At 39.1% G+C, this 140588-nt stretch overlaps 12 protein-coding genes across 25 annotated transcripts; 8 read left to right on the top strand and 4 right to left on the bottom strand.

Annotated features, from left to right (window-relative positions):
* The first annotated feature begins 31058 nt into the window (after positions 1 to 31058).
* Positions 31059 to 36559, top strand: LOC115742958 (probable carboxylesterase SOBER1-like). 4 transcript variants are annotated; one of them, XM_048285528.1, is made up of 7 exons: positions 31059 to 31361; positions 31903 to 31955; positions 32335 to 32458; positions 32698 to 32819; positions 33557 to 33664; positions 33779 to 33876; positions 36511 to 36559. In XM_048285528.1, exons 1-6 carry the CDS (start codon positions 31085 to 31087, stop codon positions 33866 to 33868), a joined length of 774 nt encoding a protein of 257 aa, XP_048141485.1. In that variant the 5' UTR covers positions 31059 to 31084; the 3' UTR covers positions 33869 to 33876; positions 36511 to 36559. The 4 variants fall into 4 exon arrangements, with proteins under 4 accessions (XP_048141485.1, XP_048141486.1, XP_048141487.1 ...); XM_048285529.1 differs by having other exon boundaries at positions 35121 to 36559; XM_048285530.1 differs by having other exon boundaries at positions 35102 to 36559.
* Positions 35159 to 36559, top strand: LOC115742959. The gene has a single exon (XM_030677524.2). It carries the CDS (start codon positions 35159 to 35161, stop codon positions 35768 to 35770), a length of 612 nt encoding a protein of 203 aa, XP_030533384.1. The 3' UTR covers positions 35771 to 36559.
* Positions 36560 to 38482: 1923 nt separating this feature from the next.
* LOC115743004 (serine/threonine/tyrosine-protein kinase HT1) lies at positions 38483 to 41398 on the bottom strand. Its single transcript, XM_030677579.2, has 3 exons — positions 40277 to 41398; positions 39256 to 39711; positions 38483 to 38874 (listed from the first exon to the last, which is right to left on the bottom strand). The coding sequence occupies exons 1-3, from the start codon at positions 40691 to 40693 to the stop codon at positions 38623 to 38625; spliced, it is 1125 nt and encodes a 374-aa protein (XP_030533439.1). The 5' UTR covers positions 40694 to 41398; the 3' UTR covers positions 38483 to 38622.
* Positions 41399 to 53096: 11698 nt separating this feature from the next.
* Positions 53097 to 56538, top strand: LOC115742920 (uncharacterized membrane protein At1g16860). Its single transcript, XM_030677456.2, has 4 exons — positions 53097 to 53865; positions 55109 to 55264; positions 55612 to 55823; positions 55963 to 56538. The coding sequence occupies exons 1-4, from the start codon at positions 53128 to 53130 to the stop codon at positions 56153 to 56155; spliced, it is 1299 nt and encodes a 432-aa protein (XP_030533316.1). The 5' UTR covers positions 53097 to 53127; the 3' UTR covers positions 56156 to 56538.
* An 8532-nt stretch (positions 56539 to 65070) lies between these two features.
* On the bottom strand, positions 65071 to 70476 carry LOC115742919 (EH domain-containing protein 1-like). 2 transcript variants are annotated; one of them, XM_030677454.2, is made up of 16 exons: positions 70215 to 70476; positions 69981 to 70060; positions 69299 to 69367; positions 69152 to 69209; positions 68386 to 68441; positions 68246 to 68288; positions 68104 to 68165; positions 67819 to 67938; positions 67547 to 67649; positions 67403 to 67452; positions 67169 to 67297; positions 66316 to 66567; positions 66141 to 66220; positions 65840 to 65966; positions 65563 to 65706; positions 65071 to 65491 (listed from the first exon to the last, which is right to left on the bottom strand). In XM_030677454.2, exons 1-16 carry the CDS (start codon positions 70297 to 70299, stop codon positions 65306 to 65308), a joined length of 1644 nt encoding a protein of 547 aa, XP_030533314.1. In that variant the 5' UTR covers positions 70300 to 70476; the 3' UTR covers positions 65071 to 65305. The 2 variants fall into 2 exon arrangements, with proteins under 2 accessions (XP_030533314.1, XP_030533315.1); XM_030677455.2 differs by having other exon boundaries at positions 67819 to 67932; positions 70215 to 70472.
* A 1790-nt stretch (positions 70477 to 72266) lies between these two features.
* Positions 72267 to 75130, bottom strand: LOC115742921 (RPM1-interacting protein 4-like). 4 transcript variants are annotated; one of them, XM_048285610.1, is made up of 4 exons: positions 75003 to 75130; positions 73314 to 73781; positions 72547 to 72750; positions 72267 to 72445 (listed from the first exon to the last, which is right to left on the bottom strand). In XM_048285610.1, exons 1-4 carry the CDS (start codon positions 75006 to 75008, stop codon positions 72410 to 72412), a joined length of 714 nt encoding a protein of 237 aa, XP_048141567.1. In that variant the 5' UTR covers positions 75009 to 75130; the 3' UTR covers positions 72267 to 72409. The 4 variants fall into 4 exon arrangements, with proteins under 4 accessions (XP_048141567.1, XP_048141566.1, XP_030533317.1 ...); XM_048285609.1 differs by having other exon boundaries at positions 73314 to 74008; positions 75003 to 75056; XM_030677457.2 differs by lacking the exon at positions 75003 to 75130 and having other exon boundaries at positions 73314 to 74299.
* A 5662-nt stretch (positions 75131 to 80792) lies between these two features.
* LOC125316595 (non-specific lipid-transfer protein AP10-like) lies at positions 80793 to 88851 on the top strand. Of its 2 annotated transcripts, XM_048285343.1 has the most exons (3): positions 80793 to 81090; positions 88562 to 88725; positions 88800 to 88851. In XM_048285343.1, exons 1-3 carry the CDS (start codon positions 80881 to 80883, stop codon positions 88834 to 88836), a joined length of 411 nt encoding a protein of 136 aa, XP_048141300.1. In that variant the 5' UTR covers positions 80793 to 80880; the 3' UTR covers positions 88837 to 88851. The 2 variants fall into 2 exon arrangements, with proteins under 2 accessions (XP_048141300.1, XP_048141299.1); XM_048285342.1 differs by lacking the exons at positions 88562 to 88725; positions 88800 to 88851 and adding an exon at positions 81364 to 81509 and having other exon boundaries at positions 80793 to 81254.
* A 2009-nt stretch (positions 88852 to 90860) lies between these two features.
* Positions 90861 to 95011, top strand: LOC115742848 (E3 ubiquitin-protein ligase COP1-like). 2 transcript variants are annotated; one of them, XM_030677353.1, is made up of 11 exons: positions 90861 to 91003; positions 91644 to 92006; positions 92146 to 92237; positions 92335 to 92400; positions 92547 to 92625; positions 93123 to 93278; positions 93397 to 93495; positions 93741 to 93845; positions 94089 to 94268; positions 94438 to 94548; positions 94636 to 95011. In XM_030677353.1, the coding sequence occupies exons 1-11, from the start codon at positions 90893 to 90895 to the stop codon at positions 94852 to 94854; spliced, it is 1581 nt and encodes a 526-aa protein (XP_030533213.1). In that variant the 5' UTR covers positions 90861 to 90892; the 3' UTR covers positions 94855 to 95011. The 2 variants fall into 2 exon arrangements, with proteins under 2 accessions (XP_030533213.1, XP_048140707.1); XM_048284750.1 differs by lacking the exon at positions 90861 to 91003 and adding an exon at positions 91121 to 91295.
* LOC115742847 (protein CLMP1) lies at positions 91020 to 103612 on the top strand. Of its 4 annotated transcripts, none has more exons than XM_030677351.2 (2): positions 91020 to 91037; positions 99725 to 102571. In XM_030677351.2, exon 2 carries the CDS (start codon positions 99831 to 99833, stop codon positions 102162 to 102164), a length of 2334 nt encoding a protein of 777 aa, XP_030533211.1. In that variant the 5' UTR covers positions 91020 to 91037; positions 99725 to 99830; the 3' UTR covers positions 102165 to 102571. The 4 variants fall into 4 exon arrangements, 2 of the variants coding, with proteins under 2 accessions (XP_030533211.1, XP_048140706.1); XM_048284749.1 differs by having other exon boundaries at positions 91021 to 91048; positions 99722 to 102571; XR_007199648.1 differs by lacking the exon at positions 91020 to 91037 and adding an exon at positions 103372 to 103612 and having other exon boundaries at positions 99530 to 102235.
* Positions 103613 to 104195: 583 nt separating this feature from the next.
* On the bottom strand, positions 104196 to 129229 carry LOC115742850 (1-aminocyclopropane-1-carboxylate oxidase-like). Its single transcript, XM_030677355.2, has 5 exons — positions 129118 to 129229; positions 105857 to 105999; positions 105493 to 105719; positions 104708 to 105041; positions 104196 to 104601 (listed from the first exon to the last, which is right to left on the bottom strand). The coding sequence occupies exons 2-5, from the start codon at positions 105959 to 105961 to the stop codon at positions 104308 to 104310; spliced, it is 960 nt and encodes a 319-aa protein (XP_030533215.1). The 5' UTR covers positions 105962 to 105999; positions 129118 to 129229; the 3' UTR covers positions 104196 to 104307.
* On the top strand, positions 129005 to 130427 carry LOC115742849. The gene has a single exon (XM_030677354.2). The coding sequence runs from the start codon at positions 129143 to 129145 to the stop codon at positions 130262 to 130264; it is 1122 nt and encodes a 373-aa protein (XP_030533214.1). The 5' UTR covers positions 129005 to 129142; the 3' UTR covers positions 130265 to 130427.
* Positions 130428 to 133302: 2875 nt separating this feature from the next.
* LOC115742852 (DEAD-box ATP-dependent RNA helicase 10) lies at positions 133303 to 139951 on the top strand. Of its 2 annotated transcripts, XM_030677358.2 has the most exons (14): positions 133303 to 133359; positions 133394 to 133597; positions 134135 to 134258; positions 134393 to 134462; positions 135116 to 135178; positions 135693 to 135767; positions 136460 to 136579; positions 137112 to 137153; positions 137264 to 137338; positions 137845 to 137991; positions 138109 to 138246; positions 138712 to 138823; positions 138906 to 138994; positions 139574 to 139951. In XM_030677358.2, the coding sequence occupies exons 2-14, from the start codon at positions 133462 to 133464 to the stop codon at positions 139691 to 139693; spliced, it is 1311 nt and encodes a 436-aa protein (XP_030533218.1). In that variant the 5' UTR covers positions 133303 to 133359; positions 133394 to 133461; the 3' UTR covers positions 139694 to 139951. The 2 variants fall into 2 exon arrangements, with proteins under 2 accessions (XP_030533218.1, XP_048141490.1); XM_048285533.1 differs by having other exon boundaries at positions 133305 to 133597.
* Positions 139952 to 140588: the final 637 nt, after the last annotated feature.

The raw sequence follows: 140588 nt of genomic DNA, 5'->3' as shown, positions 1-140588 counted from the left end.
TTAGGCGTGATTGGAACCACGAATAAATCATCCCGAGTTTCGTTGTGAATGAGCAAATTACTACGGCAATTATGCAAAGAGCCAACACCTTATTTGGCATCGCCATTGTTGATTTTGTGAGGATTCTACCTTTCTTAGAAGCTCATTTTATACTCACTAGTGTTGTTTTGGGGCTGTTGCTTTGAGTTGGCATTGTTGGTTGGTTTGATTTCAATTTCCCTGTACTGGCCACCCTTTGAAAAAGGAAAAATTGACATTAGCTAATGGAGAACCCGAAAGAAAAAGATCTAGAAAGCTCATTAATGGGATTACAAGTAGCCAGGACAATGGTGGGTATTATACATTTAAGGACTTGTCTTTCGATCTAAACATTGTAAAACCGTGCATATGAAAATAGTATACATATGGACCACCAAATATGACGCGGGAAATTTTTGCAAATTCTTTGTGGAAGTTATATTTTTATGTGGCATTGGAGCCAAGAATCTCAAGATAAATTTCTTGCGCCCTCCTTTCGCCCATCATGCCTTGGGTTTGATGATGCATTGCCTCACGCACATTTTGGATCCGCGATTAAAGCCTTCGTCATCAAACTGCTCGAGTCGGCCCTCGCCGCAAGGGAAAGGGCAGAGATATAAAGTCTATTCCTTGTTGCAGTCTAATTTCTTAGATATAATTTGGTTTAGGGTTTATATTTAAGTTGCCATTTTAGGGAAATAGACCCACGTAAGTATCTTGTTTTCTATTACTAGAGCAACCATGCCAGTAATATAATCACACTTGCAGAAAGTTAAACATTGTACTTTATAATTGATATGCAGTTTGATTTTGAGAATTCTCGTTATGGCTACATGTTTTTTTTTTTCTGTCGAAAAGGATGTTTTGTTCATTAAGCGGCATAGTGAAACAAATATATTTGATATTATGATATAAAAGATCCAAAAGAGGTGGGGAGGGTCGAATAACCCAATTAGAGGGGAGGGCTTTCCTACGAAGCTTTGGTAATCCAGTCGAGATTCGACCGCGTGATTTACTTCTAGCAGATGATGGGCCAATGGAACACTCTTAAACTAGGTCAAACTCCTCTTGCAGTCCTCTATGACAGCCCGAATACGCGATAGGCTACTGAAAAAACATGTGTTTTGGTTAATGATTATTGCATCTCCTTATGTTTTTCTTAAGTAGTGTGTAATCATGTATTTAATTGATAAAAGTAGAACTAATCATTTGTACAATCTAATCAATTAAATTGGAGGTAATTATCATCGAACAATTAAATTGAACTAATCTAACTAATTAACCTGGAAATGGAAGTGAGTTATCATCATCTACCTTTTATGAAAATGGAAAAGAATTGCATACTTATTGCGTGTTGATATTGTCTAATAAGTGGCTAATTGATATTGCTTAATAAGTAGCAAATAAAAAATTAGCCACGTGACCGGCCCCAGAGTCATTCCTAAAGAAGGACGAACATAGATATACCCAAAAAGATTAACAATATGTCGCATTAAGCGGATCAAGCAACTCTACGATAGAAGAACCCTATTTTACTTTGTTCGATAAATTGACTCGCTTGTTCTCGTGACGTCGGTTGGCCTTCTCGCAACCATGATTGTAACCATTGAATGGAGAGGGCAAGCAATTGGAGCCCTTGCAGTATGCCCTGCCGCCATGTAGTACGGAACCATTGATAGTCCGTGCCTCGATGGCTACATTGTCCACTGCGAACGAGCACACCCGCTTTGATGTACAAAGTCAACGCCTTCTTGGAGATCGCCATTGTTGATTTCTGTGTCGATCCCTGACACGAATTAGTGATCCCTAAGGGGGTGATCATATACTAGCTTAGTGGTTTTGGGTTGTTAACTATGAGTCGGCGTTGACGGTCTAGGGACAATTTTTTAATTTTTCTTAACAAGTGGTTTTTTGTTGAATTATTTGTAAAACTTAAAAGTAGAGATACCAAGCAAGAGCACATGCTTTGAAATAGGTTTACTCTTGAAATTCTGGTAAAACACAAAAGTAGTAGTTTCCCAATTAAAATCACTATTGTCAATTGATTCTATATATCTAAATGTTCCAGCAAAATTTTTACGTATTAGTCTACTTAAATTTTGTTGTTTTCCTCTGGTTTAAACTTGTTTCTTCTAGTCCATGGAAAACGCGTCTTTGTAAATCACTTTATTTTCTGTTGCCCAAACAGCAGAAAATTGGATAGTAGATTTTCAAAAATAGTTTTTGTCCCAAACAAAGGTACTATAAGTCACGTTCTAAAGCGCCATGGATTTTGGTAGAATAGCTCGATACTTGATCACAATTACAATTTCAATCACAAATTGATCTGTAGAACTTAAGAAGCTAGCGCACTTTGGACTTTAGAGTGAAGACTATGCATGAGCAAAACGTAGGCATGCGCAATGCAACTTCAGTGAGATGTGTCAGAAGCACACGATCGCATGTATTGGCCACCCTCTGAAAAAGGAGAGACTGATTTTAACTAATGGGTAATCCAAAGGCAAAAGATCTAGAAAGCTCATTACCACACTAATCATAGGATTACTAATAGCCATGATAATGGTGGGTATAATTCATTTAACGACTTGTCTTTCGATGTAAACATTGAAAAACCATGCATATGTAAATGGTATACATACGGACCATCAACTATAACGGGAGAAATTTGTGCAAATTTTTTGTTGAAGTTATGTTTTATTTGATACCGGAGCCAAGATCTCAAGTTTGGTTCCTTTGCGACCTCCTTTTGCCCATCATGCCTTGGTATCAATGATGCATCACCTCATGCACATTTTGGATCCACGATTAAAGCCTTCGTCATCAAACTGCTCGAGTCGGTCCTCGATGCGATTGGAAGGGTAGAGATATAAGGTACATCTAGCGTTGCACTCTAATTTCTTAAATTTAACTTGGTTTAAGGTTTATATGCTAGTTGCCATTATAAGGAAATAGACCCACGTGAGAATGGATCTTCACTCTCTCGAGCCATGCATCAGAAAACATTCAGCTATTATTCAACTAGCGACATTGTAATTGATGCACAAAGAAGCTTAATTTTTCATGTGGGTGTTATGAAGTTCTTTCAATCATGATATGTGAAAGTATTATGAAATAGAACAAATGTGGACCTAGAGTTTTTTTATTACAAGAGCAACCATGCTGCTGATATAACACACTGAGGATCATCATACAAATATCACTTGCCAAAAATAAATTCCTTGTGTAAGTATTGCCCACCATAATTGATGTGCAGTTTGAATTTTCGCCTTATAACTACATTAAACAACTGAAACTTATCTATACATTTATTTGATATGCATAAGATCAATAGCATTTGATAGCTTGCCAATTTTAAAATTATACGGGATGGATTTCAACGCATTAATCTAATTTCTATGTAGGGCAGACAAATATTTTGGATTTTACTTTAGTTTTGGGAACTTACTCTTGCCTTCCTCTATTTTGAAAAACTACCGTCAAACATATTGCGAAAATAGTAAAAGCAATTTCCATGGAAAAAAATGAGCATGGAAATCTAATAGCCATTATAAAATGGAAAAATTGCACAATCAATCATGAATTTATAGTACATATGTTAATTCAGACATGGACTTTTTTTTATTTTGCCGATTTAGTCTAGAACCTTTGAGCGAAATTCAAATTCAGTCCTTTCGATCAATTTTTGTCGAAAAGCACCGACTTGGCGGTCTTATCATCGCCAACCTTCCTTGGTACATTGCTTCATCATTGATTTAAAAAAAAAATTAGCCGGAACTATTATATTGGCATTTTGCGCAAAAGTTTAGGACTAAATTGAAAAAATTAGCAAGTTTAGGATTGAATTAACATTCGTATAATAGGTTTAGGACTAATTGGACAATTTTCCCCTATAAAAAAAAAAGCACGAACTGTGCTGATACAAAAAAAAAAAAAAACCATTAAAAGGCATGTTTGTGTGCGCTTTTACTTTTTTATTTTTTTATTTAATCTAAATCTTGCAGCAAGCACTTCGAATTCATTTAACTCGAAATTCCTGAACCTTTAACATCCAATAATTACTAATGCATTGAGTCATATATATAATTTGTAAGATTTTAAAATATAAATAATATATTATTAGATTTCGATGGGCGTATAAAACAAGTACTTTTTCTTTTTGTTGAAGTGTAACAAAGCACACTCTATTCGCAACGGTGAAGGGCCACAAAGATTAGTCGGGGATCGGTTAGCTATGGAGAACGGTAGCAATTGGTTGATTGAAGCAATTAGAAATTTAGAATTGATGCGTAACTTATTATATTGACACTACTTGATAGGCACATCATTCTTTTTCATCAATTGTTCAATAGTTTACTCTCAAGAAATCGGGTAGGGTAGTCAAGAATTTGATTTGAGCGTGGCAAGTCTAGTCATCAGAGTTACACATGTTTAATGCACATCATGTAAAGAGTTGTGTGCATGCATTCTTCATAATCAGTCGAGATGAAAAGTTTGGATTTCTCATGTTATTCGAAAAAATTAAACATAAGGAAATTTTACAAAACAAATGGAGCATCATAACAATTTGGTAACCTATTTGGACTAGATATATCCTGATTAAACAGGCAAAATCTTAGATGACCTATTAAAATAGGATTACCACAATCACGGTGGTCCTCTTCCTCTTCCCCCCCCAACCCAATCTCTTCATGGTCTGTGGCTATCATTGGAAAGGCAACTATGTTGGTACGCCCTCCTGAAATAGGCGTAGTTGTTTCCTTTTCATAGTTATTTATCTAACCATTTTTCCTAATTTTAAAATTCTAACTGAGGTACAGCGAATACTTATTTAGATGGAATATGTTCATATCCACAGTTATATTGTATATTTGTCCAAACAGAAGATAGCATGTAAGGGCCTGCATGGTAACCATTCTCATTCTCCGATTCTGATTTTGGGAACAAAAAAGGATGAGAATCGCGTTTGGTAACGTAAATAAATTTGATTCGATTACTGTTCCTAGAATCGGTTTTAGAAAAATCGAATCGGTTTTAAAACAAAATTCAGAACAAAAAAAAAGTTGGTTCTAGAAAAAGAATCACTTTTGAGAATCACAAACAAAATGAAGTCTCACATCTCTCACTTTTCCCTTTCAATTCTCTCGTCACTTTTTTCTCAACCTAATAAAAATAAAATAAAAAATTTAAAAAAATGGAAATTTTTTAAAAAATCACCAAAAATTTAGAAAATCCCTAAAAATAGAATAAGCTTATATTAGGCTAGTTTGACCTCATTTTCATAAATTTGGGCCTAAATTTCCTAGATTTCACTCTTCTGCAAAAATGTCACAGAAGATGATGGCATCCAACATGTGGATGATAACATATATACTCGTAGTCGTGCGTCACAAAATGTAAACATTTGCACGTAGAGCTAAAGCTAAACACCCACTTGGATTTAGGATAGAAGATGTCAAATGATAGTGAAGAACTTGTACTTCATATCAAGGAGGATAAATTTTTTTTTTGTCGGTGAATAATTTGATTATTCGGCTGCTATGTTTGTATGTATTTTGAATAACGCAACATTTAAAGAAAAAATGAGTTCTTAATATGGGAACTTTCCCATGCTTCAATCGAACTTTAAACGTAATGTATTAAAATTTGTGTTTCATTTATGACATGATAAAAAAATAATGTATTTTAAATTATTTTAGTGTGCATTGAAAATTAGTCTTCAATTTAGAATGAAATTTTACAAAGTAATTACATAGTTATTTGACTTAAATGAAAAAAATTAGGAAGAGAAACAGTTTTTTGAAACATAAATTTTGTACAGTTATCAAATGCGTTTATATTCTAGGAACAGCAATTTTGGGCGGTTATCAAACGCATTCCGATTCTCTAAAACTCATTCAGAAACGTAATCAGAAAAAGTCATTTTAATCAGAATCGGTTTTCCGGAACGTAATGGTTACCATACGTAGCCTAAGAAACTAATATCATTGAATTTTATCCTATGCGATTTGTCTTATATTGAGGCAACCAAATGCAGTCTAATTGTATGGCATGCTTCCTACTAAAGGGTGCGTTTTTTAACAGAAAACTTCATTCTAAAGGAAATTTTTTTCCATGAAAATCATTTTTAAGGAAAATGGTTAGTTTTATTTCTTTATGGTTTAGAGAAAGTGGTTTTCTTCTTAATGGAAGGGAAAGTTGTTTGCCTCCGGTCTATGCCAGTTTCATCACGTTTTTTGTAAATCACTTAATTTCCCAATGCCCAAACATTGGAAATCGAAAAATAAATTGCCACAAAAGGTTTTTTTTTTTTCCCAAACAGACGGACCATAAGTTATGTTCTAAACTGCCTTTGATTTCACCGGAACGGTTCGAGACTTGATCACATTTTCAAGTTCAATTGAAAATTGATCTATAGAGCTTAAGAAGCTAGTGCATTTTGGACTTTAGAATGAACAGTTGTCGGGGGCAAAAAGTAGGCATGCACGGCGCAACTTCAACGAGATGTGTTAGAAGTACGAGGTCGCAGGTTTATATAAATCCCAACAAATATCGGACCTCTAATAAGATAGAGAAAAAGACTACATGAAACATAGATAAGGCTGCAATAAAGAAATCAATCAAGCTTGTATTCCACAAAACATAAACCAATATGTCAAAAGAATAAAATATCTTGAAAACACCCTTCTCAAGGTTTTTCCAAGAAACTAATTCATGGCCCACCACGACACCTATTGGACTTCTCGCAACCATAATCATAAGGATTGGAAGGAGCAGGCAAACAGTGTGCGCCCTTGTAATACGCGTGTCCCCCTTTCTCAATGCCGCCATACTCAATCATCCTCGCGTCGACGACCACATCGTTCATTGCGATTGAGCATATTATTATAGCAATAATGCAAAGAGCCAACGCCTTACTTGACACTGCCATTCTTGATTTCGTGAGGATTCAAGCTTTTCGAGAAGCTAGTTTTATACTCATTAGCGTCGTTTCAGGGCTGTTATTTTTAGTTGGTATTGTTGGTGGAGGGTCCCATTTTCAGTTCCCCCTTACTGGTCATCCATTGAAAAAGGAGAAACTAATTTTAACTAATGGGTAACCCAAAAGCAAATGATCTAGAAACTTCCTTATCGCACTAATCATATTATTACGGCAAACCATGACAATGGTGGGTATAATTCATTTAACAAACTTGTCTTTCGATATAAGCATTGAAAAACCATGGGTATGTAAATGGTATACATACGGACAATCAACTATAATGGGAGAATTTTGTGCAAATTCTTCCTTGAAGTCATGTCTTATTTTATATTGGAGCTAAAAATCTCAAGTTCAATTCATTGTGCCCTCCTTTTGCCCATCATGCGTTGAAGTCAATAATGCATCGCCTCATGAACATTTTGGATCCACGATTAAAGCCTTGGTCGTCAAGACGCTCGAGTCAGCTCTCGCTGTGAGGGGAAGGGTAAAGATACAAGGTACATTTCGAGTTGCACTCTAATTTCTTAAATTTAACTTGGTTCAAGGTTTATATTTTAGTTGCCATTATAAGGAAATTGACCCACGTCAGAATGGATCGTCACTCTCTCGAGCCATGCATGAGAAAATCTTCAGCTATTATTCAACTAGCTACATTGTAATTGATGCACAAAGAAGCTCAATTTGTCATGTGGGTATTATGAAGTTCTTTCAACCATGATATGTGAAAGTATAATGTGGACCTTGAGTTTTTTATTACAAGAGCAACCATGCCACTAATATAACACACTGAGTGTCATCATGCAAATATCATTTGCTGAAAAAAAATTCTTTGCGTAGATATTGTACACCAAATATTATATGCAGTTTGAATTTTCTCCTTATAACTGCATTAAACAACTGAAACTTATCTAGACATTTATTGGACATGGATAAGATGGATAGAATTTGATGGCTTTCCAATTTTATATGGATACGCAATCGATGTCAACACATTAATCTAATTTCCATGTAGGGAAAACAAATATTTGCCATTTTACTTTAATTTTTGGGAACTCACTCTTGCCTTCCTCAATTTTGAAAAAGTACCTTCGAACATATTGCGAAAAATAGAAACAACAATTGCCATGGAAAAATAAAAGAGCAAGGAAATGTAACAACCGTTGCAAAATGGAAAAATTGCTTGATTAGTCATCAACTTAAAGAATGAATGTTAATTCAGCCTTGGACATTTTGATTTTTCCGATCTAGTATAAGATATTTGCGTGGAATTTAAATTTAGTCATTTTGTTCAATTTTCATTGAAAATCATTGACTTGGCGGTCTTGTCATCGCTAGCCTTCCTTGGTACATTGCTACGTCTGCGATTTCCAATGAAATTAGCCGGAACTATTATATTGGCATTTCGCATAAAGGCTTAGGACTAAATTGAAAAAATCAACAAGTTTAGGGATCATTTGCAAAATAGATTTAGATCTAATTGGACAATTTTCCCTGGAAAAAGAAAAAACACGAACTATGCTGAGAAAAAAAATCATTGAAAGGCATGTTTGTATGCACTTTTACTGTTTTTTTTTTTTTAATTTTTTTCTTGCAGCAAGGGCTTCGACTTCATTTAACTTGATACCCGAAAATTTAACATCCAATAATCATTAACTCGTTGAGTACATATACCTTTTATAAGATTTTAAAATATAAATAATATATTTTAGATTTTGATGGGAATATAAAACAAGTACTTTTTCTTTTTGTTGAAGTGTAAAAAGTCATACTCTATTAGCAACGGCGAAGGGCGACAAAGTATTAGTCGGGGCTCGGTCAGCTAGGGTGAACGGTAGTAATTGGTTCATTGAAGCGATTAGAAATTTAGAATTGATGCGTAACTTATTACATCGACACTACTTATGGCACGTGATTCTTTTTCATCAATTCTTCAATAGTTAACTGCAAAGAAATTGGGTAAGTGTAGTTAAGAATTTGATTTGAACGTGGCAGGTCCAGTCATTAGGGTTACGCAAGCTTAATGCACGTGATGTATAGAGTAATGTGCATGCATCCTTCAGAATTAGTCGAGATGAAAAGTTTGGATTTCTCATATTATTTGAAAAAATTAAACATAAAGAAATTTTACAAAACAAATGGAGTATCATAGCAAATTGGTACCCTATTTGGTCTAGATATATTCTGATTAAACCCGACAAAAACCAAGATGACCTATTAAAATAGGATTACCACAACCACGGTGGTCCTCTCCCCCCTCTCTTCATGGTCTGGCAACTACGTTGGTACGCCCTCCTCAAAATAGGTTTAGGTGTTTCCTTTTCTTAGTTATTTTCTAACCTTTCTTTCCTAATTTTAAAACCCTAATTGAGATATACAAATACTTATTTAGATGGAATAAGTTCATATCCGTTGTTATAATAGATTTTTGTCCAAACAGAAGATAGCATTGTAAGAAACTAAGATCACCAAACCTTACCATATGTGATTCGTCTTATATTCAAGCAACCAAATGCAGCCTAATTGTATGGCTTTTTTCCTACTAAAGGATGCATTTGTTTAACCGAAAACTTCATTCTAAAGGACACTATTTTCCATGAAAATCATATTTAAGGAAAATGGTTAGTTTTATTTGTTTATGGTTTAAAGAAACTGGTTTCCTTCTTATTAGAAGGGGAAGTTGTTTTCCACCAGTTTAAACTTGTTTCTTCCAGTCCATGGAAAACATTTTTTGCAAATCACTTAATTTTCCATTGCCCAAACATCGGAAAATCGAAAAATAAATTCTCACAAGTTGTTTTTTTTCCCCCAAACAGATAGGCCATAAGTTTAAGTTCTAGACCACCTTTGATTTCACCTGAGCAGTTCGAGACTTGATCACATTTTCAAGTTCAATCAAAAATTGAATTGTAGCGCTTAAGAAGCTAGTGCACTTTGGACTTTAGAGTGAACATTTTGCAGGAGCAAAAGGTATGCATGCCCGGTGCAACTCCAACGAGATGTGTTAGAAGTATGAGGTCTCAGGTTTATAAATCCCAACAAATATAGAACCCCGAATAAGATAGAGAAAGATATGCTACGAGAAACATAGATAAGGCTGCAATAAAGAAATCAATCAAGCTTTTATTCCACAAAACATAAACCAATATGTCAACAGAATGAAATATCTTGAGACCATCCTTCTCAAGGTTTTTTCAACAAACTAATTCATGACTCGCCGCGGCACCTGTTGGACTTCTCACAACCGTGATCGTAAGGATTGGAAGGAGCACGCAAACAACGTGCGCCCTTACAATACGCGTGGCCCCCTTTCTCAATGCCGCCGTATTCGATCATCCTCGCATCCACGACCACATCGCTCGTCGCGAATGAGCATACTATTATAGTAATAATGCAAAGAGCCAACGCCTTACTTGACATCGTCATTCTTGATTTCGTGAGGATTCAAGCTTTCCGAGAAGCTAGTTTTATACTCATTAGTGTCATGTTGGGGTTGTTATTTTCAGTTGGCATTGTTAGCGTAGGGTTTCAATTTTAGTTCCCCTGAACTAGCCATCCTTTGGAAAAGGAGAAACTTATTTTAACTAACGGGTAACCCAAAATTAGTAGATCTAGAAAGCTCATTATCCCACTAATCATAGGATTACGACTAACCATGACAATAGCGGGTACAATTCATTTAACAAACTCGTCTTTCGATATAATCATTGAAAAACCATGGATATGTAAATGGTATACATGCAGACGACAAACTTTAATGGGAGAAATTTGTGCAAATTCTTCCTTGAAGTTATGTTTTATTTAATATCGGAGCCAAGAATCTCAAGTTCAGTTCATTGTGCCCTCCTTTCGGCCATCATGCATTGGAGTCAATGATGCAATGCCTCATGAACATTTTGGATCCACGATTAAAGCCTTAGTGAGGGGAAGGGTAGAGATATAAGGTACATTTCGGGTTGCACTCTAATTTCTTAAATTTAACTTGGTTCAAGGTTTACATTTTAGTTGCCATTATCAGGAAATTGACCCACGTCAGAACGGATCTTCACTCTCTCGAGCCATGCATGAGAAAATCTTCAGCTATTATTCAACTAGCTACATTGTAATTGATGCACAAAAATGCTTAGTTTGTCATGTGGGTATTATGAAGTTCTTTCAGCCATGATATGTGAAAGTCTACTGAAATAGAACTAATGTGGACCTTGAGTTTTTTATTACAAGAGCAAACACGCCACTAATATAGCACTCTGAGTGTCATCATGCAAATATCATTTGCTCAAAAATATTCTTTGCGTAAATAATGTACACCAAATATGATATGCAGTTTGAATTTTCTCCCTTTAACTACATTAAACAACCGAAACTGATCTAGCCATTTATTTGACATGCATAAGATGGATAGAATTTGATGGCTTTCCAATTATAAATGTATACGCCATCGATGTCAACACATTAATCTAATTTCTGTGTAGGGCCAACAAATATTTTTCATTGTACTTCAATTTTTGGGAACTTACTCTTGCCTTCCACTATTTTGAAGAACTACCCTCAAACATATTGCAAAAAAAGTAAAAACAATTGCCGTGGATAAAAAGAGCAAGGACATGTAACAACCGTTATAAAATGGAAAAATTGCCCAATCAGTCATAAACTTATAGTACAGATGTTAATTCAACCCTAGGCTTCTTGATTTAGCTGGTTTAGTCTAAAACATTTGCATGGAATTCAAATTTAGTCCTTTTGGTCAATTTTCGCTGAAAATCTCCGACTCGGCGGTCTTGTCATCACCACCCTTCTTTGGTACATTGCTACGTTAGTGATTTTCAACAAAATTAGCCGGAACAATTATATTGGCATTTCGCGCAAAGGATTAGGACTAAAATGAAAAAAATCAACAAGTTTAGGACTGAATTAGCACTTGTACAATAGGTTTAGGACTAATTGGACAATTTTCATCTACAAAAAGAAAAAGCATGAACTATGCTGTTAAACAAATATTTAAAGGCATGTTTTTATGTACCTTTGCTTTTAGTTCTTTTATTTAATGAAATATTGCAACAAGCCCTTCGACATTATTTAACTCGAAATACCTGAAACTTTAACGTCCAATAATTATTAACTCGTTGAGTCACATATATCTTTTGTAAGATTCTAAAATATAAATAAAATATGCTAGATTCTGATGGGAGCACAAAACAAGTACTTTTTCTTTTTCTTTAACTGTAAAAAAGCTTACTCTATTAGCAACGGCAAAGGGCGGCAAAGTATTAGTCGGGGCTCGGTCAGCTAAGGCGAACGGTAGCAATTGGTTGATTGAAGCAATTAGAAATTTAGAATTGATGCGTAACTTAATATATCGACATCATGTAATTGGCACGTCATTCTTTTTATCAATTATTCAATAGTTAACTATCAAGAATTTGGGTTGTAGATAAGAAATTGATTTGACTAGCTTAATGCACTTGACGTACAGAGTTATGCGCATGCATCCTTTGGATTAGTTGAGATGAAAAGTTTGGATCTCTCTTGTTATTAGGAAAAATCAAATACAAAGAAATTTTACAAAACAAATGGAGTATCATAGCAATTTGGTACCCTATTTGGACTAGATATATCCTGATTAAGCTGGGTAGAAACCCAGATGACCTATTAAAATAGGATTACCAACATCACGATGCTCTTCTCCCTCTCTTCGTGGTATGCGGCTATCATTGGAGAGGCAACTGCGTTGGTACACCCTCTTCAAATTAGGTTTTGGTGTTTCCTCTTCTTAGTTATTTATCTAACCTTCTTTTCCTAATTTTAAAACCCTAATTGAGGTATAGCAAATACTTATTTGGATGTAATATGTTCATATCTGTTGTTATATTGGATTTTTGTCTAAACAGAAGATAGCATGTAAGAAACTAAGATCACCAATCTTACCATATATCATTCGTATTATATTTAGGCAACCAAATTCAGCCTAACTGTATGGCTTGTTTCCTACTAAAGGTTGCATTTGATTAACTGAAAACTACATTCTAAAGAAACTATTTTCCATGAAAATAATTTTTAAGGAGAATGTTCAGTTTTATTTGTTTATGGTTTAGAGAAAGTGATTTCCTTCTTACTGAAATGGGAAGTTTTTTTTCCTTCGATCTGAACTTGTTTCTTCCGGTTCATGGAAAACGTCTATTGTAAATCACTTAATTTCCGTTGCCCAAAAATCAGAAAATCGAAAAATAAATTGTCACAAATGATTTTTTTTCCCCAAACAGACGGACCATAAGTACGTTCTAAACTGCCTTTAATTCATCCAGAGTAGTTCGAGGCTTGATCACATTGGCAAGTTCAATCAGAAACTGATTTGTAGCACATAAGCCAGTGCACTTTCGATTTTAGAGTGAACAATTTGCATGAGCCAAAGGTAGTCATGCACGACGCACCTTCAACGAGATGTGTTAGAAGTACGTGGTTGCAGGTTTATATATAAATCGCTACAAATATAGAACCATGAATAAGATAGAGAAAGATCTACTACGAGAAACATAGATAAGGCTGCTATAAAGAAATCAATCAAGCTTTTATTCCACAAAACATAAACCAATATGTGAAAAGAATAAAATATCTTGAGAACACCGTCGTCAAGGTTTTTTCAAGAAACTAATTCATGACCCGCCGCGGCATCTGTTGGACTTCTCGCAACCGTGATTGTAAGGATTGGAAGGAGCAGGCAAACGGTGTGCGCCCTTGCAATACGTGTGTCCCCCTTTCTCAATGCCGCCATACTCAATCATCCTCGCGTCGACGACCACATCGTTCATCGCGATTGAGCATATTATTATAGCAATAATGCAAAGGGCCAACGCCTTACTTGACATTGCCATTCTTGATTTCGTGAGGATTCAAGCTTTTCGAGAAGCTAGTTTTATACTCATTAGCGTCGTTTCAGGGCTGTTATTTTCAGTTGGTATTGTTGGCGTAGGGTCCCATTTTCAGTTCCCCCTTACTGGCCATCCATTGAAAAAGGAGAAACTGATTTTAACTAATGGGTAACCCAAAAGCAAATGATCTAGAAAATTCCTTATCGCACTAATCATATTATTACGGCAAACCATGACAATGGTGGGTATAATTCATTTAACAAACTTGTCTTTTGATATACTCATTGAAAAACCATGGATATGTCAATGGTATACATGCAGCCAACCACCTATAACGGGAGAAAATTGTGCAAATTCTTCCTTGAAGTTATGTTTTATTTAATATTGGAGCCAAGAATCTCAAGTTCAGTTCATTGAGCCCTCCTTTCAGCCATCATACGTTGGAGTTATTGATGCATTGCCTCATGAACATTTTGGATCCACGATTAAAGCCTCAGTCGTCAAGACACTCGAATCGGCCCTCGTTGTGAAGGGAAGGGTAGAGATATAAGTTAAATTTCGAGTTGCACTCTAATTTCTTGAATTTAACTTGGTTCAAGGTTTATATTTTAGTTGCCATTATAAGGAAATTGACCCGCATGAAAATGGATCGTCACTCTCTTGAGCCATGCATGAGAAAATCTTCAGCTATTATTCAACTAGCTACATTGTGATTGATGCACAAAGAAGCTTAATTTGTCATGTTGGTATTATCAAGTCCTTTTGAAGATGATATATGAAAGTCTACTGGAATAGAACTAATGAAGACCTTGGGTTTTTTATTACAAGAGCAACCATGCCACTAATATAACACACTGAGTGTCATTATGCAAATATCGTTTGCTGAATAAAAATTCTTTGCGTAAATATTGTACAACAAATATAATATGCGGTTTGAATTGTCGCCCTATAACTAAATTAAACAACTGAAACTTATCTATTCATTTATTTGACATGCATAAGATGGATAGAATTTGATGGCTTTCCAATTTTAAATGTATACACAATCGATGTCGACACATTAATCTAATTTCTATGTAGGACAAATGAATATTTTTAATTTTACTTCAATTTTTGGGAACTTACTCTTGTCTTCCACTATTTTGAAAAACTACCCCGAATATATTGCGAAAAAAAAGTAAAAACAATTGCCGTGGATAAAAAAGAACAAGGAAATGTTACGACCATTATAAAATGGAAAAATTGCCCAATCAGTCATAAACTTATAGTATGGATGTTAATTCAGTCCTGGACTTCTTGATTTAGCTAGTGTAATTTAAAACCTTTGTGTGGAATTCAAATTTAGTCCTTTTGGTCAATTTTCACAGAAAATCATAAACTTGGCGGTCTTGTCATCGCCAGCCTTCCTTGGTATATTGCTACGTCGGTGATTTCCAACAAAATTAGTCGAAACTATTATATTGGCATTTCGCGCAAAGGTTTAGGACTAAATTGAAAAAGTCAACAAGTTTATGATTGAATTAGCACTCGTACACTAGGTTTAGGACTAATTGGATAATTTTCATTTATAAAAAGAAAAAGCACGAATTGTGCTGATAAAAAAAATTATTAAAAGGCATGTTTTTGTGCACCTTTGCTTTTAATTTTTTTATTCATCTAAATCTCGAAGCAAGCACTTCTACTTTATTTAACTAGACATACCCGAAACTTTAACATCCAATAATTATTAACTCGTTGAGTACATGTATCTTTTGTAAGATTTGAAAATATAAATAATATATTTTAGATTTTCATGGGAGTATAAAACAAGTGCTCTTTCTTTTTGTTGAAGTGTAAGAAAGCATACTCTATTAGCATTGGCAAAGGGCGGCAAAGTATTAGCGGGGCTAGGTCAGCTAGGGCGAACAGCAGCAAGTGGTTGATGGAAGCGATTAGAAATTTAGAATTGATGCGTAACTTAATATTTCAACACTACTTAATTGGCGCGTCATTCTTTTTCATCAATTCTTCAATAGTTAACTCTCAAGACATTGGGTAAGTTTAGATAAGAATTCGATTTCAATGTGGTAAGTCTAGTCATCGGGGTTACACCGGCTTAATGCATGTGACATATAGAGTTATATACATGCATCCTTTTGGATCAATCGAGATGAAAAGTTTGGATCTCTCATGTTATTAAAAAAAATTAAATACAAAGAAATTTTACAAAACAAATGGAGTATCATAGAAATTTGGTACCCTATTTGGACTAGATATATCCTGATTAAGCTGCACAAAAACATAGATGACTAGTAAAATAGGATTACCAACATCACGGTGGTCCCACCAAGCCACACCCCACCCCCCCCCACCTTCCAAAAAAAAAAAAAAAAAAACAACCACCCCCCTCTGCGGCTATCATTTCAAAATAGGTTTAGGTGTTTCTTCTTCTTAGCTATTTATCTAACCTTTTTTCCTAATTTTAAAACCCTAATTGAGTTATAGCAAATACTTACTTGGATGGAATATGTTCATATATGTTGTTATATTGCATTTTTTTTTTTCCAAACAGAAGATAGCATGTAAAAACTAAGATCACTAAATCTTACCATATTCGATTCATCTTATATTTAGGCAACCAAATGCAACCGAATTTTATGTCTTTTTTCCTAATAAAGGGTGCATTTGATTAACCGAAAACTACATTCTAAAGAAACTATTTTCCATGAAAATCATTTTTAAGGAGAATGGTTAGTTTGATCAACCAAGAGCAACCATACCACTCATATAACACACTGAGTGTCATCATGGAAATATCATTTGTTGAAAAAAATTCTTTGCGAAAATATCGTACTCCAAATATGATATGCAGTTTGAATTTTCGCCTTATAACTACATTAAACAACTGAAACTTATCTTGACATTTATTTTACAAGAATAAGATGGATAGAATTTGATGGCTTTACAATTTTATATGTACACACAAGCGATGTGTGACATTAATCTAATTTCTATGTAGGGCAAACAAATATTTTGCATTTTACTTTAATTTTTTGGTACTTGCTCTTGCTTTCCTTTATTTTGAAAAACTACCCTCTAACATAGCGCTGAAAATAGTAAAAATGATTGCCATGGGAAAAAAAAAGGAAGGAAATGGAACAACCGTTATAAAATGTTTGCCCAATTAGTCATAAACTTATATTACGGATGTTAGATCAGCCCTATACATTTAGATTTTGCTAATTTAGTCTAAGACCTTTGCGCGGAATTCAAATTTTGTCCTTTCAATCAATTTTTGCCAAAAATCACCGACTTGGCAGTCTTGTCATCGCCAGCCTTCCTTGGTACATAGTTACCTTGGTGATTTCCAACGAAATTAGCCGTAACTATTATATTGGCATTTCTCGTAATGGTTTAGGACTAAATCGAAAAAATCAACAAGTTTAGGACTAAATTAGCATTTCTACAATAGGTTTAGGACTAATTGAACAATTTTCAACTACAAAAAGAAAAAGCACAAACTGTGCTGAGTAAAAAAATCATTAAAAGGAATGTTTGTATGCAATTTTACTTTTTATTTTCTTATTTAACCTAAATATTGCAGCAAGCAGTTCGAGTTCATTCAACTCGATACCCGAAACTTTAACATCCAATAATTTTTAACTTGTTGAGTCACATATAGAGGGATATGAATCTATCCAATTAGCCCAGAAAATTATAGCCATCAAAACGCCTAAGCCCTCTAGATTGGAGTTCAGGAGAGGACCTTATTTAGATGGATTGGTAGCGCAGGTGGCCCTCTAGACTGGAGTTCGGACAAGCCACAAAGCTCGATCTTTTCTTCCTTTCGTCCTAGAGACCGTGCCATTCTGTAAGTATGTGTCATGGTTTTCGTCTTCACTGGGAAAGCGAGTCAGCCGGTACTGGTAATAGGGATGAATCGGCACAGGCACATGATATTCATCACCTTTCTTCGCCTTGTTTCCTTTATTGGCAACTTGGACAACTTATAACGATGTTTGTCCTGCATTTCACTAGGAAGATCACGATCTTTACACAAGCCTTTACTTGTATGCATAAAAAACTCCAAGTTCTGCAGGGTAAATGCATTAAAAAAGGACAAATTTTAGCGGATGGTGCTGCTTTCATCTTTAACCATCCTGGTCATCTGGACCCAACAATACTAAGAATCCCTTACGAGAAGCTTTAGGTGTTGATTGGTCCCAGAGAGACCAAAAGTTGACTATACTCTCAGCCTTCCTGCAATCCTTTCCATCCTATATTAAGAAATTGTTAGTTATTGCTCTTAGTCCTACGTCCTGCTGCTTCCCCCCACGTAGAAGTTCTGTTCTTATTGAGGAAATCTGGTCCTTTCTCTCTCCTCTTTCACTAGTGAGTGGTGACTTTCCTTCTTCTTCTTTTTTTTGCGAAGGACAAAATAGCACTACTTTGGAAAGAGCTAATTGCTAGCGATGACTTGGCTTAAGTTATATGTCAGTGAAGAAATTAGGTGCCCCTCCCATGGTACATACGGAAGAGCTTCCCCGAAGCTCTTGTTCCCTTCGACTTTCTTCCTCCTCCGAGGATGGTTCAGGGGGTGCGGGTTTCGGCCCATAAGTATACGTGGTGTTCTTAATGAAAGGGGCCAACAAGCTCTATTTTTTCAATAAAGAAGCCCCGCTCCCTAAGGGGCCCCTCTCTGATAAGGAACGAAAGGAAGTCCTCTTGCACAGAATTCAACCACACTGGAATGGATGGTACAAAGTCCTCCAGCTTTTCATACCACTCCCATTTCCTCCGAAGGAAAGAGGAACTCCGTCATGGTTGAAAGGATAAATCCATCAAGTCCACAAATGGTCTTTTGTGATATTTTAAAATATAAATAATATATTTTTGATTTTGATGGGAGTATAGAAGATGTACTTTTTCTTTTTGTTGAAGTGTAAAAAACCTACTCTAATAGCAAAGGCGAAGGGCGGCAAAGTATTAGTCGGTGCTCGGCCTGCTAGGGCAAACGGTAGCAATTGGTTGATTGAATCAATTAGAAATTTAGAATTAGCAATTGCTTGATTGAAGCAATTAGAAATTTAGAATTGATGCATAACTTATTATATCGACACTACTTAATTGGCACGTCATTCTTTTTCATGAATTGTTCAATAGTTAACTCTCAAGAAATTAGGTAAGTGTAGTTAAGAATTTGATTTGAACGTGGCAAGTCCAGTCATCAAGCTATGCACATGCATCCTTCAGAATAGATGAAAATTTTGGATTTCTCATGTTATTAGGAAAAAACTAAACATAAAGAAATTTTACAAGATAAATGGAGTATCATAGAAATTTGGTACCCTATTTGGACTAGATATATCCTGAATAAGGATAAAAACCCAGATGCCTTATTAAAATAGGATTACCTTCACCACGGTGGTCCTCTGCTGCCCCCCCTCTCTTTTCTCTCTCTTCACGGTCTGCCACAATCATCGAAGCGGCAGCTACATTGCGACGCCCTCTTCAAAATAGGCTTGGGTGTTTCCTTTTGTTAGTTTTTTTATCTAACCCTTTTGCCTAAATTTAAAACCCTAACTGAGGTATAGCAAATACTTGTTTGGATGGAATATGTCACATCCGTTGTTATATTGGAATTTTGTCCAAACAAAAGATAGCATGTAAGAAACCAAGATCACCGAATCTTACCATATGCGATTCGTCTTATATTTAGGTAACCAAATGCAGCTTAATTGTATGGATTTTTTTCCGACTAAAGGGTACATTTGTTTACCCAAAAATTATTCTCTAAAGGAAACTATTTTCCATAAAAATCATATTTACGGAAAATGGTTTGTTTTATTTGTTTATGGTTTAGAGAAAGTGGTTTCATTCTTACTGGAAGGGAAGTTGCTTTCCTCTGCTCTAAACTTATTTCTTCCGGTCCATGGAAAACTTTTTGTAAATCACTTGCTGCCAAAACATTGGAAAATCGAAACATAAATCGTCACAAGTGGATTTTTTTCCCCCAAACAGACGGACCCTAAGTTACGTTCTAAGCCGCCTTTGATTTCACCAAAGCAGATCGAGACTTGATCACATTTTCAAGTTCAATTGAAAATCGATCGGAAGCGCTTAAGAAGCTACTGCATTTTGGAATTTAGAGTGAACAATTGTCAGGGGCAAAAGGTAGGCATGCACGGTGCAACTTCAACGAGATGTGTTAGAAGTACGTGGTCGCAGATTTATATAAATCCCGAAAAATACCGAACCTCAAATAAGATAGAGAAAGATGTACAATGAGAAACATAGATAAGGCTGCAATAAAGAAATCAATCAAGCTTGTATTCCACGAAACATAAACCAGTATTTCAAAAGAATAAATATCTTGAGAACACACTTCTCAAGGATTTTTCAAGAAACTAATTCATGGCCCGCCGCGGCACCTGTTGGACTTCTCGCAACCATGACTGTAAGGATTGGAAGGAGCAGGCAAACAGCGTGCACCCTTGCAAAACGCATGGCCCCCTTTCTCACTGCCACCGTACTCGATCATCCTCCCATTGACGACCACATCTTTCATCGCGAATGAGCATATTATTATAGTAATAATGCAAAGAGCCAATGTCTTATTTGACATCCCCATTCTTGATTTTGTAAGGATTCAAGCTTACCGAGAAGCTGTTTTTATACTCATTAGAGTCGTTTTGGGGCGGTTATTTCAGTTGGCATTGTTGGTATAGGGTTTCAATTTCAGTTCCCCCGTATTGGCCACCCTTTGAAAAAGGAAAAACTGATTTTAACTATTGTGTAACCCAAAAGCAAAAGATCTAGAAAGCTCATCATTGCACTAATCAGAGGATTACGACTAACCATGACCAAAGTGGGTATAATACATTTTACAAACTTGTCTTTCGATATAAGCATTGAAAAACCATGGGTATGTAAATGGTATTCATACAGACAATCAACTATAACAGGAGAAATTTGTGCAAATTCTTCCTTGAAGATTTGTTTTATTTGATATGGGAGCCAAGAATCATAAGTTTAGTTCATTGAGCCCCCTTGCGCCCATCATGCGTTGGGGTCAATGATGCGTCGCCTCATGAAGATTCTGGATCCACGATTAAAGCCTTCATCGTCAAGACACTCAATTCGGCCCCCGCTGTGAGGAGAAGGGTAGAGATATAAGGTACATTTCGAGTTGCGCTCTAATTTGTTAAATTTAACTTGATTCAATGTTTATATTTTGGGTGCCATTATAAGGAAATTGACCCACGCGAGAATGGATCTTCACTCTCTCGAGCCATGCATGCGTAAATCTTCAGCTATCATTCAACTAGCTACATTGTAATTGATGCACAAGGAAGCTTAATTTGTCTTGTGAGTCTAACGAAGTAGAACAAAGGTGGATCCAGGATTTTTCATTGCAAGAGCAACCATGCCACTAATATAACACACTGAGTGTCATCGTACAAATATCATTTGCGGAAAAAATTTCTTTGCGTAAATATTGTACACCAAATATGATATGCAATTTGAATTTTCGCCTTATAACTGCAATAAAAAAACTGAAACTTATCAAGACATTTATTTTACATGCATAAGATGGATAGAATTTGATGGCTTTCCAATTTTATAAGTATACGCAATCAATATCAACACATTAATCTAATTTCTATGTAGGGGAAATCAATATTTTGGGTTGTACTTTAATTTTTGGGAACTTACTCTTGCCTTCCTCTATTTTGAAAAACTACCCTCGAACACATTGCGAAAAATAGAAAATACAATTGCCTTGGGAAAAAAAAAAGCAAGGAAATGTAACAACCGTTATAAAATGGAAAAATTGATCAATCAATCATAAATTTATTTTACGGATGTTAATACTGCCCTAGACTTTTTTATTTTTCCAATTTAGTCTAAAACGGTTGCGCCGAATTCAAATTTTGTCCTTTCGTTCAACTTCTCTTGTCATTGCCGGCCTCCCTTGGTGCATTGCTACTTCGGCGATTTCCAACGAAATTAGCCTGAACTATTATAGTGGCATTTTGCGCAAAGTTTTAGGACTAAATTGAAAAAACGAACAAGTTTAGGTCTGAAATGGCATTTCGTATAATAGGTTTAGGACTAATTGGACAATTTTCCCCTGCAAAAAGAAAAAGCACAAGCTGTGCTGGGAAACAAAATCATTAAAAGGAATTTTTGTACGCAACTTTACTTCTTATTTTCTATCTAATCTAAATCTTGCAACAACCACTTCAACTTCATTTAACTCGAAATACCTGAAGCCTTAACATACAACAATCTTTTGTAAGATTGTAAAATTTAAATAACATATGTTAGATTTTGATGGGAGTATAAAGCAAGTACTTTTTCTTTTAGTTGAAGTGTAAAAAAGCATACTCTATTTGCAATAGTAAAGGGCGCCGAAGTATTCGTCGGGGCTAGGTCAGCTATGGCAAACGGTAGAAATTGGTTGATTGATGTGATTAGAAATTTAGAATTGATGCGTAACTTATACATCATTCATTTTCATCAGCTCTTTGATAGTTAACTCTTAAGAAATTGGTTAAGTATAGTGAAATTTTTTATTTGAACATGGTAAGTCCAGTTATCGGGGTTACCCCAACTTAATACACGTGACGAATAGAGTTATACACATGCATCCTTCAGAATCAGTCGACATGAAAAGTTTGGATTTCTCATGTTATTAGAGAAAAAAATTAAAAATAAAGAAATTTTACAAAACAAAAGGAGTATCATAGCAATTTGGTAACCTATTTCGACTAGATATATCTAGATTAAGCGGGACAAAAACCCAAATAAGCTATTCAAATAGTATTACCACCATTACGGTGGTCCTCTCCCCCTCTCCATGGTCTGCGGCGATCATTGGACAGGCAACTGCATTGGTACGCCCTCTTCAAAATTGGTTCAGGTGTTTCCTTTTCTTAGTTATTTATCTAACCTTTTTTGATAATTTTATAACCCTAATTGAGGGATAGCAAATACTTATTTGGCTGGAATATGTTCATATCCATTGTTATTTTGGATTTTTGTCCAAACAGAAGATAGCATGTAAGAAATTACGATCACTGAATCTTATCATATGTGATTCGTCTTGATTACCAATCTCGGCTTTAGGGGTGAGAAAATTATATGATATTGAAATTGGATAGCCATCATCATGGCACCCACCAGAGAGACTACTATGTTGGTACGCCCTCTCCAAAATAGGTCTAGGTGTTTCCTTTTCTTAATTAATTTTTTCATTTTAGTTTTAAACCCTAATTGAGATATACCAAATACTTATTTGGATGAAATATATTCATGTCTGCTGTTATATCGGGATTTAGGCTACCAAATGCGACCTAATTGTATGGCTTTTTCCTACTAAGTTTCGTTCTAAAGTGTCTTTAATTTCGCCAAACGGTTCGAGACTTGATCAATTACAACTTCCATTGGAAATTGCTTTGTAGCACTTAAGAAGCTATTGCACTTTGGGCATTAAAAGTGAAGAATATTCATGAACAAAAGGTAGGCATGGATGACGCAACTTCAGTGACATGTGTTAGAAGTAAGTGGTTGCAATCTCGCAGATTTTTACATGACCGAACGTATATGGAACCCCAAATAAGATAGGGGAAAAGTACCCAAAAAAAAAATCCTAAACTTATTGCATTGGTGTCATTTCAGTTCTAAACCTTTCAATTGGATCAATTTAGTTATAAACCATTTTCTATTTGACCAATTTAGTTCATTCAGCCAATTTAAGCCGAAAATACTTGATGTGAATGCCGGCCGTTCTACGTGGGACCGCTGGCGATGACATGCATATATTTTTTGTGATATTTTTTTTTTTTGGGTAAGGAAAATCAACTCAACTTTTTTTGTGATACTTTAGTTTTTGAATTTTTTTATTTTTTCCATTAGTTTTTTTCTTTTCCATTTCTTTTTGCCTAGGGCCGAGCAGCCATTAGCCATAGGCCACATAGGACAACCAACGTCCCCTTTAGCGATTTCTGACCTAAATTGAACGGATTGACTGAATTGGTACCATTGCAAACAGGTTTAGAACTAAATTGGACCAACTGGAAGGTTTAGGACTGAATTGGTACAAATGCAATAAGTTTATGACTTTTTTGGTACTTTTCTCAATAAGATAGAGAAAAGTTCTGCAAGGAGAAACATAGATAAGGTTGCGATAAACAAAGCAATCAACTGTAGGTCATCAATTGCGATGACATAACTTGCCAAAAGAAAATAAGATAAATCATCTCACATAGCTTTTACGGTTGGCAAAGAGTCTTTGGATTACATATTCTTGAAACAGCCTTCTAGGTTTCCTCAAGAAATTAATTCACGGCCCACCGCGGCATTCTTCAGACCTCTTGCAACCGTGTTCATAAGAATTGGACAAAGCACGCAAATAGTGCGCGCCCTTGCAGTACGCCCGGCCCCCTTTCCTAATGTCGTTGTAGTCGATCACCCTCGCCTCGGCGACTACATTGTTCGTCGCGAATGAGCATATTACTACGGCAATAATGCAAAGAGTCAGCGCCTTATTTGACATCGCCATTGTTTGATTTCACGAGGATTCTAGCTCTCCGAGAATTTAATTTTATACTCATCGGTGTAGTTTTGGGCCTGTAATTTTGAGTTGGTATTGTTAGTGTTGATGGGAGTGCGCAACAGATGTTTAATACCTTCGCCCGAGGAGATTACCAAGAGGGAACCCAAATCCGTGCTCGTTAACATATCTAGTCAAACCCACATTTTCTCAAAAGCTTAAGGTAATGAGCTATGGGTCAATATGAATATATTAGTTGCTCTACACCATTTTGATTCTCCGATGGGAGATTTATTTAACACAACTTACTCACACATGTATCTTAACAAGTGTAAGGTTTCAATGTCAATCCCTTGTATTGGCCATCATTTGACAAAGGAGAATCTGATATTAATTAACAAAAGATCTAGAAAACTCAAAACTGCGATAACCTAAGGATTATGGATAGCCATGACGACTGCGGGTGTTATTCATGCAAGGACTTGTCCTAAATGTAAACTTTGAAAAACCATACAAATGGAATTGGTCTACATATGGACAATTATCTAAAATACGAGGAATTTGTGCAAATTATTTCTTGAAGTTGTATCTTTTATTTAGTATCAGAATCGAAAATCTCTAGTTCGTGTCCTTGCACGCTCCTTTCATCCATTATGTCTTGGACTCAACAATTAATTGCCCCACGCACGTTATGGATCCGTGATTAAAAGCCTTTGTCATTAAACCGCTAAAGTCGGCCTTCACGTAAGGAGAAGCCTTGAAACATAATGTATATTTCTCATTGCACTCTAATTTCTTAAGGGTTAATATTACGAAAAATCTCAAATTAGTATACTTGTGATAAATTTACTTCAAACTTATTTTGTTAACCACCAAAAACCCTATCTTGGTATACCTAAGACGAATTCATCATTCGTTAGTTTCCGTTATGTGTCATCTAACTCAATAGTTCGACTATAAAATTTTACGAAAACTAACGAATAGTAAGTTTGTTAGTTTCCTTTACGTGTCGTCTAACTCACAAGTATACCAGTTTGGGGATTTTTGTGAATAAAAAGTTATCTTGGGATAAATTTGTCGCAGATGTACCAGTTGGAGGTTTTTCGTGATATTAACTCGTTTCTTAAACTTAATTTTGTTTGAGGTTTATATTTGAGTTGCCATTTTAAGGAGATAGACCCACGTGAGAGTGGATCTTCACTCTATCGCGCCATGCATGAAGAAATCTACAGCCATTATTCAACCCGTAAGTTGCAATAGAACTTATGTGGACCTAAAGCTTTTTATCAAAAAGGCAATCATGCTTCTAATATAGTCATACTGAGTATATCTTACCCTTGCAGACAATAACCCTTTTTCCAAATAGTGTACTCTATAATTGACATACAGTTTGACTTTTAAATGGCGTTATAGCTAGATTAAACGGCTTAAATTCATCTACACTTTTTGGGAAAAACCACCAAAAAAGTCCTAGACTTATTGTATTTGCATTAATTTAGTCACCTTTCAATTATGTCAGTTTAGTCCTAAACATTTTCACATTTTGCTAATGTAGTCCATCTAGCCAATTTTGACCGAAAATCATTGACGTAGATGCAAATCGTCCTACGTGATACGATCGGGCTGATGTGGGCAAAATTTTTTTAATTTTTTAATATTTATTTGAATTTGTTTAGCTTTTCTGAATTTTTATTTTTTTCTTTTGTAGTTCTTTCTTCTTCTTTTTTCCTTCCTCTTCCGCTAGCACCGGCGAGGGTTGCTCAAAGGCGGCGAGGCCGACCCTCACCGGATCTGACAAGGGCGAGCCTCGCCAAATCCCGATGAGGGTAACCTCGCTTGTGGTCGACAAGGGCGACCCTCATCAGCCGTATCCTATGGCCAACCATCACCAAGGCTCGGTGACTAGTGGAGGAAAAAGGAAAATTAACAAAAAAAATCATAAAATATTTATAAAAAAACCTCAAAAATATTTAAAAAATTGATAAATTAATTAATTATGTCCACATTAACAATTTGCTCAAAATTTTATTGTGTGGGGTACTACGACTTTTTTCAATACGATTCACCTATAACTTTAACAACAAATAAATAATGACTCGTTGATTCACATATCATTATTTTTATACCATTGTAGTACAGATTTTGGCGGGAAAACTAAAAAGTATTTTGCTCCTTTTGGTGAAGTGTAAAACAACATACTGAATTAGCAAGGACGAAGGGCAAGAAAGGGTTGGTTAGCTAGGGCTAGGTTAGCAAGGGGGGAAGGGTAGCCAATGGTTGATTGAGACGATTAGAACGGATGCGAACTTATTTCATCAGCGACATGAAGGCGAACAAGTGATGAAAGTTCAGGTAGAACTTCGCCCGTGAGGTTGAAGATCTCCAGCTCTCGAACTAGGCCATTTGAGATGGGACTAGGTGAACGGGGTCGTTGTCGGCCAAAGCCATCTCCATGAGCTTGGAGATCCGCCCAATTGACAGAGAAAAGAACCCCTTGAGCCATCGCGATTTGAGGACGAACTGCATGATCTTGAGGAGATAGGAGCTACCCTCGCTCGAGATCCTCTCCTTGTAAACGACGCCGCAGAAATTGCGAGGACTAGTGGATTGCTGAATTGTGCACGTAGAACTTGCAGTGACCAGCGGTTGCTAAAGACTGGTATGAATGGTCGAGATTCAATCAGGTGTGGGTGGAGAGGAGGAGGAGATGGAGGTCGGCGAGGAGGATGAAGTGGCATTTGCCGCTTGTGAGAGCCATTGCGTCAAGGAGGTGTCCGATGCCTAGCAAGGTGTTCGCCTGTTGTTGCATGCAACCTTACGTTGGTTGCAGCTCGTGGCCAGAGCAGCAAGCACTGTACTCACACTGCAAACGCTCATCTTGGATAGCAAATATCGATATCCATATTATATCAGGACATTTACCGAACACTTTATACAGCATTAGAAATATCATTTTTACCCAATTTATTCTTATCATCCAGATGACCAAATGCAGTCATATCGAATAAATATATCCCTATTAAGTTTGATAAAATCCCAAATAACACTTCTTGGCTCTAGGAGTGAGAAATTACTATCCTATCCAAATCGGATAACAATCTTTTGTTGGTCCTCTTCCTCCGCCCTCTCTCTATCTGTGCTGTCTCAGGCCATCCTTTTCCTAGTTATTCTTCTAATTCTCTTGAACTTTAAATCCTCATTGAGGTACATCACATGCGTTATTGGATGGAATATGTTCATATCTGTGGTTATATCAAATTTTTTTTTCCCCAACAAAAGATAGCGTGCAAGAAATAAGATTTCTTAGTATTATACTGTCCGATATGATGTTTTATTTAGGCAACCAAATGCAGCCAAATTGTTTCGCGAAAAAATGAAATGGTCGCTTGTATCTCATAAAATAATTAATTAATAAAAAATATTCTCATTATCGCAATAATCTATGTCTAAACATTTTTTTAAGTGCTGAAAAATGTTTTTTGTTGACTCATTTTTGTAAGCGATACAAGAGATCGTTTTTAAGAAAATATTTTTCTAATCATTCGTTTTTTGCAATACTAACAAAGCCTCAATTTCAGTCTAAAGCAACTAATTTTCCAGTGCAAAACCTAACCAACCTCTACCAGGTTAGTTCGAGACTTGATCAAATATTGCAATTTCTATTGGAAACTGATCATAGCGCTTAAGTTAGTGCAATTTTAACCCTATAAAGTGAGGAGTGTGCATGAGCGAAAGGTAGGCATGCATGATGCAACTTTCACTTGTGTGTTAATAAGATGTGCTAGAAGTACGTGGTTGCAAGCCCTTATAGATGACAAAAAAAAAAAGTAAAAACCCCGAATATAAGCTTTATAGACTGACAATCTAAGGTAATAAGATATTACATCATCAATTTCGATCAATCAAGGAAGATATGGAAAATCTCTTGATATATTTGAATCATCTTAAAAACAAAGAATGACAAAAATCTACCACGAGAAGCATATATAGGGCTGCAGTACACAAATCAATTAACTATAGGCCATGAATTGTGATGACATATATCAATTTGGCAAAAAGACTCAATCATCAATGAGCCAACAATATCAACCTGTATTGGCTATTATGGTTGTTATAGGGTCTTTGGAATTACATGTTCTTGAAGCACCCCTTCCAGTTTCTCCAAGAAATCAATTCTATGGCCCTCCGCGGCACCTGTTGATCTTCTCGCAACCACGGTTGTAATGGTTGGATGGAAGAGGAAGAGGCTTACAATGACGGCGCTTGCACCACACCCTGTCCCCGTAGTTTAGGCTGCTGTAGTTGATCATCCTCGCATCCACGACCACAGTGTTCGTCACGAACGAGCACAACACCAGGGCGACGATGCAAAGAGTCAATCCCTTATTTGACATCGCCATGGTTGTTGATTCCTTGAGAACTATTTCTCAAGAGGGGCTAGTTTATAGCAATTACTACTCTGGGGTTCTTAATTTTGAGTTTGGGATTGGTGGTTAGGGGTTATAAATCCAGTCACACTGCCCTGGCCAGCTTTTTAAAAAAAGGAAAAGACCAATTGGCAAGGGCGACAGCCATTGAAAGATTAAAACCAATCGGAGGTCGAAAAGCAAAGGACCTTGCGAGGTCATCAATGCACTAATCACGGGATGAGGGATGTGGCCGTGACGTTTGTGTGTGTTACTAATTTAAGGACTTGTCTTTTGTTTACACCTTGTTGAGCAAGATGAGAAACTACAGGTATGGACCCCTAAGTACAAGGCGAGAAATTTCGGCAAAGTCTTTATTGAAGTTACGTTCTAATTTGGTATCGGAGCTAAAGTCTCGAATTCGATTATCCATAACCCTCTGTCACCCATGTGATTGTTGATAAATATCTTTGCAATTGTCGATGTAAAACCAAAGCATTGTTACCTAAACTAAATCGTTTGGCGCAGATCTTTACAGATTAATTTGGGTTGATCTGGTCCGTGTGGGTCCTGTTTAAACTGAAGAAGAAATGGGAGGCTAACGCTTGTCCTGAGGAGCTGGATATTTCTTCTTTAAGCATTTGGGTACAGATGCATGGTCCTGTGTCCGTCCAAATGTCTAAAGAAATGCAAGATCTATAGCCGGAGGAATTGGTAAAATTAGAAGAATGCTAAAGATGGTTGGCATTCACGTTAGCGATTTTAGGTCAAATGTGTAGCTGAATAGACTACATTGGCACAAATGCAAAAGATTTAATATTAATTTGGTCCAATTAAAATATTTAGAACTGAATTGGTACAAATACAATTGGTTTGAGACTTTTTTTTTCATTTTTTAACTTTTCTCCGAGAACAATGATTTGTCGGGCGAAGTTCTATCTGAACTTTCAACTTTTGCTAACCTGGCCCTAGCTAAACTTTTTTGCCCTTAGCCCTTGCTAATTGAGTACGTTGTTGTACGCTTCACCAAAAGGAGAAAAATACTTTTCTTGGGTTTAGCCTTTGTTCATTTTTTTTTTTTTAACAATAGTGCAAAAATGACGTCGATTTTCTTGGTCTTTGTTGATTGAATTTCTCATAACGGTTCGTAATAAAAATAGTGCCTCGTATTTTCCGACCAATCAAACCGCCAACAACACTGAAGTTATCGATTTTTTTAATCAAACCGACATTGGAGTGATCGCCCATTACCATACGAAAGTTATGACATTTATGATTTTTTTTTCCCACAACTTTAGGAGCAGCAGAAGTTCTTATCCAAGATCCATCATTGCTTCCCCTGAGGAGTTCACATCTTCCTCCCACATCTCATCACAGTACTTATCTATACCATTAATCAGACTACAATTGAAACAGAAATCAGGAACTGTTTCGTATTTGGTATCCACTAACCACTTCTCCTGGTCTTCTCAGAGAAATCCACATCTATGAAAGTAGAGGAACTCCCAACATTTCAAAGGACACCTTAACTCGAAGAGAGCCCCCTTCCACGACGTTGGCTAAAACGCACAAATTCTTTTTTCATCTGTCCTATCTCTAACTTTTGTTTTGTCTCTTTACGGAGCGAGGGAGTCGAACCCCGTACACTAACTCCTTATTAAAAAGCTCATACATCTTGTTACATCAATTCTTTTAAGAGGGGCAAGGGGTTTAATACTTCAACTAGAAGGGAAATTCCTTTCAAATATTTTGTTAGCTTCGTAATAAAATGAAATATGTTTTCTCACCCAAAATAAATAAATAAATAAATCGAAGACAATAAGGTGATTGAGTTATGAGTTATCATAAACAATTTTATTTCTCAAACTATTGCTTTTGTGATACGCTGTGGTCTAGATACGTCCGTTAACACCTTAAATTGATGACATTTTAATCCATATAGTATAGACTCGACAGTACAAATTCAATACTTCATCGTCTCGGATGGGGTGATCAAATTACGAAAATATTAGGTCGGCCTGCTGTATTGAATACATCTCTTGTAAACGGTGCAATATACATTTAGGGCTATTGATTGATTCTTCATAAGATATGTAAATTTCTCTTCTTCATTGGATTGGAATGTTTCCACGTTCTTCATCTCCTTTGCATTTCGTCTTTTTCCTTTTTCCCGAAATGCACTTTAAATTTCAATTTTACTCTTGCAGTAATGCATAAGTTGGAATGAAGCAGATGGCTATTATCGTCCTTTCATACTCAACCACCTCCATTCGCAGAGAAAATGATCGTGGCGATGGCCAAGCCGGTATCAGTAACGAAGCCAATCGTCCTCGTCACGCTCACCTCCATCACCACCATCCTCTTCCTCTTCCTCTCGCCGCCAAACCCGCCTGCTCCGGAACCAACCTCCATGGCTCGAAGCTTCGTCCTCTGGCTCCACGGGTTGGGCGATTCGGGCCCTGCCAACGAGCCCATCAAGACCCTCTTCACTTCTCCGGAGTTCAGGCTCACCAAGTGGTCCTTCCCTTCCGCTCCTCCCAATCTAGTCACTTGCAATTGTAGGTTCTGTAATGCCCTTTTGATGTGTGCGCTCATGGTGTTCTTAATTTTAGTCGTGCGTGAGATTTTTCTGCGATTGGTAGGTAGTATGATCGAATGATGTTGAGCTATTCGGTGTTTGCAATTAGAGCGATCAAATGGGTTGTGGAATCTTCGGAAATGCCGTTGTAAAGTTGAGTTTTTTTTGTTTATTTCGGTGTTGTTGGGTGAATTGTATACTACAGTGTGCTGTTGGTGAGATTGAAGCCATACGTGCGGATAATGCTAATTCAATCTTGAACTCCTGTTGGGCCATGGGGGAACCTGGAGTGGTTAGATGGAAATGGGAGGTTTTTTTTTTTTTTAATATGACAATTAGAATAGTATCATACAATAGCATGCCTTGGCTTTTTCATTAGTTTCGGATACCCTGAGAAAATAACACCATTTGACTTGTCCTGCAGCGTTTGTAATTGCGGATAATCATTCTTACCTTTTTCTGGAAATACAAACCCTTCCCTGCATCCTTTCCTACATTGACTCACATATTCTTCCTTGCAGATGGTGCTGTCATGCCTTCATGGTTCGATATTCATGAGATCCCTATAACAGCTGTAAGTATGATATCCTCCTATCACATCTTTTTTTCAATACGCCGTTAACCTCCCTATCCGCGGTAATTAATAAGCCCTGTTGGATTTTACTTGAAATTACAAGTCATCGTATCTGAAAGGGAGAAAATATGAAGTCGCCTTGTAAGCAGGACACCCATCAAAAGCAATTTCTCTGCTGCTACAACTTGTCTTCTTCCTATAAGCAGTGGGACATCTAATATTTTTCCAAGACCATAAATATATTTTTGGATTCTAAAACTCCTGTAAGATGTAATCAACAATCTCCTACGAAGTGGATTGCCTGGCTCTAAACCACTATTACAATGTGCTTTTTCTTCTTGACTTCCTCATGTGACATGGAATGGGTTACATGTGCCAGGATTCTCCAAAAGATGAGAATGGAGTGCTTCAAGCAGTAAAGAATGTGCACGCAATGATTGACAAGGAGATAGCTGCTGGCATAAGTCCCAATAATGTGTTTGTCTGCGGCTTCAGTCAAGGAGGTCTCTCTCTCTCTCTCTCTCTCTCTCTCTCTCTCATATGTAGGGAGTGTGCATGCTAGCATACGCATTTGTCCACTTCTCATGCATATACTTTTATCTTCGTTGCAATAGTCTTACATCTCTCTCTCTCTCTCATGTAGGGAGTGAGCATGCTAGCATATGCATTTGTCCACATCTCACGCATATACTTTTATCTTCGTTGCAATAGTCTTACAGCTAGTTGGTTTAATGTTTTGCAGGTGCTTTGACCTTGGCAAGTGTTCTCCTATACCCTAAAACTCTCGGAGGTGGTGCAGTATTCAGCGGATGGGTTCCTTTCAATTCATCTTTTCTCGATCAACTTTCACCAGATGCCAAAAGAGTACTTCTTTACCTCGACCTTGGAAACTTCAACTTTATTTACTTTTCCTTTTCAGTGCTTCATTCTGCTACCTATTTGACATTTGTATTAGATAGAGAGATTAGCTTTATAGTTTGATTAGTTGTTTTCTTGGTGTTACTCCTGGCAATAGATGGATATGGACAAGCATTTGTTAATTATGTGCTCCTGTAAATGGAGCTCTGGTGTTTTCCATCCCTCATTGGTTCCTTCTCCTTTCTCCTTGCTTTTCTCTTTCTCCATTTTCTTATCCCAATTGATAACTACATATAGTTAGACCAAAATGCTGCCTAACCTTTTTCTTAAGTCTTTTATATCCTACATCTTTGGCAATGGGTATGATTTGGTCTAGTTTGTCTCAGTAGCAGCATATGGAAAATGAAGAGAACATTGTAAAATGTGCTTTGGGGCCTAGAATAGATTGTTTTATGCCAAGTTCTTCAATCAATTCGATGGCCACTTCTGCTGGAAAAGAATGTCCACTGTTGTGTCAGGACTAAGGCCGAGAGTCTGATTTGAAATGCGAATTGGCAATTTGAAGTACGTCGGCATGATTTATTGTTCTCTGTGCAGACACCTATCTCATGGGTGCATGGGATTGATGACAGAACAGTATTATTATGAGAAATGCGAATTGGCAATTCCTTTAGTTATTAGATCTTGTGAAGATCTATTTTGTTTCTTTGGTACAGTGGCATGATTTATTGTTCTCTGTGCAGACACCTATCTCGTGGGCTCATGGAATTGATGACAGAACAGTATTATTTGAAGCTGGGCAAGCAGGTCCACCATTCCTTGCAAAAGCTGGTGTCAGTTGCGAGTTTAAGGTAAATCTATTCAACGTTTTAAACTTTACTTGATGATCCTGATGGATCGTAAGGAAATTTTTCTCTATGTACAATTGATATGTAGATGTCTAAAAAAATTCCACGAATATGTAGGCTTATCCTGGTCTTGGCCATTCTATAAACAATGAGGAGCTCCAGAATTTGGAGTCATGGATTAGAGCTCGCCTTCAGAGTTCTTCATAGGATTATTGGTATGTGATGATTGAAGTGGCATCCTTCCTGTAGATTTGTGCTATGGCGCGTGTGCAAACTGATATGTGAAAGATGTTCAGGATTTGCACATCATATGCTAAGCATTCTTTCAATATGTTCTTGAGATTGCTCTGAGGGAAAAATTATGGGATGGTATTATCTCTTTTCTATTTATTATAAAAACAAAGAACTGGACCAACAGGTCCCAAATATGTTGCTTCAGCTTTTTCATATATTTTGACTTGATATAAATTGTGGACATGGGGAAATTGTGGTGTGAATCAAGTAATTTTAAACTAAGAGAAACAAAAAAGGAATATTTCATTTTGAAATACAGACAAGAGGGCATATGCATGAAATCTTCTTTAGAAGAATCCGCAATATTTTCAGCATATGAGAAATAGCAAATGTTTGTGGTCTTAGGACATAGTTAAATAGGACACAACCATTTGATGATGTCTCTATCATTCTTTATGGTTGTTCTCACTCCAGTAGCATATAAAGAAAGTAGATGTCATGGTGTTTGTGCCAGACGCCAGCCATTGAATCAGTCATTTTTTTTTAGATGTTTAGACTGCAGTACTTCCATGCGTTGGAAATGAATGTCAGTGCATTAAGGCTGTGGAGTTGACTTCATTTCCAATGCAGATTTGCCATAGAACCGGTCGGTTTGTGATCTGATTCGCAATTGATTACGTCTTCACTTACCTAACTGATTAACCTGCTGCCATCATCAGATTTTCTTGTTCCAAATATAATAATGATGAGGATAATGCCGATGATGGTTGTATTTACTTTTAAGAGCATGGGGGTGACTTAGTGGTTAAGGAACGTAGTAGTGTGCGAGGATTGGACACCCGTCACCTGGCACAAGACCGCAGCCTATTGCAAATAATTCCATCTCAGGCTATTCACCCGGCTTTTGGTCCAGGAGGTTAGTGGCATATTTTATGAGCCCAAGGCTTACCTACCTAAGATGGCTTCTTCGTCGGTTAAAAAAAGAGAGAGAAAGAAAGAGAGACAGAGAATCTTACTATAATCTATCTATCCATAAATCTGTAAGTCTCTAAATCTACATTGAAACCGAATCTTTGCTTATTTATGTTTAGACCTTTTAAAGCTGTATAATAAATTAATGCCTAGGGGGGCATTGTGAAGTGTAATCTCTCTTTCTTTCTCTCTGTTATATAAGACCTCCTGAACCCTTTTTTTCCTACTTTGAAGTCTGTTTTTCGCGACCCAGACAAAAGGTCCGAAAACTTCATCGAGAAAACAAGAGCTATGAAGAATCTCCGAAAAGGCTCGGTGCATCCATCACCGTCGCTGCCGATCGTCTTGTCCTGTTATCTCTCCCTCCTTCCAGCCACCATCCTTACCCTCACAGCGGCTCTGTCAATGCAGGACAGAGAAGTCTTGGCCTATCTCATCTTTTGCTCCACCCCAACCTCCACCCTCAAGAACAACCTCAAAACCTCCCGCAGAAGCTCTTCTTCTGCCAAAAGTGGCACAGCTAATGATGATCATCCCTCTACCTTCAATTGTGACTGCTTCAGATGCTATATGAGTTACTGGGCGAGGTGGGACTCATCTCCAAATCATCAGTTGATCCATGAAATAATCGACGCTTATGAAGATGTGCTGACATCAGGGAAAAAACCAAGAAATTCAGGAACAAAGAAGGAGAAAAGGAATAAGAGAAGACTCAACACCAGGTCTGGTGAGTCAAAGCAGTCAAACTCGGGGAATGCTGAGCTGGGTCAGTCAGAGTCTATGAGAGAAATGAAAACCACCAGTAATGGCCGCGGCAGTGCAGAGGAAGTGGCAGAGAAAGGACCGCTGAGGAGGTTTTTAAGTTTCATTGCAGAGAAGATATGGGGGGTCGGAAATTGGTGAGTGCTGTTTTTCCCATTGAGTTTGAAGGGTAAAGCAGGGGGAGAGAGAAACAGTTCTGTAGATAGTTGCCTTACAATAATCAAGAATGTGAAAGTGGCAGCTTCTCAGAATCATAATAAAAGTTATTCAGCTGAACTTGCTCTTCTCTCTTAGCTTTCTCTGAAAACATGCCAAGATAAGTAGAAGTCATATAGAATCTGTGGCTTTCTGTTTTTGCTGGATTAGCTATTACTCTTAGGTTGGTCGCTTTGCTCTAGGGATGAAGCTGCTGAGATTTCCTTCGAGTAAAATTGACATTCAATTTTCGGTTGAGGCACTTAAGTGACAATACTAAAGGGTCAATGATCAGCTCCTCCCCATGAAGTGGGAGCTTGCTATTATTAGCATTGGCTTATCCCCGGCGAAATGGGTGTAAGCATGCTGATAGATCAATTGTAGAGGGAGACTCGGTTGAGAAATTTTTCTTTTGAATGGTAATTGGGGAAGTTCTGATTCATGCAATTGGCTATCTGAAACTTGGTTTTGACTTTACATCGAAAGCAATGAAGACAATATAAGTTGAGTCTGAATATTGTCAATTCGCTGTCTCTCTTTTGTTCCTTCCTCTCTGCATTATTCTTTCATATGGACTTGTGACTCTGTTGCAGCGAATGCAATTTGGTGTTGGATAGGTGATAACTGGATGCAAATTTGTATGGAATTAGTTAGTACATTACAATCGTTGTTGGGATTTTTTACAGTTGTGAAGGTTGGCAAAAGGAAGGCTTCGATCCATGCAACAAAAGAGAACGAAAAATAAAGTAGGGGCTTCGATTAAAGCAAAGCCCCACTAATGGTATTGGGACTCCAGTCCAAAACTCCTTTTGGTGGTTCCCAAGTGCATGTTTTCTTCCTCTCCCTTAGTTTTCCTCACCCCCACTATTTGTCTGGACAGTATCATCCTTCACTGTCTCTTTTAATGCAAAAGCTATGTAGTTTGGTCTGGTTTATTTTGGCTTAGAAAGAGAATGAACTCCTGATTTACTTCCGAACCATTTGAGTCACAGTAAGGGTCATCAGCATGAGATTCAAAGAGAGAACTACTCGACAACTGCCCGAAAAGCACTTACCTGCTCTTGACCGACTTGATTGCTTATCCTGGTATTGTTTAACGTTTGCCTCTTGATTATTTTGACTTGAGGAGCAAAGTTGTATGCATCTGGAAATGTTAAAAAAATGAAAAAACACACGAAGAGGATACAGTTGGTCAAGTCTGGGTAACAAGAGAACAAATTCTCTATAACCCCACCTCTTTGAGTTGGCGTTATCGTCAGCAAACACGTTTGATGAACTGACAATTCATTATTTTTCGGAGGTCTGCTTCGTAGTTTATTTGATAGGAAAACTAATACAATATTTAGATGAAGAACCAAGCATTCAAAGCCAAATCTTGTGTTAATCCACCTGAACACAAGAGGCTCTTGACCTTGGCCATTTGATGCCCTCTAGTTTTCAATGTGATTTTAGCCTTTTGGGTCATTTTGAATAATTCTGAAAACAGCTGAACTGGGCAGCTCTTGGTAAGGAAAATGTCAGGGAGTCACCATTGGGGTCTTGATCCTACATCAGTTTGACTCTCTGTACATGACAAGAAGGAAGTGTATTAAGTTTGACCATGGAATAGGCTAATGAGATAGTGACAATCTTTGACGTTAAGTTTGATGGGCTTGAAATTGACTCATTCTGGTCCAACAACTGCTGCTGCACAAGATTCCAACAATACCTGAACACAAGAGGCTCTTGACCTTGGCCATTTGATGCCATCTAGTTTTCAATGTGATTTTAGCCTTTTGGGTCATTTTGAATAATTCTGAAAACAGCTGAACTGGGCAGCTCTTGGTAAGGAAAATGTCAGGGAGTCGCCATTGGGGTCTTGATCCTACATCAGTTTGACTCTCTGTACATGACAAGAAGTGTATTAAGTTTGACCATGGAATAGGCTAATGAGATAGTGACAATCTTTGACGTTAAGTTCGATGGGCTTGAAATTGACTCATTCTGGTCCAGCAACTGCTGCTGCACAAGATTCCATTATCTAAATTAAGAGATCAATATGGCCAGTGTAGGGTGACCAGATGAAACAGTGACCTCTTGGCTGCAACTGCCGGTGGCGGAAGCATGTTCCATTGTTCTTACTATTGCCGAGACAATGAGTTTGCTGAGTTTGCCTGGTTGATCGGAACAGTCCTTCCTCAGGTACTGACTCGGGTCGTCCAGAAGAAGAAATAAGAGTTCCTCTGTAGTCACTCCAGCATCAAATTTCCACCCTATCTTGAACTGCAGATCGAATGTGTCCGAGTTTGTGTCACAATCTTTATTACCATCTCTACACCAGAATTGGCAGTGCTGCAGTGGTCATATCGGACAAACTCATGCTAAATTAGCTTCCTAATCTGGCAGATACCATACCAGAGTTAATCGGCCTTGATGCCATCGACTGTTACGAGGAATTCGATTCACCGATGATAGGCCAGTACTTACCTTCTTTCCTTTCGCGCAAACCCTCCCTTTTTCCCCCACCAAGTCACCATATCTAGCTGTGTCGTTCATTTCAAATTGTCGAGGCATGTTGTTGCCCTTCTCTAAGTACTTCGAACAGACGAATCGATCCCACAATTAAATAATAAAAAAAAGGAAGAAAAAAGGGTAAATTTACAGTGCACCCTATCTTCCTAACTCTTTGAGCGCGACGTTTGTGATGGCAAATAAACAAATATACAATCACTTCATACTATAGTGCACGTCAAATGTACACGGCCAACAGACGACTAATCATGAAGAAAACAATAGGTATACACCTTTAGAATCAAGCGTCAGGCATGTACAGGTACAGACGAGCTCATGGACGACACGCAACCCTTCAAGCGCTCGACGATGTGCGTCCGGCTAACCAGCGACGAGTGGGAAGTGAGAGGAAGCCCTTCCTTGACACACTCATCGTACTTCTCTAGCACACCCACGATGTCGCTGAAGTCCGGACGCTTGGAAGGGTTTGCTGCCCAGCAACGCTTTATCAGGTGGGCAAGCGCAGGCTGACAGCTCTCCGGCAGCGGAGGCCTTTCATTCTGTCAGATAAAAAGATCAGAAACGAGTCATGGAACGGTGTCTCTCCAGACTGCATTTGGAAGAAAACAACCATCTTATGTAGCACATGGTGTCGGTGCAAACGCCAGATCGAAAATTTATTGAGATATCCAACAGGAGCAGCAATCAAATTTATCTATCAAGAATAAGAAGGCCAAACTCAATCAAATCATTGGTTTTTCAACTAAGAAAAGACTCAATCAAGACCTTTGATGTAAGTTGCAGGCTAAAACAATCTCCTAATGAAGTGCCAAACAAATGGCGACACGAGAAGCTCTATGGGAGAAGTTGCAAGAAGATACCAAAACAGAAACAAGATCTGAAAGAAAGCAACATATTTGTATGCAGATCGGCCATCTAACCTTCTCTGCCACGGCGAATGCTGCCTGCACCGGCGTCATTCCTTGGAAAGGAAGCAGGGCCGTGGTGAGTTCCCACAGAACAATGCCAAAACTATACACGTCGACCTTACGAGTGTAGGACTTCTCCTTGATCATCTCTGGCGCCATCCAACGGTAAGTCCCCTTGTTCCCTTTGCTTTCTTGGCACTGTGTTTCTAGACACGAAGTGCCGAAATCCGCCACCTTTACTCGCATTTCATCATTAAGAAGTAAGTTATTCGACTTTAGGTCCCTGTGGATCACCCCTTGAGAATGAAGGTACTCCATCCCTCGGGATATATCAAGAGCTAACCTTAGGATGGTCTCGATCGACAGAGAGTAAGGCTCCTTCTTGTTGAGATACATTCGCAGATTTCCTTGCGACATGTATTCGGTGATGATGCAGTATACTGGGGGCTTCTTACAAGCTGCGATGAACTGCCCAAAATGATGGGTCACCAAGTTTGCAATAGTGAGCTCTCTAGGTTCAAATTGCCGAGCTAATTAACACATGCCGAGTATGCAAGCCTCATCTTTCTGCCTTAATTTTCAATATAAAGAGTTCAACGTGCAAACAGATTGAGCCAGAAACCTTCCTTGGAGTCAGATTGATTATATCTATGGAAGGTCTCGGCACATTTATGCAGCATTTGAATTGGAGACTAGTTTATCACATCTCCACGGCTTCGCTATGGTGCATCATCACGCTAATAAACCAGTACATGAATTCCTTTTGCAGTACCGAAGCATTAGACACATCTTCTTTCAATTCGACCTACTGGTTAACCACACTCAGGAAGGCCTCTTGGTTTATATCAACAGATCAGCGAAATGTCTTAAGTCTGCCGGTATTTAAGCGAAATTGACTAAACGTCCGCTTTTCTACAATACTAAACTGATGTCACTCCGCAACATGTAACGGTAATAACAGAAAGAAACGCTATCACCTATACATATGACAAGAATGCTTCATGTCTGAGAATTTGAGAAAAGAAAATGTCACCTGGACTATGTTAGGATGAAACAGACGCGAGAGCAATGCGACTTCAGATTTAAACTGCTGCTCTAGCAGAGCTCTAGTCTCTTCCTTCTGATTCGGAATCCTCACCATCTTCACTGCCACCGCTCTCTGCTTATAGATTCCGCGATAAATCCGACTGTGGGCACCCGAAGCGAACTTGTTGCCTATGAACAGCTGAGAGAGATCGGCCGTCCACTCTTCTTGATCTTCCCTTGATGCTTCCCAGGCTTCCACATTCTCAGACTCCAATATCATCGACCACGACTCCAAGCTATCGAACCTCTTCCTCTCCATGTTCTCCATGTCAGAACTCAAGTTGGTTCTTGAAGACGAGGGTGCCGAGAATCGCTTGCTCTTGGATTTCCTCAAGCGAAACATGCGGAAACATGAGGTGGCCATTGGAGCTTCAAAGAGAGACAGAGAGGGAGGGAGAAAGGGATGGCTACTTAGCAAAGAGAGTCTCTCGATGAGAACCGATCAAAAGGAGTGGCTTTTCCTCCTGAATGTGTGGATTGATTTCAGGAAGTGCATGAACTGATTCAGAAACATGGGTTCTGGTGGAGCGTGTGAAAGAGAGAAAGATGTTCATGAATCAAGAACATAAACTTCTCAAAAAAAGGAAAAAAGAAAAAAAGACGAAGAAAGAAAGAAACAGAGAAATGATAAGGCAATATATCAGAGGTTACAGGGGATTGAAAAACAGAGAGAGAGGGCTGAAATTCGGTGTTTTCTGCTTTCCATCTCCGAATAGACACGGCTTTTCAATAGAGGAAGAAAGAATTCTCAAGGAAAGCCTCAGGAAAGCAGAGGATGCTGATCTTGGTGAATGAAAGGCATGAAAGGGCAAGATGAGCTCATGGGGTTCCCTGTTTTTTCTTCTCTTGTCCAGAATTGAAGTGAAAAGAAGAGTTTTTTTCTCATGAAAAATGCAGGTTTTGAAGAGGAGGGAGGGGGAGAGAGTCTAGAGTTTCACGGTTTCGGGAGAAGAGGATGAGGAGATTAGGTTTGTTTAGCAGTAGAAAGACAAGCTCGAAAGCCAGAGAAATTTTCAGGGGCGTCTCGTGATTGCTTGGCTCAAAAGCAAAAAGACTTCTTCCGTTTTGAGATTTGAGAGAGAGAGAGAAGGACGCCGCTTTCTTTTTTAGAAAATTGCTTTGCTATATCGTTTATAGACCGAATCTAACTCTCCTGTTTCCTTTTGTTTTTTTTTTTTTTTTTGTTTCCGTTGCTTTTTTGCATCATCAAAAGCCAAGTGGCCATGCTGCAGGGCGAAGAGAGATTCATGCGTTTGGTTCAACTTTTCCGGATTAAGTCTTTAGAAAAATTGCATAGATCTAAAAGAATGGCAAAAAATTATATAGCAATCATGGCGGAACCCATCACCGATCTTATGCCCGACATTCTACCGTCATGCCGTCATACCGTCATGCCAACAAGATCCTCTTTTTTTTTTTTCGAAATACAAATAGTTTTTGATAAAGTATTATGGAAAGGTGCATTGTGAATCAGCTTTGGTCTAAAGATTGTTTGGAAAAAAAAAAAACTAGACATATAAAGGACTTTTCGTTATCAGTTTTGAGTTAATAAATAAGCAAAAATTTACTTGCAACTGCTGGCAATGGTTGGATGTTGGTGAGCCAAATCTGACACCGGAGGACTGTCGCCTAAGGCGGTGCGTGCGGCTGCAGGAAAGTTCGTGGGACCCTAGGTGAGGCTCGCCGGCGCTGGATCTAGCTACTGATGGTCAAATCTAGGTTTTTTCCGGCAACGTCAACGCGAAGTGAAAATGGTCAGGGTAAAGCATAGCGAGAGCAATCAAAAAAATGCCAAAGCCCCAAGATGGGTACTATATCACGTAACGATTGAGGAAGGTTGCTCGACTCGAGGGCTGTACGAAAATTATTTCCTTCCTAACGCAAAAGGAACAGAACATAGTTTATTCGCTGGGTTATGCTAGCCTGGGCATCTTCCATATAATGTGCTACGGCCTTTCAAAAGCAAACCGAATTATAAAGCTACAAGAACAAAGACCAATGGAATTTGGGTGACTTAAATAGTACGTTTTTAGAGATGTTCCAATTAGAAAACAACTGTTTCTTCTTGCAAAGAGTTTTGAGGTCCAATCCCACACAGCTTTTTTGGTCGATAGCATTTCCTATTTTCATAACAATAGGAGTAGGTGAATTTTGAAATTACTTTTTTTCTTTTTTTTTGCCAGAGAAATATGTCAAAATAACTTTGAAAAGGGATTTTTCAAGAAATAGTCCATGAGAGTTTTTAACTATTAATCATGTATTAGAACTGTAGAAAAAGTTATCAAAAAAAGTCATAAACTTATTACAGTTATGTTAGTTTAGTCTTAAATCTTTTTTTTTTTTTTTGCCAATTGAATCTTAAACCTTTTGCATTTGTGCTAATTCAGTCCATCTAGCCAACTTTGCCTACCGGATGCTAACGTGACAATTTTAAATAATACTATGAATTGTTTATTTATTTATTTATGTATTTTTCCTTCTCTCTCTTCCTCCAACCGATCGCCAGCCGGCGACCGACCGCAGGCGAGGGCGAAGCTCGCCCTCAACCTCGCCATGGCTAGCCAAGGCCGAGCTTGAGCAGCGACGGCGAGGTCAAGATCCCCCAAATCGGGTGAGGCTCGACCGACCTCACCCTTACCTCTGGCAATTCGTGACCACCTGGAGGAAGAAGGACAAGAAAAAAGAAAGAAAGTAAAAAAAAAAAGGAAAATAAAAAATTTGAAAAAACATTAAAATAAAAATTGCTAAGTCAGCACCTCTTGGCCAAAGTTAGTCGAATGGACTCAATCGACATAAATGCAAAAGGTTTAAGACTCAATTAGCAAAATAAAATGTTTAGAATTGAATTGACACAATTGTAATATGCTTATGATTTTTCTGGTAATTTTTTCTTAATCATGTATTAGAATTGTATTGCCCGAATCACTACTATGCGTCCAAAACATATGTTGTAGCCAAAACGTGCATAATTTTTAATCATTTGATTGAGCAATTTCTCGAGCCTTCTTTTAATTCGTTCAAAATGATACTTAGTCGCACGAACGAATCGCACTTTTCCGAATGATGCCACAACTGGGGTAGGGTAAGGAACAGTCTCGCCAAAGGCAGGTGCAGAAGCAAACATCCAATCTCTCCAGGAAAGCTGGAACCAAGCGAGGCTGCCTGGTCTATTTGGCAACCGATTGACATTTTGTTTGACCCAAAGTCCCAAACATGTTACTGTCATATGACTTAGTAGCAGAGGTGATCGGTTCCCGATCGGGCTCGGTTCCCCTCGGGAATCAAGAACCGAATCGGTGGTCTCGGTTCTCATTTTTCCAGAATCGGAAACCGAACCACCGGTCCGGTCCAAGACTCGGGCGGTTTCATTGGACCGGACACATGCCAAAAAAAATATGTATCATTCCTAATATGGAGCACATGAACTTGGTTACTTTCAAAAAATAAAACAGAGTGTAATTAAAAAGACTTCTACATAGGAGAATAAAAAATAGAGAGTGCCAATAGATTCTCAATTTGGTAAAATCTTTTGGACACCCTTAACAAGTAAAGAGAGGGTAACTTTAAAAAAAAAAAATTCAATGCATCTGATCCGAACGGTCCAATCCTAAGAATCGGGAACCGGACCTCCGGTCCGAGCAGTTCCGGTCCGGATGGTCCGATTTGCTCACCCCTACCTAGGAGTGAAGTTTGGAGGGTTGGTCCAAAAGAAGTTGAATTTTTTTTTTTTTTAAACGACGAGGACGCTGGCTTTAGATAGACATGGCCATGACCTTTCCAATCTCTTCAATAACGGCAATTCTTTTCTTGTCCTTACGTTCGGAATCTATCGTCCCACCATCCGAAGGGACTGATCATGAACAAGTTGCTTACGCTTTTGATGTAACATTTAGAGCTAAGAATAGGTTAAAAACAATCTATTACGGATGGTTTAAATTGTGTACGACCTTGGTCATCGAGAGAGGCTGGCCTTTTCGGAACCTTTTCCCTTTCTTTTCTTTGTCTTTTCTAGTTCTTCCATTCTTCTTCCTTTAACCGGTCAACGGACCTTGATGACTACCCAGAGGCAAAAGCCAGCGAGGCTCGACCCTCGCCAAATCCAGCAAGTTCGAGCCTTGCCCAACAAAAAAAAAAATCGAAAAAGATGTTGTTAAGAATTGTCTACGTCGGTGCTGGCAGCGTCACGTCGGTAATTTTAGGCTAAAATTGACCTAATGGATTGAATTAGAACAAATGCAAAAGGTTTATGACTCAATTGGTAAAAAAAAAAGGTTTAAGACTGAATTAGCACTATTACAATAGATTTAGTACTTTTTTGGTAATTCTCCCCTTTTTATTAATATTTTGAGAAGAACAGGCTCTTCACCTTTTTAAGAGAGCATCTAATTTCTGTCCTGATATGCCTCTAGGCTTTGTGACCGACGGGCTCAAGAGGCCCAAGAATTATCCATTCCCGCACACTCATCCAAGTACTTGGCCAATTGGACCTTTTGATCAAGGTTTTTCTTTCGGGCAGACCATGAAACAAGGTTGAGATTCGATCGTTTCGACTTATTTTTCGTTCTTCACTTTTGAAATCTGGTGCAGACGTAGGCATTCAGACCATAAATCGCAAATGTGTTTGGTATGACAAAAGGGAAAGAGGTGTAAAGTGACACGAAGAATGGAACCCCAATATATAGTTGGGCACATTATGATGCTTTGAAGAACTAGATCTCTTATAAAGTTTAGGTCCCCCATTTTGGGAAAGCAAAGGTTCTTTCTTCGAAATTCCTTCGCCTTAATTTGGCTTAATCATCTGACGAGCTCTATCCTTTGGGAATTTCCATCGATCCGTTTCGATTTTCCTACTATTTCATGCAAACCTACCCGATTGTCAATAAATATTCAGAACACATGTGACGGAATGGCACAACATCGCGAGTGGCTTAGTTGTGTCGGGGCATTGATGAAAATATATAGGCAAATTCGGGAACGACATTGATAATTAGACATTTTTGGATCTAATTGAAAGAGCCCTTAAAGTTCAAGGTCCGTTTTTAAAAAAAAAAATCTTGGTGTTTGCTATTATCTTTTTTTGGCTCTTTACTTAGCAAAGGAAATAGGAACGGAGCCACATGAGTACCACCAATCAAATTTAACTAAGTTTAGCTTGTCTTATAAAAATTGAAGATCAATGTACTGAGGCTAGATCTTACAAACATTGGGCATGTTGCATAAAGTAGGCATAGTTTGCGAGTAAATATAGAGAAAAAGTTATTACACCAACTTCTAATAGCTTGAGCTTGTTTATGCATTGTATATGATTTAACGATTTTCAGGGAAAAAGGAACTAAATTGCAATTTGTGTCCTTTGAGCAAAGCATAAGAATTAGAAGGAAAAAAAAAGCGCGGGGGGGGTTAGGGGGAAGATAAGCAGGGAATCGTTTCCACAGAAACAAATGAATTGTGATTCAAGTCGTGAGCGAGTTAGCACCGAAAAAGGAAGGATAAACGAGAAATTTATGAAAATTCGAATTTGTGATCTATATGTTTAATTACAAATGACAATATTAATGTGTATGTTGCGGGTAACATATCCGGAAACTTCATAATTGTTGATGCAGTTGCATTTCGTCATTGGGATATAAGTCAGAATATGATATATTTTATTATATCATGTATTTGGCAACTGTCTAAGATAGGATAAAAGGGATATAGTCAAGATTTAAAAAAAAAAATCCGAAGGGAGAGAGTAGGATAGACCAAGATAAAATTTCTCTAGAGAGCAAATATGAGAAGAACCGGATTTCTCCCATAATAGCCACCTTTCCTCCGTGTTGGGCCGCTTCTCCGCCACGTCGGGCCACCTTTCTAGCGAGGGACAGCTGTCCAGCGGCGATGACCGCCGTCAAGTGTAACAATCTCTCCAGCGATACCAAGCTAGGGTTTTTGATCGTAAAGCTGGGTATCTCCACAACCTTATTAATTAATCAATTGTTTGGCATGATATGAGATAATGTCCCTCGTTCTTTAACCGCTTTAACCTTTTCAACATATGAAAGGGGTCTCGATATGTTATGAAGAACTTAACTTTCAAAAGGGGTCTCGACATTCAAAAGGGCTTTCTTGGACATTCGAAATGGCTTCCAATGGACGATCTACATGAGTGCATCTTTAACATGCAAAAAGAGACAGGATAATTATATTGTTCAACATTTGTTTATTCACTCGACAAGACAATGAGCAAAGCTAGAGGGTCATTCTCTAGGAATTTGACTCCAAATCAATACCCCCGATTCTACAGGTCGGCTCCATCGATGTTATGCCCGAATTCAAATATCACAAATCTCTGCTCAATAATTAATAACTCACTCATCAAAACTCATCATTGAATAACTTCTAAAGCATCCTGATGTTTTAACAAAATAAAGTCGATCTAAGCTATATTTTGCCTCTGTTTATTTGACTTTGAATTTGTTGTTCACCAAACAATAGATAGGATATGACAAAATTCCTGGATTTCTTATCATATCATTCCAGTCCTATTCTGGCTAGAAATCCAAATGACTAAACGTACGATTTTCCATCCGATGGGCCATTTTTTTCTTGGGAAAAGTACAAAAAAAAAAAATCCTAAACCTATTTAGTCTTAAACTTTCAATTGTGCCACTTAATCCGAAATATTTTCAATCTTTGACAATTGAGTCTATCTATCCAATTTATGCAGTAAATTATTGACATGGATGTCGGCGGTCCTACATGGCACGACCACGACCCATAGATCTAGCAAGGGCCAACTCTCGCCAGCCCTCAATAAAAAAAAAAAAAAAAAAGCAAAGAAAAAAGAAAAGAAAAAACCCAAAAAATTAAAAAAAATTTAAAAAAAAGTCCACATTAGCGCCGCTCATCCCACGTAGGACAACCGGTGATTGCTAACCTAAATTGGTCGGATGGGCTTAATTAACAAAATGTGAAAATGTTTAAATTAGTATAATTGAAAAGTTTAGAAGTGAATTAATACAACGACTTTCTTTTTGTACTTTCCCCCTTTTTCTTGCATGTTTCATGTCTAAATTCTAGCCGGCTTTTACAACCTAGGTTAAAAAATATTATCAAATCATTAAAGACAAATTGAAAATAACGGTGTCGGTGACAAATATGACGCGTACTATTGAACTTTTGTGAACATCAAGGATCCTAAGCTCTTAATGCGATAACTTTATCTTGACATGATCATTCTTATAAGCTCCACATTATCAATTTAGCACGACCATGTGCGCATGGTCTGTGACATGATTGGACCACCGTATTCCTTTTCCTTTTTCAATATGCATTACTTGAAGATTAAAACAGATCAAATTGAAGAACAAATAAATCGAATAAAGGAAGCTTGACATTTACTTAAGTATAGTGATTAGGGTTTTGTTTGGTTTCAACTCCTAATACACATTTTTCACTCGCTTTTGCTTTCCTATTCTGATCGCACCCAATTAAAACCAAAACAAAATTGTGATTACTTAGCAATTTGGGGTTGTGTACAATTACGAGATATTGGTTCCATTGTAGGTTGCGAGATCGTTGCCTGAAACCTACTCTATATGCTTTGGTTCCCAAAAATCGGAACTAGCCTGCAATCGAACCAGGAAACTTAATCGGTTAGAGGCCGATTCCAAGGTTCAGAACCGAGCAACGGACGGCTTCTTCCAGTAAATGACTTGGAACCGATAGGGTAAGGCCAGTTTGGTTCAATTTGGCAGGTTCAAATCGGAAATCGTCCCAGTTGCTCACCCCCCCTATTCAATGACCGGTAAGCAATGTAAAAACAAAAAAAAAAAAAATGTCCAACAATCCAACTACTTCCCACGTGTGGTGTGCAAACCTGGGTGAAGAGCAAATATGGAACAGTAGCAAATCTTGTTTCAATCTCAAAACTACATCATTAATATAGCAAAAATACAGAGTGTACGAATGACCATCATTAAATAATTCAAAGATGGGGACGTTTTTGTTTGAATGACTGATGTTGCTACAAGGGTACGTGTCGCTGAACTCTTCCTCGCATTAAGAAAGCTAATTATGAAGCAATTCGATTAGCTTTACCTATTAACCAGCTTAAGAAATCTGTTCTTATTAAACTAAAGGCAAAAGAGACCGTCGTGCATGCTTTCATGCATAGCCTCAAAACATTTGATATTAGGAAATTGCAGTAGATTTAAGGTTAAAGAAACGATCACCAAAACCCTTAATTCCTTGTGAATTAAGATTCAACGCAAAATCACAACATACATAAAGAGTAGCAAGACAGAGAAATTGAAACGCAAAAGTTTATCCCGATTCATCCTTAAACTAGGCTATATCTAATAAATTATTCCATTATAATTAACATATCGCACATCTCTGTTGCATCACTCGATTACAATCGAAAAAGAACGTGTGTACTCACACACAAGCAATAGATATTTATGGGCCTAAACTTAAATTACCAATAAAACATGAGCTCAAACTATAATGGCTATCTAGTGGCTTGAGGGCGCTCGCCCCATGACCTCTGTCGGAGCAACTTCCCCCCGACCCTTGCCCGCCCATCGAGATGCTTTCCTATCGATATGAAATATGAATCACACCTCAACATTATGCCATTCAAAAAAGACACGGAAGCGTATTGAGATTCTTTAGCCTCCTCAGAAACATGATTTGATTAGAGAGGCAATGAGAAATGGGGTCTCTCTTGTTGACCCCAAGTAATCACGAGTCATAATTTTCGAATAGAGAAACAGATTCATCTCTTCCACTAATCATTTCATATGACAAGTTGCTGCTTTCCTAGGGCAAGAACATGCATGGTCCCAACGCAGTGTGGCCCATTTAATCATTCTAAATCCTTTTCTCATCCTTAAAACATGTGTTTTAGATTCCCCCAATGCATTGACTAATCCATTGACCGTCCCCTACAAAACCGGACCCAACGAAGGCCTTATGAAAAAAAAATTTGGATCCCCTAACATTGAGATTTTCGTGACATGCGTGACATTACTCAAATCAGGCCATTCAAATGAAAATAAACGGCTTGATTTGAGCCACGTTGTGCGTTAAAAGGGAGGGAAAAAGTGTGGGTGAGAATTTTTTTGGGGGTTTGAAAAATTTTAAATCTCAAGCGTGGCTCAAATCAGGCCTTCCATTTTCATTTTGGACGGCTTGATTTGAGTAATGTCACATAAATCTCAATATTAGGCGATTCGGATCTATTAAAAAAACCCAGCAAGTTCATTCAATCTTTTGATTCGCGGAGCATGAGTATTTTGACTAACTTAGTGGAAAGCAATTGGAAATTAGGGCAAGATGCCAGTTTCAAGGCTCACGAAACTCTCGAAAGAAGGCGTGCAAGCACAAGTGCATCATCGTGCATGGAATCCATCCTTTTCAAAGCTTTAAAAGCTTCAAAGTGACCCCAAAGGGCCAAAAGTCCTTTGGGCCAAAAAAGGAAAAAAAAGGAAAAAATTTAGAAAAAGGGAGGGTGACCCAAAAGTGCTTTATGTGAATTCTTTCATCAAGATTGACCCCCCCCCCAAAATGTTTTCAATTTTATTTGTATCTTCTTTATCTCGTTACGTAAAACTCGTTACACAGGATTGAACACGAAATCCGCAACGCACCCATTAATTAGGACTATAATCTCGCAAGTAATCTGAACACGAAATCCGTGACGCAAATAAGCAAACAAAAAAAGCTGAAAATATATATAAAAAAAGTTAGATTTACATAAATCTATGCAGAATAGGACTCATAGTCGGTGTCCAAAATGCCAATTTCCTCTAAAATTGACAAAGAAAAGGATGTCAAGTGGCTATCACATTGCTACATGGCAAAAAAAAAAAATGCTACTTTTTCCCGTACAGGGACATTTTCGTCCACATGCGCCAGCTTTCGGGAGAACTGGAGCTGCATCTCACGACCGATCGACTCGCCCACGAGGCGTGAATTCTCAGTTTTACCCTCCGTCGGCTCAAAAATAGCTAAAAACATCCTCATCAATGTTCCTGTTGTTTCGACCAAAACAAAAAAATGAAAAAATGTTCCTGTCGTTAAATAGCGATTTCTGTCTGATTTTGCCGATCAGGACGCTAGATTTTGCTGTTTGCCGCGATTTGCATCATCCAATTCGCAATCGCGAGAAAAGTCAAACAAAAAACTAATCTTTCGCGAGCCTGTTCGCGGACGATAATTCCGTCACGGACCGAGCTCATCTCGAGTCTTATTGATTATCGATGTAAACAGTGACAAGACATTATTCAATTCAGTGCACAATCAACTTTGATATGATTGAGATGTTCGTTTTGATGGAACATGAGTCAAATTGAATGAGATAAATATTTGTATTTACTTTTGGCCTCCTCGCGATTACATTATGCGAACGAAGAAATGTATACATTCATTTAAGAAATTTCCATCATTCTGACATAAATTACTTATTTGCTCGAGGGCTCACTTAATTTCCCCGATCGGTTCGAGATCAAATATAAATTGTTCTAAGCACTCAAAAGTGAAGTTGAAAAGGGGACAATGAAGTCATAAACCTTGTTATAAAGGCACGATTGACTTTTAAAAATTTTAAAAAGTGTAATCAGGTCTTAAAATTTTTCACGAAAGTACAATCAAATTTTAAAATTTTCAAAAGGCGCCATCAACAAAAGGATTTGATTTCGTCATTTTAAGTGCTCTTTTTTTAAAGTTTTACGTTTTAATTGTACTTTCACCATAAGCTTTGGAATTTTCAATGTGGTTGTCTCGTTTGGAAAATGACACGTGGAAAGCACCCTTCATCACAATCCCAACGCTCATTTCATCTCGCCCCTCTGATTGGACAGTCCCGATGGGGAGGAGGAAAGGGGGCAAGGAGGGGGCCCATCATCAAGCCAGGTGGACCCCAGCAGCTGTCCCAAACAGCGGTCTAATTTACTGCCCATTCAATACGAAATTTCACTCTCGACTTACGATATTTTACTGAGAGAGAGAGAGAGAGAGAGTTTTAGCTCAGGAATTGATGGTGACAGCAAATCCAACCACTGTCCCAGACAGACAGGCAATACGCAACACAAATTCCACACACCATGTAATTAATTTTTTTTTATTATATACTTTTAAAATCGTCTCATAAAAATAGCAATTGGGTGGGGCCCCTCCCTCACTCAAGATGCGTTTGGCAGCGATTCCTCAGATAAACGGAATTGATTTTTCTTGATTCTAATTTCTGGGCTAATTTTGTCGAATTAGAACACGTTTGGTAACCGTAAAAAAAATTTCTGTGGTATTGTTTCTCAAAAGAGATTCCAAAACAAAAAAAAATCAACATTTTCCTTTATTTTTATTTCTACTCCGAATCCATTTGAGGGAACGATATCGTAAAATTTAATAATTAGAACAATTTACGTCACAAAATAGGTTTATCATTTTTATTTTTTTTTTGTGTTTTGAAAAGTAGAATCAAAATCGTTACCAAGAAGGCCATTACTTTCCGAAATTCAATTCAATTCAATTAATTTATTAATTTATATATTATTATTATATAATTTCTGTCTACATTTATTTATTTTTCAATTCAATGGAGGAGGCCCGGTTATGATGGGGGTGGGGGGTCGACCTGAGCCGTTGGATGGGGCTCTCATCGTTGAGACCGGATTGTAATCATGCAAATTGCTGCAAAGATCCTCTCTTCTTTCAGCAACATCTGTGCAGCAGGGCCCCACACCCCAAGCTTCCTTTTTTTTATTATTTTCTGGAATTTCAAGAGATTACCCATATGAAGAAAACCCACGTTAGTGAACAAACCTATATTAGTTTAACGATAATCATGGATTAAAAAGATTAATTTTTTTTTTAATTTTTTTTTTACTCTGACTGTGACAAGTGATGTGATAGAGATAGAAAGAAGGCATATATCTAAAGAACTGCTTTGACGGTGGCGGTAAAAGCATCTTCCGGGATTATATTTGGTGCTGCTCATGTTTCGATCATTTGATGCTGCTCATCATGTTTGCTCAATGTGGGATTCGGTTCTATTTACCATATTGCCCTTCTGAGAAACGCTTCGACCAGATCTTGGATTTATGCCACGTTATTTCCTTCCTTTTTCCTTATTTGTTTTTTTTTTTTGCTAAATTTACTTGCATTAAGCTGGAAAGAGGCATTGATCATGCAATTTGACATAAATTTGATTATTACTCTGTTTCCATATTAAACGAATTTTCTGATTTTTTTTTACCATAGTTGATAATACGAGATAAAATAACACAAATGGCCCTTGAACTTTGACTCAATGTATAATGTAATTCATAAACTTTTGATTTGACCAGTATGCTTCTGAACTTTAATCCAATATATAATGTGGTGTTGAACATATTCCAAAAATTCAGGGATTATGTTTATCAAAATTGAAAGTTTAAGGACGACATTGCACATTGAATTAAATTTCAAACTATTTGCGTTGTTATCTCGTAATATAATTGACGAAGAAGGGCAAAGAAGTAACTTGGGCCCATTGAGAAAAAAAGTTTCCGGTTACTTCCGAGAGGACTAAACGACAAAAATCCCAAAAATAAAAAATATTTAATATGTTTTATATATTTAATTTTTTTTTTCTTGCCTCCATTGGGGAGGAAAGCGCGCAGAGAGAGAGAGTGGAAGGACACAGACGTCATTATAACAATCCTACGACCCCTCTTTCGTCATTTCACGCACCACCCACCGTACACTCCTTCTTCTTCTTCTTCAAGCTCCACCACTTCACTCTCTCTCTCTCTCTCTAGGAAGGTCTCAGAGATGGGGAGTCGAATCCCTTCGCACCAGCTCAGCAACGGCCTCTACGTCTCGGGCCGGCCCGAGCAGCTCAAGGAGCGGCTGCCCACAATGGCGTCGAGGGCCGTGCCGTACACAGGCGGCGACGTCAAGAAGTCCGGCGAGCTCGGCAAGATGTTCGACATTCCCGTCTCCGGCGAGGGCCCACCCTCCCTCAAGCACTCCCGCCCCTCCTCCTCCTCCCAGCACAACAGCGGATCCGTCCGATCTGGCCCGAACTCCGGCCCCGTGCCCAAGCCTGGGTCCAATTCCGGCCCCGTCAAGAAGACCGCCTCGGGCCCCATGATTCCCTTAGCCCCGACGGGGCTGATCACCTCCGGGCCAATCGGGTCGGGCCCGCTCGGCTCGGGGCGGGCCAGGTCGGGCCAGCTGGAGCAGCCGGCGGGGACGGCGAAGGCGGTGTACGGGTCGGCGGTGACGAGCCTGAGCGAGGAGGCGAGGGTGGGGTTCAGGGTCTCGAAGGCGGTGGTGTGGGTGTTCTTGATAGTGGTGGCGATGGGGGTGCTGGTGGGGGCGTTCTTGATGGCGGCGGTGAAGAAGGCGGTGATACTGGTGGCAGTGGCGGCGGTGGTGGCGCCGGCGGTAGCGGTGGTGGCCTGGAACTGGGCGTGGAGGAGGAGGGGGCTGCTAGGGTTTGTGAGGAGGTACCCCGACGCGGAGCTCAGAGGTGCTGTCGATGGACAGTATGTGAAGGTCACTGGGGTAATAATCTCCAATTTCTTTAGTTTCGAGGTGGATTTTGTGGTTAGCTTAATTAATTAGTTTTTTATCCTTTGGATATTGTATCGAATTCTTTGGGTGTACTTTTCCTAAAAAAAACCTGTAATTTCCTAGTTTGAATGTAGAATAGGTCATCTGCTTGTGTAGAGGATTTGATACGATGTGACAGTTTACCTTAAAATGGTAGAATTTCATTCTTTGCTTATCATTTGATTGTCACGCTGAAATTGTAGTATGGCAAGCATAATTATGATAGTATAGGGAGATTTTGTTGATAGAAACGTTTTGGGCATATAGCTTGTTAAGTAAAGCAATGATTTTTATAGCAACAACTTTTATCCGTTTTCGAGAGTTTTCAAGAATCGAGAGTGCTCAATTTGGCGAATTATAAGACATGGGGGAACGAGTTCTTTTGCTATGAGACTGGCTTTTTTAGATACACCTAGAAATTGAATGGCTACATTTTTCTTAATGGTCCGCATGAAGTCGTTTTCAGATAATGCTTATGCTACTTCCTTTCAGGACCAGTTGAGTTTGAGTCTCTCTCTTTTGGGACTAGAAATTGACAGTTTGGAATCTGATATCTTGGCAAACTTGCAATTTGCGATTGCCTCGTAGTCTAATGGAGGAGAAATATGAGGCTAATGAGTGATTGCTGTTTAGTCAACATATTTTTGTGGTTATTATTCGTTGCATTGCAAAATGTGTTGGAAATGCCTGCTTGTTTGTGCTGGGCATGGTGTGCTAGCACTGTCTTTGTTGAAACAAGCTCTTCTCCTTCTGTGCCTTCCGCTTTGTTTCTTCTGTGTGGCCAAATTATTTGGCTGGTAAGGCCAGCGTTATTTTGAAGCGCCCAATGGCTAGGAAGAGGTTCACTTATTATCCACTGCTATTACATATTTCTGAACATCTGGTACTGATTTTGAAATTGCTATGAATATCTTCATCCATTGAGATCTTCGAAATAGTTTCTTCTTCCCTCTGCTTGTAACAAGCTGCTGATAGGTCTGTCACTCATTCTTTAGTGGAAAATAAACACTGTATGATTAGTATTTTCTTTGTATGCATTATGGGCGGTTGGCAATTGATTGTGTGCCGTCCTTCTATTTGATGCCAAACTTGCTCTGCCCAAAAAGTTCTGGCAATGGCTTGATACGTTTCTTTCCCATGTGACTGCATATGTCTTATTTTTTAGGAGAGTGCTTGATAACATTCTCTCTGGTAGGTTGTCACCTGCGGCAGCATTCCTTTGGAATCATCCTATCAGAAGGTGCAAAGATGTGTGTACATTTCGACAGAATTGTATGAATATAAAGGATGGGGAGGAAAATCTGCAAATCCGAAACACCGTTGCTTCTCATGGGGATGTAGACATTCAGAGGTAATAAATAGTCTTTCCAGTCGTTATGCTCACGATCTTGTTGAGTGTAGACTCATTGACTTTGTTGGCGAGTTTTGACATAACCTGATGACTCTTAAATTTGATGAACCTAACGATTGCTGGAAACTGCACTGTTTTCAATACCGCAATTTCTTAGTAACTTCTGTGTGGATTTGGCCTTTAAAGTCATTTTATATAGTTCCTCAAGAATTGGCACCAGTTATATGTTGATGTTTTGCTACTTTGTTCCTGTTCTCTAGTCTAGCAGTTCATGAACTTGGGGACCCAACTTGGCCTTCTTTTTCATAAAATGATCTAAGGATAACAATGTCGCATTTGCTGAACAGAGGTACATGGCTGACTTCTACATATCAGACTTCCAGTCGGGATTGAGAGCATTAGTTAAGGCAGGCTATGGAGCGAAGGTTGCTCCATTTGTCAAACCAACCACAGCTGTAGATGTGACCAAGGAAAAGAGAGATTTGTCTCCAAGCTTCTTGCGCTGGCTTGCAGAGCGTAGCCTTTCGTATGATGATCGTGTTATGCGCCTCAAGGAAGGGTATGCAATAGACAATAATATATCTATATCGTCCTTCCGCTTATTCTTTTAAAAGGAAGTCTAATGAGTAATAATCCGCTCCTGAAGATCCCCCTTCTATCTCTCTCTATGAATTTCTCTCTCCTGTTTTTGGCGTCAGATATATAAAAGAAGGAAGCACTGTAAGTGTCATGGGGGTCGTGCGACGCCATGATAACGTACTCATGATTGTTCCACCGCCGGAGCCCATATCAACGGGCTGCCAATGGGCCCAATGCCTCCTTCCAACCTACGTGGAAGGCCTTATCATGACGTGTGCAGACAACCAAGATGCTGACGTAGTGAACGTGTAAATACCACGGGGCTTCATCTTGTTATATTATTCACGACGTGCTCTCTCACGAATATGTCTAAACGATGGAAATACGACGGTTTCCTGTGAAAGACTTTCTGCTGTTTTGTGAGTGTTCTTGAAAGGGGCGAGGAAATGTTGCATCCCGACAGCTGATGATCGACGAGGGTTGAAGGGAATAGTTGAGACTCTAGAACTATCAATGATGCGCAGGTTGTGATGAAAGATCCCTCAAGGGGACAGAGTATATATTCCTTTCCACGAGGCTTAGGGGAAAAAGTGTATATTATTATGCTGCAGATTTCTGAATGTGGTTGATTTTATTATGTACATAAGTTGCAAGGCTTCTTCTGAGGAATGCAGAAAGTGGTTTGCTTCTCTTCAGATATACTAAATCCTAGGATGAAGATGAGTTGCTTAACTATTTATTCAGTTCTTTCTTTCTTTTCTCTTTTCGCTGTTATTTGACTGTGTAAGCATCGGTCCCTATTTATATTTCAAGTGTTAATTGCTTCTGAGCATCAGAAAAGAGTTCCGTGTATGGTGGTGGGTGCAATGTAGTGAACAAAATGGAAGGTCCAATGCAAGATCTGGGTCAAGTTGCCCAAAGCAAGTCTATTATCTCATCATTCAAGTTGCAATTTCAACAGTCATATCCATGATTAGTTTCATTGTCTATGTGAGAGCTCTGCAGCATCAGCGGCGGAGAACGTTTGCCTAAGACCTGCGATGGATGCTCGGACCAGACTCCTCGTCGGTTCTTTGCAGTAAAAAAAAAAAATACTCGGGAAGATTATACCCTTACAATTAACACGTGAGATTCACGGGCGTGCTGGGTCATTTGAGATAAACCCAAGTTCTCTTTTTGGCTGCTACAATTTGGGTGACAATTTTTTGATGAAGCTGCAAATTTTTTCACAAAATCTCTTTCTACACTAGTTGGAATATTCCCTTGCAAAACTTGATATTTATGCATCCAAGGAAAACTTTTGATGCATGCTCTAGTCGACCATTCAAAACAAGTAATGGTGACGTCTATCACACTAAGATTCGTGAGATGGGAGCCAAGAAGGGAGAACTTATTTTGCCAATTGCCACCTTTACAAACTCCTGCTTTATCTGTCTTTGGTGTAGACAAGTGACATGTGCTGAGATTTTCTGGCACAACCAATCGATCCCATGGCTGAGAAGAACCCAAGACTTAATGTGTCTTGGGCTAGTTTGCCCAGGGTTTTCTACCATTTTCTAACATATTCCCAAAGACGGGCCAGATGGTAACCATCCCCTGCCCTGAAACATTCCTATTTATTGTCGGTAGTTAGGTAGATGAGAAGATGCTATCTGAGTCATTAGATCGATATATAGATCAACGGTTATAATACAAGGTCATCTACTATATATAGGGTGTCTTCCTCTTCATTTGATCATCCACAAAAAGAAATGCAAAGAGCATTCCTCCTAGAGTCTCATGAATCGTCAAAAAAGTCTTAGCTTAGGCGCTCCAACCGTTCTACGGAAATTTAAACTGAAACTAAATGATATCCATAATAAATCCGATATCCCCATCCGAGGATGTGATGGAGCATAGGAGGCCAAAAATGTTATAACCAAGGTTGGTTTTTGAGATAACATACTATATATAGCAAGAGAAACATTGCCTCAACCAAGAAGGCACAAGCCCCGGGAGATTCATTCATAAGGATTTCTGAAATTCTTCAGGAGCTTAGGGATCTCATAGCCGAGCATGTCGTCAACGGCTTGTATCATCTTGGGCTATGGCTTTTTGAATTTGTTGATGCTATAGCCACTCAAGGACTCCTTGAAATGCTCGACGCTAGGAAAATCACCTTTCTGTAGATGGTATTCCCTTTGAACCTATTCCAAAGCACATATATCCATCAAGTAATCCGATGTCGGCCTAGGGAAGAGAGAGAAAGAGAGAGAAGGGACCTTGGCAAATTCATCTTCAAGACGAGGGCTAGTATAACTAGGGAACTTTTAAAACCATACATATTGCTTACAATCAGACAAAGGAAGAATGTACAAGTGGACAGCAGTTGAAACTCTCCGTCGTAGAAGCAATGCAAACCTCTCGGCCTTGCCCTTTCATTGCATTTAAGAGTACAGTCATTTATCGCATCGCCTGTTTAATGAAGGGATTTATCGAAACCGAATCAAACGATCACACAGAGAATCAAGAAAAATTGGAATGACGCACAAGATTACCCAAGTTCACCCCAAGATTAGGGCTACGTCCCGTAAAGAGATTTCACTATATTTTTCGGTTTACAGCCAATTCTTACTTACATAATGATAAAATCGAGCAAAATATATATGCCCCAAAAACGGGCTAAAAAACCTAAAACCTCTTAATTCCAACCATACGAGCCAGCTTAAATAAAAGCCCCGTCGGGAGGCGCCGCCCCCAAACCCTCGCATCCCGCGCGCAGGGGTAACATGTCGTTGGATAACACTTCAATTTCTCTAAGCTCACATGGGCATACACGGTGTGAGAAACAAGGGTCCCCGAAGTATTCGCCAACTCCAACATTCTCCCACTTGGTGGATACTTCGCGCAAATGAGAGCCCTTCCAATATCATTCTTCTTCAATCCATTCGCAGCAGAGCACCATTCAAACTTCGCACTTGTGACGACTTTAGTAAGGAAGTCCGAACTATTTTTTACCGTGTCGACCTTTGCAAGTCGAACCTCATTCTTCTCCACTTTTTCTACGATGAAATGATATTGAATATCAATGTGCTTTGTGCGTGAGTGAAACACCGGATTCTTGGCTAAATAAATAGCCCCTTGATTATCACATCTCACATCTGCAGCACCTTGTTCAAAACCGAGCTCCGAGCACAACCGTCGTAACCATACGGCCTCTTTTTCAGCATGAGTAAGAGCCATATACTCAGCCTCCGTAGAAGAAAGCGCTACCATGCTTTGCCTCCTACTCATCCAACTCAACGCAACACCAAACAATGTGAAAACATATCCGCTAGTGGACCGTCTCCTATTAATATCTCCACCCCAATCAACATCTACATGGCCTACGATATCAAGCATATTTCCATTCCCCGTACCTTCATAACACAAAGAAAAATTCGAAGTTCCACGAAGATACCCGAAAACTCTTTTGATCGTATTCCAGTGTTCTCTACCTAGGTTAGACATGTATCGGCTCAAGACTCCCACTGCTTGGGCTATATCCGGACGCGTGCACACCATAGCATATATCAAGCTACCCACCGCACTCGCGTATGGAACTCGGGCCATCTCTTCAGCTTCTTCATCCGTTTGAGGACATTGCTCCACGTATAACTTGGTCCCTAAAGGTATAGGAGTACCAATAGGCTTGCAATCTATTATATTGAATTTCTTCAAAATTTCTTTGATGTATTTCTCCTGCTCTAGCCACGGCTTCCGTTTCTCACGGTCCCTCTTAATTTGCATGCCCAAAATAAAATTTGCAGGCCCCAAGTCTTTCATTTCGAACTTTTTAGCCAACAAACTCTTCACGGACTTCACAATCTTCACGCTATTCCCGATCAACAACATGTCATCCACATATAGCGTGAGAATGACAAACCGATTGCCCGTCCTCTTCACATAAACACAATAGTCAGAATTTGAACGCACAAAATCAAGCTGGAGCATATATGTATCAAACTTCTGGTACTACATTCTCGGCGATCGCTTCAACCCATATAAGGACTTTTTCAATTTGCATACCAGATTCTCTTTTCCTTTTACTTCAAAGCCTTCTGGTTGCCTCATATATATCTCCTCCTCCAAGTCCCCATGAAGGAAAGCCGTCTTTACATCCATCTGTTCTACCTCAAGATCATATGCAGTTTCTACGGACAGAACAAACCGTATCGAGGTCAACTTCGTCACGGGAGAGAAAATCTCATCATAGTCAACACCCTCGATCCGAGAATACTCCTTGGCTACAAGCCTAGCCTTGTACTTCTCTACGGTCCCATCCGGTTTCAGCTTTCGCTTGAACACCCATTTACACCCAATTGCCTTTCTATCCTTAGGCAATTTACACAAGCTCCATGTTTCATTTTTATCAAGCGACCGCACCTCATCTATCATTGCGAGCTCCCACTAATTCGCATCATCCATGGATTTCGCCTCTTTTACGTAACTAGGATCATCTCCGGTAATGCTCAAAGCAAGAAACGTACTCAAAGCACTAAGGGAGTATCGAAATGGTACATTTCTTTCCCGCGTCGATCTCCTAAGAGCCGGCATGCTATCTGTATCTGAGTCTTCATCCGAATCTACATCCTCGACTTTGTTAATCGAGTCCCCTTGCTCCGATTCAAAATCAGATTCTACCGGCGTGTTTTGTGGAACCATCTTCATAGTTTCAGCTTTAGGACTTTCTTCAAGCACTACCACTTTCTTGGGCTCATCCCCTTTTTGTGTGCCAACCTGGGATTGTGATTCACGAAAGATGACATCCCCGCTGTAGACAATGGTCTTTGATTCTAGATTCCACAGCTTATAGCCCTTGACCCCTTCCTTGTATCCGACAAATATGTTCTTCTCGGACTTATTGTCAAGCTTACCCCGTTTCTCCTTGGGTACATGAACATATGCATAACACCCGAACACCCGAACATGTGACAAATTAGGCTTCTTCCCAAACGCTGCCTCATATGGTGTATGATCCTTCACCGATGAGGTCGGTGACCGATTCTTCAAATAACAGGCCATGGCTACAACTTCCGCCCAAAATTCTAGCTCCAAACCTACCCAACTCACCATGCATCTCGCCTTTTCTATGAGTGACCGATTTAACCTTTCACCCACCCCATTACGTTGGGGCGTATATGGAGTCGTCTTACGCCTTGCAATACCATTATCCACACAAAATTGCTCAAACTTATCCAAACAGAATTCACCTCCGTTATCCGTACGAAGGACCTTGATCTTCCCGCCCAATTGATTTTCAACCAAGGCTTTAAATTCACGAAATTTCTCTAATACATCCGATTTACTCTTAATAAAATAAATCCAACTATATCTCGAAAAATCATCTATGAATGATACATAGTACCTGGATCCTCCAATAGATGGAGTCGGAGTAGGTCCAAAAACTTCGCCGTGAATCGGCTCGAGAACCTCATTTGCTCTCGTACCGGTGTGTTGGAAGCTAACTCGGTTCTGTTTTCCATGGAGACAGTGTTCACGTAACCCGAAACCCATAGAGCATTTTGGAACTCCTTCTACCATCCGACTCGGAGCTAAGGTAGACAGCCCCTTTTCACCGATGTGCCCTAACCTCTGATGCCACAACATGGACATATCATGTCCATCTTCCTTGGCCTTTTTCGAAATAAACCCGCTACCAACAATCACTGTTTCCTCGAGCAACTTGTATAATGTCCCGTAACGGACTCCTCGTGCAATCACAATAGAACCTCGAGTCATCTTGCACGAATCCTTATCACGGCTAAAAGTAACCCTCGAATCAGCCATCGTACCGATCGATAACAGATTTCTACTCATCAAGGGTATGTGCATCACGTGCGGAATAGTCCTCACGGTGCCATTACTCATCCTCGGCTTCACCTTGTCACGCCCAACAATCCGAACTATAATATCATCTCCGAGCATGACATCCCCATCATTATATTGCTCATATTTACAAAACCGGTGTCTATGAGGCGTCATGTGGTATGAAGCACCGGTATCGATCAACCAGATATCCTTATCCGATTGCGCCATACATGCAGCAGCCAAATACATATCTCCCGCATCGACCTCCTTTTTACCCGAGGATGATTCAGCTTCTTTCTTAGAAACCGGCTTGTTTTTACGGTCTTGCTTCACATGGCCCCATTCTTCACATCTCCAGCACCTTTGTACCCTCCTCTCCCTACTCTTTGATCGCCCACGAGATTTGGACCTGGACCCTTTCCGATTCGTAGTCTTCTCTGCTGGCCTTCCCCTAGCCGCCAATGCCTCTTTACCGGAATTTCCCAATCCCTTTCTTCGTGTCTCCTCCGATAACAAAGTAGAACACACACTTTCATATGATAATTTCTTATCCCCACCACCGATCACCACAATCAAGTTATCCCATGAATCCGGCAGTGAATAAAGTAATGTTATTGCCTTATCATCATCCTCAAACTTAACACCGATCGATACGAATTAACTAATCACCGTGTTAAAGCTATACGGATGTGCAGAAAACGAGTCACCCTCATGCATCCGAAGATTATACAGCTTTTTTCTCAAAAATAGCTTATTAACCAACGACTTACTTTGATACAAAGACTCCGGTTTACGCCACAAATCCTTAGCTGTAGGTTCACTCATCACGTTCATCAGAATCAAGTCCGTGAGACAAAGTTGAATCAAACCCTTTGCTTTCTGATCAATCCGATCCCAATCTTCAATCTCCTTTGGAACCGCCATTTTGGAAGACGTCTCGTCATCCTTCCCCGCTTCCTTGCCTAATTCCTTTATCACGACACCAGGCTTCGCAGCAACAGGCATTTCCGTTTCAATTGTTGACCAAAGATCTCGATCGCAAAGTAGATCCTCATCTTCATCTTCCACAAATCAAACTGTGTCCCATCGAAGTGACCCTCCCGACATCTCCGATAAACCCTAATCTCTTGAACACAAGCCTCTGATACCAATTGAAGGGATTTATTGAAACCGAATCGACGATCACACGAGAGAATCAAGAAAAATTGGAATGACGCACGAGATTACCCAGGTTCACTCCAAGATTAGGGCTACCTCCCGCAAAGAGATTTCACTATATTTTTCGGTTTACAGCCAATTCTTACTTACATAATGATAAAATCGAGCAAAATATATATGCCCCAAAAACGGGCTAAAAAACCTAAAACCTCTTAATTCCAACCATATAGGCCAGCTTAAATAAAAGCCCCGTCGAGAGGCGTTGCTCCCGAACCCCCGCTCGCCGACCGGGCGGCGGGATACCCATGTCGGGGGCGCTACCCCCGAACCCCCGCATCCCACGCGCAGGGGTAACATGTCGTTGGGTAACACTTCGGTTTCCCTAAGCTCACGTGGGTATACCTGGTGTGAGAAACAAGGGTCCCCGAAGTATTCGCCAACTCCAACATTTAATGCATACTTGGGATTTCTGTGGTGAGGAAGTCTAACTTCCTAACTTTTAAACTTGTTTGACATTATAGACATGGAGCATCAATATAAAAGCCAACTGCAAGCATTTGCTCGTAAGAGGAGTCTCGCTCTGCCTACATATGGTTTTGAGCATGAGGTGGAAGAACCTATGAAACCGTGGAGTTTACATTGAAAGAAGCTGAAAATGCAGCTGCCAGGATTGCTCTGGTGTCATTGTCGATTGATACGTTTCAGGAGGAATTCAAAAATACAGTTGTTGCTGATAATTTTTGTTTCCATACCACTGCAAAATCTTTTCAATTATTACTTTTATATGTTTGTCACGTTGTTCCTTCTTTGTTTTCTAGGTTGATTGTGGTTCATACAAGAATCTTTTGCAAGAACTTACTCAGCAACAAAGTTATTACCCGTCGATTTATATGACAGCCAAACGTCGTGAACCTCATATACCAATTTTTGCTTCAACTTTGAAGATAGAAGGTGAGAGTTTTCAGGACCAAGAAGCAACTCCCCAAAAAAAAACGAAGATTGTAGTGCTGCAAAAGTTGCTTACACCACTCTCAAAGAGCGTACATCCAATAAGATACTCGTTTCTTTTTTGCATTACTTATCAATAAGCCGTCAGTATGGCATTGTACTGGATACTACTGGAAAAGGACAACTTGATTGACATTAATTGGGTCCATTCTTGTGATGTGGTATCTTTGAGAGATATCTATTTAGTAATCACTTTTTGCTTTCTTTCCAAACTATTATGTAAAGTATTTTTCTTCAGAAATGAGTTATTTGCCTTCACTTGCTCTTATAGCAAAAAGAATTTGGTGGAAACAATGTTAATGGCAGTCCTTTTCCAAGTTTTAGAGAGACAGTTGTCTTGTAAGTATTATTTCACGGTTTTTTTTTTCCTGTGTTGTCTGAGTTAAGTAATTGAAGAATAGTTGACATTCTGAAGTCTATCATTGATGCTAAATGGCGTAAGTGGCTAATTTGATTAGTTTTTGTATGACAACAAAAACTGGAAAAGATTATGCCATTCTTGTGTTTTTTTTTTTTTTTTCAGAACGTTGATATCATTCTGATGTTCTACGTTGTGGCTGACTTTAAATGCACACATGCTTTGAGGCAGTGCGTGCTATGAGATTTAAGCTTGAATGTGTAAGTACCGGTCCCTATTTATATTTCTTGTGTGAATTGCTTCTGAGCATCAGAAAAGAGTTCCATATATAGTGGTGCTTGCAATATAGTGAACAAAATGGAAGGTCCATTGCATGATCTGGGTCAAGTTGCTCCACCCAAGTCTATTATCCCATCATTGAAGTTGCAACTTCAACAGCCAAATCCATGGTTAGTTTGATTGTCTATGTGAGAGCTCTGCAGCGTCGGCGGCAGAAAACATTTGCCTAAGACCTAGGACCGATGTTCGGACCCGACCCCTAGTCAGTTCTTTGCAGTTTAAAAAAACTTGGGAAGATAATACCTTTACAATTAACACGTGAGATGCACGGAGGTGCCGGGTCATTTCAGATAAACCCAAGTTCTACTTTTGGCCGCTACAATTTGAGTGGCAATTTTTCGATGAAGCTGCAAATTTTTTTCACGAAATCTCTTTCTACACTAGTTGGAACATTCCCTTGCAAAACTTGATATTTATGCATCCAAGGAAAACTTTTGATGCATGCTCTAGTCGACCATTCAAACCAAGTAAAGGCGACGTCTATCAAATTAAGATTCGTGTGATGGGATCAAAGATGGGAGAACTTTTTGACTCATTTTGCTAATTGCCACCTTTACGAATTCCTGCTTTATCCGTCTTTGGTGTAGACAAACCCATACGTTCTACGGAAATATAAACCGAAACAAAACGATATCTATAATAAACCTGATAGCCCCATCTGAGGATGTGATGGAGCATCGGAGGCCAAAAATTGCATTGGTTTTTCAGATAACATACCATGTAGCAAGAGAAACATTGCCTCAACCGAGAAAGCACGAACCCTAAGAGATTCATTCATAAGGATTTCTGAAATTCTTCAGGAGCTCAGGGATCTCGTAGCCGAGCATGTCGTCAACGGCTTGTATCATCTTGGGCTTCAGCTTTTCGAATTTGTCAATGCTATAGCCACTCAAGACCTCTTTGAAATGCTCGACGCTGGGAAAATCACCTGCCGGTAGATGGTATTCCCTTTGAACCTATTACAAAGCACATATATAGATCAAGTAATCTGACGTCAGCTTAGGGGAGAGAGAAAGAGAGAAGGGACCTTGGCAAATTCATCTTCAAGATTATCAATTAACCGTTGCTGAGCCTTTGCCTTGCCCATCATGGCAGGCATCTCCTTCTTAAGATGACTAATGATGTAAGCATGAATCTTAGCAGCCCTAGCACGCTTCACAAATTCATTGATCTGCGACGAACGGATGCCAGCAAGATGACTCCCAATCAGTATGCAGTAATAATTCTTAAAGTGCATTGACACTTAAAACACCAGATAAATCTGTAGAAACTAGTTTGTTAAGCTTGAAATTTTCATGACGTACCCGACGGTCACAAGCTTTCTTAGGAATGTCAATCAAATCTGCAAGAAGGTCATCCTGTTCTTTTTCGAAGAGATCACGCCCTATAGGACCCACAATGCCTTCATTAATAGGCTTGTCATTAAAGGACCTGTGATTTTGAAAATATTGGTCGGGTATCCCAACAGGTAATAAGTTAAAAGTAGACAGGATCATAAGGTAGAGGGAGAGAGCAAGTGCTAAGAAAAATCAAAGACTAAAATGCATCAGCTCGTTTTTCAAACAATCTTGCCGAGAAATAAATTTCCTCGTTCTAAAAATATACCCAACATAAACGCGTGCAACTTCAGGAGTGTTCAGCACTTTTCCAAGCGACCACATCAGTGCTCCATACACCCTCATCAGCTGTAAATAGCACAAGCAGGTTAGCTGATCCTCCCATAGAGAATATGCCTGAAAAGGCAGGTGATGAGCGGAGATATATGACCTAGACATCTTACTTGTTGCGTATCGACTTGGTCTGCTTTATTAAGAACAACACGTATCTTGTCATCATTACCACGTAGAGATGCGATAACACGCTTGAACTCATCACTGATATCAAGTTTGTGAGGATCAAACAGAAGAAGAATCAGATCACATTTGGCTGCAAACCATGATATGACCCCAGTAAAATCATAGCTCCGTTGGGTTCTTTGCTTTTCTCCAGATAGAACACCAGGAGTATCCACAAAAGTAATTTGATCAAGCAGCTGCAACCACAGCATGGAAATTTTGATGTCTATTGCAGTTATACAGAAGGCAAACTCTAAAAACCAGCGGACAAATTCTACTTCAAGTTCCTGCACTTTCATGTTTTTTTTAATTAAGCCATTATTCGTTTGGTTTGTCTAATCAAGTATTTCTATTTGCACAAATTATCTATCAAGTGCCTTCAAAACCAAATCTGGCAAAATCAGGCTGACATGACCGTCGGATGACGCCCTAGTGTGACGTCGACAATATTTTCAAAGATCAAGACCCAAGAGCACGGTTAAAAAAGAGATTATGAGTGGAAGAAGAGGATATTTTGTCTCCTTTTTTTTTCATGGTAAAATCCCAGATCAGAACAATGTTGTCCACATTACTCTCGGATATTGCAGATGACACTTTAGTGGATTTGACCGTATAAGATGCCAGAGGGACTTAATCGACAATTCGTGCAAATAGAATGACCTGACTAGGAAAAATAAAAGGACAGGGACTTGATTAGAAAACATGTGAAAGTATAAGAACGAAAAGTATAATTTTTTCAAAACCAGTTTTAAGACGGCAAGTAATATTTGAATAACCAGAAGCAAGTCAACAACTCACAGGGTGTGGCATCTGGGAACACTCAAATTTTGACAAAAATGCTCCTCCAAATTTCGTCAGTCCGTTGAAGGGCATGTCTGCATGGACAGCAATTGTGTTCCCCGGGATGCTTCTCTCATCCGGTCCAGACTGAGTATAAAGTAAATTAAGCTCATAAGAGCAGATAAAAATCATGAATAATCCACGTAAAAGTAGTTAATGCAAGTCAATTGCAGGAAAAAACACTTAACATACCATGACAACAACAAATCTATCTGTTGTAGGCTCAGGTCCAATATGAGCTCCTGTCCAGCAAAAATAGACCAAGGCAAGGCTCTTTCAATAATTTCTTATATTTGCATATAAAGACAACAAGACTACATCATAAAATTGACTAACCTGGGTATTCACCCTTCAGCAAATGCTTTATGAAAGTAGTTTTCCCTGTAGAATACTGACCAAGGAGCATCACCATGGGTTTAGCATCAAAATCACTGTTTGCCTGCAAACACATATAACTGATTACTCTTCTTATGATTCTACATCGAAAGTAGAAATAGACAGCACAAATAGAACAGAACAAACTATCCAAATTGCAGCTGCCACTCCAGAAATCGAAGAAAATAAACAATTATGCAGTATATCAATCGAGACTCCTCAATTTCACTCACCAACAAAGGGGACACAAAATCATTGAAGCGATATGCAACTTCAAGAGGCTTCAGCTTTTCTATATACAATCTCTTCAAACCATCGACAATTGATGTAACCGAATATTGAGGTGCCTGTGCCCAAAGGAGAAAGAAAAAGGCATCTATGAGAGGACGTGCAGGTAGTATAACAAATGACATGTCACGTTAAGAAATAGAAAATACCATGAAACTAAAAAGGATCACAACCAGCAAACGATCAAGAAAGTAATTCCTTGTACAACATGACAAATACTCAAAGCTCACCTTCCTCCCTGATTTCGAAGCAAACCATTGAGATGATGGCGGTGGCAGGGTCTGAGCACTTCCTGCATTGTGAGAAGTACCAGTTAACAGAAAAAGCTCACAAATAATTACTTCCAAAGTGATAACAAGAATAGTTTCTCACCATTTGTTTCAGGATCGACAACAACTGTTGAGTTCTTGATTTTCTAATTGAAGGAAAGAGGCAAAAATAAGAAACCAAGCTATGGAAATATCTAATCTTCAAGACTAGGCCATAGTGATTTACAAAAGAAATTCACTTACAGCAATCAGGGAATCCAATCCTTCCATCAGAGGAGGGTCGATCTTCTCCACATCAGCTGTCAACAGCACATACATCCATAAATCAATTAACAGACGTATCAGCAGAGCTTAAATAGCAATAATAGCATGATGTGGCATGTCAGCCATGTTTTAGGAAAACTTCTATTAGAATAGAGAGAGAAACTATTCCTCAAACTAAAAACCTCTAATATCACAAAAACATGCAGCAGCACTACCCTTTAAAAAGTACACGATGAGGGAACTTTTCTATTTTGCTATGAATGACACCCAAGCAGCAGAAGATTAGACACTCGTAAGCAAAATTAAATTGTGAACAAACTGAAACTGTAATTATTGTATAAAACAACCTGAAATTGTAATTCACCAGGAGAAATAGATTGTTTCACTATTTGTAAAGAAACTTTCCCTATTGCTGAGGTAACTGATGCAAACATGGGTGCACACACTTATAGCACTGTGCCAAGAGGGACAACAATCGTGGTATGAGGCAATTTCTATCCCATTCCATATTGTCATTCTGGTCAAAATGTAGGAAGAAATTGGATTAGTGGTGATCCACATAAGATCCAAGTGGTCTTCACTTTTTATATTTCTCTTTTGGCTATTGAAATTCTTCCAATGTCAAGATAACGTTTTTTTTCTATTTATTAGCCAGTCTCCATTTCTCGAAGATAATCAGAGTAGAAATACGAAATTTAGAAAGTAAAAGCAATGTGCCTGGAAATAAAACATATGAGTAACTTGCCTTCATACTTAAGGCTGATGGAGGTTAATTGAACTCCTTCTTGTGCCAGAGAAATCAGCTGTTCACTTCGACATGTTAAAATAGAAATTGCATCCTACAAGTTATCAAAAACAATACACACCAGAAACAAACGCGACAAAGCATAACCTGCATAGCGATGATAAACTCGTGAAAGCCAAGAAACCCTTGACGTTTGGAATCTGCGATGGCCCAAACCTGCAGAGAGGTCAAACAACTCACAAGGTTAGGTTTAGGCAACAACTGGCTCCCAATTGAGTACCAGTGATTCCACCCAAAACAAAAACAATCCACATCTCAAAATTGATGAGAATGACTGTAAAAAACCATAGCCTAGGAAGAGTGGAGACAGTCATTAATCACAATTAGATAAAATTAAGTCATGCCTAGACTTTACCTAATTGCGCAAGTTACCATATGCTCCAATTCAAGCAGAACTCCACTATGTGTGATCATGATAGAGTGTTTCAAAAGTGAGCTCAAAGATATAATTTGCAGAACACAGTCAGCCTGAAACTTGAACTATCCGTTATCAAGCAACGACTTGCTCTTTCAATCCTATTTTTGGCCAAATGCGCAGCACTTCCCACATTCAACTTCACATGTTCAATCCCCTATAATAACCTATGCAAATCCCCTAAATGGAATCATAAGCGAATAAAGCACTGCCCAAAAGGTCCACTGTCATTTTGTTTATTATCGGAAAATAGGGCAACTCATTTCCACAGCGAACTAATCAAACCGCAAGCATGAAATCGAGATGATCAACTTTTTTTTTTCCGAACTCTTAACAATGGACAAACACGAAAACCTGCTTGAGCTCCTCTCGCGAAAGCTTCGACATGGCGAAGAACTTCGTGGCGGCATTTCCAGTGATGCGCCCATCTCCATCTACATCCAGTCGCCAAACGAAGAACAGTAAGGAAGCGCTCGAGAAGATCACGATCCAGCAACGTTTCCCAGGTCCGATCGGGCCCGCGAATCGCCGAACAAGCCAAACGCGACTCTGATCAGAAAGCCGTTCCAAGAGCAGAGAAACGCAAACCTGAATCGGCGAAGTTGAACCACTCCTGATAGATGCGCTGGTGGTCCTTCGAGCAGGAACCCAACGTGCCGGACTTAACCTCCATGGTCGGCGAGAGAGGTTGAAGAAATTGGAAAGCGTCGGAGTGAAGTGGAAGTGAGAAGGGGAGAGAGATTTTCTATCAGTTTTTGGCGCTTTGGGACACTTTTCGCTTGATTTCTTAGGTTTAAACGGCGCCGTTTGGGATTTCAAACAATGAACAAAACGCTCTGGATTTTTTTCGATTTTTGAACGAGTTCCGCCGTGAGGAGATTGTGCTTGTGTACTCCCGCGCGTTCATTAGTCCCGTGGACCCTACGGGAGAGTGACAGCTGGCAGGCTTTGAGTGGGCAGTGGGGCTCTCGATTAGACGGAAAATTAACGTGGACGCGATTAATCTGTGCTGGACGCTTGATTGAATTCCAAGGCTCTTTGCCCGAGCTCAATTTGAAGTTTGAAAGCCTATCAATCAGGCTGTCTATGTGGGCCCTGCATTGGGCCCATGGAATCAATTGCGTAATGAGATGGATTTTAAATTTTCCTATCATGAGAAAGGCCAAAGATAGTCCGATCTGGAGGGAGTGATCGAAACACGAGATTGTTCTTATTTTATGATATTTGGAACATTAGGTCCTATTCGTATCGGGCATACACATGTCCGTTTCTTAGTAGTCGAGTATTTTCCATGAGTTGAAACAAGATGGATTTTATCGTGTTATATGTATATTTGATTAAATTTTAGGGGTAATCATTTTTGTGATAGATAGGTTCCAAATTAAAAAAGGTGAAATCTACCATTTCAGAGTTGGTTTCTGATTGTTTGAATCGGGGATCAAGCCAAGCTACTTCCTTTTTTATCGCCCCCGGAATCTCGCCGATTGATTCTTGGGTCGACTTGAATACTAGAGCTATTCTTTTTTTCATACTTTAAACAAACTTTAAGTAGTATTTCTATCCTTTTAGAAAAATATACTACGGGAACAACCTATGATATAGTGGTTAAGACATCGATGGATTTCATTGGCATTCCAAGATCGAAATCCCAAATTTTTAAGGATTAATACCACGAAAAATCCCAAGCTAGTACACCTATGACAAATTTACCCTAAATTATTCTTTTAACTATGAAAAATCCAAAACCGGTACACATGTGACAACTTTACCCCAAACTATTCTTTTGACCACCAAAAATCCTAAATTGGTATATCCGTAATAAATTTACCCCGAATTAATTTTTTTAGCTATGAAAAATCACAAATTGGTACATCTGTAACAAATTTATCCTCCGTTAAATATGATTAATACCACGAAAAATCTCCAGTTGATACACTTGTGGCAAACATAGGGTAAAAACCTCAAATTGGTATATCCGTGAACCGCCACGTGCCACCTAACTCAACAATTTGACGATTAGATTTAACGAAATCTAACGAAGAGTAAATTTGTCATAAGTGTACTAATTTGAGGTAAATTTATCACAAATGTACCAATTTTGGATTTTTTGCGGTCAAAAAATAATTTTTTGGTAAATTTATTATAAATATATTAATTTAAAATTTTTCGTGATATTAACCATTTTTTTTAATCCAAGAACCTACTTAGTTAGGTAAAGGCCAGTCGAACTGGCCCCATTACTCATGGTAGTAAGTTTGGCTTTCTCTCTATTAGTTCTTAAGTCGTGATTATACAAATGAATAGTCATGTTTGAATCAAATAACTCATTTGTACGAATATGAACCCAGAGACCGAAACGAAAGGCTTAACACTACAGGCTTAAATCATGATTCAATCAAGTGAGGAGATCAACGGTAACGAACCACTTTTGCAATGATCTGCTCAAGCATTGTTGATTCCAACCTTAGCTTGAATTGTTTCTCATGTCTGGAGCAACTCAAGCTAATGTCAGTGTCACAATTGCAATCCTTCTAAGGGAGAATCAAATCAAAACTTGCCATTTCTTATGCAAGGCATGAACACTTAACTCTTTTAATTCCCTGGACAAGGAGGGAAAGAAAGAGTTTAAGCAAAGGAATGTGGAAAAAATATATAAATCTCAATCAAACAAACTGTTTTAAGTCTTAAGCATCAACCCATTTCGCAGTAATCATCGAAATCGAAACTATAATATGTCGTGTCTTAGGCGGAAAGCCGAGATGCAAACGTGAAGCTTCCTAGAATCACTCCCTCCCTCCAAAACATAGACCGCAACATATCTGCAAGAACGTTCCAAATCCAAGATCATTAATCTGTGAGGAATGCTGATGAAAAAGGGGACATATGCTAATGAGCAGAACCGCTGGTTATATTGGGATACCTTTGATCTGGAGGAAGAAGAGCTTTCTTGCTTCTTCTGATTGCTTGAGTAGGTGTTCGGCTCGGGGGGCACGACTGGGAACTTGGAGGACGTGTTTTGCTTTTCCTCTTTCACTTTGTTGAAGATGACGGTGAAGCTCTCTCCCGATGTCGGATCGGTTTCATCCCAGGCCCCGAATTTAGGTATTGAAGGTGCTCTCCGATGCTGTGTACCCCCGGAAAAACAGAAAAAAAGGCACAATGTCATACCAAATTATCACCGTCGTTGCAGGGATTGATCATGGAGCACAATGACTATATTATTGCCAGTTGAGAACAAAGAAAATGAATCTGAAAGCAACGCGCAGCAGCGTCATGTATGCTCATAGAAACACAAGATTCCTATTAGCAATGACTTTATCCATAAAGGGTAGGAGATTCTCCAGAAGAAACATGAGATTTGCTTCTGGTGGCAACGTGCCATGGATGACGCCATGACAGTTCCTCATTTGGGCAATTATTCTTTTTCTGGCTTGAGATCTGAATGATGCAGAATTGGTGAGAAGAATGAGCAATCTTACCATTTGTGGTGAATCTACTTGAAGCTCATCTATGACAGAATGCCAATGACCATTTTACAGAAGCACTTTGCTCATGCTATTACCTTGTAATAACTTCCATTAGCATATGAAAGGGCTAATCACCTGCTAGAGAAGGCTACTAAGGTGAAAAAATTCACAGCAATTAGGTGTGCTAGATTGAATCTGAGATTGCAAAGTCCAAACTTACGGAATCATCGGACGGTTGACTTCCACTCCTTTGTCTTGCATGCTTTGGGACACTAGCCACGGAGGGCGACAAGCTGTTGCTGCTCTCCGTTAGCCCTTTATTGCGGTCTAGCCTAGCACGATGTCGACTCGAGTTCCGGCGCGAATCGGAACTGCTCTTTTCACTCCCAGATTCTGACCGAACGCTGGTGCGGCTCGCTGTACTCTTGTATTGATCTGATGGGGTCCTCCGGTGCGCACTGACCATTCTGTGCCCTTCACTTATGTTCTGCTCAAAAGCATCCGATGCTCGGCGATCGTCATCGATCTCGATGCCTCCTCTCCCGAACATGAACATCTCCGGGTTCTCCTTGGGATCGTTCGGATTCATCTTCACACCTGCTTTCTCCTTGCGCGCGTTCTCAAAGCAGGTCGTGTACGGTATGTTGTCGCTGTCCCAGTTTCCGAACTTTGGAACGTGCGAATGTTGCTGCGGCAAAGCCATCCGCAACAAGCGAACGGTGATTCACTGATTCTTAAGAACAACAGACAACTAAAACATCGACCGCCTCTTTGCTTTTCAAACAATTATGGGGTTAAAGATTTCTGGTGGGTATCAAAGTCTTTTGGGTGGGAGTTGCATACTGAACTAATCTCTGTCAGTCCAGCTCCAACCCTCTGAACGTGCCAACTTTATCTAGAGTTTCATGAACAACCCTTCATGTTGTTGGCCAGTTGTAAACTGAGTTTGTTTCAAATGAATTTTACTTATGCAATTGTAGGAAAACCAGAGAAAAACAGAATCCTGGGATAAGGATTGTATCAGCTGGTCAGCTGAATTTCATTCAAGTGAAAAAAGAAGTTCCAGTTTGTCAAGAAAAAGAAAGAGTTACGATTCATGTGAGCATATTATCAGCCCACTTCACCTAAATTTCACCAGAAAACATAACAAGTTGTCAGCATTTAATTCCCAACTGTAGGGTGGTTACACCATCTTGCTAAGACAACTGAGGAATTACTAAAGCACACTGAGAAATTTACTATGCCCAGGACACTCATCTGTAATTTCATTTATCCCGCTTCCTTCCACCATTTCGTTCATCAAGTTGTCATGCTAAAGATATTTATACTATGCCATGGACACTTCATCTGTAATTTCAATGTCGGAGCGCCCCTAGAGTTTTGCATGTTCATCTCGTACTCGCTGTACCGTCCTTGTAAAATTCGACATAGTATTTCAACAGGAGGTCATATTCGAACCGCTCTCCATTTAAAATCTAACTCATGCTTTAGTCTTACGTCCAATCTCAGCCTTTACAGTACACAAGGTGATATAGTATTTCAAATTTAAAGGGTGGTTTAACAAATCATCAAGCTTTTAGAGGAACTGAGAATCATCCTCTAATCACCGCCGATAATACGAATAAGGAGAACTCGGTTACAGCCATTTCTGTACATTCAATATACTCTATGGAGGCAAATACTTGTTCGATTGAGTATTCACTCGTAACTTCTGCGACAACAAACTCGAAGCAAGAAATTCAAGAGCTCAAAAAAACAGAGTCCTGTCTGCAAAATCCATTCAAACCCTCTACCAGACACTAAACCACGAGCAAAAGGAATTAGAAGCTAATTGCATCTAAAACACACAAATTTTCTCAAACACCCTGAAGAAGTCAGTCAACAATAACGATGGTCGAAGAGCACTTACCGCCATTGTTGAGGTGGCTCAGGTTTTGAACAGAAGCAGCTTCTTAAGCCCTTTTTTATCTGATTGGATGAATAGAGATCAGTGAGGTTTGAAGGAGGATGAAAGCTGTTCAGTCAAGGCAGCAGAATTTCCCGGGTGGGCTTCGACTTAAAAATTGTAAATCCCAAAGATGAGCGGACGATACACGAACTTCTGATCAATGTCGAGTATCAATAAGAATGCCATTTGGGACGCGCGACCGGCCAGGATGTCTTTTGTTGCAGTCTCTTTGTTTGCGGTGAAATCTCCGCCAAATGTTCAGATGACCGTGACTTGAATTTTGTCATCTCTTTTGCATCATGCACGAACCATCTTAGCATATAGAAAACAACGTTTCAAAAGGAAAGAAACAAGAAATTGGGGTGACCACGAGAGTGCACATCAAGCATTTTGTCCATGATATCGTCTCCATACGGTGAGAGGATGACGTTCCGACAAATATTTAGAACTTTTATTCATTTTACAATCTAGCATTTGGGTTTTCTTTTTTCATTCAACCAAGTACGTCGACTTTGGGCCGATGCGAGATCTCTCTTGGATTATATCATTACATCGTGCGATCGTACTAATGCGACTCACTTACTTAGCAAAAATTATGCCCAAACTTGTAACGTGGCTTTCTTACTAAGTAATAATTTTGTCATCTCTATTCAGGTACTTCGTAATGAGCAGAGAGATGGAGACTGTGTGTTGACTTGAACAATCTCAGCCGTCTATTGTAATTATGTCGAAGAGGTTACATTGGTTGCTCGTATGAATAATTAACAGCTATTCACATGTGTTATTGTCTAATTTGACATTTTTCATTTGCGAGCTTAACAGAGATCTTATACCGACCCACATTTAAAATAATTAGGTACTTACTTGAATTATAAAACGGACAAAAGTTGAACTTCAATTCCTCATCGAATTTTATAATGCATTTGACGATGTCACTATGATTGGTGGTAACCAAGTGCAAATGTGATTATTTTATATGTTTCACCATATTTTAAAAAAGATTTAAGCAAGTGCAAAACGTAATAAAATATACTTTTTATGGTCGCATGGCACTAGCAGTTCATAATATGTAAAAGGTACCAAGTTTTTTTAACTGTATGAAGCCAAGATGGTTTGTTATAATTACATTAAAAATGTCATAAAATAAAAATAAAAAAGGATTGTACAGTAAATGTCAGATTTTATATTTGAGTTAATACCACGAAAAACCTCAAACCGATACACTTGTGGTAAAGTTATCCCAAATTATATTTTTAACCATAAAACATCCCAAACTAGCGCACCTATAACAAATTTACCCCAAATTATTTTTTTGATCACCAAAAATCTCAAAATGGTACATATGTGATAAATTTACACAAACTAATTTTTTTGACCATCAAAATTTTCGAATTGGTACATCTATGACAATTTTACCCTTTGTGAGTTTCCGTTAAATTTCACCATCAAATTATTGAGTTGGATGATACGTGACGGTTGCCTAGTGTAGCAGTTTGATATTTTTACCCTCTATTTGTCACAAGTGTATCATTTTAGGATTTTTCATGGTATTAACCTAATTTAACTGAAACTAATAAACGATAAATTTGTTATAAATGTATCAGTTTTTGGATTTTTTTTATGCTAAAAAAAATTAGTCTTTGGTAAAATTATCACAAGTGTACTAATTTGGAGTTATTGGTGGTAAAAAATATAATGTAGGATAATTTATCACAAGCGTACCAATTTGGGTTTTATTATGGTCAAAAAATAATTTGAGATAAATTTGTTATAGATGTACCGGTTTGAATTTTTACATGGTCAAAAAAATAATTTTGGTAAATTTATTATATATGTACCAATTTGAGGCTTTTGGTGGTACTAACCTTTTATATTTCTAAAACTCTACCACTTGCCTACTTTTGGAAAAAGTTTCTCGTGGGCACGGTCGTGCCGTTAGTAACTAGAAATAACCATCTTTGAAATGCCCAAAACTCCTGTGGTCCTATCCCGACTCACGTGCTTGAAAATTGCCGGATCAAGTGAGTCTCGGCGTGTACAGATCGATTGGATTGCATTCGTAAGTACGTGACGATAAATTTTGCTTTGTTTATTTCGTGAACATTTAATTATTTAGAAAATATATATTTTAAAATGATCGCTTATATCGCTTACAAAAATAAATGAACAAAAACATATTTTCATCGTTTAAGGAAATGTTTAGATATAAATTGTTGTCGGTGATGAAAACATTTTCCATTGACTAATTATGTCAAGTGATATAAACGGTCATTTTTAGGAAAATATTTTCCAAATCATTCATTTTTCGCAAAACAAATGAAATTTAAGCGTGATTTACACATGTTTTGTATTGAAAGTATTAAAACTTGTCACGAAGATGCAATTTAGTCCAAAAATTTCAAAAAGTACAATAAAATTCTAAAGCTTGTCAACTTTATGCAATCTAGTCTTTTCATTAACTCCGTTCAATTTGAAAATCAGAAAATGTTGACGTGATTTTTTTTTCTATTTTCTCTCTCTTACGTAGCGATGTTATGGCTATATCATGAAATACTAGGCTAAAACGACGTCGTTTTAGCCCAAATATGATTTTTCTAGTAAAATTTTTGTTTAAATTATATTAGAATAAGCAAACACAAAAAAGAGATTAAAAAAAAAAAAGGAAAAGTCAGGCGCGCTACCTCACTATTACTGGGCCCTGATTTGGCGATGGTGGCGGGGCGAGGGCAAGGGCCTATTTTGCCTTCTTCCTCCATTTTTTTTTATAAAGAAAAACAAGTTTATTTTTAATATAGTTTAAATATATTATTTAAATAAAAAAAATAGGATTAAAAAAATGTTGTTTTAGCCTAATGTTTCATGTTTCAATCACGTCAGCATTACATAGGAGAGAGAAAATAAATAAAAAAAAAGACCACATCAGCATTTCATATTATCCAAATTAAACAGAATTAATGAAAATGCTTGATTGCACCAATTTGAAAAGTTTTAGGATTTCATTACACCACCGGACATGCACACGCTCGCTACACTAAATCAAACAAAATACTTAGGAGAAGGCATGAAAATGGCCAAGCCATCGAGTGAAATTAGTGTTTCGAGTCCAATAATGTTCCTTGTGGTAACGAGCACGGTCGAAATGAATCGCCAGAACCGAATGGTGGAGACCCGGGCAGCGAGGGCCGAAGCCGACTTGTTGCGTCGCACACGCCCTTCTAGAACGACAAGCGGCCGATGCCGGCCATGACTTGCTGTATGGGCATGCAACCGTTGGACTGGAAGGCGAATAGCACAGCTGAGCTAACGCGAGATCTGTGCGAGTGCTGGCAACACCATCGTTCTTCTCGGAGTCGGCTCCGCATGGGCTAAGCCGATCCCCCAGTATTGCCATATTCAGTTTTCCGTGCCGGTCGATTCTAACTTCAGTTGCAGCACGTTAACTGCGGGGTGTTGGACCCTGACCTGAAGATGTATGCGACGGGATCAATTGATTGAAGTCCAAGTAAAAGGAGAAATTAGAAAATTTAGTGAATTTCAATTCACGTACCAAAGTCAAAACATAAGAGAATCCAGATAAGCTGATGTTTCACGAAACAAAAAATGCATGTCACAATGAGAGTAGCCATTCTAATTGAACACTCTAAGCTTCTAATCTATCTCGAATTTGAAATTTTGTGGAAGCGCTGTCAACTCTTCTTGAAAACTCGAGTCATTAGATGAATGCATGTTTCAATATTTAAATAATTTTATATCAAGGAAAACAGAGAAATTTGTCAAAAGAGTTATAAACATATTGTAAGGACGCTAATTTAGTTCTAATCTTTTCATTTTAGCCAATATAGTACTAAATCTTTTGGCGGTTTTCCATTTTAGGCCCGAAATCGTTAACATGGTGGTTCAATCAATTCTAACCATCTTACATGGTACGGCCGGTGGGAACTTGGATTATCTTAAATGAAAAATGTCGTTTTGTAATTTTTTTAAAAGAAAAATTGTCTAAATTCTTTCCTTTTTTCTTTTTAAAAAAATCATAAAACCGTAAAAGAATTGCAAGAAAACATTGTTTCATTTAAAATCGTCCACGTTAGCTGCTGGTGATGATCAAAGGTATTGAATCATCATGCCAGCAATTTTCGACCTAAATTGATCAGATCGGCTCTCTTGAAAAATCTTCAAAAAGTTTTGGACTTTGTTGGTGAAATTAGAAAGTTTAATACTAAATTTGCGGCATTGCATTAGGTTTAGCATTTTTTTGGACCATTTATGAGGACTATGTGGATTACATTTATTTATGTGAGTATCATTTGTGCAGCCCTTAATAGGTCAAACATATGTTTCCTTTTTCGATTCAAAAAGTTTCTTTGATATTGCAGATTTTTCTTGCCCAAAAGTAAGATTACTCTTTTCACGCTAATAAGTTACAATGAGTGTTGATAAGTGTTATGAAATCTTTCGTAAAAGTTAGTAAATTAGCAATTTTTATGTTAGCTTATCAAATTTTATTTGCATAGCTTAGTATGCAGTCCGCATTTACTACTATTTAAAGTAAAGTTACTTACCTAAAATTAGCGTGTCGTACCAACTTCTGTCGGATGAAATTACCTATTAATTTTGGGTTAGCCACCCACAACTGAGTTATTTACCAACGTTTAATTTTGTTTCTCAATTTACCTACTTTTCTATTGAGTTACTAAATTTTATTTACCTTAGTTAGCAACCCATTTTATTTACTAAACTATTTTTTGGAGATTAACCACCTAAGTTAGCATGACTCACAAACTTTTATCTCATTAATTTACCACATAGTATAGGTTATCAATTCTCATTTGAGTTACTCACTAAGATTTTTTTTTTCCAAGTTGTCAACTTTTTATATTGTTTTCAAAATTTATTTGCAACTTTTAGTAACGGCTAAAACTTGCTAACTCATTTTAGAAATTATTAACTTTAATTAGACTGACTTACTAAATTTCCTTCAATTAAAATACCTACAAGTTTTGCGTCAAAAAATACTCACCAAGTTTATATTTCTTATAATCACGAACTTTATTTATATTTTACTAACTTTTTATTTATTTTTCTTAATTGGGTCTTCAATTTATCAACTCTTGATGAAATTGTTAACTTTAATTTAATTGAAATTTCTCCTCCGGTTTACCAACTAACTAGTTCTGAATTTCCAATTCTCCTTTGAGTTTAGTTATCAATTTTCATTAAGTAGTTCTCTTTGTGTAATTTTGTGTGTAAACTTTCACAACTAGTGACAGGTGTTAAATAGATTGTCTTTGCACTTAAATTGTTTATGCTCCATTTTCATTTGTATTTAGTACGACGGTTCGTGCAATGCACGCGGGTTGATTGTCTGATTAGCATCACAAAACACAACCGTTCTGCAATAGAATCACGATCAACTCGTGAGTGCCATCTTGACACGAATTGCGCGACCACCTAGAATACCATGGACGCCCAATTGTAACGTAAACAATAACCATGGACTTAACCTTAAAAACCATGTACGAGTTGTAACCCCCTTCTCATGCATGGTTGGTCAAACAGTCCGTCGCATTTGCTGTCATCCTCACATAGCATCAAATCTTCATTAGACTAGTTCTAAGACAAGGAAAATTCGTGTATTTAAATTAAATTTTGGATCACTGAAAATCCCAAACTAATACAACCGTGATAAATTTATCCCTGACCTAATTATTGGGTCACTAAAAATCTGAACACTCCGGTCTTCACCTATAAATAGACTCCATTGTCAAGCCCTTCAAAGCCACACTAGTCACTTCAGCAAACCAGACCGAAACCACCTCTATCTGTATCTCACAGGAGGAAAATGGCCAAGCAGCAGGTGGAACTAGTGTTCTCTTTTCTTTACATCGCGAGCTTGATGTTCCTCCTGGTCACGTGCATGGTCGGGAACGAGCCGGAACCGGTTGACGACATCACGTGCGAGGACGCCCTGAAGGCGCTGATGCCGTGCAAGCCCTACTTGGACAAGTCCGAACCGAAGCCGACCGGGCCGTGCTGTTTGGCCGTGGAGAAGGTGAAGGAGCTGGCAAACAGTACGCAGGTACGGCGAGATCTGTGCCAGTGCTTCAAGAAGGCCGCGCCGGGTATGGGAGTCGACCCCCAAAGAGCCAAGGCCCTTCCTGAGAGCTGCCATATTCGGGTGCCTGTGCCCATTGATCCTCAAACCGATTGCAGCAAGTAAATTAATCATCTCTCTCTCTCTCTCTCTCTCTCTCTCTCTCTCTCTCTCTCTCTCTCTCAATGGTGTCGATTCTTACTGGGAGTTTGTTTGGCATTTTGACTGCAGGGTTGAATTTGGAAGATATTACAATCTTGGGGCATGAAGAGATCTTCAAAAAAGAAAGAAACATTAGAATAATCTTGATAATGAAGTGTTGGGGTCCATGCTGTGTATGAAACAAGATCAATGAAATGAAGTTACGAGAGAAGGGAAAAAATATATAACATGAAGGAGCTTCAACAGAGTTTTTCAGTTTTAGAGAAATTTAACTTACGCTAACTATGCGAAAGTCCTCAACTTTTTATCCGTTGTCTACAAGAGATACCACTATTAACCACCTCGAATGGGCACGGAATTGCTTGGGACGTCAGTGAATTTCTGGCTTAGGAACTGGAGATCAAGTATTCGAATCCTACCAAATAAATGCAAAATATTATGGATCAAAACTACCCACACAAGTGGAAGGTTTAGATTTAACTTGTTGAAGGAGCTCGTACGATATTCCATGGGCCTCTAGAGAACTAGAACTCTGCGCTCGTGCCCTTGGATATAAAAGAAAAACGAAAGGAAAAGAAAAGAAAGACTTTCTTCCTGTTAAGTACGAGCAGTTTCTCACTAGAACCACTCACTCAATTTAGACTCACATGTTATCCACTTCATATTGTTAGTTGCGCACGTCGGAACCCAATAACTCGATAGTCTATAGAGCAAACGCTACTACTTGCATCGCAATTATACAATGTAAATTATATTGGTGATGAGTCCAACTCAATACCCTACATGTTATTGTCTAAGTGAGAAATGGTCCTAACTATTGTTGCACCACTCCATATAAGGCTACCTACGCTACATAGACTTCAAATTACTCACCATTTCTAGTAAGGCATATATCTAATTATTGGAGCGAAAGATAGACACCAGTGAATGAGGCGGAGCTTTTAACATATTTATCTTGATCATTTAATTGATTTTTGTGATTAATATGCTCAGTAAAGAATACCACATAGAAATCAATATACTAATAAGAGAAAGCATAAAATGTACTTTGATATTTGATATTGTGATTTTTTTTTTCTTTTCAGACACATAAAACTAAAAATTGTAGTAGCATTTCCCTATAAAAAAAAATGAGAAGAAATTCTTTAGACATCTTGAGTTCTTAGTTGTGCAGACTATAAATGGTCACAAATCAAGAAATAAACATTCTCCTATTTAGCCACTGATTTTATATGAAAAGATAGTTAAAGTGATAAATTCTTTGTTTGACTTGTATAAACGAAAACATCTAATCACGCATATATCACCCAAATGAACAAAATGTTAGATGTAATTTGCGACTAAATTGCATGAAAATAAAAGAGGCATATATACATATATTTTTATTTTTATTAATATATGTGTATTAAAAGAATTTAGAATGAGTACGTGCACACTACACACAACAATGGCCCCGACATTCTTCGGCACGGCCATTGAACACTTCTTGGAGGGGAATATAGGCCTATTGCGCCTAACTAAAGTACTTGCAAAAGGCGTAGGGAAGAGGAGAACATTCTTGCACCCCCGACTCCGGCCTATATAATTTGTGTCACGTGACATACCGATATGTTATCATTAATCTAATTACCACAAGTGCTCTCCTATTTAATTTAATTAGAATTATAATGGTCAACTTTTAACTCTTGTGATAATACGAGTCCCAAGATAGATTTGATTGGGTCCTATTGACCAGTATATAGTAAGTAAATCAATTCTAAAGTTGAACTCATCCTCTAAGAAAATCAATTCTAGAGTTGAACTCATCCTCGTGGTGAAGCATCATTAAAGCAGCTTTCACAAAATGAAAAATCTTACAACTTCGTTTCATATCCTGACTAACCTCTCATTAATGACCTCGCCTAAATGCCCAAAAACCTTTTGTGGAGGTGGGGTCACAGACATAGACGTCGCAACACCAAAGGAGACCTATGTGGATGCTACTCATTGAACAGTGACTAGGTCCCTTGAGCCATTTGTCTTGAGTACACCTGAATGTACTCTTATTCAAGCCCTACCGTAAATATATGCAAGGGGCCAGTGGGAGGCAATGAACTCCATTTGCACCTAATTTCGTGATTGCTAAAACACACGACATGCGCACGTGATATCGGTTTATTAATATAAGCGATCTCCTTCTTGACACAATATCTACATATGATAAGAAAGCGATCACATATGGGTTGGTCTTAAAAATTTTGGCATTCTACTTAGTTGGTAATAGGGTTGATCGGTTCTAGGATGGGTGGTTCCCACCCTAGAATTAAAAATCACTCGCTAGAGACCGGTTCCGAAAAATGCAAACCATGAACCATCCGCACATTCCATGGATCCACCCGAGAACCAAACCACCGGTTCCCGAATGGATCCATGAAACCCGTTCTACCGAGCACCAACATCAATTAAAAATGATACACTAGTGAAATAAGATCCTATAGAAGTAAAACTACGATAAACTAGTCAAAATTGAGGGCCCTAATAGATCATAATACTTGAGAGATTGGGATATTTCTAGGTGCAAGATCCTACAAAAAAAAATCACTGAATCTATGAAGTACAAGGAAGCTGATAATATTCCAAGCTGTAGAAGTAAAATTGCTGCTCCAGCAGTCTTGGGAGTCACATGAATCAAAATTTGAGAGAGATATCTTCAATTAAAAAAATATATATCAATATTATATAGATAAAGCCGGTCCGCTTGGATGGTTCCCACCTGAAATCGAGAACCGAATCGGTACCTACCGGTTACCACCCAAAATCATCCGATTGGGTACAATCCGGTCCAGTTTGGGTGGATTCCAATTTTTTTACTCACCCCTAGTTGGCAACATTAGAGCTCTTCTCCCCCATAAAGGAACAGATGAATCGCCCCTCCTCCTTATCTTGCCTCCTCATTATTTTACTATTTGATTGTCACAGATTCGTATTTAAGAAATTTATTTTTTTGTCATTTAGTGTAATCATGTCTTTTTAAAGTTTCTCATGATGGTAAGTAGACAAAAACTTCGATCGTGTTACATGCGTTATTTGAGAAGTATATAGTTCATGCAATATAATCCGTGTTGTTTCTAAAATTCTATTTTCTTGTCAATTAGCATAGTCGAATTTCGATAATTTGATTTTACGGGTGACGTCACTACTAACAATGCTATGTATGCTCACATTCTTCACGGTCCATTTTCAATTCTATCTTGTACAATAGTTGGCTATTACTACAAAACAAAACCTTTCTACAATAACTATCACAGGCAATTCGTGAGTGTCATCTCGACACGAATTGCACGGCCCATTTAGAATAGGACTTTGCTAGCATAATAGTTTTTGGGTGACTAGATTGAGAGCCACAAAATCTTAAAAAAAATGAACCCCGCAACAATTTTTAATTCTTTATTATTTATTGTTTGTGGTCCAAAATAGTCTCTTTGCATAATAGTCATCCAAAGACTCGTATGATCAATTCCCTCTAGAATACCAGCCAAATCCCATCTGATTGAAGCATAAACAAAAACCATGGACTTACCTGAAAAACCATGCACGAGTTGCAAGAATTGCATGAGAATTGTAATCTTTCGATAGAATCTAGTGTGAGGTCTCACAAAGGAATTCCTGAAATTAGATTGGAGTGGTCTCGTAAATAAGGCTTATTAAAGAACCGTGTAGCCCGTCTGATATGGCCGTGGCTGAACTGTCACTGTTGTCCCGATTCGTATGTTTGCGAATACGTGTTCTAAAGATGTAATATTTCAGAGTTGGGTGAGGCAGCTTCCTCAAAAGTTGTTGCAGATTGTCGTTCTTTTGAAGGAGCTGCGATTATTGAGATATTTGTCAAACACCGTAAAAAGTCACAGCTTCTGTTTTTTCGTTTTTACGGCTGAAGTAGTTGCATAAACTAATATTGCTTTGTTGAAAATACCTTCTAATAATGCTCACTATTTCATGTCTGGTAAGAAACCAATCTATCATTTTTAAATTTTCAGGCTTAAATATTTCAACACTAACTATTCAATACTTAAGTTTTCACGACTTATTATTCCACCGTTGTGGTCCGGTTGATCAGACGTCTCCGGATGCCTAGAGCCCTTATCTCTTAGTTCCATTTAAATATCTCAAAACTGACATTTCCGATGTAAATGAAAAAGTATTGAGGGGTTCATAGTAGAGGGGGCCATTTGGAACTGTGGGCCCGGAACCTGCCCATTAACCAGGCCCACGGTTCCACAATTTTGGAAACCGGCCCGGAACCGCCTGCTCCGGGCCGTTATTTAGTGTACCCAGGAAGGGCCAAGCAACTTCCTCTATACTGCCAAGTTAACTTGACTGTGCCCATTGATCCCGACACCAACTGCAGCACGTAAATTAATCATCTCTGTCTCTGTCTCTGTCTCTCTCTCTCTCTAAATGGTGTTGATTCTTACTTGAAGTTTGTTTGGTGTTGTTTTATTTTGCAGGGTTCCATTTGGAAGATATTACAGTCCTTGGGCATGAAGAGATCTTCGAAGAAGAAAGAAAAAAGAGAATAATCTTGTAATGTTCGGTTCCGTGCTGTGTATAAAACAAGATCCATGAAATGAATTTAAGGGAGAAGGGAAAAAAAAATAAACATGAAGGAGCTTCAATAGAATTTTTCAGCTTTTGAGAAATTTTTGATAATGCGACATTTCTTTGTCGTCCATAAGAGATACCACTATTAACCCATGGGTCGTTATATGGTTGCTTGCGAAGTTAGTGAATTTTCAACTTACGAACTGGAGATCAGATGTTTGAGTCTTACCCATTTCATGCAAACTATTCCGGGTCAAAATTATCAAGTCAAAGGTTTAGATTTATCTTGTTTAAGGAGTTCGTATGACGTTTCATGGGCCTCCAGATAGCTAGAGCTATGTGCTCATACCCCTATATTATAGAAAAAAAAACTAAAAGAAAAGAAAGAGATACCACTGTTAAGTACGAGCAATTTCTCATTTGAACCATTTATATAGTTTCGACTCGCATGTTATCCGTTCCATATTATTAGTTGAGCACTTCGGAACCCAGTAATCAGAACTCGGTAATATATAGAGCAAACTCTACTATTTGAATCACAATTCTACGGTGTATATTTTAATGGTAATGGGTCGAACTCAATTCCCTACATGTTACTATCTTAGTGACAAATCGGTCCTAAGTATTGTTGCATATATCTAGTGATGGAGCCCAAGATACTAGTGAAAGGGGCCAAAATTTTAACATATTTAACTTAACCATTAATAGAGTTTTGTGATTAACATGCTGAGTAAAGAATACCGCATGAAAAATCAATATACTAATAAGAGAAAGCATAAGATGTACTTTTATCTTTCATATTGTGAATTTTTGTTTCTTTTAAGACACATAAAACTAATAATTGTAGTAGCATTTCCCTTAAAAGATGAAAAGAAATTCTTTAGACATCTTGAGTTCTTAGTTGTGCAAACTATGAATGTTCACATATCAAGAAACGAACATTTTCCTATTTAGCCACTGATTATATACGAAAAGATAATTAAAGTGATAAATTTTCCTATGAATGAAAATGAATCGAATCTTATCAAATATTTCTATTTCTCCTTTGAATTACTCAACTATATTTCCTATGAATTTCATTTTGCACCGGAAACTATTCTAAAAGAGGTTCGAATCCATTCCGTTCGGATGTTAATCGGTCTTGGCTTGACATGGTTTTACACGTTATTGGTTCCTGACTTTGTTCGACTTGTATAAAAGAAAATATCTAATCACGCATATGTCACAGAAAAACTACGTTAGATGTAATTTGCGACTAACTTGTATTAAACTAAAAGAATGCACAAAATTAGAAAAATTCAGGACGTGTACAAGCACACTACACGCGACGATGGCCACCACATTCTTCGGCACGGCCATTGAACATTTCTTGGAGGGGAATAGAGGCCTATTGTGCCTAATTTAAGTACTTACAAAAGGCGTAGGGAAGAGGAGAACATTCTCGCACCCCTTGACTCCGGCCTATATCACTTGTGTCACGTGACATACCAATATGTTATCATGAATCTCATTACCACGAGTGCTCTACCACTTAAATTTAATTAGAATTATAACTGTTAACTCTTATGCTAACACGAGTTTCAAGATAAGACTTCACTGCGTCCTATTGACTAGCTTTGACCCCTTTCATACATGGTAAGTGAATCAATTCCAAAGTTGAACTCATCCTCATAGTGAGGCATCATTAAGAACTTTTCTTATCTTTTACCAACATTTTACTTACTTTTCTTAATCGTGTCTTCAATTTACCAACTCTTAGATGAACTTATTAACTTTAATTTAACTTATTTATCAATTTCTTCTCCGATTTATCAATGAACTAGTTCCGAATTTCCAATTCTCATTCGAGTTAGCTATCAATTTATATTAATTAGCGTTCTTTGAATTTTGCGAGTAAACTTTCGCAACTAATGATGGGTGTTAAATCAATTGTACGTGTTTTGTGCTTAAATTGTTCATAATCCATTTGTAAGTGTATTTAGTTCGACGGCTGGTGCAATGCCCGCGGGTTAACTGTCTCATTAGCATTATAAAACACAACCGTTTTGCAATAAAATCACGATCTAACTCGAGAGTGTTATCTTGACACGAATTTGCACGACCACCTAGAATACCCAGGACGCCCAATTGAAACGTAAACAAAAACCATGGACTTGACCTTAAAAACCATGTACGAGTAAACGTGGTTGGTCAAACAGTCCGTTGCATTTGGTATCATCCTCACATGGCTCCAAATCTTGATTAAACCAGTTATAAAACCAGGAAAATTCTCATGACCAGCATTTAAATTAATTTTGGATCACTAAAAATCACAAACAGATACACACAAATTTACTTTGAACTAATTCTTGGGTCACCAAAAGCCTTAACACTCTGGTCTCCCCCTATAACAGACTCCATTGTCAAGCCCTTCAAAGCCACACTAATCACTTCAGCAAACCAGAACGAAACCCTCTCTATCTGTATCTCACAGGAGGACAAGCAGCAGGTGGAACTAGTGTTCTCTTTTCTTTGCATTGCGAGCCTGATGTTCCTCTTGGTCACGTGCATCGTCGGGAACGAGCTGGAACCGATCGATGACACCTCGTGCAGCGACGCCCTTACGATTTTGATGATGCCGTGCAAGCCATACTTGAACGGGTCCGAACCGAAGCCGGCCAGGTCGTGCTGTGTGGCCGTGGAGAAGGTGAAGGAGTTGGCGAGCACGATGCAGGTACGGCGAGATCTGTGCGAGTGCTTCAAGAAGGCCACGCCCGGCATGGGAGTCGACCCCGAAAGAGCCAAGGCCCTTCCTGAGAGCTGCCAAATTCAGTTGCCTCTGCCCCTTGATCCTGAAACCGATTGCAGCAAGTAATCATCTCTCTCTCTCTCTCTCTAAATGGTGTTGATTCTTACTTGGAGTTTGTTTGGTGTTTTGACTGCAGGGTTGAATTTGGAAGATATTACAATCCCAGGGCATGAAGAGATCTTCAAAAATAAAGAAATATGAGAAAAATCTTGTGATGAAATGTTACTTGTCAGGTTCCGTGCTGTGTATGAAATAATATGAATGTAATGAAGTTAAGATAGAAGGGAAAAAAAAATTAACATGCAGGAATTTCAATAGGATTTTTCAGTTTTTGAGAAATTTAAGTTACGCTAACAATGCCGAAGTCCTCAACTGTTCTCCGTAGTCCACAAGAGATGCCACTGTTAAGCCCCTCGAATGGGCACGGAATTGCTTGGGATGTTAGTGAATTTCCAGCTTAGGAACTGGTATGTCCGAATCCTACCAAATAAATGCAAACTATTCTGGATCGAAACTATCCGCACGAGTCAAAGGTTTAGATTTAGCTTGTTCAAAGAGCTCGTGTGATATTCCATGGCCCTCTGCTCATGCCGTTGGATATAAAAAAAAAAAACGAAAAGGAATTCGACTAACTTCTATCGACATTCGATTGCGGAATTGCCCGAGAATGTCGTTGAATGACTGGCGCGTCCTCCACGAATCTTCAAATCCAAGATGGTCCGAATATAATCACAGAGAAAAATATCCAAGTTTCACAACATAAATGCTGATCGATTCTCAAAATAACGATGTATGCATTTTGTGTGTTTTTCGAGAGAGAAGGGAGAAAGAACGACGTACGTTCTTTCGTTTCTGTTTGAAAGTTCGTTATCTTGTGTCTAATGTCTTCTAACATTATCTATTTCTTTTATAGATAAGAAGATTGCGATTCGAAAGACACCTTTTCGTGTATATTTGATGATTGGCATGTGTCCATTTGATCGATTAGCTTCTTGAAATATTGTACATATGACTCTTAGGCAAGTTGTATACAGGATGAAATCCATGAAGAAAACATGTCAGTATATATAGGCTTTGAATTTGTTGCGATTCAATGCAATCTTGGGCCAATTTTCCAACCAAAAGAGACAAGCCGACATGCACGAGCTACCTTGTAGTTGCCCCGACAAAGTCCTGATGCCCCCGGTCATCCACAACCTAACTCGTAACCCATCGTCGATCAGTGTCGGGCACTCATGATCCCCGGCATCACCCAAAAGCGAGGGCTTATAAGTCCAGAATAAAGCTTGTGTGTTTGGATTAGACGTCAAAACAGAACGAAATAGGGAGTAAAGACGAGATAGAGGAATCAAGATAAAAGATTTTATCGTGATTCACCCTTAAACTAGGACTATACTCAACAAAGATGATTTCACTATAATTAGCACCTCTCACTTCTATGTCACAACTATCAATTATAAGAGAAAAATATTATATATAAACGGCACAAGAAAATCCCGGGGGCCGAAAGTGCCCTAAGCCACTCAAGAACTATTTATGGGCCAAAATCCAAACTATCAATAAAATACGAGCCTAAACTATGAAAGTCCTACAGGGAGAATGAACCATTCTCCAACCAAGGCGTGCACAATCTCTCTCATCCGACTATAGGTTTGGCATGGCTATAATAGATAGGCAACACATTAGTGCACCGAGTATGCCCAAGCGACAAAATAGCACTCAAGCAACCGAGCTGTTTTGGCCAACGAGTCGATCGGAACATACTCGAAGTGCATATATCATTACAAGTAGGAGTTGGTGCATTCCATAAGACACCAAAGGAAATTGGGTGGTATCCAAAGTTGTTATTTCTAATTGATTGATGTGTAATGTTTAGTTTTCACAAAACACCACAAACACCACCCTCCCCCTCAAAGCAAAAACCAACAACCACCTTCTAGACAATGTAGAGCCTAAACAACGGTGGAAGCCAGCGCCACGTTGTCCAGTTATGTTGATACTCACGTTTTCACATATTTCTCTCCGAACTTTCGCTTCTCTCTCCTACTTTTGATGCTCTCTCTCTCTCTCTCTCTCTCTCTCTCTCTCTATAGAAAAAGAGACTTGCCAGTTTCTACGGGGTCGGCGAGGTCAATACTCAAGTCTTCTCTCAAAGTAGCTTTGCTTCGTCCTCTTGCCTAAGGCGGCCTCCCTGCTCTCTCTCTCTCTCTCTCACGCACAAACGCAGAGATGGGAGGAGGCACGGTGGGATCGTTAATGGCCGATGCTGATGATCTGTCGTGTCCGATTTGCATCAACTTGATGGACGACGCTTTCGTCGCAGCTTGTGGACACCTACTTGTAAGAACTCTCTCTCTCTCTCTCTCTCTCTCTCTCTCTCTCTCTATGCATGTATACATGACTGTAGCGTAACACCTAAGCAGTACAATTCTACGTTTGGATTCAAGTGTCAGTTGCCTTCATGTTCTTGAAAACGAGAATCAATAACAAAGCTTTTAACGCCTGCCTTGTTGGCTTAATGGTTCAAGAACATACTACATGTGTTTGATTTGGGTTCATGACACATTCGGCTTCCAACCGCATCATGTAATAATCTCGCTGCAGCGAATATGCTGTTGCTATTTTCGACAAGGTATGATCAAGGCACTGTTCGACCTGGTTCAGTGTGCTTAATCGGCTCCTTGATTTCTTAAATTGTCTCGTCTGGAAAAGCATAATTGAGGTTGAAGTTTTTAGTGGTGAGAGTTCGCTTGCAGCTTCATCTAAGAAATTGCTGCTTGTCTCTGCTATTTGTGAAGCCATGCGGGTTCCGATATTGGTGGTGACAGACCATGCCACCATCAAGGAATATCTGCAATCTACGCTAGAGTTTTGTGCCATGTTTACAGCTTCTGTTTCGCCAACGTGCTGCTTCATTTATAACTAGATTGGTGAAATTGTTGTTAGCTGATATTGTATGTCGCGTTTTCCCCTACTTTAGATGCAGGTTGATCTTCAAGACACTAAGGAGCACATAGAGGCCACTGACAATAAACAGCGTGCAGAATCTCTAGAACCAGACGACGAATGCTTCGAGAAGCTGAAGAAGTTTGACGTTTCCACTGCTTCTACCAGTCCACCATCTTCTGTGGTTGGTGGATCGTGTTGTCATTGCGGTCAGAGCATTCAGCTCCAGTCGCACAAGACACCCGAGCAACAAACCCAACAGAAGAAGTTAGCAGAGTATTCAGATTACGCGTACTTGACAGGCCTACTTCAAGAGATTGATTTCTTGAGGTTAGGTTCACAGGATACTAGTCGAACAGCGCCATGCCCTGCAATGGAAGGACCGGTTCTTAAAAAGGTTAGGGGTTTTCACAAAATTGAACTCTTCTAGTTTTGCTGGATGCTTGCACCACTTGATCGCTTGGGAAATTTCCTTGGTCTCTTGTGGTCTGGCTAACAAGAGATGTTATAGCTGATTAGAAAATTTACCAAAACAGGAAGAGACCGGATGTGATTCGATGAAAAGAGAAGGTTGTCAGTCAGGTTTCGAGGATGTTAAATCAATGCTGAGTTCTTTCATGGAGTACAGGTAGTGGATCTCTCTATCATTATGTTATCTGTTACCTCAATGTCCTGTCGTTCTGCTTTTCACTCATATCTGTTTTCTTTCCTCGTTGTGGTTCTAGTCAATTGAAGGTCATTGCTGAACTTAATAATGGGGTTCATGTCGGCTCCCGAAATATTGCCGCAAGGTGAGTTATTGGTAGGCCAATCACTGGCAGATCGGGAACTATCTGGATCATATTTTTTTCCAGATAATGTAGTGTCAGCCTCTCTGCTGATTTTCAATTCTTGTCATCTATTGAAACTGTATCTGAGAGCCGATATTATTGTGCAGCATAGAGCTCAATAAAGATGAAGAATTGTTTGCGACAGCTGGGATTTCAAGGACCGTCGAGGTTTTCCATTTTCCCTCGGTAAGCACTTGATGTACAGTATCTGTTTCGACTAGCGCCATGTGATCTGTCACGAGCTCTAGGTGAGTTTGAAATATGACTGAACCGAAATTCGAATTCCTGAATTACCTTCAGCGAGTGAAACAGTACTAACACGCTCACATCTAGACATGAGAACTAACTGATCATGTGTGATTCTGATAATCGAGGAGAACTGCTCAAGATATTACAGGTGAAACAATGTCTTTAACAAGGTGAATCCTATTGATAAATGCCTCTGCCTGCAGCTCTTTATCCGTCAAAGCTCATGTTTGCACTTTGCAATAGTCAAGGGCTATTATTTGGTCTAACAAAGGTGTCATACATCATATTAAATCTATTGAACTAGCATAAGATGATGGCAATTACGGCACAAGGTTTCAATGCAGAAATGGAATTCAGTGAACACAAGATGCCTACTTTTTTTTTTGGTTCCTGATGTCTCCGCATCGATTGCTCACTTAGTTGACCTGTTATAGGTGTTGAACGGAACAGCAGCGGATCACGGACCTGTTGTCAAAATCTCCAGAGAATCGAAACTTAGTTGCTTGAGTTGGAATAAGTACATGAGCAACCAATTCGCCGTTAGTGATTATGAAGGCATAGTAGCTGTTCATGATGCAGCTACTTGTCAGGTGATAAGTTAACTCCAACCCTGAAGACGCTCTTCCGCATTTTTCGTTTCCTTTTCTGTTCATTCCCCTGTCCAGCTATTACAACGACCTATATATATATCCAACATACATCTTGCAGAGTATGATTCAATTTAACGAGCATGAGAATCGAGTTTGGTCGATTGATTTCTCGCACACTGAGCCTCATTTGCTCATTTCTGGAGGCAATGGCCGCAAGGTAATATGAAGTTCTACCAGTTATATTTGCTTTTCTCGATATTGCTTGATAAGAATTACCTTGATTGGCGGTGTGGCCCATTATGTGGAGATACATTTCTCAAATTGGTCGACAAACCGAGCATTTCCTGTCCCTGTAGTTATGCTGAAGCAGTCATTTAAATGCTTGGGTTGCATACATCTTATTTGGGCGGACGTTACGAATTTGACGAGTCTCGGTTGCGATCGACTGTGTTCATGGAACAGGTTAAGGTTTGGTCCACCAAGCAAGAAGCGAGTGTTCTCACCATCAACATGAAGACCTCTATTTGCGCTGTCAAATACGATCCTGGATCGAGCGTATACTTTGCTGTATGAGTCTAAACCTCTTCAGATTCCTTATGATCGTGTGAAAGCAATTCAATCCCAGTTGCTGGATTCACTACTATACTAATGAAGCACCAACTATCCGGGCTCCATAAGACTGATAAACCAACGATGACACAGTCCTACCTCCATTTTGCCTTGTTTTTCGGTTGAATCTACTTAATGTCTCATCATAAGTTCAAAATCGCAAACAGATATGTGAATTGTGTTCCTCCTCGGGTTTTGCAGGTGGGTTCAGCAGATCATAACATTCATTACTACGACTCGAGAAATATCAGCCGAGCGGTGCATAAGCTCAAAGGGCACAGGAAGTCTGTTTCCCATGTGGAATTCTCCTCCAGCAACAACCTTATTTCCGCTTCTATCGACAGCTCCTTGCGCTTATGGGATATAGAAAAACGCGTTCCTGTATGTGATCGCACTCAACTTGACTCGTACAATGTCGATTTGTGTATCACGACATCTTCGTAACATTTTCCATAGATTTACAGTCCATGTCACATATGTTTACCGGCTTCTTGAATCCAATGTCCACAATATTTTGGCAGCTAATTCATTCTATGTCCACTTTTCACAGCTCCGCGAATTTACAGGGCACTTGAATAAGAAAAACTTTGCGGGCCTCTCATCGACTGGAAACTTCATAGCCTGCGGCAGCGAAACGAATGAAGTGGTCGTCTATCACAAGGTATTTGATCGGCTTTGCATTAGCTTGCGACTGAAGCGAACTCAACCACATATATGGTAACATCTTCTTCGCTGATTGGTTGGCCAGGATCTTCCTAAACCGGTGGCTTGGCACAGCTTCAACTCCCCCCATGCGGATCATGCTGGGGAGAATGCAGATTCACCCTTTGTAAGCGCGGTGTGCTGGAAACACGACGGTTCGGCGATGTTAGCGGCGAACAGCCAAGGAATTATCAAGGTACTCGCGCTTCCATTCCAACAGATAAAATCGAATCGATGGAAAAAGATGGAGGGAATCTCGTGTTGATCTAAGCGGCATCTGATGTTGGAACAACACCTTGAAGTAATTCGGCTGTCATGTTTAGAACTGAGATTGTTAATGTCTTTTGTGTGACCGCAATTTTCGCGATGGATGGTGTGCTAATCAGGATTAATAAGTGAATAAACCAACACGTTCCTCATCACCATGTATTCGATCATGGTCCATAATATGAATTACCTTCTCGACATCATTGGCATCAATTTGGACCCAAAAGAAACACCATTTGCATTAATCCCGAGCTGGAATGTCCTCCAAACACCGGACGTTCTTCTTTGTGAAGCTGTCGCGGTAGTAGCTAGGGGGTTTTCTTCGGGGCTACGGATTTCGCAAGGTGCTGTATCGGCAAGGACTAGCATGTGGCATTTGCCCCTACAATTCCACCCAATCGTCAAATTATTGAGTCTCATTGCCATCAAATCAGGCTTATTGCTGTTTGGTGAAGGCAGCACGTAAAAGTTGTTATTGCGGAACTGAACGAATGACTCAATTATGTTTTGCCTCGCGAAATTCAGATTAAGTTAGAATATTTAGCAAATGGTGGATGCTGTTGTTGTTGTCGTTATTGTCATTCTCCACTACGATATTTAGAGCATGATGAAATCGTTGCAAGGGAGAATGGAAGCAAATGGAAATTAACAAATCATTTTGGAGAGCAAGAGCATTGGGAAGTGGCATGTGAACGAGGATTGAAGAATACTGAAAATGAGATCTTTTAATTTATTTTATTTTTATTTTTTTGGGCCCAACTTTGAATGTACTGTACCTGATCTGGTGACCATTTGGGCCTTTAAGCCCCCAAAAGAATTGAATGATTGGGCCTTAAAGCCCACACAAAAACAAAAACTGGGCCTGCAATTTCTTGCAAAGAAATGTTGTGGATAATTTGATTCTTCGTCGTCTTCAACGGCTCCTTAAATTGTTCACGTTACTCGCAAATTTCTTGCAAAGAGAATGCTAAACGCCACGGTCTCCCTTTCTACATTGTCTTTAGATTTTTGAATTTCCTCAAAAGAATTTGTTAGAAGGAAGCATTTCCCTTTGTTATCATCACAAAGCACAAGGAGTGGCCACCGAGGACCTGCCGACCCGCTTCACGTACGAGGCACGCCGGGTCGGAGTGCGGTTGTGCCGGGGCCTTTTTTTTTTTTTAAATCAACTTTAAAAACTTAGTTTTTTCTAAGAAAATTCAAAAGAGACGAAAGAAATTTTGTATTTTATAAGTTGATATGTTCAATAAAAATTGCACGAAATGGAACTGTGCCGATACTTCAGGATAACTAAGCCAGTACTTAATACATTCAAAGCATAGCGTACTAATGTTTAAAATCTGATATGCTAAAACTACACTTCAGCATAGGACTACCCATGCGTCCCTTATAATGTCAATTCTGCGCTTTGACCAACCGCTGTATTTTTTTTGTTATTGAATCATTAATAATTTGAAAGAAAATTAATTAAAAACACTCAATTAATTAATCACGAATAAAATACAAGTACATATTCAAATTTGAAGCGAAACCACAAATACGACTGCCTCGATAATGATTAAGAGTAAATTATATCCAAGAGAATGAGTGATTTATTTGGTGTTGTCGGGCGATGTATCCCTCACCGTGATTCGGTACATCCAGTTGAAGTCGGATTGTGGCAATAATTAAATGCAGCTAGAAGTTTAGACAATGCTCATTATGATAATTACTTACGAAACGATCAAGTGATCAACTAACGTTTGAGTGACATCACAAAAAAAAAAAACTAATTATGGAACTAAATCCTTATGTTAAATTCGAATAATAAGGTACATATACAAGATTGTTTTGTTTAATTGCATTTTCAATAGTTCAGATCACGAGCTTTCCGTTGATATAAAAGTTGAGTTAACTAGAAATTGGGTGAAAAGGTTATAACAAGTTTTTTTTTTTTTTCGGTCAAACGATTATAATAGGTTAAAATTCGATCAAATATAGGTAAAAACCAATAGTACCTACAACATATTATTTCTTTTTAACAGTGGCTAACCCATCAACGGCTACTAAGACAACATAAAACACATTCTGAAGAAGTTGCAGATAAAAGCAGATACTTAATAAAGATGAAAAGAAACTAATATTTTTCGTAATTGTTTGATAGAGGATATATCTTATATGAGCCAAATATCATTTTGTAGTGGCTATTTGATTAGATATTGCAAATAAAAATTCTTGTGATAATTCTTAAGCGACATAATCACTATCAAATAAATTTCATCGACATATCGATGTATCATTTTAAGAGTATCCTTCCAAAGTGTATCCTTAATCGCAGCTACGGTCTCAGTAAATTACCCTTTTTTTTTTTTTATCTCATCGACATCGCACCAACTTTCGAGCTCACGGAGAGCGACATTGAAGCTGTCATGTAATCCCCTAACATAACATGCATTTTGATGTGAAACAAGAAATTGGATGAAAATGTTATATTAAGATTCGGTCAAAATCTTGGATGAAAATGTTACATGGAAGATGAGCTGCTTCGCGCCCTAAGGGCCTAGGAAATCGCTGTCCGCATAGTATCTCGGCACAACTCGAAGAGCCATGGATGTCTACGTGAGTTGGCAGAGATGATGTCACAACGGAATCGAGACCTGGACATAAGAATCTTTGGTGCAACTTCCATCGTGCCATCCGCAAGTCCGGATGTTTCTCCCCGATTATATCAAAAAACTTTGCCTCATCTTCTTGGTGCCTCGAAGCCGGCATGGATGGAGGAGCTAATGAAGACGAAAGAGCGGCAGATCCTACCCATATTATATAAAGTGAAAGCATTGCAAGTGCATAACACATCCCATCCTTTTCAGGATCACATGCTCCCAACCAAGAAGATGAAGCCGCTTGTGTGCCTGGGCGAAAGCTTTGAGGGTTGTTGGGTCGCTCAAAGGTTGGGAATTAGTTTATATCGCCTCTATCAAAATTGTCATTTGATCAAATAGGCTTTGATGCAGCCACCCATGGTTAAGAACGATCATGATCTGTGATCGGTTCATGGGATTGCGGAGTTCGTTGGGCTATGGCTAATTTTGAAGGGAAGTCTTTGCCTCGATTGCTCTTGAAATTGTCCCGTGATTTGTTAGGTACGTAAATTTTTCAGATGATTCCAATTCAATTTTGCTGATGATGATTAGGACAGCGGTTAAAGGGAGATTTGTAAGCTCAATTGGGCAGGAGACAGTGATGCAGTTTGCATGTTTGATTAACAAGGAACAAAGGTTGGAACGTTTAAACTGTGGATCAAGGCAAACGGCCAGGCATTAGATTACAATCTGTACTGCAGCTGCATGGCTGTAGTCCCACATGTTTAAGATTCCCTCTCGTCTATATACAGAGAAGATAAACGAATTGCTGCTTGGGGTTTGATTGCTCCATTAAAATGCGACTAAGGTAGACGCCCATAGGAGCATCCTTTCAGAAGTCTATTGTTCCATGTGATTGTCGCAATTCGTTTACGTCGGCAGAGGAGAGAGTAGATGGTCATTAGACGGTCTAGCGTGCGAATCCGTAGGAAGTTTAAGCTCCCAATTGCCCTTTGTTGTGCTGATCCGGCTAAGGCATTTTGATACCCTTAAGATCTGCAATCCGAAAGCTACTGAGAGGAAGCTGGAAAATTGTAGATTTGCCGGCCTAACTTTTACTTATCGTTACACCCTTCATTTCTCCGGCGGTTGACAAGATAATTCAGGAGAATGTAGATATATGCGGTCTACGCACTAGCTAATTTCTCCTCTTTTCGCTCAAGACAATGAAGGAAGCGATGCAGAGCGGACTGATTGAGATTGCAAAGTGGCTACAATTTGTCACCCTAGACATATTCAAAAACATGCAAGCAATCTATCTCCCTTAAGTCCCTCTGGGATGTCCATCTTCCCCGGCTTCCCCACACAGCCAATTGCTGCATTGGCCATAGCCATAGAGTTTCTTGTCTCCATCTTTTGTTTCTTTTCGTAAGATCAGATTCTTCTCCTCCACCTTGGGAAAGCTCTGTCGGATAGAATTAGCAAGTATCGTCGTTGTTCTCAATGATAAAATCACGTGTGATTAATCGTTATGTAAATTATATGTGGAAGAAGTTATTCTCACTTTCTGATGAATGATTTTGGAAGATGACACAAATGCGATATCAACGTAGATCAATCTGCAATTAGACATAACAGTTGCTGCATGCACCTACTACCTGGTGAAATAATGAGAACACAGGAATAGGGACACAAATGATATATCATATGCTCCGAGCGAATCGAGATGATCTCGCCGGCCCTGGCCTCTGACCACAAAAATTTGAACTGTTGGACCTTTAAGGCCGAATCCACACACAAAAGTGGGCCTAGACCGGCCCATCAGGGCCAATGGGCCTGACCGTCACATCGCGCTGGACCCATCAGCTGGCCGATCCGACGGCTGAAGTCACAGGCCATAGATTCAAACGAGATCCGTATACTTGATCGGACGAAGCGCATGACATCAGGAACTTCCCCATCTCCCCGGAGATCAACGGTAACAAGAATCCCTATCGAGTAGGACCGACAACAGAGGATTTTTTTTTTTGTTTTTTTTATATTCAGGTGTATACACACAAATAACCAAACAGCAGAAAAAAAAAAAAAAATTGTATCCCAGGCGCAGCTATCTAGGGTTTCAACCCCAGTGAAATTCCCAAAACCCCATCTCTCATTTCTTGCTCGTCTTCATCAACTGAGCTCCTATTTTCTTCAATCAGCTCCTCCATCATCATCATCCCATGACGTAACAATCAAATTCGTCACAGGAAGCTGAAAAATTTAAGCTTTCATGTGTTCTTTGTAAGTACTCTCTCTCTCTGTCTCGGCGACCTCGTTCATTTTAGAAGCTTTTGGGGAAGTCTGAATCATTTTCGACATTGATTCTTGAATAACTTGACTGTTGATCAATTATTCTGGGGGGGATAATTTGATGGGGAAATCTGGAGGGAAGAAAAAGAAAGGAGGTGCAAACCATGTCTCCGTGGATGCTCCGGTGCCGAAAGCCAATGGTGGTGTTGATTTGGACTCGTCAGTGTTCTTGAAAAGAGCCCATGAGCTCAAAGAAGAAGGCAATAAGAGGTTCCAGAGCAAGGACTACGTAGGTGCTCTTGAGCAGTATAATAATGCGCTTAACCTCATGCCAAAGACCCACCCCGACAGGGCGGTGTTTCACAGCAACAGGGCTGCTTGCCTGATGCAGATGAAGCCCATAGACTATGAGACGGTGATAGCCGAGTGCACGATGGCGCTTCAGGTTCAGCCCAGGTTCGTCAGGGCGCTGCTTAGGAGGGCTAGGGCATTGGAGGCCATAGGAAAGATCGAAATGGCTATGCAGGATGTTCAGGTGTTGTTGGGGTCAGACCCGAATAATGGGGATGCTTTGGAGATTGCAAGACGATTGCGTATGGCGTTAGGCCCCCGCCAGGAGGCCCAGCAGGACCTCCAAAGCCAGCCGTCCGCGGCTGCTCTCGGTGCTTCTGCTGTCCGCGGGGCTCCAGTTGGTGGCCTAGGGCCATGTTTGCCTGCCCGTCCGGTGCCTAAGAAGGGGACATCCTCTGCAGCAGGATCTGTTTTATCTACGAGTAGTAAGATAGAGAAGCCCCAACCAATTGGAGCAACTGAAAATGGTCCTGTGCCCAAAGCCCAAATGCCAAAACTTGTGTTAAAGCCCCTGAGTGGTTCTTCTACTGACCCTCTGATGAACTCGAGCGTGGAAACCAAGCAGCGGTCTTCATCTTCGTCGGCATCAATATTGCCTCTCGGTGGTCGGCACTCGAATGTTGCTATTCCTTTGAGGGCACTGAAGCTTGTTTATGATCATGACATAAGGCTTGCCCTGATGCCTGTGAACTGCAGCTTTAAAGTGTTAAGGGAGATTATAAGCAAACGTTTTCCTTCCTCTAAGTCTGTTTTGATCAAGTATAGGGATAACGACGGTGATTTAGTGACTATCACATGTAGCAGTGAGCTCAGAATGGCAGAGTCTAGCGTCGACAGTGTTATTGAGAAAGAGCCTGAACCAGAGAAGACCGGTTCCTTCGGGTTGCTTAGGTTGCACATTGTTGAGGTGACTTCTGAGCAGGAGCCACCTTTAGTGGAGGAAGATGAAGAGAAGCCTTTGGAAAGTGAGGAGAACAAAGGAGAAGAAAGTCAGTCTCATTCTTCTCTAGGTGAATCGGTATTAGAAGCCGGTGATTCTGCAATTGATAAGATTGAAAAAGAAGACTCGAAAGATAAGCAGCCGGGTACTTCAGAAGATCCAGAATGCAAGGATGTTGAGATGGATGATTGGTTGTTTGAGTTTGCTCAGCTTTTCCGCACTCATGTCGGTATTGACGCCGATGCTCACATAGACTTGCATGAGCTTGGTATGGAGCTCTGCACAGAAGCACTTGAGGAAACTGTGACAAGTGAAGAAGCTCAGAATTTGTTTGACAAGGCAGCTGCAAAATTCCAAGAGGTAGCAGCTCTAGCTTTCTTCAACTGGGGCAATGTCCATATGTGCGCAGCAAGAAAGCGCATTCCCTTGGATGAGTCTGCCGGGAAGGAGGTAGTAGCAGCGCAACTTCAAGTAGCTTATGATTGGGTGAGAGAGAAGTACTCATTGGCCAAAGAGAAGTATGAGGAAGCTCTCGTAATCAAGCCAGACTTTTATGAAGGATTGCTTGCTTTGGGACAGCAGCAGTTTGAAATGGCCAAACTTCACTGGTCATTTGCTCTTGCTAAGAAAATTGACCTAATGAGCTGGGATCCTGCAGAAACACTCAAACTCTTTGATAGTGCAGAGGAGAAGATGAAAGCCGCAACGGAGATGTGGGAGAAGCTGGAGGAACAAAGGGCGAACGAACTGAAAGATCCAAACTCGAGCAAGAGAGATGAGCTGCTGAAAAGAAGGAAAAAACAAGGGGCAGAAGGTGAGCCCTTCGGGAGTGCCGGTAATGGAGAGGTCTCGCCTGAAGAAGCCGCTGAGCAAGCTGCAGTTATGAGATCACAGATCCACCTTTTCTGGGGTAATATGCTTTTTGAGCGATCTCAAGTTGAGTGCAAGTTAGGGATGGGTGGTTGGAAGGAGAAACTGGATGCTGCCGTTGAGCGCTTTAAGCTTGCTGGAGCCTCCGAGGCTGACATTTCAGTTGTTCTGAAGAACCACTACTCTAATGGAGATGCAGTGGAAGGACATGGGAAAAGGGTTGACAACACTAACGCTGACGCAAACTTGGAAAGTGAGAAGAAGGAAGAGGTTGCTCAAGTAGCAGAGAAGTGATTTGGAGCGCCTTCACATCTTCTGAGTACAAAATTATTCTAGGGGGGACACAGGCATTTAATCGTTGAGGGGTGAGTTGGGGGAATTTTTTTTTATCCATTATCATAATATTGCTTGGGACAAGATTTAAATTTACTGAAAAGATTTTGACCTTGAGCCTTCTTTGGTAACTTTGAAGGTGGTGTTACCTTGTTTGCAGGATTAACGAGCTTCCTGTGAACGACATGATTAGTTTATACTTTTGGCTTTGTTCTTCATTTTCTATCTTGAATGCCATTTTCCTCCCAGTGGGTTGGTTTAACATCCATATTATGGGTATACTTGAGTGTTGTGTCGTAAGACCTGATTTCAGACTTTCTGAAGAATAAGAAAATCAGATTAGCAATGCCAGAGTTTGGCTCTTATGATGACAATGCCTTGCGAACGCATTCTACTACGACACAATCATTTTGCTGACAATTGTTTAGATACAGTCATTGATGTGGTTATGTTTGCCTCTTCAAGAATGATAATATGGTATTTGTCCCAGTGGTTTCCTCATGCTACATATTCCATCAATCTGACAAATTTGGAGAGGGAAATTGGTTATTTTACTAGTTTTTACATGAAGGTGACGTTATTTCTTATCTCACATAACTAATGGAGTTGGTGCCTGGAATGTATCCTTTCTTTTGTTCGCCTGCTGTTTTCTAATGCTTCCCGAAGGAGACCTTCAATTAATCGGTCAGTTGAATTGATGCTAAAATATACCCTGCCCTTCTTGCATCTCTTTCACAACGGACATATTCATTACGTCATGCTTTTAAACATGTTTCCCTTTCTTTGGTGGAGAACTAGCTGGACTAATATAATTACATTCTTTAAATGCTCGGCCGATGAGTCGAGGGATCTATTCCTTCTAGACTAGCACTCTGCCTGCCTATCACAGGCAAACATTGTTACAACCTCATGGCAGTGTGCTCTTTTGTGATATCCGGATTCGAAACCTGAAGTTGACTAAAGCTTGAATCAATTTCTTGCGAGTGGGGCAATGCAAACTTCACCCTGTTAGTCTTTGTACTTGGTCATGATTTTTGGACACTCTCTGCAGGCAATTTGATGGGAAGGATCAAGTGTATGCCTGTGAAAGTGCAGGAACTCTGTTTTTACTTTTGCTTCGTTCCTCAACTCCTGTCTCTCGCCAACTCTGTTTCTCTATCTATTGCAGCTACCTAAGGACGTTACTCCTACTGTCAGTTTGTAAATCCTTGAGCTAATAACATTTAGTGTTCTTCTTGCTAGCTCTTCGTAGATGATCAATCTGATCTTTTGAGCTGATACAAAGTGCAAATTCTGTGGGCAAAGTTTGTCTTTTTCCTTAATCGAATTACAGCTGAAAAACATGGAGCCCCTCAATAACATCTGACTCCATCTTTCGTTCTTTGGAGGAGGATTGTTGATAGCTTGGGAAGGTGCAAGTGTGTATGCTCCACTTGACTTGCAGAAGTTACGATTTGAGCTGTCGAACCCCCATACTGTAATTATATCTTTGGTTGATGATTGAGAAACACCTCCAAAAGTGGAAAGTGAAAATGGTCTCTTCTCAAGCATTTTCTAGCTACAGAGCCCTTTCCTCTGGCTTTTGCTTTATATGCTCTCCCAGGCACTACAAAGTTTGGTAATCACTTTGCTTCTAAAGAGCCTTCTCGGGAGGTTGCCTTTGACGTGACATGTTTTCCGGCAAGGTTAAGTGCTCACACAGTAAGGAGTAGATCTAAAGTCAGAATTAAAAGATAGAAAGTAAAAGTACAATATCTCCATCCCGTAATGCCATTCCTTGTTCGTTGTTCGTTAGGTGTTCGAACAACGATGACATGGCTATCCTTCCTTTCGAGTTCATCACTTCGCGAGACGTGATACTCCTCAGCACCACAAGCAATAAAAAGCCTCAGCAATCACTAACTAGTTCAGAGCTCATGATAAACACATAACTTGGCACACAAGCAAAGGACTCATAATCTCCAGAATTAGATGAAGAGCGGCACACAAGCAAAGGACTCATAATCTCCAGAATTAGATGAAGAGCGAGAGATTCATCACAGTAGTAGACCACGACACAAAACCCACTTATTAATGACAAGGGACTGAACTCGGCATTTGACGCTCAAGCGGTTGCGATAGGACCCGCAGCAATGGTAGATTCCATGGCTTTCATGACTTCGAATCTCGGTTCCTTCGCCTGGAACTTAAGCCCTGCATACAACTTCATGTAGTCCTCGAACACAAACTTGGGATAAACTTGGCCTTTCTCTGCTGCTTCGTTCCCCAACAGTGCTGGTGCTGGACAGATAACAGCATCACTCCCGGGATTATAAAACGATGCTATGGACATCCTGTTCCCATCTGTTTGTGCAATAACCCGGTGCTCCACACTCCTGTACTTGCCATTTGTAATGACCTATACAGAGAAAAGATAGACAAGAAAAGCTATCGGTACTGCGAACTATTTTGGGTAGCTGATTAGTTTAGCTTATGTAGCTAGAGAAATATCATTGTAGATGTACCTCTAGTTGGTCGCCCAAGTTGATAACAATCGAATGCCTGAGCGGGGGGACGTCGATCCACTTGCCGTCCTTGAGGAGTTGGAGGCCGCCGACCTTGTCGTCCTGGAAGAGGAGTATGATCCCGCCGGCGTCGGTGTGGGCACGGAGGCCCTTAATCAGCTCAGGATTTGGGCACAGAGGGTAGTTGCTGACCTTGGTTCCGAATGTCGGCCCTCTGGATCCATAAAACGCCTTCTTCAGGTACCCTTTCTGGAGACCAAGGTTCTCACACAACAGGTCTAGGAGTTGCTCTGCTAGCTTCTCTATCTCCAGTGCAAATTCTCTCATCACCTTCCTGTTTTCATGAACATCAGAGCGCATTGAGGATTGCATCACAATGCGGGATCGCAAATCGTTTTAGCAGTCCGAAATGAGCCGGACCTCTTCAGATTCAAGCTCAAACTTACCCGATTCTACGTTTTAATACCTGGTCTTAAACTACGCGCACATGTCGAGACCAGACTAAGAATTGAGAACAATGGTTCATTTCTTGTTTTCCGGCCAGAAAAGAGAGGCTATACTTTTTTATTAGTTGGTAATGTAACACGTCGCGACTCAGTTCGAGCCACTGTTATCAATGTCCTTTGCATTTCTGGACTCGAACCGAACCGACGGCCTCAGACGGTATGCTCCCTATCAGAAGCCAAATCGGCCTAAAGTTCTTGACCGAACTTCCTTCTTTTCCTGAACAACCAGTTTGCGCGCTCCTACCATGTCACTAGTACCAGAAAGGAACCATATCTAACCTGTAATCTTCTTTGAGATCGGGGACTTCGGAGAGGTTGGAGACAGGGAGATGGCGCAAGAAGAAGGTGCTCTCCCAATCGATGTCGTCAATCTCGGACCGAACGGCCTCAAGTCCTTTGCTTGCCACCATTTCTTTGAATTTCCTCTCCATGCATCCTCTGTAGTGACCCTTTGTGAGCCTCTCCACGGTGTCCATCAGCTCATGCGATATCCCATGATTCACCAACTTCAAATATACATTGAAAAGAAATTTACTAAGGAAATTTGTTGCCCAGTCATGAATGTCAAAGGGTGATTTTTTTTTTTTTCCTAATCCCAGAAAAAGTGACAAATTTCATATAGGACACTCAGGTTCATAAGTACCTCAAAGAAGCCCCAATTTTCACAAGCATCTCTTATCTTCTCCATAGTCACTGCTCTCTCCTCACCATTCAACTTCTCCAAGTCAATCAGTGGGAATTTCTCCATCGGTCTCTCTCTCTCTCTCTCTCTCTCTCTCTCTCTCTCTCAATTTGCGTTTATGTGTGAACTGTGAAGAGAAGTTGAGTTGGGGTGACATTTATAGGCCAGGAAAAGTGACAAAGAAAAGGAAAAAAGAGAGAAAAAAAGAAAGGTACGGTACATTTGTCCGACAAGGTGGGGTACAGAAAATGATAAATCCGAATCTAAGTGCAACAGTACTCGCGCAACAGGAGTTGAGTTCACATCCGTGATCCAGTCATTATCCTGTCATCTCTTATTTCGCAAGAATAAGTAAACTAACCAATGAAAACATCTCAACCGCCAAGATAAATACCGGGCATCCATCGCATTGCAAATTCATTTCTTGATAGCTTAAACTTTTGACATAAGTCATCTTATGTAGTGTCAAAGTTTTTCGATTGGTTAGGAGTTCCAATTTGGCGGTCACTATCACCGTTATCCAGTGCGAAACTCTCAACATCGTCCTCTTGTCTTGGGCTTGTGTTGGAGTATTCGAAGATTAGTATCACCTAAAACTGACTTTTGCACATTGAGTACATTTGATGCTGTGACCATCAATGAGATGAGTGTTGTGCTTTTCAAAATAAACATACATGAGATAAATTTCCTTCATGCTAATGTACTTCTAATCCTATTACACCAGCACATGAACCATAGTTTTGACTTGCTATGTTCATGATGCAGCATGTGGTCCGACTCAAGTTACTGCTTAAAAACACAATTATAGAGCAACTATCTGCATTCAAAATGAGCAAATACTGGATAATCTCAAAGACAATATCTCAAACTAAATCGAGTCATAATATAAAGAAGTATACTCATTTGGAAGGATGTTTGTTTCTGTAATAATTTGTTACGATGTTTCTATTGAGTTTTCTGGTTTCTTAATCAACACATGTATGTGGACAATATTCACAGGTTGATTTTGCACGAGGGTTTAGACACATGACTGATTTACTTCTTCGGCAGATAATTTCTCCGAGCCTGTAGGGAACCTGATGGAAAGGCGTATGAGTCTTTTAACCACACGATCCCTCTCTCGTCGCTCATCTTCAGTTCGTGTGCAGCCACAACGTCTTCATCTACTAATCGACACCTATTTTGCAGGATGGTGGTTCTCTTTACTGGGGGTGGAATGTCCCCAAATTAAGTGAGACAGGTGATGAAGTGAGTTGGTGTCCTAGTTGGGATGAGGCTGTTCCTCACTGATTGAGGCCAGGCTTGGCTTTGCTTTTCCTGAAACTTTGCCCCAAAGAACAGACAGAGGGGCTGCTGCTTTTTGGCCTTGCACTTCTCTCTCTCTCTCTCTCTCCTGTCTGTCTTATGATCCAACATCACTTCCAGGAAGCTGCTTTCCTCTTCTTTTTGTCTTTTGTTTATGCTACTTTGAAACTTTTCTCCCTATAATTCATTCTTAAAAGTCACTATAAATGATGGTGCTCAATAAACCATTTTTAGGAGATCATGGTTGCTCTTTAGAGAACTTTTGGAAGCACATGGGAGCGGGGCTTGATTGGGGCATGGACATAGAAGTCTGATTGCATGACTAATTAATCCATATATTTCAATTTGGTCTTGCTCTAGCCTCTATATATCCTGAGATTTTCAATATGAAAGGAGGAGCTTTTACTCTTGAAAACTATATTTTCCATAGAAATTACAGTTCCAAGCATAACGATGACAATATATTCACGAGAATGGTAGACCATAAAGAAGCGTATTGCGTTTAAACCGGGTCGGTCTTTTTGGAGGGTTCTATAGTTTGTGAGTACCTACTTCTTGTTTTTAGACGGGTTTTAGGAAGCAGCAAGAGTTACTAAAAGTTGCGTTAGATTAGATTGTTTACTCAACGATGAACATCTTCAAAACACCATACACTGCTTCACTCCTATAAACTTTCTTCCTGTTGAGATGGAAAACAAAAGGATAATGACACAATTGATCCTTGAACTTTGACTCAATTATAATGTATTTTTTAAACTTTAGCCTAATATCCATGTGGTTCTTGAATTTTTAATTTATTCAATGCGGTCCCTGAACTTTTGGTACATATTCAATATTATCCATGAGCTATATGAAAATGTCCAATATAATCCTTAATTAAGAACATGGACAATATTAAGTATTTTCATATGATTTAGGGACTAAATTGAACATGCACCAAAATTTCAAGGACTCCATTGAACAAGTTAATGTTTAAGGATTATATTGTACATTAGGCTAAAGTTTAGGGAACCCGTTGAACAAATTAAAAGTCCAGAAATCACAATATACATTTAGGTAAAGTTTGTGGACTATTTATGCCTTGTTTGTCAAAAGAAAGAGGCAAGAATGACAGTAGAAATTATAGAATATCAAATGGGATTCTAAAGATCAAAAGTGAGAGGGAGTTGATACTGGGAAACTGAGTCAGCAGGAGAAAAAACCCACCAACCACTTTTACTCCATACCCTAATAAGATTATGTTAATCTAAAGTGAGAATGAACCTACCTGAACTGTTTCACTTTCGGTAGTCCTACGCCAATGAAGCTTTTTATCAGATGCTGGTACTAGCTAGATTCTGATTTCTCCTGCCCATTGTTGATGATTTATTACTATACAAGTTAAACAACTTGAAATCAGCATCATTGTAGTAAAGGTCGTAATGCCGGAAGAATCATTACTGCAGGGCATAAACGGGGAGGTCATAAGCGTCTATACCGTAAAATTGATTTTCAACAAAATAAAAAAGACATATAGCTACCTTGATCCGTCTTCGGGTTCGATTCATTATGCTCAGCAGCTCCAGCAAGCCCCAAAGTATCTTGCCGCCTAAAACTCTGCCGAGAAAGCGCCGCTTTACGTTTGATCTTATTTGCCCAGAGAATGCTATGAATCTAGGGTTTTAGCAGTTTATGGTAGGACAAGTTATTGGTTACTATTATCTTACTTCACATTTCTTTGGCAAAGTTATTTGAAATCATAACTTTTGATGTTTGATTTGACCGTAGAGATAAGTGCGTTAAAAATCCTAAAATTTGTCATGAAAGTGCTATTGAGTACTAAACCTATCAAAAAGTTTAATTAAGTCCTAAAACTTATCAGAAAGTGCAATTGAGTCCCATGACTTTCAAATAGTGCAATCATGTCCTAAATTTGTTAAATTGGTGAAATCAAGTCATTCCGTTAATTGCATTTTTTGAAAGTTTTAGTACTCGATTGCACTTTTGTGACAGGTATTAGGATTTTGCACTTTTTGAAAGTTTTAGGACTTAATTGCACTTTATGACAAGTTTTAGGACTTTTCGGTGCACTTATCCTTGATAATATTTTCCCAAACCCTAATACCATTGGTATTTGCCTACCTCAACCGAAAAGACTTCGACAAATCTAATGCATATAGTCATTATGACAAGTTAGAAACTCAAAAGATTTTCGATCGGCTTTCATTAGGGTTTGTTCCCCGTTTCTACTTGCTATCATTTCATTGTTGTTCGCATTCGAAATGAGAAATCAAAAGCATCGAATTGCTTGTATACGAGCCTCATGTACCCAAATCAAATGGTAAAATTGGTAGCAAATCACATAAAGTGTTGTCAATAGAGACCAAAACATTGTTATGATCATAGAATTGTTTGGCTAACGTGGAACTCCCACGCTCCGAGCAAAGTGAGCATCATCATCATGGCACCAGCAAGAAAGAGCACGCTACGTTTGGACATGTCTGGGACAATTTCTATTGTTCCTGGCGGAGGTTGTCTAATCGTGCCAATTCTGATCCTGAAATTTAAGTACCGGATGCTGAGAATCATCCAGAATTCAGGATCCATGGAGTCTTTCTTTTTCTAGCTTTCAACTTTTTTTTTGTTTTTTTGGGTAAAGGCCTTCAACTATTTTTGTGGTTTCCAATGTTCATTTTTGAAGGGTTGTGGTCCATGTGTGCACTCACTAATAGTTCATCAACACTTGTCGTATTCTAAACCTAGTAAGATGTCCCTTTTGGATTTTACTCTGTTGATGGGGAGGAAATTGTCCGATCAGCCCGCTAAACATTATGCGGATACAAATTGAGTTGTAAATTTATCAGTTTTATCGATTCAACCTTAAATTTTTACGCGAAATTCTAATCTAGTCCTTCTAGCCAATTTTTGTATACGTGGTGTTGTGCCAATTAAGACAATCAATGATGACTGGACCGATATCAACGGTTTTCAGTAAAATTGGCTGGAAGGATTGCATTGAAATTTCACGCAAAGATTTAATATTAAATTGGAAAAATTAAAAAACTTATAATTAAAATTGCATTCGAAAAAAAATAGTAATAATAAAGCTGATCAGAGAGATTACTAAAACCTATTTGTGGTATCATATTAACTATTGTATTTGATCAGTGGAACTTGCCAATGTTATAACAGTACTTGTGAAAAACATATTTTTATACTGATGGATGACAAAATAGAAAATAGTGATTTATTGCTTTTTCATGTGAGAAGACTATTAAAGTCCACCAATTTTTTTTTTTCGAAAAGAAACTTTTCATTCCCTATGAAAGAGAGTTACATAACGATGCAAATCACATAAAACAACTAAATCCGAAAGTGAATCAACTTGATGCAATCCGTAAAAACTCGCTCGTTCCTCGTTCCACAAAGACGAATCTGTCAAAGCATAAATAGAGGTCAATCTCCGAATCTCGCATCATTATAATTGATTAGTACACTTTGAGAAATCTCCTTTCGGTAGTTACGGCTTTGCCAAAAGGCAATGCATCTCCAAATTCGACGTCCCCAGCACCATCACCGTATAGAGAGTACAACAACATCAACAGGTTGAAAGTGCACAGAAAACGCCTTATAAATCCTAGATCTATATCTAGATCGGAATAAAAGAACATCCAAATCTAGATATAGCTCTAGATCGAGAGAGACCGCAAAGAAAATATCAATTGATCACAAAATCTCCTTCATATAAGTCAACTACTAATGATAGCAGCAAAGGAGCTCGAAGACTTGTAGAACGCTTCACAATTTGGAGCAAGCACCAAGAGTCGCAGCGAATGAGCAGCTCCGGAGACGCTTCACAATGATGATAGATTCTCTCTTTTTACAAAGAAATCTTTAATTAAAAAATATTGGATAAGTGCACTATAAGTCTTAAAACTTTTCCCCAAAGTACAATTGAATCCTAAAACTTTTAAAAAATACAACTAAATCTTAAAACTTGTAAAAAAAAAAGTTTCATTGAGCCTTAAAATTTCAAAAAGTATAATCGGCTCCTAAAACTTGTTGGCATTTTCCATTTGTCAAGTTGGGTAGAGTTAATCGAATGACTTGATTGTACCAACTTGACAAGTTTTAGGATTTAATTGTATTTCCAACTTTTTAGAACTTAATTACACTTTCATGACAAGTTTTAAGACTTGATTACGCTTTTTAAAAGTTTTAGAACTTAATTGCATTTTCAAGAAAGTTTGAGTAATACACTTATTTCAACAAAAAAAAAAAAAGTTATGATAAAGAGAGTGCGTGCGTGCGTGATCTTCACAAGTAGAAGATCCAAATTGGGAAAACTTGATTCGGCCGGCCGTCTTTGCACATGCCATGCTTTTGCAAAGCACTCACCCACACAAAATTGTCAAAATGTGGATCCCGTAGCCCCACGTCATCCCTATCTCCCATGCCCGACTCCTCCTTCTCCTTATCTTTAGGGTAATCCATCAAATCTCTTTGGTTCTATGATGATTGTGTTTCATTTCCACTAGCTAGTCCGATCTCAATCAACCTCATCATCTAGCGGTTGCAATTTCATGTTGGGGTTTGGTGTGTGCGCAAATATCTGTCGACATGATATAAGACACGCCTAGGAAAGTTGGGGAGTAATCTCATTGTTTTGGTACTGCGATTGTTTGGAGTCGATGGTTCGAGAAGGGGTTTTGGACATTCATTTCATAAGGCCCGGGCCTGTTGAGCTCGAGCCCAGCCTACCTAGGTTGTAACTTTTTTTATATTTTCTTCACTTGAGGGGTGAAGCACGAAACACCAATTAAACAATTCCATCCGCTTCGAGAGTTATACTCTTTTTACGAACATGTACGAGTTTACTGGATCAAAACCTACTTGGGTAAACTTGTTTGAATACCTCCATCGCTTCAAGATGGTGACTCTCTTTTATGAAGATATATAAACGAACCGAGTCAAAAATTACACTCGGACATTTATCTTGTTTTCTCTCCAATCCTTCACCAAAAGTCTATCCCACAAAATTTTAACTTGGGGGTGCTGCTCAAGTGCCACCATTGCAATAATCCTTTGCCCCATCAATCAGAACATGGGCCGGACCACAATGCTCGGCTTGATTTTCAGAGCATGGATCAACTGGTTTGGACTGTTATAGAAGGCTGGCTTGGGCCGACGGTAATTTAAATTAATGACAAGCCCGAGACGAACATAGCCAGTTAGCACTATGACGACCGCTGGTATAAATCTCGTACATTTTGGGAAAACTTATTTGAAAATTGATCTTCCTGATTCGTCGTCATTCTTTTCATTTGAATCAGAAGTACGGCGTATTAATTTCAAATTTTCATATCTTTCTTTTGCTTTTATCTGAAACTTTGCTTTATGTTTCACTACGGTCTTCTTTAAGAAAAAACGACACAAATGATTTATGAATTTTGACCCATGTGATCTCTGAAATTTTAATTTATTCAATTTGGTCCAAAAAATTTAGCTCGATGTGCAATATGATCCCTGAAATTTTCATTTGTTCAATGTTGTCCATGAACTTTAGCCAAACGTGCAATGTCATCAATGGACTTTAAATTTGTTCGATGCGGTGCATAAACTTTAACCGAATATGCAATGTCGCATTTGAACTTTAGATTTGTTCGGTGTAGTTCATGGACTTTTAATACATGTTTGATTTAGTTCCTAGACTATATAAAAATGTTCAATATTGTCATTTCATTAATTCAAGTCCAAGGATTAGATTGAACATAAACCAAAATTTCGGGGATCACATTGAATAAATTAAAAGTTCATGGACGACATTGCATATTAGAATAAAGTTCAGGAACAGTATTAAACAAATAAAAAATTTTGGAAACTACGTTGCATATTGGGCCAAGGCTTAGATACTATTGGTGTCATTTTTCCTTCTTTTTAACTGATGTTCTCTCATGTGAATTTTAGCATGGAGATGCTCGCTATTGCCTAAACACAATACCATAACACGACGACGGCTTCTTCGATATGAACTCCTAATTTCGTCCTTCCTCATTTTGGAGGCTCCGTCGTGGAGATCTTTTATCACTCACATTGGTTAAAAAAAAAACAAAACAAAACAGTTCGACATGCTAAAAAAAATTAAAAAATTTCGGTCGTTTAACGTTTGAGGGAGTGCGTATGTCTAATTGAATCTGTAACATGCTTCACATGCTTGCTGAATCAAAATCAAAAATTAACTAACATGCTAGAAACTCATCAGTCAATGTCCATCAATGGCATTTACAACACAAGAACAGCCTTGTGCACACGTCGTGAAACACCTCTAGTATCAACCCTCTATGCTCGTCCGAATTCATCGAAATGTAGTAATTCAAGAGACGCCTGAGGTCCTTCGGGTCGTCAATCTTGTTCACCGTTATCATCTCGACCATCGACTCCCGGAAATCCTCCCGCGGGTCACGGGAGCTCTTTTCCATCGCCACCATCACAACGAACTGCTTCTCTCCCCTGCCGCCTCTTTGCCTCCTAGCCCTCTCCGAACGGTGCCGCGCCTCCTGCCTCTCCCTTATCATCTGGTCTAGCCGCTCTTGGACCATAGCGTGCGCCAGGCTCGAGATGGTGGCAAACCGCTCGGGGCCGGCGCCCTCAGCTTCCTCAGACGAGGACGACACGCTCAGCCGGCAGCTGCAACACAAGGTCCGGCACCCTCTACTGGTTTGAAGCCTCTGCTTCTTGTGTGATCTTGAGGATTTCGTCATCCTCGAGCATGGTGGTTTGAGGAAGCTTTGAAGAAGCTCGTGTTGCGGAAAAACAAAAACACTTAAGCAAGAATCGGGCAAGTGGGTCACGTTACTTATCATTGTGTCTCCAGTTCTTTTAGCACATCTGATGGAGTAAATCAAATGTCTGAAAAGATATGAATTGGAGGAAGATCCACAAAGAGATTGGGGAGCATGTTCTGTTGTTTAATTGAGGCTGTTATGATTAAGCTGAGTAGACAAGCTCTCGTTCCCTTTATTAGGTGTCAAAGACATGCGTTGCACTGCAGACATTTAATTAATTTGTGTGGCAGGAATAAGACCTATCTTTTAATTAGAGTTCATTTAAGAGATTTGCAGGCAATTCTTTATAGGGTTTTTTTCCACTGGCATGCCAAAACTCAGTGTACTTTGAATCTAAACTGGCCAGCAGCCAATCTAAAAAAAATGCTTGGTTATCATGAAGCCAGAAGCAGAATTAGTACACTAATCGACAAACTTTGCTATTATATAACAAATTAAGGATACTTAGAATGGTAAGATGTATCGGCAAAAGCTTGATCGATACAGAATATTTGCATACTTTGAACCGATCAATGCGGTTGTCGCAATGTTTAGCAGGCACCACGAGGGAATTCACTACTTTTTCGAAGGTCAATCTAAATCATTGTAACAATTGAAAGGATATAATATCAGATAGAGGAAAATTTTATGACTACGTAGAATGTTGAAATATGATACCTAAGCAAGCGATACGGAATATCTTAATAAATAAATGTATATATAATTTTTTTTATTAAAAAAAAAGGTATTTTCATATCTTAATAGGATAGATTCTTCGGTACTTTCTAGGTACCAACTGTGTCCAAGGGACACTGCCGGTAGGGTCTAGTTCTAACGGCACGTGGGCTTATCTAACTTGGTATTGGAAACCGTTTACATTGTGAAAAAGTTAGCAGCTCACTAGGACCGTCAGACTTCTTCAGCCTGTAAAGCTGCCTATCACCAATAACTTTTTCTTCTTCTTTTGTGCCTTCTTTTTATTTTTATAATTTTTGGGGTGAATGATTAACTTTGTTTTCTTCAACTTGATATTCAGTAACATGGTATTTCAAATTACAAAATTAGGTGAATTGAAATTGGAATTCTGCATGATATTCCGAATATGTAAAGACCGATAAAAGAAAATTGTGCCAAGCATCTCTTCACGGGGCAACCCTCACCGACCATCTTCGATTCGCTCCCAATAGATATTGGCGTTTAATTGATTAGAGCGTATGGAGAAAGATCATCATTTTGCCTTGCCATCCGTTAGAGGAGTTTTGCTTTTTGAATTACCGAAGCCGCCTAATGCTTAATCATAGTTTCATAAATAGTGACACTGATACTTGGGTAATTAACTAAAGAGGATCGTGGATTCACATGTTCTTGTACATCCTCTTGTACCAGCCATTTAATGACTATCCAATTCTAATCTTCCATACATTTAGATTTCAGCATAAATATGGGTAATGGCTCGAATGGTGCCTAAATTTTGGCATAATATGTAATATGATCCTGAACTTTTAATTTGCTCAATGTGATCCCTGAACTTTAGTGTAATGTTCAAGTTCTTCCATTGATTTAAGATTAGGGATAATATTAAATATTTTCATATAGTTTAGGGCATTCAATTGAACACATACCGAAAATTACGAGACAACATTGAACAAATTAAAAGTTCAAGGGCTATACATTGCACATTTGGCGGTGCTGCTTTATAACACATATATTATGAAGCCCTGGATCATTAGACAATAGAAATCAAGAAGAAAAAGAACCCGCAAGAGGACTCCTACCATAACATAATCGACAGATCCAATATGGTTTGAGTCAATGATTGGAAAACTTCCTTTTCTCAATTTATAGTAGGCGAAAATTCTCCCTATCTATGGCCTACCATACGATCTAAGTCACCCGATACTTATTCTCCAGATACCGTCATTGCTTCTTATCCGGGAATAATTTTTGGCTTGTGCAAACCAAATTTGTGCCATTTTCCGGTTGAAACACATTAGAGGATGGATGATTGATCTTGCTTGATTCGCGTGAATAGATCTGATGATCATTGACACAAGATCATCCTTTGCGGGAATTATGGGCGGTTGATCTTGTTTGATTTGCATGGAATAAATCTGATAATCATCGACGTTATTATTATTATTTTTTTTTGTAGAACTCGACGTTATTAAGATTCTTAATTCGGATCTGATTATTGTATGGATCTACTGATACCAACTTTGGCAGGCAAACATGATAGGCCCTCGTTGCCATAATCATAACTTACAGAGGAAAAAGCTGAAAACCCTAATTACCTATCACGTGGCTAAAACAGGATAAAGACGGCAAAAAGAAAGAGTTTACGCTCGAGCCCTAATCATAGAGTTAGATGACTAAACTTGATTTAGGGACAATGATGTCAACAGTGACTTCATTGGGTCGATATGTGCTTTTTTTATTATGAAATTAATGCTTTTGGGGAGAGGGAACTCATTGAATTTTTCGATTCTTGGTACTTGAATCCTGTTGCATTTATTACTACGTAGATTTAAGGTTGAGATTTTCCCCATAACTTATATTTCGTATCGTATTGTGTCGAAGTACAAAAGTACGTGCGTAAGAGTTGATAACTAAATTAACTCTATCAAAGACCCTGGTTGTAGCAGTACCCTTTAGTGGATGGCATTACCCTATTTCAACTCCAGCAGCTCATACAATTGAAGTTTTGTTTAATAAGAAACGCCCTAAATTAATTCATATTATAGAAGCATTACCAGTTTACGTGTAATAACTTTATAAAAATTCTTTACCTTCATTTTAAATCTTGAAAGAAATGGTAAAATTAGCTTAACTTAAGCAGATCTAAACAAGTGTGTCGAGTACGTGCGGAACAACTTATCTTACATGAAAGTCGAGTTCTGAACATGAAAAGTACAAAGAAAAGGAACTTGAAAATTATGCAAGTCGCTCTAGACAAGAAGCCGCATTCATGCATGTCATTTCTCGACGTTTCTCTATCAATTATCGAGTTTCTCGTTTTTACAAAATTCATTTATTCAAAAATGCTCGTCGCAAGAAAATCAAAAAGGTTTTAGGCTTACAGGAGAATCCCGCATTCATATAAAGGGCATGTTATGAGGGCACCAATCTGAAAATCCCACCTAGATTTAAGCCGGTTCCGCGATATATTTGAAATTGTTCTAGTGGAGTTGATAATATAAGTTCTAGTTTAACCCACTATCTCCAATAGATTTCATCATGTCATTTGAGTTGATAATATCCCATCTTCTGGTGATGAAATAGTAATTCACATATCTGTCAGATAAGTACGACTACGTGAATAAATTTATTTAAATTTGGATGCTGGCCACTTGATGTTTAATTATTACCAAAGTGGAAAGTTGGATAGGACAGAAAGGGCCATCAATTCGTGGGCTCATACAAGTTCATACTACCAGTCCACTCAACAATGAGCCCGGACAAGCGGAGGCAGGCACAAGAAAATGGACTAATCTATTTTCTTGTGATTAATTAATCTTAATTACCGGATAACCGAAAACTTAGGTGTATAGACCTAATTAGGCTCTAACTGAGGTGCGCCTAGTGCTTGTCGAAAACTACAACGCTTTGAAGAGTGGTCAATCTCATGTGGTTGACATGAAAAAATTTCCAAATGACATTGACTTGTCTTCTTAATTGAAAACTACGTGGAACAGTCGATTTTATATGGTTGACATGACATTATTTTCCTAAATGACATTGACTTGTCTTACTAATGGAGTATAGGCCAAGGGTGAGCCCGCCCGTGGGGTTCCCCATCTGATTATGTACTTTCCCTTAATGTACAAAATTCCCAATTTTAGAAATTTGTGAACAATTTCTCTCTACGTAGAATTGACTGGTCATTTTTTCTGGTGCATGTGGAAATAAATGTAGAGACGGCTGATTAGGTGGACGAGTTTTCCTATTCAAGGGAATTGAAAACCTAGCTGGCTGTTCTTTAAAGCAAGGAAAGGTTGCTGGCTGCTTAAAAAGAGATGGGTTTTACAATATCGGCTCGAGAAATGATGTGACAAATTGTAAATGGACATTTCAAAAGTGAATCGTATGTATATCGTCGGGCAAACCCGTCGCGTCCTTTGGTAAGTCGAATTTGTAAATTAGTCTTTCTTTTTGTTGTAGTGTGTTCCTATTATTAATTGTTTTCAATTGTTTAAAACTTACAACATCGGTTTGGGAATAAGCAAAGGGTTTATACTTGTATTTGAGAAGATCACCAAAAAATTTATAAACTTATTGCAATGATGTGAATTCAATTCTAAACTTTTTTTTTTTTTTTTTTGCCAATTGAGTTCTAAACCTTTTGCAATTGTGCCACTTCGGTTCATTTGGCAGGCCGGAGATGATATGGTAAATTATTAATAATATTTTTCACTTTTCATTTTTTATTTTCAAATAAAAGAAAACAAAAAAGATAGAATTTTTTTACGTCAGCACTGGTCGACCAAATGAACTAAATTGGCACAATTACAAAAAGTTTAGAACTCAACTGGTAGGAAAAAAAAATTTAAAACTGAATTGACACAATACAATATATTTATGACTTTTTTTTTTTATAATTCTTTCCTTGTATTTTCTGGTCATTATGCCGCTCTATTTTGTTTCTTTTTGGTGTGTTCTTTTGCCTTTTGTTTCATTTACCGCGAAAAAGCAACGTCACGTTGAATTCTCGAGCAAGTAATTACTTGTCGGATTAACTAGTCAAATGAACGTTTTTAAAAAAGAAATATTATAGGATCAAAATAATCGATTTAAAATGTTTAGTGCCAAATTAAATGGAGGGGGAGACAATCCGATAATTCTGAAACCGATGTTTGTCCTTATCTCCGATAGCTGCAAAGCATGTTCTCAACCTATATAAAAGTGGATTTTCAGCTGTTTATATTTTCAAGGCCCTTTTGAAATGTCATTAAGAATGTACCGACACTAAATAATCTTCCTAAGCAAAGGACAAAATTCTGTTCCCGAGGGTCTTCGTCTTCCCATGCTTTTCAAGTCATGGAAGGAAATACTAAATAGTTTATCGGGATATGTAAACAAACTTCTTTCCAATGCACGATTATTAGGGTTAAACACATAAATATATAAATAAAGATTATCAATTTTTTTTGTCGAAAAAAGAAGAAATGATCATCTAAATAAAGATTATCATTTCAAATGCAACCTCTCTCTCTCACACACACTCTCTTATGTTAAATGCAATCAATGCATTGATACGAGAACATTTCTTTATTAAGTACGATTAACAAGTGCTCCAAAATATTCTTTAATATAAAATCCTTGTCATTATAAATAGCAGGGTTAGTACCACGAAAAATATCAAATTTATATATTTTGTAATAAATTTATTTCAAATTAATTTTTTAACTGCCAAAAATCCCAAACCGACACACATGTGACAAATTTGTCCTATATCAATTTTCTTTAAATTTTACTATCGAATTACTGAGTTAGATGACATGACAATTTGATATTTTTACCCTCTAATTTGTCATAGGTATACTTGTTTAAGATTTTTCACGATATTAGCTCGATTCAATCGAAATAAACGGAGGATAAATTATTACGACTATACCAGTTTAATGTTTTTTCTAGTCAAAAGATTAATTTTAAATAAATTTACCGTGGATATATTAATTTAAATTTTTTCGTGATATTAACTTTAAATAGTAAAAGGGTTAAATTATCGAAAATCACATGTTGGAGTGGAGATAAGGCTTTGCCTACCGGACTACTTTTTCTTGGATTCGGAGCAAATTTCTTTTTCTTTTTTTTCGTTTGTCTCGAGTTCTGAGATTTGATTCATTGAAAAGGTAGCGGGTAAAGCATCGACATCTAAAACAACCCACAAAAGGCGTTCGCAAGAGACACTGACCGTAAAAGCATCTTTGGAACTTTGCGAAGGAACGGACGTTTCGGTCCGTGGTGGAACTCCTAGAAGAAAAAACGCAAAAGAAGAGGGAGAGGAAAGCTCACATCAAATTTGAGTTGGAGGTCGTGTGTGGTCGATCGGAGGGGAGTAACATAGCCCGAGGGACATGGTGGTACGAGGCATGAGCTGTACCTGGTCCCAAAACATTGTAGGCTGTGTCCTTATTGCCGTGTCCTAAAACTAGGGCGTTTCGTCCTCGAGAGTTTCTCGCACTGAACGACATTGTATCAAGGCTCGACACTTCCAGTTTCGTGGCCTTAAACTTTTTGAGGCGCAGAATCTCAATCGCCATACCGCTCAGTCGAGTAAATGCAGATAATGTGAGTTTGGATTCATGCGGATAACGTCTAAGTAACACCGACGCTGACACCGACACGCGACATGCGACATGACACAACACAACATGACACATCGTTTCTCAAAAATAGAAAATTCCGACGTGTTGGGACACGTTGTATATTAAACGCGTATTTTTATGTATACGTGATAAATATTAGCAATGAGTTTTTTTTTTCTTATATTGGGATTCACGATTAGATTTTTTTGGACTACATGGGTATATTAATTTTGGGGTGCCTGGATATTAGACTTAAGTATATATATATTTTTTTATAAATTCATATTTTGACCATTAATTTATTGAAAATGCTTAAAATTGACCACGTGCTTGTCGAAATGGGGTGTCGGGAAGCTAGACTTGCTTGTCGCCGGCGTGTCCGGGTGCCGACCACGTGTCGATCGCATGTCGAAGAGTGTCGAGCACGACACGATACGGAGGCTCACGGAGAGTGTCAATGCTTCCTAAGATAACGTGAGTTCGGGTTAATTACTTGAGAAGGGATATAAGCCGGTGAATTATTTCACTATGTTCTTATTGGGGTGTCGGTCATACTTCCTATCGACAAGAAAGCACGGGAGTTTGAGGGCCGTTCTAGCAAAGGTCGCGGGAGCAACAACCTCGGGTCTCTAGAGGGCTTTTATATTTTGGATATGTATTTTAGTAGTAGTTTGGATTTTGAATCCATGAATAGCTACTTTGTGGTCTACATAATCTATTTCTATTGTAATTGACAGTTATAACAGAGAGGTGAGAGCTTAGAATGTGCTAATTATAGTAGAATCATCTACTAAATATAACTCTAATTTAAGGGTGAGCGGAGATAAATATTATATCTTGATTACTCTTTCTCTCTATTTCGTTATATTTGTGCACCTAATTCTAACAATTCTCAAAGTGAAAAGTCGGATCCATTACGTATTAGGATTTGCGAAGTCGATCCCGTGATGCGTCGTTGTCTATAGCTCGTAGCTTAAACATGCAAGTCGCACATGGCCTTGTTGGCATGTGAGGTCCTCGACTTTTCCCTTGTTAGAGATAGGACCATAACTCCTTAGGCGTTTTCGCATAGAGTTCGTCCCACGATTCCAAAATTTCCAATTTGAGAGTTCGCCTTTACGAAGGCCTCTCGCACTCAAAAACTCTTCGATTGCTAAATGCCGTTGACAATTTGCCAACGTTTGCACGTATGATTGATTGGAACCAACGCCACGTGTCGATGATTTAGGACCCACAAGAGCGAACCACCTAACCCATCCCTCACCAAATTTATTTTGTCAGAGGGTTCACCAACTCCATGAAAGTCTTCTCGCGTTTAAATTTCTTCAATTCGAAAATGCAGTTTGTAATTTGTAACGCTCCGAAATGAATAATTTGAAAAATATTTTTCTAGAGATAATCGTCTACATCCCTTACAAAAATGAATTAACGAAAGCTTTTCCACTGTCCACGAAAAAGAAGAATTGCCAAAAAAGTCCTAAATTTATTGCAATTGTGCTGATTCCGTTCTAAACTTTTTTTCTTGTCATTTTAGTTTTAAACATTTTTACATTTGCGTCAATTCAGTCCATCTAACCAATTTTAGCCAAAAATCGCTAACTTGACAATTCTTAATAATATTTTTAAAATTTTATTCGATTTTTTAGTTTTAATTTACTCTTTCATTTCTTTTTCTTCCTCATCTTCTTCTTTTTCCAGTTGGTCACCGAGGTCCAGTGACTCACCGAGCCTTGCCAGGGCGGGTGAGCTTTGCTTGAGGCCGGCGGGTCGCCGGGCCTCGCCTCCGGCCAATCGCCTAGATGGAAGAAGAAGAAGATTGGGAAGACAAAAAAGAAAAATAAATAAATAAATTCGAATAAAATATTAAAATATTATTAAAATTTAGCACATTAATGTCATCTCATCGATTTTCAATCAAAATTGGTAGAATGGATGAAATTGACATAAATAAAAAAAGGTTTAGGACTGATTGAATTAGCAAAAAAAGGTTTATAATTGAATTGACACAATTGTAATAGGTTTATGACATTTTTAGTAATTTTTCCTCCACGAATATATTTGGACATAGGTTTTCATCGACAATAAAAATATTTTTCATTAACTAATTACCCTAAGCAATACAAGCGATCGTTTTAAAAAAAATAATTAACTCATTCATTTTCGGCGAAACAAAGGGAGCCGAAGTGTCTTGATTATTTCTAATGAGGGACATAATGACCTCCATTCACTGCGCTCTTCAACTCATTTCAATGATAATAACTATAGTTAATCCATGAGTCTAGATCGGTTGGTGAATGCCAATCCTTTCCACCCCTCTTTTCGATTGTCGCCTAGCATGATTTAATTATTTTTCCCCCGTGTTTTCCTGTGGTAACTCGGCACCAGCCATCCATTTATCACTTTCAGTCCTCACCACATGAAGGTGAAGTTACTCCATTTTCAACCCTTCAGTATTGGGAACAAGGGACGAGTTAGATTATTTATGGCTCTTAACTTATTCCCAATTGGGTGCAAGATTGGCATACCTGCTAATGTCCACATGGACAATGACCCTTTTACCCGACGCATGCCGACCCTTAAATCGATCTGTCCCCAAGCCGGATCTACCCGATCTAAGGGTTCAGCCGCATCGGACTCACATGCCCCGCAATCGCGTCCCGAAGATTGGGTTAGGGTCCACGGGGCATTGATGGAATTGACCCCGTTTGATTTGGCCTTCACATGGCTCATCATTGTGCCAACAAACAAACGCCATTAACAAAAGAGGAGAGAGATCCTTGTCAACCTCCCCATCTCCATCTTCCTCGCGATATCTTGTTTCCTTTCTCCTTGTTTTGATTCCTCTCTCTCTCTCTCTCTCTATAATTATAGTACCCAACAAAGCCATAAAATGCTCCCCCATGCTACCATACAAGAAAAAATTTAGCAACAAAAAAAGAAGAAAAGAAAAAATTTGATGGGCCCCACTCGAAATTACAAATTTTTATGACATTATTGTGGATGGAAACCCTAGTACTACTGCCGTGTTGCTTTCTTCCCCACGTCCAATTCCGACCATGAGATTTTATTCCCGATACCTTTGACTTCTGTCCATCACATGGTGTTGATAATACTTGTGACACATTATGTTGGTGTACTATTGTTATGTTACATCGTATAATACAAAGACCAAAAAAATTTCATTGCCCTAAACTTTGTAAATTGCTTAAGTTTAATGAAATGAAGATGAATTCCCCTTAATTAAGAGGGAAAAAAAATTCTCTTTCATTTGACCTCGAATTAAATAAATTTACATGTGGAAGTGGTCGAATATTTTCCTAAATTCCACAACCATTTATTTTGCTCTGGATTAAAGCCTAAATCATTCATGAGTTCAAGTGAAATCAGTTGAATGCAATTAAATAAGAGACCTAAAGGGTTTTAATCCAAAGTTGTTTAAATTGTTTTTCAATCGAAAGTTGAGTCCATCAAAGATCCAAACATGTTGGGTGAACTCACCAAAAGTGGCAAGAGACCGGGCTCACATAGAGGATTATGACTCGTCCGCGCAAGTTCAATAGGTCCGGCACGCACGAGTCATACTTCTTTATGTGAGCTCAATCTCTAGTGCACAATTGAATCACGTGAACCATCTAATTATTTTGGAGATTATGGGACGCTCTGCAGTGACATTGCCCTTAATGGATCGGAGTCTTGGTCAAGTACTTGTGTGGACTTCCTTCACCTTCAGGTTAGTAGGGCTATTAGAATTTCGACTTCCGAACTCGAGATTGTGAACTTTGATGAACGAATCTTTTCAAAAGCAAGCATTGATATCCACATGATCAAAATTAGGAAACTGACTATCCCATACTTTGAGCTAATCATTGAAAGCCCGAAATTTTTGTTTCGATCATTATTTTCTATTTCGAACTTACATGTTATTGATCTTTGAGGTATTGGATTCCTTAGTGCATTGATATTGGACGATCCCTTAAAGTTTGCTTAGATAAACCTTCGGGATTAGATGTCATAATTTTCCTACATAATTTCTTTTCTTTCCTTATTTTCGTCTCACGCTGTAATTTTTTTTAAAAAAAAAAATTGAATTACATATAATATAAAAAAATAAGCCTCCTTTTGCTAAAAATAAATGGGCATTATGAAACAGTCACATCGAAATTTAAGTGTGTCACATGCATGTAATTCCAAGAATTCATCAATTGATGCAGGTGGGGTCACAAGCCCATTGGCTCCCGTTGCTTTTGACAGTGTTTATCCCCTCTTTCCTGTTGCTCGTTTGGCTCCGTTTGGTTAGCTGATCACATCTCCAATCCATCCTAAGCACCAGACATTATTGGTTAGGAGATTGTCAAATTCATCAGATCAATCTCCTGTATAGAATGCGCCATAACGGACGGAGGATGCCGCCGCCGGCCGCCGCCACCAAGGCTACTATACATGCCCCGAAATTCGTTGTTCGGAAATACTTTGTGTACATACAAAAGATATTTGCACATAATTTTCCATCTTGCCGCCGCATAAGTCCCGCATGCGTTGAGTTACCAAAAATGTGTTCCACATTTCGCATCGAGATGTGATTGAGAGAGAAGGCTTCTTAACATCGTGTCCATGCAAAAAGCAATTCCCTACAGATATACGAAATGTATATCTTGATTAATGGGGATAGCATCGGAATCATGTTTGACAAGATAACACCATCTGAAGACCTATGGGCCTATACTCAACTCGGTCGACGATAACATTTAGAGTCCAACGGCATAGATGACGTCCCGATACTCACAAATTAGTATTGCCATTCCGTCTTCGAATGAAACAAGCACCGACTACATATTAAGGACGAGGAATCAGATAGTCTCGATCCTCCATCGTCCCTAGGGTTAGATAGATTAGACTCTTACCAAACAACAAGGAGAATGCCGAGACACCTCGTGTGAAAGGAACTGGGTGTTTATATATATGTGTACCTTAGAAAGATGCCCTAAACTAAAAACATGGTACGTGGTCTGTCTTAATAAAGAATAGAAAAGGAAGTTTGATGGGAGACAGCGGGAAAAGGCCACATGCTTTGAGGGCAGGGGAATATTCGGGGTTGCAAAACCCTGACGGACGTGGAGGGCAGTATGCAAGAAAGTTTCTAAACCATAAGGAGTGAGTGGTGGAATTTGGGGCTCAAGCCACTTGAATCCTTGTCATGTTTGACACGAGCTCAAGAGGGAAAACAATTATGTATACTAGGATGTGAAAGATGTCAACGCTCGGCATTATTTTGTCGATTGTCCGACCAAGGTGGAGCCGCCGGAAAGACGGGCGATGAAATTAAGGCTGATCGGTTTCACGGTGAATCAATACCGATCAAGAACGAGGAACCTCCCCAATTGTGGGCGGCTCTCGAAAACCGGGTCTGTCAACACCTTCAACTTTTTTTAATATGATATTTTTATTGTCAAAGATTGCCACATGAAAATTGTGACCCCGTTCGTTTTGCGAAAAATGAGCGATTTGATAAACATTTTCCTAAAATGATCATTCCTATTGCTTGAATTGATTAGTCAATAAATAGTGCTGTCATTATCTACGATAATTCATGTCTAAATATTTCTGTGGACAATGAAAATTCTTGTCGTTTATTCATCTTCTTAAGAGATACGAGCGATCAATTTTATGAAAATATTCGTTCAACATTTTTCGAGAAACAAACGGAGCCTACATCTTGTGCATATTTATTAAATTGGAAGTCAATACCTCACACTAAAGCATGCAATACAACTTCTCCTTTCCTAGTGAAGGGAGGCAGCTTAGAACATGGTCGAAGAGAAGGGCGAGAGTGGAAGGTCACCCCGAAAGAGATAAAGCCATTGCGTGCCAAGTTTAATCTATTAAAAAAGATCAATTTCAACTTTTTTCTAGTTAATTAATGAGAGAATTGAAGCAATTCCATCAAAAAATAGATATTTTGTCTCCATATTGATTACGAACTAATGGGGGATGAACAAACATTCGCGGAATGGATACGCCAGCTTTGATACCTTGTTAGAAAGCCCAGCCTAATAGTTTAAGATGTTAGTTGGAGGGGAATACAAAAAGTATTTATGACCCGTCATCAAGTGACGTGAGATAATACTTCAACAATTTGATTACAACATGAACAGAGATTAATGGGTACAAAACTAAATTACAAGAATATTTTTTTGTCGAATAATTACAAGAATATACTCACACCTTTTGTGGATGGATAAAAAGAGGTAAAATGAATTAATTTGGTAAGGAAATGGACATCAACAAATCAATGTGTTGTGGATCGATTTAGGTACACATAGCATTACTCATACAATTTTTGTTCAAACAAGAACAACAGTTTATAGTTAAATTTCTCTAGGTAGTGTTCTGATGTACACATCGAATTCAAATGGAACGTACGTCATTCGCGCTGTGAAAGATCATGAAACATTAATGTATTGGGATAGAAGACAAAGATTTGAATCCGATGCCTCGTAGCTTTTTCCAGCCAAGACCCACACTTTTACACTAGAAAAGAGAGCTCCGATTTCTAAATAATCTCAATTGAGATAAAGTCAAGAGAAAACATGAACGATAGATGATAATAACCTATTTGAAGTTCGTGTTTCTTTACCGCTAATCAAATGCTAATGATAATTTATTTTTTTATCGAAGGCTTCGATTGTTATTTATCGCGATAGATTTTTTTTTTTTTTTTGTGATGTGTGCTCATTTTGTGGAGAGATACGCTCCAAGAAGATAAGAAAAGGACATGATGCTTCGGCATCTTCTGTGAGATTCACTGAACACTACTGAACTGTACACGGCTTTTTGGCCATGAGCCACCACTAGCGTCGACCGGATAAAAAAAGAGGGAAATTCCACAGTGGCATTGAGTTGAAAAGGTAGAGATTGGGAGACGCTGCAACATGGAACTAAGTGTGTACAAAGGAGCGGTCGTCAAGATTAATTTTGCTGTTACAGCTGCTGCCCCATCGACAACCTCCTGTCTGAAACGGCGGCGGCAGCGGTGGCGCTTCCACTCACCGCAAGGTGCCCCCATAACCGACTTAGTATCGGTACAGCTCTAGCTACCCAAGTTAACTCGTTCCTCGTTTTCTGATTCGAATATCAGAGGGTTAATTTTGGGCATGAATCCGAACGGCCTCCCCTCTTCTCTAGTGGTACAAGTTGAACTCTTATAAGAGACCACTGATCGATTTCCAAGGACTAGATTGAACATTAACTAGTAGAAAGCCTAACTCAAAAACTTAAGCTTATGGGTGGAGAGAAACCACATAAATATAAAGAGCATATAAGACCCATTGTCGGGCAATGTGGGACAACAACTTCAACACCCCTTCTCATGTGCAAGCCGGATTACGAACGGCGCATGGAATTTGACTAATGGAGATGGATGCACAATCGCGGACAAGACGGATTCCAATACAATATTAGGAGCACGCAATAACAGTTTGATACCTTCACATGGGAAAATTCATAAGAGGGTATCCAAGTCTGAGCCCATCAACATATCCAGTTAGATTCACCTTCACTCAAAAGTTTAAGCCACTAAGTTACAAACCAACATGGATATATAAACCGATCTACGCCACTTCTATTCTATAAAGTCCGCCATTGCTCGCGTTGCTACAACACAATGCTCAACACCTAAAAACCGCCGCATGGGTCACCAACCATCGACTACGATATCATGTTATAAAGTCCAACCCAAAAACTTGAGATGATGGGTGGAGGCGGACCATATGGATAGGACTTGTTGTCGGGTGATGTAGGATAATTACTTCAACACCTAGATTGTTAGGGTTATCCCACATCGGTTATGGAAGAGGCCGGTAGTCGATTTATACCAGAGTTAGCTTTTGAGATGAGAGAGGCATAAGACTACCCAACACCGGTATCAAAGCCCAGGTTATCAATAAGTCTGGACCCAACAATCACACGAAGAGATACGGGTTATTGCTGCTCTAACCCATGGCCCGATGTGTGAGAGGGAGATTATTGGGATTATCCTACATCGGTTGTAGAAGAGACTGTAATCGGTTTATACCGAGAATTAGCTTTTGGGATGAGAAATGCCAAAGACCACCCAACAAAAATTTTCTAATTATTGAGAAGCCTCTAAAACTCGTTTTGCGATTCAAATTCGCCTCTATGGTAGGGAGAAACCCACAAGTCCCTTTTATGTAAAGCTTGTGAAGTAATGAAGTCGGATAAGTGGGAATGGCATCTTTAATAATAAGTGAATCACGTTAACGGACGTTCCCGAGATGCTAATGAAGTTATTTTCATTTGAAATAATTCGATTTTCAAGACACTAACCGCGCATACCACGAAATCAATCGGTGCATAGGTAAGCAGTGCATTGGAAAATATAAGGTTTCTTCAAAATTAATGGCCCTAAAGCACTCGTTGACATGGTCATCAAATTTTAACCCGAAGTTCTCTCGTTTGCATGACACGGTTGGTCGGAGCAGTTGAGAATTTTACAGCTCATGAGCTAAATGTCACATGTTCAAATTTTACTAAGTTCATGAAATTTACCATAAGCTTCATTACCCTTCAAATCATTTATTTTCTGTGTATCGAAATCGAAAAGTTAATTGTAAAAAAATAAAATGATAAATACGTGGCAAAATCTTCTCTCATGCATTATAGGACCATCTTCCTAAGCTCTCTCTCCCTCTCATCTACTTTTAATTTGTCCATCTCCTTTCTTTATCGCCTGTGGCTGTGGGGTCGCTTCTCTGCAACTCCCCCCACTCCATTCCCCACGAAACTACAAAACCTCTCTCTCTCTCTGTGTGCGAATTATGGAAATGGAGAGCCCAACGATATCCGCGCAAGCGCACCGCCTCTCACAACCACCCCAGACTCTATCTCCGTGCGGCAGCGGACGGCGGAGCAGCAGCGCCTCCAACTCGCCGGAGTTCGAGTTCTGGATGGTCGGGAACCCCATCTTCCCCCAGCCCGAGCTCCTCTCCGCCGACGAGCTCTTCGTCGACGGCGTCCTCCTTCCCCTCCAGCTACTCCATCTCCACCAGCCCGACCCGCCGGACCCCGTCCCCCAGGCCGAGACCGCACCCGAAGGGCCGGAACCTCCCGCTCTCGAAGCAGACCTTACCAACATCCCCGACCCGGATCCGGAACCCGGGCCCCAGCTGACCCCGACGTCGTCGACCACCTCTTCGAAGCGGTGGAGAGACATCTTCAAGAAGAGCGAGAAGAAGTCCACCAACAACCAAGAAGAGAAGCCGCCGTCGTCGTCGGCGGAAAAGGACAAGGACAAGAAGAAAGAGAAGAAAAGCCAAGGCCGGGCCGGCTCGGGCTCCGCTGAGCTCAACATCAATCTGTGGCCCTTCTCGCGGAGCAGATCCGCCGGCAACAGCGGCGCCCGGCCCAGATTGTCGGCGTTCGGTGGCCCGAGCGCCCGGAAGGTGAGCAGCGCGCCGTGCTCGCGGAGCAACTCAGCGGGGGATTCCAAGTCCAGGAAGTGGCCGAGCAGCCCGGGCCGGGTCGGGGTGCATTTGGGCCGGAACAGCCCTGTTTGGCAGGTGCGCCGTGGGGCCCCGCCGGCCAAGGTCCCCGCCCCTGCCGCTGCCGTCCCCGAGCCTGTGGCCCGGAGTGTCGATAAGGTTGTCCTAAAATCCGAAGCCGCGGCCGAGACCCACAGGAGCAAGGCGGCGAGAGGCGGGGCCGGCGGCGGAGCAAACAAGGCTAGAGTGTTGAATTTGAACGTGCCAATGTGTATTGGGTACAGGCACCACTTCAGCTGTAGAAGCGACGATAATAGCGCAATCCGCGTGGTCGGAGCCGATTGCGGCGACACCAGCGGCGGCGGCGAGAGCGGCACCGGAGCCGGCAGAGGCGATAACGGTGGGAGTAGTAATAATATTTTCAACCTCCGGAGCCTTTTCACCAAAAAGGTGCACTAATTAACAGCATATTTTCTAGAATAAGCTTTAATATTTTTTTTTCCTTTTTTTTTTTTTGTGATTTTCGAGTCTATTGTTTAATATTTTTGTATAAAGAGCGAAATCTAGTTCCATATTGTTATATTTGGTGTATAATTAACCATGGAAAAAGCTTGCTGCCTTTTGCTTGTGTCTGCTTTCGATTGTCCCTTTGTTTCTGTCTGTTTGTAGCTGTCTTTTTCTCAATTTCTTTATCATTTGACAAAGAAATCATCTTAATTCAGGGAATTAATTTAATTGGTAAGAAAATTAGGAATTTGACGCTCATTGATCTCAGTATCTAGTGCTTGAAAACTCATCGCAATTCTCTCGTAATTTTCAATTAAAATCGCGAATTTTAATGTTTTTTTTTTGTCAGAAATTGCGAATTTTAATTTTTTTTTGTGGGTCAGAAAGTGGGAATTTTAATTGGAAAAAATATTTAAAAAAAATGGAAAAGGTTGAAATTCTATTGGCGTGAATGAGACGTGCTTCTCTCACACGCATGCGAAGGAGAAAGTGCATTTCATCGCACTGAGTGTTCAGCGGTAGCTTTACTTCAGGTGCATTTTATCATGAAATTATTTAGCAAGGGCTTATTTGGTAACGCCTCAATTTTTTTTTAATTCTTGTTCTTTTGTTTCCGAAAACGAAAAAAGAACAGAAATCTGTTCAGTAACGTCAGTTAATACTTCTGTTTCTTCATGTCAGTAACAAAATTGGGCCGTACCGAACGTATTTCTGTTCTTTTTTATTCCGGCAACAAAAATTCTGCGTAGTTACCAAACACGTTTTTTTTTCTCAGAGACCGTTCCCAGGAACAGAATTCTTACAAAATAAGCCCGAAATGTCTTTTTTTAAAATTATTTATTTATTCTTTTAATTCTTTTTGTTGGTGTTATTATCCATGAGAAATTCCGGTTCCATTTTCAGTGGCTCTCAGTCAGTGCACGCTCGTCTCGGTTGCTGTCCGCTTGCTGAACTCGTGCTGCTCTTCTGTCCTTTTCCCTTCGTTTTCTTTTTTTATTTAATAGAAATTATTATAATTCTTTTCTAAGCACAGAGCTACACCGGTTCCGACAGGCGGCGACGATCATCCCAAATCCGAACCCCATTAACATTGTCCCGTCCCGGATGCTTATCCGAACTCAATTCATGTTAGTGAATCGGTGTATTCGATCTCGACTCGAAAGTAAAATTCAAAGTATTGTGCAAGTTCGGTCAATCGACAATCTCGAGACCCATCTCTTTTTTTTATCAAGACCCTTTATTTAATTATACATGGTAAATGAAAACCGCAAGAGATTAAACAATTTAGAACAAAAAAGGGTTTTTTTACATCTCCTCTTGTTGATGCCATGATATAAGGTTATTTTTTTCATAACCCATCAAAAAAGTCAAATTTTTTATTGGACTTTTTATAAAGAAAAAGAAAAGGAGGAATAATAATAATAAATGCGACACCTATATTCTGAATTTCTTTGGTCCAAGAATGTCAGAGATGGGGCGTACTGGGAAGAATCATAAGTCTTTCTTGGAGTCAAAACTACATTAACCTAAAGAAAGAAGAGAAGAAAAGTGGTGGTGATTCTGCATAGGAAGCTTGAATTTGAATGCACAGATGGGAAGACTCATTAATGGAGTTAGGTGCACGTTGGCCAATACGAGCATGGACATTGACAGCTGTCGACGCAACTCTTTGGAAGATGGAAGAAGAAATAACGTGAACCCTTTTAGGAAACCGGAAGAAACCCACTCGAAAATTTCGATCCGGGTCTTATCTGATTTATGAGATTAAATCTGCTATGTCCTTATGAAGAAGAAAGAGGTATGTGATGGAAAAGTTGCCCCGAGGGTACATTAGCCTTTGGATTTGAAACCGTTGCTCAGATGGCGTGGGATATTACATTGTTCGAGGAATAAGAGTTGTTTAGATGATTTTATGGTAATTCGGATTGTTTAGTTTTCACGAATAAGGCAGTTAATTCGATGGTGACTAGATCGACCGATCACCGTTGCTCGTGATGAACGGGGAGCTATAAAATGACTGGATGGGATTGGCTTTCGTCTCTTCTCATTCTCGTTAGTGAATTTGGATCCAACTTTTACATTGAATCCAAATTTATCCCTATCATTCGTTTCTTCCTTTTGTGATTGTTCTAATATTCTTTCCTTTTGCTGCGCTAACCTACCAAATTAGGAGATACTATCATACGAACTAATGCCTTTTTAGAGCGTTCGCATAGACATAATCTAATAGAAAAGCCCAACACAACAAATTCTATAGCACGCGAGAAAACAACCGTAACTTTGCAAAGCACCGTGGTCCGGCAAACCTGAGGAAATAGTTTACAATCGTTTCAGCCCTGAAAATTCATCGTATAGGCACGTTTCACTGTGTTTTTGTTTAACTTTCTGTCCTATTTATAATTCTCATCTCTCCGATTTTTGCTCTGTCTCTTTGCAAAGTGCGGAAGTCGAACTCCGCACCTATCATAGTAGCATTTCCACTCCCAATCTCTTTACCAGCATAACCGCATGCCTATGGAGATTCTCTACTCGATCAATTACTGGAAACTGTTCAGCTCTGAATTAAAAAAAAAAAAAATTGGAGAGACGCGAGATCCCATAAATAAAAATACTTTTCTCGCAAAGCATGTTTGCTTATGGGCTTGGAGACAGCCAAATGGTTCTGCGTCTCCGGCCTCAGCTCTAAGCCCGGCCCGTCCAAGCATGCACACTGTGCTAGACGGGCTTGGACATGCCCAATTAGACCCGATTTGAACCAGACTCGGGCCAGTCAATTGGGCCTGGGCTTTTAATTCGGGTTAGCGCGAACCCGCCCACTGAGTATCTTTTATCAAAACAGTTCGTGGCGAGGGGAAACGCCAAACGGCAAAGCAAAACCCTAAACCCTCGAGAGGACGCGTCGTCAGCCTCCACGTTACTTCACGCGCCACCAGCTCCGGCCGCTCTCTTTGGTCCCCCACCTCCCCCCTCCCCCCAACCCCGGCTGGCGGCCGTACTGCCATTGATCACAAGCCGGAAGTGAATTGAGAAGCTTCTCTCTCTCTCTCTCTCTCTCTCTCTCTCTCTCTCTCTCTCTCTCTTCAATTGCTTTGAGCAAGTTCTAGAATTTTGGTCATCTTCGAGTCCGAGCTCAGCGAAGGAGTGATAGTATGACCGAAGAGAAGGAAGAAGTGAAGACTTTCAAGGAGCTGGGCATATGCGAGCAGCTGTTGGAGGCTTGCGAGACTTTGGGATGGAAGAATCCGACGAAGATCCAAGTTGAAGCCCTTCCTCATGCTCTCGAAGGTGCCTTTTCTTTATCAATATCCGCTTTTTGGGATCGGTTTCGATATGCGAACCGTGTTGTGTCGTTTGGTCGGTTGCCTCGATGCTAGAATATGAGCGAGGATGCAAGATTGTCGAATTGTTTCAATCCTTGTTCCACACGAGTGATGAGCCGGTACTTACTTAGAATCTGCTTAATTTTCTTTAGAAGGACCAGGCCTTGCTTAGATTCTCTAGGTTACGTGAAAGCTTGATAATGATATTGGGTGGACTGTGCACTTAAAGGTGTCTGGTTCGCATGCTTTTGGTAGATTATAACTAGTTCAGAGCAAGAAATTTTTGATCGTGTCGCTTTAGGCGAGACAACAGTGCTCTGGATTAAATGAAGGTGGATGCCATACGAAATGTTTGTCTTAGCTTGGTGTAATGGCTCCTTATTGACTGGTCCCTATTGCGTTTTTTGGTGATCAGTGTTAACTAGACTGAAGTTACTCTGATTATATATAGACGCTATAGACAAATTGATTTCCCTTTGCTTCTTGGTTATTTGTTCGATAGGAAAAGATATGATCGGTCTTGCACAGACAGGATCTGGCAAAACGGGGGCATTTGCTCTTCCTATACTGCAAGCTCTATTGGACTCTCCGCAAGCCTTCTTTGCTTGTGTGCTCTCTCCTACGAGGTTGGAGCTACTTCACTTTATTTGGCTATAAGCTGACACTATGGCATCGCCATGTGTCTTACAGTAATTAGTGGATAATCTATTTGTTTTCCTTTTTTTATTTGTATTTGTATATGGCTTTTGCTATTTCCTAGGGAACTAGCAATTCAGATTGCTGAACAATTTGAAGCTTTAGGATCTGGCATCGGAGTCAGATGTGCTGTGGTAAGCTTTTTGCTGACTAATAACATTTCAAGCGTCGCGAAAATATATTTCTGTATCATGGGCACAATACTCTGATTTTGCAATGAAATGTGGTGTTCGTGGTTAAGATCCCCTTTCCTGTTTAGTAGTTTGAATAGTTGCCTTGTTGCTGGTACAAACCTTTTGATGTGGAATAGACAGGCCCTTTTATATGTATTTGCTTTGCTTTTTTGTTTGATCCATACTGGTGAACTTCTTGCATTCATTGCAATCAGTCCTTTTCGTCAATTTGTATGTCAGCTGCCCAAATCTACATCTTTTGGTATTTGTGACAGATTATATTCTTTTAGAAACTGAAAGTCTCCTTTTAAGAATGTAATGTGACTAACAAAAGGTAATAATGAACTGATTTGCACCTAGTGTGTTTTATCCCCTCATTTGAATTGTGTCTTGGTGTTAGCATCTGTGATTCCAATGTCAGAAGTAGATTGAAGTAGATTCAGTTGGTGATTGAACTTTGCCTATCTTCTAGCAATTCTGCAAGTATTTCTCTTTTTTGTCCTTTCACCTTGGAGGGACGTGTTCTGCAGTTGTTTGATGAAAGTTCCAGACTGCAATTCTGCCTTTGCCCTTGACTGAAAAGAATATTTTCTTGATGCTGCTTCCTTTTGCAGCTTGTTGGTGGAGTTGACATGGTGCAACAGGCAATTGCCCTTGCAAAGCGCCCTCATATTGTTGTAAGTGCTCACTGATTAGAACTTCATCTCTCAAGTATCCGTTTCAGTAGACTGCTTAATTTGTCTTTGATATTTAGGGTTACATAACTGAACTAGTGGACATGAGTTGTCTCGGATTGGCACTTCCCTTCTTTTCAGAATATATCAACCACTTGCTGTTATTTGCCTGTTGGTTGAACTTAACCTTTGGTTGAGCTTAACTATAGAAGTTGAAATTCTAAGCTCACCCTGAACATTTGGTAGATAGTTTGAAAGTCTTTCTTGATGCCTTTGGGCATTTTATTAAACGTTGTGGCTATTGTACTTAAGCTTTTTGTATGTTAATCTCTTCTAAGATGCATCATCTATAACAGCTTGCTGAGTGCTATATTCCATCAATACTTGCCTTTCATCTCTGTTCTTGATTTTGTTTGTGTAGTCACTGAACTAACATGCTATTCGGTAAATTTATCAAGATATGTCTATTAAGTCTCCTGTTGGTACTTATTATCTTTTTATGTCTTCTCTTGGACAGGTGGGAACGCCAGGACGTCTTCTTGATCATTTGTCCAACACCAAAGGGTTTTCTCTTCGCCCTTTGAAATATTTGGTAGGCAATTCATACAGAGCGAGCCGTGTAAAAGAGTCTATGATTTAGGTTAATATCGTTCTGTATGTCCGATGCTTGCATGGAAATATTCCATAAATTTAGTCATATCAAACCAAGGATTAAAAAATTTTGCCTGAAGTTTTCTCTGTTTCAAAATTGGGACTAGGTTATATTTCATGCTGTTATATCATACTTCTTAGAAGTCGTGAAAGATTGTGCCTAGTGCACTGTTGAGAGAGTTTGGACATGAGCGTTAGAGAGAATAGGTAATGGGACTTATTAAAAATTGGGACTAGGTTATATTTCATGCTGTTATATCATGCTTCTTGGAAGTCATGGAAGATTGTGCCTAGTGCACTGTTGAGAGAGTTTGGACGTGATCGTTTGAGAGAATAGGTAATGGGACTTATTAAAGGTGGTATGTTGCCAGAAATTATAAGTCGAGAGGTTTGACGTGATCGTGTACTTATGGATTGCTGAATAAGCGAAGCGTGTTTAATATTTAGGGTGTACTTAGATCCTTACACAAAATTCCAACCAGAAATCCTCAAGGAAGGGGAGTTTTGAGGTCTTAAACTAACTCGACAAGCATTTTACTGTCCTTGATGATTTGCAGTCATTCTAGATTGCAACGTGATCACTACTTGTTAATGCTGGTACTAATAGTGATGCAACATCTGCTCTTCAAACAGGTCTTAGATGAGGCGGACAGGTTGCTGAATGAGGATTTTGAGAAGTCCATTGATGAAATTCTGAATGCTATACCGCGTGAAAGGAGGACATATCTATTTTCTGCCACTATGACAAAAAAGGTATTTAAAGATGTCTTGAAGTAGATATAGCTTGGCAATTCCATGGTGCCATTTAATAGGAATTCTTGTTTTATCATTAAAAGAAGTTAGTTGAAGTAACATTTCCATGGCGTGAATCTTTCTAAGCTCGTTAGATTTTTGTTGAAGGAACTGTAAGCATTGAGTTAAAACACCCTTAGTAAGGCAATTTACCCTTTTCTTAAGCTCTGAGACGGATTTAACTTTTTCTTTTTCTCTGTTTTGTTATCAACTTATGTGGCTTGAGTGACATTAATGGGGCCTTATGTAGGTCATAGAGTTAGGTGAAACACGGTGATCGTTACTTTCAAAGTTCTATAATACCGTTGGCGTCTTGTGTTTCTCGACCAAGCCATTGCAACTTCTACTTAGTATGTTAAAAATTGGCTGATATGATGGTTGGGTATCCACTTGGTTCCTACTCAAAAGAGAGTTTCAGTTCTTTTAGTTTAGAAGATAACAGCTTAATGGGGCCCGCTTGGAGTGTCAACTTATGTATGCGTTTAATGTTCAGGTTAAGAAGCTACAAAGGGCTTGTTTGAGGAACCCTGTGAAGGTATGGTTTTAGCAATTCCAATATCTTTAAAATCTGTATTATTAACATCTAGATACTGTTATTGCACTATTCTAATCGTGCAAATGTGCAAATTTATTTTTTACTTTCAGATTGAAGCTGCATCTAAATATTCCACTGTTGATACACTGAAGCAGCAGTATCGCTTTGTTCCTGCCAAGTACAAGGTCTTGTCCTTTAAACTGTAGGCAATTTGCGTGAGATGCTTGCAATAGTATTGAGCATGCCTGCCACCCTTGCTACTGCTTGTGTATACAATGAAGCTAGTCTTGATGGTGCATCCAATAGCTGCATGTGTTATATTGTGAGAATGTGCCAAACATCATAAAAAGACATGGATTAATACTTTAAAGTTGTATTACGAGGGATATGACAAAAGAAAGAATGTGATCACTCAAAAGAATTTATGTGGCACCAACCCACTTACTGGGAAAAGGCTTGTTCATTTTTGTTGTGGTTGTAGTTGTAGTTGCAGTAATGTGGGGTCATTCAAGGAAAGCTTTATAAATTAAAGATCTAGCTCTAATTTATTTATGCAGAGTAACACTCTAGGTTAAATGCATTTAACGCTTCAAGATATTGTTGGTACTTTAAAGTGAAACTGTTGACGTAGGTTTTCTGTGTTCTGTTGATTTGATTCCTCCCACTAAACATTTTGTTCGCAATTGTGCAGGATTGCTATCTTGTCTATATTCTCACTGTGATGGCTGAAAGTACGACAATGGTTTTTACTCGAACATGTGATTCAACTCAACTTTTATCCTTAATTCTTCGAAATCTAGGACTAAGGGCAATTCCAATCAGTGGTCAAATGAGCCAGGCATAATCTCTCTCTCTCTCTCTCTCTCTCTCTCTCACAGCACATTTTTATCAGTTCGTAGCAAACTGCATTTTGAAGGTGTGTGCTGATCTTTGGCCATCCAATTTTTCATGGCAGTCTAAGAGACTTGGAGCTTTGAATAAGTTTAAAGCACGAGAATGCAATATTTTGATCTGCACTGATGTTGCAAGTAGAGGACTTGATATCCCAGCAGTGGACATGGTTATCAATTATGACATCCCATCATCTTCTAAGGTAAGGCTTTGAGCTGCTTTTGGTGGTTTTAGACTTCTAGTTTTTGTACACCTACTTGGCCAATTTCTTTTTTGTGCCACCTTGACAAGATGGACATGTTGATATTTATATCCACGGAGTTTAAACCCAGTTAGAGAAACAAAGTAATAATAAAGTAGACTAAAGTAGCATAAACCAGAGCAATCAGAATCTGCAGCTTTGGCAGCTAATGCCCAGAGGTGGCACCTTGACACTTCCTATCTAGGCTTGATTAGCTAGCTATTTCACGAGCCACTGCCTTTCCAGGACACCATCTTTGACTGTAAATGGTATGATACCTCAGGGACGGAACTCACGTAAATCGTTTATGTCGAGCTTTATGGACCTCGGATTTTGTGTTTTTGCATTGGCTGATGGAGTAAAGTGGCTGCATGGTTCTGCATTTTCTCTATTCTTCGTGCTTTTCTGATTGACTTTTTGTGACAGGATTATATACATCGAGTGGGAAGAACTGCTCGAGCAGGACGATCTGGTGTTGCTATCTCGCTAGTGAACCAGTATGAGTTGGAGTGGTATTTACAAATAGAAAAGTTGATTGGTGAGGGAGACATATCTTTATCTCTAAATTTTTTTTGAAGTTTTCTGCCTTTTCATTAGACTAATTGAAAGATGTGCATCAGGTAAAAAGTTACCCGAGTTTCCTGCTCAAGAGGAGGAAGTATTGCTATTGTTGGAACGTGCTACCGAGGCCAAAAGAATATCACAGATGGTATCCCTCTTTCTCTTTATATCTTCATGCATGCGTGCATGTGGTTCCTGGGACATATTCGGCAGAACTGCACATTAATGCTTTAGTGAAGTATTCGTGTCGAATTAACTCCAGTTTTAAGCTGAGTAAACCACAACACAAATCTAAACATTAGGAAACGTGTTGACGGGTTTGATTGTCAACAGAGAAACTTTGGTGGGCCACCCAGGAGCCTCTTGCCACAGTAATTGCCCGGTTGCGTGAGGGGGAGATAGGTGTGATCTGATGGTGTGAGTCGGATGCTCCAAGAGGCCTAGGACCCTCAATGTCGTAAAAAAGATTGTTTCTTTTCATATGCTATGAGTGGACAGATTTTTTGTATTAGGTAAAACCGTATCCAAAATGACATAGTGATGATTAGCATTTCTAAGTATACACCAGTGGTTTGGGCAATTTTTGGTAAATCCCTTCCTTTAGCAGAGTTAAATATATATTTATATATATATGGTCGGAATAGAGTTAAATATTAAGTGAAGCCTCCATGGCATATCCTTTTTTAGATAGAGATGATGCTGAGTTCACAGTTCTTGGACTCTGCAGAAAATTAGAGAAAGTGGCGGTAAGAGGAGAAGAAAGGCAGGAGGAGATGATGGCGAGGAAGAAATTGAAAGATACTTGGGTAACAAGAATGGGAAGAAATCCAAGAAGTTGAAGAGATAATGACATCTGACTGCTCAAGCTAGAGTTTTTCAATGTCGATCCGGTGGCAATGTAAATTTATCGGATGAGGCATCATTCTTCTACGCAAGCAACTGTGGTTATGCTTTTTTATTTTCAAAGAAAAAATTCATCCCCATTTTATCCGATAAATGTTTGTTTGTCACTGAAGTTTTCAGGTAGCGTTCCATTCTAAATGAGAAGATTTTGGGATACTGCTCAGAACAGTAGTCTCCTTCAGTTTTTTTGACGATTTGGATTTCATTTGCTTGGATCTGGATGTTTGATTACGCAACCGGGGCGTGAGAGCCAATTCTACATCTAAACCATCCAATAGTTGGGGCCTCATTTGAGTCCGTATGATCTGATGGCTAAAAATGAAGATCGGTTGCATACCACACTAGCTCCTTTTTTGGCAATTTGGCAAGGAAGAAATTTGGCAATTTGGCAAGGAAGAAAAATAGATGCAAAGCGTATGTTTCTTAGATTTCATTTGTTTCGCGAAAAATGAATAATTGAGAGAATATTTTTGCTATAAATGACTCCTTATATAATTTACGAAAATGGATTAACGAAATTTTTTTTTTCGTTGTCTAGAAAATATTTAGACTTAATTTGTTATTGATAATGAAATTTTTTTTCATTGATTAAGTATTTTAAATGATAAACGTGATTATATTTCAAAAAATATTTTTTAGATCATTCGTTTTTCGTGAAAGATTTGGTGCCTTAACCACTAGGGATAAATACAACGAGGGCTTGCATCTTTGATTAAACTTTAAGCAGCTTTCTATGTTTTGAAATTTAAGGAAACGAAGTGGTTTTCATTTCTCGTTTCTCAAAGCTGAAATGCATTTTGGTTCTCATATTCCTGGTGCTATATTTTCCCTCTCCTCGG

The sequence above is a fragment of the Rhodamnia argentea genome, chromosome 9 (genome assembly GCF_020921035.1).
Source record: "Rhodamnia argentea isolate NSW1041297 chromosome 9, ASM2092103v1, whole genome shotgun sequence".
NCBI classification, from domain to species: Eukaryota; Viridiplantae; Streptophyta; class Magnoliopsida; order Myrtales; family Myrtaceae; genus Rhodamnia; species Rhodamnia argentea.
This window is presented reverse-complemented; position numbering and strand designations above follow the sequence as displayed.

Bases quoted from the DNA above. Each gene is read 5' to 3' on its own strand.
- LOC115742958 (XM_048285528.1), top strand. From the start codon at position 31,085: ATGATCGTGGCGATGGCCAAGCCGGTATCAGTAACGAAGCCAATCGTC. The intron at 31,956-32,334 runs GTAAGTATGATA...TACATGTGCCAG, and splicing joins ATGAGATCCCTATAACAGCT to GATTCTCCAAAAGATGAGAA. The intron at 33,665-33,778 runs GTAAATCTATTC...ACGAATATGTAG, and splicing joins GTGTCAGTTGCGAGTTTAAG to GCTTATCCTGGTCTTGGCCA.
- LOC115742959 (XM_030677524.2), top strand. From the start codon at position 35,159: ATGAAGAATCTCCGAAAAGGCTCGGTGCATCCATCACCGTCGCTGCCG.
- LOC115743004 (XM_030677579.2), bottom strand. From the start codon at position 40,693: ATGGCCACCTCATGTTTCCGCATGTTTCGCTTGAGGAAATCCAAGAGC. The intron at 39,712-40,276 runs GTGACATTTTCT...CATTTTGGGCAG, and splicing joins TTCATCCTAACATAGTCCAG to TTCATCGCAGCTTGTAAGAA. The intron at 38,875-39,255 runs GTTAGATGGCCG...TTTATCTGACAG, and splicing joins CATTCGCCGTGGCAGAGAAG to AATGAAAGGCCTCCGCTGCC.
- LOC115742920 (XM_030677456.2), top strand. From the start codon at position 53,128: ATGGGGAGTCGAATCCCTTCGCACCAGCTCAGCAACGGCCTCTACGTC. The intron at 55,265-55,611 runs GTAATAAATAGT...TTTGCTGAACAG, and splicing joins GGGGATGTAGACATTCAGAG to AGGTACATGGCTGACTTCTA. The intron at 55,824-55,962 runs GTATGCAATAGA...TTTTGGCGTCAG, and splicing joins GTTATGCGCCTCAAGGAAGG to ATATATAAAAGAAGGAAGCA.
- LOC115742919 (XM_030677454.2), bottom strand. From the start codon at position 70,299: ATGGAGGTTAAGTCCGGCACGTTGGGTTCCTGCTCGAAGGACCACCAG. The intron at 67,939-68,103 runs GTGAGCTTTGAG...TTTCTCCTTTGG, and splicing joins CTTCGAAATCAGGGAGGAAG to GCACAGGCACCTCAATATTC. The intron at 65,707-65,839 runs GTACGTCATGAA...CGTTCGTCGCAG, and splicing joins AGAAAGCTTGTGACCGTCGG to ATCAATGAATTTGTGAAGCG.
- LOC115742921 (XM_048285609.1), bottom strand. From the start codon at position 73,796: ATGGCTTTGCCGCAGCAACATTCGCACGTTCCAAAGTTCGGAAACTGG. The intron at 72,751-73,313 runs GTAAGTTTGGAC...GGGGGTACACAG, and splicing joins GTCAACCGTCCGATGATTCC to CATCGGAGAGCACCTTCAAT. The intron at 72,446-72,546 runs GTATCCCAATAT...ACGTTCTTGCAG, and splicing joins CTTCTTCCTCCAGATCAAAG to ATATGTTGCGGTCTATGTTT.
- LOC125316595 (XM_048285343.1), top strand. From the start codon at position 80,881: ATGGCCAAGCAGCAGGTGGAACTAGTGTTCTCTTTTCTTTACATCGCG. The intron at 81,091-88,561 runs GTGAAGGAGCTG...GCCGTGGAGAAG, and splicing joins GCTGTTTGGCCGTGGAGAAG to GTGAAGGAGTTGGCGAGCAC. The intron at 88,726-88,799 runs GTAATCATCTCT...TTTTGACTGCAG, and splicing joins CCTGAAACCGATTGCAGCAA to GGTTGAATTTGGAAGATATT.
- LOC115742848 (XM_030677353.1), top strand. From the start codon at position 90,893: ATGGGAGGAGGCACGGTGGGATCGTTAATGGCCGATGCTGATGATCTG. The intron at 92,007-92,145 runs GTTAGGGGTTTT...TTACCAAAACAG, and splicing joins AAGGACCGGTTCTTAAAAAG to GAAGAGACCGGATGTGATTC. The intron at 93,279-93,396 runs GTGATAAGTTAA...TACATCTTGCAG, and splicing joins ATGATGCAGCTACTTGTCAG to AGTATGATTCAATTTAACGA.
- LOC115742847 (XM_030677351.2), top strand. From the start codon at position 99,831: ATGGGGAAATCTGGAGGGAAGAAAAAGAAAGGAGGTGCAAACCATGTC.
- LOC115742850 (XM_030677355.2), bottom strand. From the start codon at position 105,961: ATGGAGAAATTCCCACTGATTGACTTGGAGAAGTTGAATGGTGAGGAG. The intron at 105,720-105,856 runs GTACTTATGAAC...GTATATTTGAAG, and splicing joins AAAATTGGGGCTTCTTTGAG to TTGGTGAATCATGGGATATC. The intron at 105,042-105,492 runs GTTAGATATGGT...TCATGAAAACAG, and splicing joins GATCTCAAAGAAGATTACAG to GAAGGTGATGAGAGAATTTG.
- LOC115742849 (XM_030677354.2), top strand. From the start codon at position 129,143: ATGGAAATGGAGAGCCCAACGATATCCGCGCAAGCGCACCGCCTCTCA.
- LOC115742852 (XM_030677358.2), top strand. From the start codon at position 133,462: ATGACCGAAGAGAAGGAAGAAGTGAAGACTTTCAAGGAGCTGGGCATA. The intron at 134,463-135,115 runs GTAAGCTTTTTG...TTCCTTTTGCAG, and splicing joins TCGGAGTCAGATGTGCTGTG to CTTGTTGGTGGAGTTGACAT. The intron at 136,580-137,111 runs GTATTTAAAGAT...TTTAATGTTCAG, and splicing joins CTGCCACTATGACAAAAAAG to GTTAAGAAGCTACAAAGGGC.